Genomic DNA, 144179 nt, shown 5'->3' on the forward strand with positions numbered 1-144179 from the left:
CCCCGCTCCTCCCCCCGTCCCCAGCTCAGGGGGCGTCGGACGCGCAGGCACGCAGCCACCCTCGGACCCCCCGGGGAGCGCGCGGGCGGAAAGGTGCACGCAGGTGCGGCGGCAGGGCCGGGACGGGGGTCTCCCCCACTCACCTGGCTCGCAGTAGCTCAGGTGCAGCACCTGGCCCAGCGTGGAGAAGCTGCAGCGCGGCCGCGCCGGCTCGGGCTCCCGCGGCTCCACGCAGAACGCCTCCACCTTGCAGCCCGCCGCCACGAAGAGCGCATCCTGCCCGCCGCAGCACACGCGCTCGGGCTCCTGCTGGCAGCGCACCACCTGCTGCGAGCCGAACGGATGGAGGTTGTACAGGCGCACCATGGCTGCGGGGCCGCAGCCCCCCGCCGAGCCGCCGCGGGGAGGGCCAGCCGGGAGGAGCGCCTACTTCCGCGAGCGCCGCCGGCCGCGTCACGTGGGCCGGGGGCAGAGCACACTCCCTTCTTTAAAGAGACCGCGGCGGCGGCGCGGGACTGCCTGCTTTGGGCGGGTCTGCGCCGGGATTGTACTGAGGTCCTCAGTCCGGCCCAGCCTCGTGTGCACTTTTGTGCATCTCTTAACTTTTGCTCTATCCATTGGCCCACCCAGCCCTGCTTGCAGATGTCTGCCCACAGAGACGCATGTCTCGTGTTCTGTCCATTGCCCCACCCAGCCCCTGGGTGCATGTCTGTGCACCTGGACATGCATATCTTGTGCTCTGTCCTTTACCCCACCCAGCCCCTGGGTGCATCCTCTGCACCTGGACATGCATATCTTGTGCTCTGTCCTTTACCCCACCCAGCCCCTGGGTGCATCCTCTGCACCTGGACATGCATATCTTGTGCTCTGTCCTTTACCCCACCCAGCCCCTGGGTGCATCCTCTGCACATGGACATGCATATCTTGTGCTCTGTCCTTTACCCCACCCAGCCCCTGGGTGCATCCTCTGCACCTGGACATGCATATCTTGTGCTCTGTCCTTTACCCCACCCAGCCCCTGGGTGCATCCTCTGCACCTGGACATGCATATCTTGTGCTCTGTCCTTTACCCCACCCAGCCCCTGGGTGCATCCTCTGCACCTGGACATGCATATCTTGTGCTCTGTCCTTTACCCCACCCAGCCCCTGGGTGCATCCTCTGCACATGGACATGCATATCTTGTGCTCTGTCCTTTACCCCACCCAGCCCCTGGGTGCATCCTCTGCACCTGGACATGCATATCTTGTGCTCTATCCATTGCCCCACCCAGCCCCTGGGTGCATCCTCTACACATGGACATGCATATCTTGTGCTCTATCCCTTGTCCCACATCCATCTCCCACCCAGCCCCTGCATGCATTCTCTGCCTGCAGGTGAGGCTATCTTGTGCTCTACCCATTGCCCCACCCAGGCATATCTGTGCACATGGACATGCATATCTTGTGCTCTATCCATTGCCTCACCCAGCCCCTGCAAGCATTCTTTGCATAAGGATGGGGGATATATTGTGCTCTATCCATTGGCCCACCCAGCCCCTGCATGCATCCTCTGCACATGAATATGCATATCTAGTGCTCTATCCCTTGTCCCACATCCATCTCCCACCCAGCCCCTGCATGCATTCTCTTAACTTGAGAGAGAGCCCTCCATCAGCATCCTGCATATATGTAAAAATCCTTATCTTGAACTGATAATTATCATTCTATCTGTTGCACCACCCAGGCCCCTGCAAGCCCGTCTGCACATGGATATGCATCTCTTAATTTGATCAAGATAGAGCCTCCATCCCCAGTCCAATCCAGTCTCCTGCATATATGTACACATGCATCCATCTGGACTTGATAAATATAGCAGTGCCATCCCACATATTTTACACGTGTGTACACATACATATGTATACATGCATATATAGTCTACTGATGATTGTATCACTGTTTATTGTTTCATCCGTGTCCCTGCATACACATTACACAATCACATACACATATCTATGTATATCTTAACTTGATTATAGATGCATGGTGCTTCAAAGTTTGCCAAGTGCTCTATTATTGCATAGATTGTTATTTCATTTGATCCCCACAACAATCCTGTGAGCTAGATTTTTGGCAAACAAACTTACTAACTTAAGATTTATGCTATAGATATGTATGTGTGTGCATGTATGTATATATACACACACACATATAAATGTTATATATATATATATATGTGTGTGTGTGTGTGTGTGTGTGTGTGTGTGTGTATGTCTATATGTACTGGTTGTCTCCCCCATTAAATTCACTGCAACAACAGATTGTTTTGCTCTTTGTACTGGTATCCCCACCACTGGCACACAGTAGGTGCTCTATCAGTATTCTTTGATTTGATGCTTTTTTTTTTACATGGAGCACAGCATTGAACATAGGGTTAGAGTCAGGAGGTAAGGCACATGGCAGGAGCTCTGGGCCCAGTCTCCCAAACCCTTCCAGGGAATGGGGCTTGATGGGCGATTTCCTTTTCCATCCAGGGCCTTTCCCTGCCTAGATTTGAGCTGCTTAAAAACCAAAAAGTCTGCCACTGGTATTATTCATTTAGAGTGGAGTAGAATCAAATCGAACCCTAATTTTTACAGCACCGACCTTCCAAGGATGTTGTGAGGATCAAGGGAGATAATTTGTAAAGCTCTAGCACAGTGCCTGGCACATAGGTGCTTTAAAAGCATTTCTTTCCTCACTCTGGACATAGAACTCTCTGCACCATTCCAATTTGCCTTTTAAATGGGTTCCTCCTGCCACTTCTCACCACATACCCGTTCTCTGAATGCTAAAGTAATGTCCCTTCTGCCCCTCTCTCTCCCTCCACTTTCAATGAAGGAAGTTCCCAGCATTCTGAGGACTGATAAGAAGTTGGATTTTACCTTGCCCTCCTTTCAAGGTAGTGGGACCTTTCATCTGCCCCAAATTCCTAGTTAGGCAAACTTCCTTACTACAGCCTTTTCTTTCTTTTTAAGACAATTTAAAATTTTTCATTGATTTCATCTTTTATCATTATATCTCCATCAAATTCTAGGATATCCTTGCCCTCCACATGACCTGGAATCAGAAGAATTAAGTTTAAATCTGGTTGTAGATGCTTCTTGGCTGTGTGACTTTGTCCATGTCACTTACTTAACCACTATATGCCTCAGTTTCCAGATCTGTAAAATGGAAAAATAACTGCCAATGAGACAATATTTGTAAAGCAGTTTGCAAACCTTAAAGCACTATGTAAATATTAGCTATTATTATCTAGTGTGGCAGGTGAAAGATGAAATGATAGAAAAAAAAATGTAAACTTCTGGGCATATTGATTTATTAAGCAAAATATTCCAATTGCCTAAAAATGTAGAATCAAGCCCCTTCCTTGAAGACTGAACTGAGAAAATAAGGGAAGACAGGATTTTTATGCTACTAATTATTAACCAAGATAAAAATTTAGATAATCACATTTCTAATTGGAGAAGAGATTAGGGATTTTCCCATGTGTGAGTGAGTAAACAGATGCAATTCCTTGAATTCAGAAAAACTGTGTCCCCTTCTCCAACTGTAAACAATAAAAAAAGCATGGAAACAATAACTGATTGATCAGGACAGGGCCAGATTGCAGATAATGCATATGGGTTGCTTGAGACAGACAATAATGACAAAACTTTTCATCAGTCTTTTGGATATAAATGGATTTCTGATCAGCATAAGCTCTCCCTACTGCTGATCCAGCTTCACAGGGCTATATTCAAACAATGCAATAGTTTTCTCATAGTTCCCATAAACGAATAAAGATCTTTTAGAAGATAGAAATTGAACTAGACCCACACATAAGTGAATAGAATGGGCCAGAGTTAACTCCAGTCACAAGGAGTCAATGTGATTCACTCAATTTCTACAATTGACCAGTTATAGTTCTAATTCCCTCACTAGTGAGACATTATAGCCAAATATTATATTATATATTATATTATATTATATTATATTATGTTATGTTATGTTATGTTATGTTATGTTATGTTATGTTATGTTATGTTATGTTATGTTATATTATATTATATTATATTATATTATATTATATTATATTATATTATATTATATTATATTATATTATATTATATTATAGAATATTATACAAGTCCTAAGTATTTCTGGAAGATCTAATTAGGAGCAATAATTAGAAGTTCTAGAGAGGCAGATTTTAATTGAATACAAGGAAGAATATTTTTATAACTCAATCTGATCCAAAATGGAGCAAGTTAGATATGTGTGGAGTAAGATATGGTAAAGAACTTACAAGAATGTTAAATTCTTTTTCTGTATTCTATCTTCTCTAGGTCTCTGTAACCTTCATAAGTATGTTGAGTATTAGCCAAAATTTACTTAGATTTTAGATATATGTTTTTAACCCAGAATGATGACATTTATCACTGTTCAAGTTATCAATGTTTAGACAACTAGTTGCCTGATATATGGTTCTTCCCTGAACCAGAGAATCTGCTGTTTTTGGCAAGAATAACATCCAATTAAGGGGGGGGGAGGCACCTATCCCTTAATGTTCCCCAACCCATGATGTAATCCTTTGTAATTAAAATATATAAAAACTGTCTATCTTCTCCTAGTTCTTTAGCCCTTCTAGCTTTCTCTCTTTCCCTCCTCACGGTGGAATTGTTCATTCTCATGTGAATTTATTAAATAAACAACTTTTCTGCTTTTTACTTCGAGAGGTCTCTGAGTAGTCATTTTTGGATAGGATTTTTTATCCCTCACAGATAGTAAGACAGAGAGTTTCTCGTTGCTGGAAGAATTCCAGGAAGGCTGGATGTCCAGCATCTCACATGGGATAGTGGGGAAAGAGATTTCATGGTTTCTTATAACTTTTTGACACTATTCATTTCTGAGCATCTAGCAACATCCATGCCATGTGACTGATGAACAGGAGCTTATCAGTAGACTTTATTTGTGAAGCAATAGGTGGCCAACAATGGGTCTTCTCCCCCCACCCCTTGTAGCTCTGAAGAATACCTCCTAGTAACGATGAAACAAAGGAATTAGAACAATAGCTGCATAGTCAGGTACTTGAAGCAATTGGAAGCATTGTTTTGGTGCTAGCTGAGAACTGGATACAGGCAAATGATTATTCTAGATAACAACCTCATAGTAATTATAAAGACTAAGAAAAACTGGAAATCTAAGGTTGGTTCTAATATGCTGTAGCCACATGTTATCATTGTAAGAGAAGCTGGATTCTCTTTCCTAACTAACTCTCCAAATCCTGTTCCTCCTCTCAGGGTCCCTTCTAATTCCCACTTTTCCCAAGAAGCTCCTCTGACAATGGCAGCCCCAAATGACCTTTCTGATAAGCAGTGACACTTGTCTGTGCCACATTCGGACACCTAATTATAAACTCGAATTGAAACTTTGGTCCTTGAAGTCTTTGGCACCAATATTTTCCCTGTCACCTAGCCTAACCAGCAAATTCAGTCTCTCTCCAGCTGTTTTTAAGCCTTTCTTTGAAGAGTCTCCAAGGTTCCTTACTTCCTCTCCCTGTCCATTACCACTGTTCTTCTGGTCCTGGATTTCATCACTCCCACCAGCCTAGCCCAGGATCTCATCATTTTGTCTCTGAATGTCAACAACCTACTAATTTGATTTCCAATGTCTTCCCTGTCCTCACACACTGCCTCATCAGGCTAAGACACTTAAAATACTGCTTTGATCACCTCACTCCTCTGCTCAAAAATTTCTCCATTTAATCCAACCAGTTTTAAAAAGGGGAAACAAAACATTCAGATTTTAGGAGAATGATTCTCAAATTCTCACATTTGTGAGACAGTTCAGGATGCCTCTCTTTAAGGAGTATGGAGAATTCTCTATATTTCCACTTCCAAATAAAACTTTATTCACTTTTCATATTTTTAATTTACACGTAATTTAATTTTGGAATACCTCCTAAAGGAGTCAAATCAGAATAAGGTATGGCCACTCTAAAAAGATTGGAAATAATTGTTCTGGAGAAGCTCTGAGATTTTACATTTTCTACTTCCTTCCCCCACTCCCAATTCACAAAAACAGAGTCAGGATTGGAATCCCAGGCCCCTAATTTTTATAAATTAGAAAACTGAGAAGAAGAAATTGTCCAACTCACAAAAGCAGAGCCAGGATTGAAACCCCAGACCCCTGACTTCACTGGGGCCAGGCTGCCTGAAACAGCATCAGAATAAGCAAAATGAGCTGCTCCTTTTCTAAAAGTAGTAAATGTGATTTTTAAAAATTCCTGTTTTTTTTTTTTAAATTACCTTTCTATATATTGTATGGATCAAATACCAAACACATGAAAAACGGTGCATATATATTTATTAGTATATGGTAAATGGTATAAATTAAATTTGTTCACAATGTATTTTAATAAACTCTTGTAGACAAAAGATTTTGCTTTAAGAATAAAAGTATTTTTTTTAAATTTAATAGTTTCTAAGCCAGACATTGAGAAAGAAGAGATCTCTGATGAAAATGTTGTTGCCCTAAATCCTTCAAAGGCATCTTTGTCATGTAGTTATCATATGACAACGCTAGCCTAGTGGGCAGGGTCAATCTGAAACCCTCTTAGTGCCAGAGATTCATTGAAAAATCCGAAGCATCATGGAAAGTGGGTAGAGAAGAGCCAGTTGTCATGGGTGCATACCACCTTGCAAGTCCCTGGAAGATGGGAATTCCATTTTGGGACTGATTGTGTTTATTTATAACTATCCAGAGTCCCAATATATGCAACGAGTGCTAAATAAATATCTAATTAATGTGAATCAATAAGGATTGGGAATCAGTGCAGTTTGGGAAGATACCTCCATTTGACAATGGAGATTAGGCACACTGAAAATCTCCTTTCTCTCCCTGCTGCAGCCCTGCATGTCTTTATCAGTGATGGACTTTAAGAGATCACTGATTTAGAGCAGGACAGAACTTTAAACACCAGCAACCTCCTGGTTGGAGGAGGAACTGGAAGTCCCAAAAAGGGAAGTGAGTTCTCAAAAATAGCAAAGGGAATAAGACTGCAAATTTAAGCCTTTCCACAGTGTTACTCTGCTTCCTTACTCTTGCTACCTGCCAAGAGTTCCCAGGTTTACATACTCAGAACCCATTTCTCTGGATCCATTTCACATCTCCAGCTGCAGATACCCATAGATCTCAGATCTAATGCTGGATGTGATTCTGGCCTCAGGCCACAATACTTCCCCCACTGCCCTGGGGCCTTTAGAATAACTCTACAATGGCCCCAGTCTCCTTCCTCAAAAATCAAGACTCAGCACTGAGAGGAGGAAAAAGGGCTTTAGGAAGCAGAACCAACTTCAAATCCCACTCATTTTCACAGATGTGGAAGTTGAGATCACCAAAGGGAAAAGGCCTGGCCCAAACAACCTACTAATAAGCAACAAAGACCCTGTAGTCTTCTGCCTCCTGCCACAATGAAGCATCTTCCATCTTGGTTGGGTGGGTCACCAGGCACCCCAATTCAATCCCATCAGAAAATGGACACTCCTAGGTAGAAAGATGAAGCTATTTCATTAGGCAACTAGATGGGGTAATCAGGGCTTGGTGAACTTTTTCACTGGACTCTTTTACACTTGAGAAAATTTTACATGACCCTGGATAGATATATAAAATAGGTATACAAATCAACCATTTACTGATAACAAATCCAAAAGAAATGTATTTTAAAACAATTGTTTGGTATATATACATATTATTTTACCATTTATTAATGACAAAAAATTGCATACTAATGAGATAGATGTGCTTATTTGTTTTTACATAAAAGATTAAATATTGGTAGAATATTTGATTCTGCAGGTCATGGAGCATTCAGAAACCTTTTACTGTTGCCAAATTTTTCATGATCCCTACAAGATAATAATAATACCCTCAGACGAACCTCAAGTGAAATGACATGTGTAAAACACTTTGCAAAGCATTGTATATGTGCTAGTTAGCGTTATTATTAATTATTGTTGGCACGTGTTGAGAGGGACAATAGCTTGTCATGTCACTTAGACTCCAATTCCACATATTTAGCTAGGAATGAATGCTCTTAAGGCTTTTGCTTTTCTTTTTCTTAAATGCTTTATACATGGCTTATGTATTAAACAATCACTTTTTCACCAAAATAACCACAAGTTAACTCCATGTCTGGATCCGAGAGGGAGATGGAAAGGGGGGAACTCAGAACAACAAAATCACAAAGAGAACATTTACACTTGTATCAGAAATATGTTGCTTCCAATTGGAATCACCCCAAAGGGTGATTTGGAATCATCCAAAGGGAAATGATGTTTTAAGGGATGATGGATGGCTCTTTTTCCATGGAGGCCTTCAAGAAAAAGCTAAATGACAATTTGCCAGTAGTTTTAGGGTGGGAATTCCTTTTAGGTGTGGCCAGCCAAGACCCTCACAACACTCAAATCTGTGATTCTTTTTCCAAGCATGGAGCATTATTTTTCTCCGGACTTCTCCCCCTCTTCCCCAATCCTTAAATCAACGATTTTATTTGCTAGCTTGATAATGTCAGTGTTTGGAGACACCTGGTGGTATAATGAGCTTATAGAACAGTTTTTTCCTCTTCCAGGAGAATAAAATACCCAGAATCAGGAAATACAAAGAGACCTCACTCATATTCAGAGGCTCCCAAACTTTTCTGCCCCTGGCTTAACCTTTTTATAGGTCCAATTCAGTGCAACACAAATTTAAGCTTATCTAAGCACATAAAAAAACATAATTTTTTTCTTTGTCATGTCCTCTCATAACATATACTATAGTTCGCTGCAAACCAGACATTGCAAAGAGCTATGATAGCAATATTTGTATATCATTTTCACCCTCTAGTTTGTTTCTTGCTTTGGCTCTGAATGAGATCAGGACTGAGAATCCTGAATCAGGGACAATTGTTATGAATGAAATGAAAGCCATGTCCACTAAGAATAAGATATGGTTCTCTAAATTCTCTAATTTTGTCCCCAATCTAGGTCACTTCGCTGAGTGGAAATAAGATTCTGATTATCAAAGAGTTCCCTTATTTCTCATTAGGTCTTTGAGCTAATTATTCTAGCACAGTATGTAAAGCATTATGCCTCAAAACCTCATTTATTCTGTTTTGGCAGATAGGAATATTTTCTTTAGTTGCTCTTTTCAAATGTTTTCATATATATCATCAAACTCTCTTCACCATCTATCCCACCAAGATTATCTTCTTTCCAATACATAAATTTTCAAATTTTTCATGAAATACCCTGACTTTTGGAACCTTTCAATAGGATAATGTAGCTAGTTATCAGATAGTCTTCATATTCTTTTTTCTTTTTCTTTTTTTTTGGAGAGACTTTTGGGGTTAACTTGACCAGGTCACACACCTAGCAATTGTTAAGTGTCTAAGGTTCCTGTTTCCCCTTAAGATTGATGTTAGCCCTGTTTGATGTCAGCTGGGTGCTAGTATTGCAAAATATACCTCCAACTCTATTCATGAGTCAATTTTCTTTTTCACTGTATATATAGTCTTCTCTTAGCTATTCTTTGTGAGGATGAGGCAAAATTGAGGCTCTGGAAGAAATATTTTTATTTTCATTGAAAAATAAATTGGTGGGAACTAGTTCAATCCTCAGTCATCAATGTAAAGAATCTTCTCTGGATGTGTCGAACCTCCCAACCTCCCTTCAGTGCGAACCAGCTATCTCTTGTTATCCGCAGTTTTAAAGACTGAAGAAGTGGAAGCCTTGAAGATACAAGTAAGAAAAAAAGGGAGTCCTGGCCCTAATGGAACTTATATTATAATAATATATTATATAATAATATTACATGCTATAATACATATAATATAATAATAATATATAATGTAATATGGTAATAATTATAATAATAAAGTTATGTTTATAATAATATAATAGCAAGTCAGGTGGGAAAGCCCCAAGATTTTTAGGGTACAAAGCAGATGATAATGTCACCATCATTGATACAACTAGATCTCTTTCTGATAGGCCCAAGGACTTTGCTGTGTTGTTCATGTTGTTACTGTTCAGTTGTGTCCAAGTCTCTGTGACCCCATTTGGGGTTTTCTTGGCAAGGATACTGGAGTGGTCCTCCATTTCCTTCTCCAGCTCATTTGGACAGATGACTAAATTGAAGCAAACAGGGTTAAATGACTTGTCCAGGGTCCCATAGTTAGTAAGTGTTTGAGGTCAGATTTGAACTCTTGAATCTTCTTGATTCCAAGCCCAGTGCTCTTGGTCACATAGCTACTGTATTAGAAGTAACACTTGAAACCAGTTCTTTCTGTCCCTTGAACTGACCACGTTACAATTCATCTTTTAATTGGAAAAATGTATACTTTAACATATTAATCAAGACTGTTATTACATATTAACACAAATAATATGAAATGATGGCACTTTAAAAAATAATGCTTATAATATAATGGTAAGTTTCCTTCAAGTCAGGGAATATTTTGCATATATATATATATATATATATGTATATATATATATATATATCCTCAAGGACTAGTGAAGTTTCTGGCACACAGTAAACACTTATGTTTACTAAATGTTTTTGATTAATGTATTGATTGACAGAACTCCAGTAATCTGTGGTAAGTCTCTATGTGAATAGAAAGAAGAGTAACTTCAAAATGCAAGATAAGGACAAGTTTGGGAACAAACTCCTGGCACATTATCAAAATAATGAAACTGATTTGTTGCATAATGATATTGAAATGCAGTATTTGTGTCTAGGTGTTTCAGCCCACATTTATTTTAGATGGTGGACGCAAGAAATAATAGCAACACTGACAAGAAAAAAGAGAAATAATGGCAACATGAAAAATGGGAGGAAAGGGATATTCTAGAAGTGTGCTACAAAATTCTGAAATAAACATCCCATGAGATATCTTGAGATATAAAATGAGGAGTCTATCATAGAGTTTTTTGCAAGATAATCAAAATGTAAAGTTTTACACTTACAGCTCAAAATCCTATTTTCCTAAGTACAAGGTGATGTTGGGGGAGGGGGTGTAGCAGCAGACATGACAATTTATCTGAAAAAGTTCAACATGAATTAATATAGTAATTTTGTCTGTGGGTCAGTCGTTTTTCAGTCCTGTCTGATTCTTCATAACCCCATTTGGGGCTTTCTTGCTAAAGATCTAGAATAGTTTAGCCATTTCCTTCTTCAGCTCATTTTACAGATGGGGAAACTGAGGCAAACAGTTAAGTGGCTTGCCTAATTAGACACAGCTAGTTAAGTGTCTGAGGTGGCATTTGAATTCAGGTCTTTCTGATTCCAGGCTCTAACCACTGTGCACACTGCTGCCCATCTAGTGAAAGAGGGCTGTGTTAATGTATAGACCTTGGGCTTTATGGGTTCAGGGCTAGGGAGGGGAAAGCCCTATTGCATTTTGTCTCTGTCAGAACTCAGCTAGAATATTGTGTTCATTATTGTGCCACATTTTAGAAAGGACTTTGAAAAGCTGGAAACTACTTAGACTAGGTATTGTTAATATTTTTTATGTCCTGGGTCCCTCTGGCAATCAAGTAAAACAAATGGAACATAAGGACCCCTTCTCAGAATCATGCTTTTTAAATGGACTAGTTAAATTCATAGGGTTACAAAAGAAAACAAGTTACAATTCTAACATCAGGAAGATTTAACTTTGAATCTGAACTTAGAGGATTTTTAGATGTGTGATTATTGGCAAATTATTAAGCTTCTGTTTGCCTCAGTTTGCTCATCTGTAAAATCCTTCTTAATAATGCCTTAGTTTCCTAATTTGTAAAATGGATACTTACCTTACAGGGTGAGATGATGATTAAATGAGATAATATTTGTAAACTGCTTTAGAAACCTTAAAATCTATACTGGTTACACAAATGCTAGCTATGCAGAGAACAGGTTAGCTTAGACAGCATCTGAGATGAGCCTCCCAATTCCAATCAATTAATAAATATTTATCATTTTATTATTACAGATTATCCCAACATTCTGTATTTTTTTTTTTTTCTTATATCTTTGAAAGGAAAATTTTTACTCAAATTTAAGGTAAATCAGGAATTGCAGAAGTCTGGAGTGAGTGTTTCAGAGCATAGAAACTGGACCATTTGTTTCAACAGAACCTCTGCCTGGGCTAGAATGAGGGTGGGTGTTTGGTAATGAAATCAAACTAACAATTTCTGAGAAAGAACCATGGCCTTGGTCCTACTGTAGAGTTGTGAAAGTTTACTGGTCTTGTCCGAAGGCCTCCAGGGAGATTTGGGGAGCAGAGTTTGTGGAACAGATCTTGCAATACAAATGTGTACATGTTTTCCATTGATTATGTGATTCTGTGGGAATCCACAGAAATGGAAGGACATCTGCGAGTGGGAAAGGGGATTGTGGAAAATGGTAACCAGGATTAGAACAAAAACAGATTCCAAATTCCTGCCTTAGACTTCAGACATAGTTACCGACTATGATGATAATATTTCAGCCTTCTATTAGTGATACAAAGGTGAGTCCGCAAGATTAATTTATATGTATTTTTCTATATGTACATAATAGAAATATTATGCAAATCTATTTCTAAATTATGTAATTAATCTAATATTATATGATAAATTACATAAATAAATCATATAATCCATATATATATACATGCATGTATATATACATGTCTATATACTACAATGCACGTTATATTTAGAACAGGACTTCTTAAAACTTTTTCCACTTGTGACCTTTTATGCTGAAGAAGCTTTGACTTGACCCTGGGTTTAAAGGAATATAAAATAGGTAAACAAATCAAAGAGTTACAAAGATAATAAATCATAAGTTCATAACCCTACATTCAGTTACATGACTCCATATGGGGTTGTGACCACTGTTTAAGAAGCTGGGATTTAGAGAATGTGAAAAATGTTACAATATATAAACATGTGTATAAATGTGTATATATAAACACACATATACATACCTAATATGCGCACATTTTATTTATGTGTATAGAAGACTACATCTGACCAGTCACATGGATGAGAGATAGGTATGTGGGTAAATCATGTTGATAAAAATGGAAATCCTATTTCCAGATCTGCTCATATAAAGGGACGAGCTATCTTAGTATACATGCATTTTGAGAAGAATAGTGTCAAATCAGTGGAAGGAAAAATGGTTGGAGGTGCAAAGAATGGAAGTTTTCCTACTAGATGCTTCATAGAACTTGGTTTGAGGTTATCCACTGAATAAACCTGATGATTATTTCTGGCTTAAACTGAAATGATAAATTCTGGATCATTTGAGGGAATGTGGCTGTCCAGAAATTCAATTTAACATTCAAAGTTTGAAGTCATAGTTTTTACCCTTTTCTGTGCCCTCAAATTTATCACGAGTTTGGTAAAACTGACTATTATAATTTGAATTTTTTCTTTGAATGAACAATTACATCTATTAGATTGTTAAAAAAAAAAAAAGGCAGACAGAAAAATAACTTGGGGAGCCTTAAGGAAAGTCAAGGCATGGTCTGCCCATCGGGCTTCCTGTGAAATTGGGTTTTGAACCCAGCTCCAGACCTAACTAATCGCATCTGTTCATCTGATCCTGGAGCAATTGAGTTAATTTCCATCCATCCCATAATCCCGCAACTGGAGAGGCTCAAAGCCAACGTCCGGCTCCCCCAGGGGCTCTCGCGCTTAGGTTTTAGTGGGAATCTTGGCTGAAAATAAATCCGAAAGACGCTCTCTTGCCCAACTCCTCTAAACTGAACTAACCAGAGGTTTTAAAATAGATTTTTAAAATCTTAGCGATATCCGGAGTACAATTGGAACTGACTGCGTTCTAAAGGAGCAAACGTTCCGAGACGATTGTTACCAAAAGCCCCGAGGTTCCTCCTTTAAAAATCTACCAGGCTTTTAAAGATCCAGCAGTCCCATTAATTCCACTAGGGCAAGCATTAATTCTGCACCTACTGAGTGCACCGGGGCGTGGGAAACAAAAGGAGGGAGCGCGAGCTCGGGGAGGACCGGAGAACAATGCAATTCTACGAGGCACACCTAATTCAACCTCCCTGAAGGGTGGGTATGGTCGCGCCTCCGCCAAATGTACAGTCTTTGTAACTTTCATTTTTTTTTTTAAGTTTTTTTTTTTCAAAAAAATTATTATTTAGAAACAAATTGCAAGGTCAAGAACAAGTCGTACATCTAACTTCTGATTAAGAATCTCGAAGATATGCAAAATGAAACTTAGTTTCTAGAGCTGTTCCCAGAGGCACAGCACCGGAAACCTTGGGTTCCCGGGCTCGAGGGCTGGGGTCTGGGGGCGTACGGGATGCATTCATCCCAAGGCGACCCCGGGGTTTGCTTGGCTGCAGGAAGCCAATGGGGCGGGAGGTCCCCAGCTCGGAAAAGCGGCGCAGCCCTGGTGCAGGTAGCAAAGAGTCCTTACAATTTTATCGGAGGCTTGGATAGCACAAGTCCAGAAAGCTTCTACTAGCTACACCCCCCCCTCCCCCCCGCTACCCCGCTACCCCGCTATTTCGCCCTCACCAATCCCCCGGGCGGGAGGGACCGCACCGCGCGCCAACCCAGGGGGCGGGGAAAAGCCCGGATGAAACCAGACGCGCGGGGTCCGGCCCACTCACCTCTTTGAATTGCAGCGCGGGGGCGGTCGCCGCCTGCCTCTTCTACACGCTGATTGGTTAAGATTCAGGCGAGCCTGCCCTCGATTGGGGCGTGCCGCTGCCAGTCTCGTCCGATCGCGGGGCTGGGTTTGTTGCGGGAAGGGAGACGGCGGCGTCGCTCGACGACGACGGGCGGAGGAAGGGACGCGACGTCGCCGCCGCCGCTGAGGCAGAAGCTGAGGCAGAGGCGGAGTGAGGGGAGGTGCGGAGCGGGGCGGAGAGGCGGCCCGAGCTTCGGCTTCGCATCCCTCTCGCGGCGCGCTCGCTCGCTGCCTTCTCTTCGCTTTTCCTCAGCGGCGCGGCCCGGACCCGAGCAGCAGCGGCGGCGGCGGAGAAGCGAGGCGGGCCGGGGGGGCCTGAGAGCGGCGGGGTCCCGGACCCCGCCTTCGTGCCCAGCGCCATGTCCTGGATGTTCAGGAGGTGAAGGGGCCGGGGGAGGGGGAGCGGGTAACGGTTGGCCCCGATCCCCAAATCAGCCCCTCTGGGAATCCCCGCGCTGCGCGTGGCGGGTGGGAGGGGCCCGTCCTGCGCGCGTCCCCCTCACCCTCCCTTCCCGTCCTCAGCTGGGGGTCCCCTGTCCGAGACCTTGGCCCGGGGCGCGGGGGGAGGGGAGAGGGAGGGTCCCTCACCTGTCCTGGCTCTCAGCGGAGGACGGCCCCATCCGCGGGGTCCCTGAGAAAAACAAACCCACAGAACCCAAACAAAAACCCCAACTGGGGAGAAGCGTTCACGTGTTCTCGGCTTGACCCGAGGACTTTCTCTTCTCCCCTCTAGGACGGACGCGCCCCAGGTGTTCTTTAAAGTGTGAGTTACCCTTCGTGCGTTTTAAACTTGTCTCCCCGAAGCCGCGCGGCTCGGTCTCGAGGGAAGCGGCGGCCCCGGGGGAGGAGCGGTCGCTGGGTCCGCGGCGCCTGCCACCCCTCCTCCCTTTAAATAAAATGCGGGCTGGGGGCGCGGGGCGTCGGGAGGGGAGGAGGACCGAGGCTTCGGACTGAGTACTGTGCATGGGGGGGGCGGTTTTAGGTTTGGCGGACACTTGGGGCTCTTACTCCTTCATTCGCTGGAGAATATTTCGTAAAATAGATAACGCGGTGGTTGCCCCCTCAGCGGCTGAGATAGAGTAGATCAAGTTGCCAGGGAGTGAGTGGGATCGGGGGAACTCGGTGCAGGAAACAGTTGGTGCCCACCGCGGACCGGGCACCGGGCTCTGGGGGTGTGGCACTTGTGAGAGAGGTTCTGGGACGTATGGGCAGAGGGAGGAGTTTGGAAGAGGCGGCGGATTCCTCCCGGGGCCGGGCTGGAGACTGAGCTGTGCTCAGTGAAAGGGAGGAGTGGGAAGGCTCCACTAAGGAAGTCACACTTGACTCAGTAAAAGGAAGAAGCTGCTAAGGAACTCTTACTGTGGTAAAAGTGACTCGATTTAGTCGGGGGGGGGGGGGGTGTAAGAGACTGACGGTGAAAGATACTAATCACTGTGGAAATGGAAAAGAGGGGATGCATTTTATTGGCTTGCTCCAAAAACTTGTTAGCTGCTTGAGTTGGAGCAAAGGAGAAAGAGGGGGAAAAGGCTATCGCCAGATGGAACGTGATGCTCTCCGCCTGGGAAGAAAATGAGTTCTGAGCTGTAGGGGGAAGGAAAGTTGCTAGACGGAATGAGCTACAACTGCTAGCCAATGTTACATCCATCCAAGTGCAGGTGTTGGGCAGGAGGGGGAAAATGTTGAACAGGATCTAGGGAGACACTGGAAGTCACAGACAGAAAGAGAGCGAAAGAGAAAAGGTAATATTTTGCTGCTTACATATTCAGCAGAAATTACATATATTTTTGGAGATGATTTTAAAAATCAAATCGTATAACATATTAAAGTACATTTTACAAAGATTGGCACTGCCAGACAGATTTTGAAGAATAATTTGGACAAGTCAATATTTCTGTGTGCAACAAGTTGTAAAAACTTGCACATGATTCTTGTATTTTTAATATCTTGATTGAGAAAATACATATTAAACTTAGGAATTCAATGTTTTTAAATAATTTTTTTTTCTTATAGTCCACCAAATAAAAAACTTAAGTAGCAGAGTGGATAGACCTTTCTGGTCCTGGAGTCAGGAAGACCTGAGTTCAAATTCAGTCTCAGACATTTAACAAAGCTGTCTGACCTTGGGCAAGTCCTCATCTGTAAAATGGGGGTAATAGTAGCAACCTACTTAGAAGGGTGATTGTAAGAATCATGTGTGGAATAATTGTAAAGGGTTTTAGCCTGGCATAAGTGCTATATAATGGTCACTATTATAATTTAGTCTATAGAAAGTTTAACTAATGAGTCATTTAATAGAACTGGTTAGTCTAGAATCATTGATCAAAAAACTGTATCCTCAAAATCCAAATCCAACATCAGCATTGTATAAAGAGTTGGTCCATTTGTTTGCATATGCATATATACTCATACATTTTAATATATAGAATTTGCTAGAATACTGGCACAGATCCTGAGCAGGGGTTTGTAAACTTTTCCATATAGCAAGTTGCTCCTTTGGTGAAGCCTTTTGACCCCTTTTCAAAATGTTTTTAAATACATAAAAATTACAAATAATTGCATTGAAATACACTTAACAAAAGGTTTTGGTTTTTCTTTTTTTAAGTTGACAGACCCAGGTTAAAAACTTCTAATTTAGAAGATTTTTCATAATTTAGTCACGAATGATGTTTGTTTTCTCTTTACTGATTGATATCTCTAGAGGGAAGACCATGACAGCAAGTATTTGTATGCTTTGTAAATACAACAAAACTATTTAAAGAAAGATTTCTATTATTTATACATCAGTTTGGGGAGATTGGCTATTTGATGAACTTGTGCCATGTGAACATTATTTTGATAATTCTAAAATTGGCTGTAGTCGTAGGTGAAATAATTATATCCTCAAATAGTAGAGACAAGTGATTTCATAACAGCCTTATTTTTTGTCTTTTTTTTTTTTCATTCCCTCATGAGACTTTGACATGGGTAAAGTTAGAATATAAAGCATATATTTTGAATTAAAATGGTTATTGTAAATAAGTTGTTAGCCACATGGAAAAGAACATATGAAGTCATTTGTTATACAGTACTTTACATTTCATGGTTGGAGTGACAGATGTATTCAGGGCAAACTGATCATGGGGAAAGAATTTGCACAGGTCATATTTCAAGAATAGGGGGAAAGAGAGGAACTTACAACATGGGACCCTAAGATGAAGGTCAAGAGGTATTGGACTCTGGTGGAAGGGGCAAGTAGTTCAGTTATTTTGGATCAAGGATTAGAGATGGTGATTTTTAAGGGATTGTGGATTGGGATATTTGGTGTTTATATACATACGTGTGTGTGTGTGTGTGCGCGCCCCAGAGGAGGGTGGTATATAAAAAAAGGTTCCCTGAAACTAAAAGGATAAATTCTCAAAAATCCATTTACAAGGCTATAGAAAAAAATCCATATACAAGGCTTTACAAAATAGTACATTTGGAACCTGCTTTTTAAGTATTTAGAACACCTCACATTAAAATTGTATCATAAATCTGGAAATCCAGGTAGTAGAGATAGTATATTTTTCTGATCTATTGGCTGTTTAAAGTCTAGTTCAAACTTAAGGGCAGTAAGAGCTCCTAGCTGGATCATGGGGTAGTCACTTAAAAGGGAAAAAGGGGGAAAGGAATCTTATTGGTTACAGATCCTTTGATGCCAAATTCAGTTTTTTTTTATGTGCTTGTTTTTACCATGTTACCTCCCACTCCTCCTTTTATGGATGAGAACATAGAGAATGAGACTTGCTCAGCATCATTTAGTTAATGTTAGAACCAAAGAGAAGTCTAACTCCCAGACAAGTGCCCTACAACCTTCCTTATATCTCATTGTCTTTATTATATTGGATAATTTGTTCATATTTGATGAAAAGGACAATCCAAAGTAATTGATTTTCCCCCTCTTGTTTTAATTAGAGATCCTCTTTGGAAATATTTGCAGTCTTTCCAATATGGAGTCCATGGAACTTTTTCGCACTGCACCTATCCCAATTTATTTTCTCCTTTTGATCCTGAAGACATTGTCCCTCCAGATGACTTTATAGCTGGTGATGAAGATCTAGATTCAGTTTTATTTGGAACTTTAAGAGGTCATGTGGTTGGATTACGATATTATACAGGAGTGGTAAGTAAAATATGGGTATTTGCTTGGTTTAGTAGTCTGGTTATTATTGAAGAGGTTATATATTGAAGAGGTATTCTCAAAGGGAATATGATTAGCAAGTATAGTTTTCCATAGTAGGGCTTACTTGAATTCCTTACAAGGTAATGATTTGGTAATAAGGAGGAAATGATATTTTCAAAAAATGAGTTTTACATGTTAAACAAAAGGAGTCAATATGCATATTTTTGCATTATATCTTTTAGTTTTTTAAATCTCCTTTTCATGTCCTATTAAAATGTCTGTCTACTTCTGTTTTGTGGGGGGGTTTTCCCCTTTCTGTGCCTCTTTTTTTTTTTTTTTTTTTGTATTTTCTCTGAATCTTTGCTTTGGACTTTATCTGCTTCTAACAGAGACATCTATTTCTTTCTTCCTTATGAGTTCCTGTCTTTTCTTACTAATGTACCATATAAAATGTGTTTCTTTAGATTAGATTAGAACTTTTAACTACAAAATTGCCAGTGTCGATTAATGTGCAAATTTTGAGGGCTTTGATAATTAATTGGTTAGAATTAGTCTTTCAGATTTGAAAAGAAAGGACAGTACCAGTAAATAGACTTTACCATATTGAGAGAGAGAGAGAAAATATTTTTGAACAGTTATAGACTGAAACTCGGGGAAAAATACTTTGGAGTACTATACTTTAGGCTTTGAGCAGTACAATTTAAGATATAAATTGTTACTTATGTTGAATATTTTTATTAGGTTAATAATAATGAAATGGTGGCACTTCAGAGAGAGCCTAATAATCCATATGACAAAAATGCAGTGAAAGTAAATAATGTCAATGGAAATCAGGTGGGTCACATAAAGAAAGAACTTGCAGCCCCTCTGGCCTACATCATGGACAACAAACTGGCTCAAGTAGAAGGGTAAGAATTTGATTTGAAGAATTTTACAACAACTTTAGTCTAATTCTGGAGTAGTCAGTATTTTTCCTATTAGCAATCAATCATTTTTTCTCAAGTCTGTAAAGTACTAACTACCCTTGATGGCATAGTGTGGTGGTTAAAAAAAAAAACAAAAACAATAAATGTGTCTCTGGAAGTTTCAGCAAGTGGAATGTTCATGAACAGATCAAACAGCTGAGAATGTCTCTGTCCTTCACATACTTATCTCCATGCCTTTTTATTTTTTTATAATTCTTTGTTTTTGTAAGTGATGGGGAACTAGAGGTATTTAGGGAAGTATGTGGGAAGAGTGGTGCAACTTAAGAGTAATTGTTAATTGATAAACAGACAAAAGAAATTGGAACAGTTCTATTTATGCTATAACTTTACCCTCTCCCTCTAATAACCACATTAATCATGTTTATGTGGAAGTTTCTTTATAAATAATCTTCAGACAGCATGTACATGTAGTTATCATATAAGTAAAGCTTTCTTAGTTATAAAGAATTCACTTACTTGGGACAGTGTTCATAGGAAACATTTGCTGAATATCTTCTGTCTTTAATTATTTTGTCCTGCCTTTTGTTTGTAAGAAGACCACCACTTAACATTGTTTTGCCATTATTTAACATAGTGGAAATATATTCAGTAGGGACTTAACTTAATGTTCATTGATAATTCTAAGTATTGTTCCATAGAAATCTTGTAACTAGAACAGTAAAGTTTCTTTGGACTATATATATATATTTTTTTTTTGACTTAGAAACAACCTAAAGTTTTCAGTGCTTTTTAAAAACTTGTTGAAAGCATATAGATACAAAAGCACCAGCTTAGCAGCTCTTAATGAGTATATTGCTGTGCTGCTTGTTCTGAAGTTAATCCCAAAATCTATCCCTTATTTCATTCCCCATGTATATATAAAACAACTAGAGGATGAAATGGCACTGTATAATTTAACTTTAGATATGTAAGTTGTGAAGAAATTTTACTTCTAACTTCTTTTAAGTAACATGCTTGGCAGTTTTAAAAGCTTGATCTACCTTGCTTTGGGCAGTATAGATATGTAATGTCATTATTTTTTTGTATAAAAGTTTTTTATATATTTATTTATATAAAAACACTATATATATTCTTTTAATTTGATCCTTTAAATATGTTGCTGACTCGCTTGCTTCTTCCTCATAAAGTGGAAATAATATTATGAAGACATTCTTTTAGATTTACCTTGCCTATTTAAGTTCCTCAGAAGTAAGGATAGTGTGTAATAATACCTTGGATTCTTAGATATTTCGATTGAAATAAAGCCTGTTTAACAGTTTTATCCTTGGTTCCTCATCCTGCTTTCATGTTCTGAATTATAAGCTGTATTATATAGCTGAATTATAAGAAAGAACAGAAAGTAGTTTGTATCGCTAGTGTAAAGAATCCTTATTCTATAGTGCTGAATTCTGGAAATAGTTATATAGTTCAGTCAGTTATATACCTTCTTATTTGTCCAAATCCTCCCTAATATCTCATGTTCTAATTCTTCTAATAGGACAGGTTTCTAAACTTCAAGTTGCCTGTTGTCCAATTATATTATAATCAGCTCAATGTAAAGTTCCCTTATAGTCCAAATTATACTATTACAAAAATTATATTATTGAACTTCATTATTTCTTCCAATGTTCTGACTCTTAACTAATCTGTTTTCCCATTTTTTACTGACTTTTTTTCCCCTTTGATTTTCAACTCCTACCCAGTATTTTTTCCTGCTTAGTTTTCAGGCAGGGCCTTAGCAAGAATGAAAGTTGAGACAGATAAGGGATTTTCATCATAGTTTTTCATTCTCTTTCCATATATATTTTATAGGTTTAATTGAATGAAGATAATTAGTTTTAATACTTTTGTGTAAAAAAGCTAATGAAAAATAAAAGAATCCCTATTTTATTCCCCCCCAAATCTTTATAGGGTGGTCCATTATGGAACAAGCAATGCTTTTACTATGCCTGTTCAGATGAGTTTTTGGGGAAAAGAAGAAAATAGAAAAGCAGTTTTAGATCAGTTGAAAAAACATGGATTTAAATTGGGGCCTCCACCAAAAAGTAAGTTCAAAACTTAATTATTTTGATATATTAACTTTATTTTCTATACCAGTTGAATTTGTCAAGTTGTTCCTAAAAATGTAAGGCTTATAAGACTATTTTGGTAGGAGTAATTTTGTTTAGTCTGCCCATTTTCTTTTTCAGTTCCCTAAGAGCTTGAAAAATCTCTGTGCTGAAGCTTCAAAATGTGATCTTTTTTGTTCTACTGTCTCTTTAAAGAGATGACTGGTTATAAATATGGGCTTTTATAAGTCATAAATATTGTGTTGGGCTTCAAGGAGTTGTTTGAAGAGGCCTTTTTATTTGCTCAGAGGTTTGCTTTTAGTAATGTAAGATAATCTGTTGGTTAGGATTAAATAATTTTTTTGTCCAGGAGATTTTTAGCAAAACATGTCAATTTTTAAATGTTTTTATTTGTGTATGTAAAGTTATTATAATAACTTTTGCTAATGTGGTTTATTTTGTGGAACACAGGTTCAGGATTTAATTTTGGTAGTAGTTGGAGTTCTGAAAGAGCTGGACCAAGTTATAGTGTACCTATTCATGCTGCTGTGCAAATGACAACTGAACAGGTTTGCTTCTTTTCTCTTGGGTTTTGCCTTGAATTAGAGTTTTTTCTTCTGTCATTAGCTTTGGTTGATCTTGCTATTATATTTACCAGTGCTCACCTCTTAACCTGCTTTTTGAATTACTGGACTAGAATATAAATATTTTCTTAATATTAATAGCTACAAATATACCACCTAAGCTTAGAGCATAGCATGTAAATACTGTAAATAAGAGTCTTGTATTATTATCCTAAAAATCTGCTTTGATAATATTTTTGTGTCCATATACAAGCTAACTTATAGTCCTTTGGCATGTCTTTTCCTTCTGACTACTTGCCCGTTTCCATCTAATAAATGAATAAAAAACATACATTAAGTGTTTATAAACAAATCACTACTCTAAATGCAGAAGTGAAATGGTGCCTACCCTCAAGCAACTGAAATTTTAATAGGAGACCTATAGAAGAGTTGTATCCATCAGAGAATGTTTTGATCTGGGTTATCATTGGGTATTGAGTGGAGCCATATAAGAGCTGATGGATTATGATCTTTCTAGAAGCAGTGGTGGGATTGATGTGATTTGGGTTCCCAGTGGGAAAGTGAAACGAAGGGTATGTTGAGGGGAGAGGGGGAAGAGCCTTGGATACAATGGATCTTTATCTTCAATCGCATTCAGGATCTCAACAGGAATACAACTACTTAAATAGGACCCTGATAAATTTAAAGTATATGGAAACTTGAATTCATTCTCTAGCCAGAATTGTGTTATGTTAACGTAAATATTAATTAGAAGCTTTAAATTCGCAATTGTAAGAACTCTGAAGATTATCTAACCTCATTTTAGCAAATGAGGAAACTGATACCCGAAGACATTGTTGAGTGGTTTGCCTAAGATTGTAGACACTAAGAAGCAAATCTCCTGAGTTGCACTTCTGTGCCCCATGCCTTTGTTTTAAGAATGTATAACTTGGGAATTGCATAGTTATGTTGTGTGGAGTAGCAGATGATTTTAAGTCTTTTGTAGAAAAAGAGTAAAAGAGTGAAACAATATCTCAACTCTGATGCTTTTATAATTCTATGACCATGGGAAAATTGCTTATTTCTCTAGTCAATCCTCTACCCATGGTGAAATCTGTTGGAGGAATGCTCCCAAACTGAGTAGCAATGAAATCATGGATGCATAAGCATTTTTCAGTTATAGCCAAGTATTCTAAAGACATAGATTCAAGTTTGATTTTTATCTTAGTAATTTGCATTATTATGATTATTTTGTATTACAGCTCAAAACAGAATTTGACAAATTGTTTGAAGATTTAAAAGAAGATGATAAAACTCGTGAAATGGAACCAGCTGAGGTATTGAGTTTATAGTCTTAATACTGAAGACTACTTAAGTATGCTATAAAATACTACTGTGTCATTTTGGACATTTCTGACTTCCTTTTCTGTCAGATTATTGTATTATTCACCGTTCCACTAGTTTCTGTGAAAAAATAAAGGTTTGTGCTGTATCTCACAGGATTTCTTTTTTGTAGGCGATTGAAACACCTTTACTTCCACACCAGAAACAAGCATTGGCTTGGATGATTTCACGTGAAAACAGCAAAGAACTACCTCCATTTTGGGAACAAAGAAATAACTCCTACTATAACACAATTACCAATTTTTCTGAAAAGGAACCACCAGAGAATGTTCTTGGAGGAATTTTAGCTGATGATATGGGTTTGGTAATTGTTTTTTTTTTCCTCCTTAGAATGTGTAATAACATTTGTGGGTAAGTGAAAAGGGTTTGGGTGTGAAAATAAAAGTGTAATGTTCATAATAGGTTTTTAAAAAAATGACTCATTAAATGGAAATAGGTATGTTGATCTGGATTTGAGGAACACTTTTTTGACTTTGTAGAAGAAAAATCTCTCCTGTAGTTTCTACCATGTAAGAGCAGTATTTTCCTCAGTTCTTCAAATGAGAGGTTCCATGTAAATTTTCAATTTACAAACAGTTCCATGTTCCTAACCTACCCCCAGCATTTTGATGGGTAACTTGTGGGTTGGGTACCTACATCTATTTCCCCATGCTGTTTTTCTAATTCTTATTTATGTAGCTATAAGCAGTTGGAGAAAGTATTTTTAAAAAATTAGTAAATTCATATACTTCTGCCTCAGTTTAACATATTGTGTCTTGCATGCATACTTTTATTGCACATTATGTCACTTGTGTCTTAGTTTCCCCAATGTGAATTATTATCTTGTCTACAATACTAGAGAAATAACTTTTAACAACAAAAAGCTTTTAAATAGAACTTGTTTCAAAGGTAACTGAGTTGAAAGAGTTAAAAGGTTAAAAATAATTTTTTTGAAACTACATAGTAATGTTTCAATGCACTTTTGGTATGTCAGTTAAATAGTACATTTCTGAGATAATCTTTTATAGATGACAGGAGAGTTATTTTTCTAATGCCAGTCACATTTTGCAGAACTTCGGAGTTTTAGATCACTTGTATATTTAGATTTTGTAGAGGGAACCATTAAATGCATAAATTATATTTCATAAGCACCACTGGTCCAATATACTTTTCCCTTGGTCATTACACAAAATAGTTATGAGACATCTTCTAGAAATCTAACTATATATATTTATAAAGCCTTTTTTCCCCCCTTTAGGGTAAAACTCTTGCAGCCATTGCAGTGATCCTAACCAACTTCTATGATGGCAAGCCTCTTCCTGTTGAAAAAACTAATGAGTTGAAGGAGGTACAGTATTTGAAAATGTTTTGTTGTATGAGATGTTTTTGGAAAGCAGTCTGTACAACTTTTTAGTTTGTCTATTGGGAAGCAGTTACTCTTCCAACTCTTTTTACATTAAGAGTCCGACTTTGTAGGAGAAAAATATCCCTTTGTCCATTCCCTCTCAATTCATGACAGCGCTCTAATTGTATGTCACTTCTATATTATGTGTTGAGAATGTGACTTGTAGCCATAAAAAAACAAAGCTCATTGCTAGAAGTTTGTTTGGAAGTTTAATAAGAAAACAATATGTTAATTCCAATTAATTTAATTTATGAACCATCAATATTATAGTTCACAGTAGTAATTTGTGTTTGAAGCTTCAGTCTAAGGGTAATTGGTAGAAGTTTCAAAGGGAGAGATTTGGGCTTGAGGTGAGGAAAACTTCCTCACTGTAAAATGTTCCAGATGTGGAACGGGCTGTCTTGGGAGACAGTAGGGCTTTTTTCATTAGGGGCCTCCAAGGAAAGGAATGATTGCTTATGTTGTAGAAGGGATTGTTTTTTCATATATGGCTTGAAGTAAACATCCTCTGAAGTCCCTTCAGACTCTGGAAAGTTGTGATCATTAAAGAAAGTCTTTTCATTTAGGAACATATTATTGATAAATCTGCAAAACATGGAGAAAATGATGACAATGAACAAGTGAAGGAACTATGTAAAGGTAAAATTTTAATCCAAAAGTGTATAGTTTAAAATATTACCATTCTAATTAATTCTAGTGTCTATTGACACATGATTCTTTAAAATGAGGGTTAAGAACTACAATTCTTAAGGATGGTCTAATGTTTGTTTCTGTTGTGTATTCTCATATTTTTAATCACTGTTTCATATGCATCTTTCACTTTTAAGTAGAAGAATGCACTGCTAGTGAAGAACCCAGTGTTTCAAACATCAAGGAGAAAAGTAAAGATTTCAAGTCAGAATTTACAAGTACTCGTCCCAAAAGGTAAAATTATATATTGGAGCTTGAATATGACTCAAAGAATGCAGTCTTTTCTCTTGGAAGTGACTATACCTTAAATTTACTGATATAGAATCTCCAGTTATTTTTTCCTAACTCAGCTTGCTATTATTGATGGAGAGAATTGGGAGGGGACTATTCTGCCCTGCTAGAATGCCCACATAAATGAGATCACAGACTTAGCAGAATGGTAACCTAGGTCATTATGGTTTTCTAGAATAGGAATAAAGGTGCTTGGTCAAGCTCTTTGTGTTTTTGCTTGCTAAATGATGGGAAAAATGATTTGTTAAATATTACAAAGTATAGCCAAACACTAACATTGAAAAACCTGTTTTGAAATGGATTTTATAAAATTGAGCTATTTTCCATTAGTAATTTAAGAAAAATTATAGAGTAAGATAAACCTGATTTCCTCAAGGCAAATTAACTTTCAGGACCAAAATTCATGGATAACTTGCCACTCCAGTGTCTAGTTCCTTTTTCATATGTCTGATTTTTTTTCAAAATTATTTATTTTTTTTTAGAAGAAAAGCCACTGTTAAATATGCTGAAAGCAGTGACTCAGAAGAGGTGGAATTAAATGAATTACCACATAAAATAAAAGGTAATCTGAAATGTCATTTGATTTATTATTTTGGTCCTATATGCTAATTGATTGTGACAATTTTTAATGTATTTTTACAGCCAGACCTAGACAGGAACAGCCAGTGATTAAAGGCAGAATTAAAAGTATGTATTCTCTATGTATTTTTCTCTCTATCTGGTATCTGAAAGAATAGTAGAATACATTTTACTAATTTATTTATCACTGATTTGGAATCTATAATTGCACATGGATTTAAGCTTAAATTTTCTCTTTTGATGCTGAAAAAAAAGATTTATTAAACAGATGAATGATTCATAAATCGTGGTAGTTACGGTAATTCTCAGCTTTAAGATACCAGCTTAGAATTTTTCAAAACATTTTTTAAAAGAAAGCAGGCAATAGAAAACAATCCCAGAAGACTATTGGCAAGTCATTTGTCACTCTGTTCTTAGAATGGAGTCTACAAATCCTAGGTATTTCAGGGGGTCCATAAACTTGGGGCAAATGGTATCTTTCTTAAAAATATAATTAATTGGCTTCTGTTGTAATCCTATATATTTTATACATTTAAAAACATCCTGAGAAGAATTTGTAGGCTTCATCAAACTATCACAAGATGACCAAAAAACCTGTACATCTAAGACAATAACTATAGAGTTGAAGTCCATCTGAATTGTTTGAGATAATTTCCTGTTTGGTCATTCTCTGTACTGTACAATTAAATCACAGGTCCATTCCTATGGAAATCTAGTCGAACTTTCTCATTTTATATAGAAAGAAATTATAGTAGTTGGGGAAAGTGTCTTGCCTAGAACCATTCAGTAGTTCTAGAACTAAAATTCAAGTTGTCTTACTAAACGAGCCTATTTGTGTGTTTACCAACAACAGCGTTCAGACATTTCTGTTGTCTGTGATTCTCTATGACCCCATTTGGGTTTTCTTGGCAGAGATAGTGGCCCTTTCCTTCTCTTTCTCATTTTGTAGATGGGGAAACTGAGACAAACAGGGTGAAGTGACTTGCATAGGTACACATAGTTAGGAAGTGTCTAAAGCAAGATTTTAACTCATCTTCCTGACTTCAGGCCTGGATCCACCTACCTGCCTTTTTGAAAACTTAGTTAATACATATTATTATTGTGTGTTATAAAAGTCACTTTAAAATTTAATTATCAAAATTTTTGCTTTTATGTTTAAATATTGCCACCATCATTCCAAGTTATTGAAGTTGTACTATGTTAAGAAATAAAATTACGATAAGCTGACTGCTAATGACTGATCCAAAAATTGAGAGGATAATGTACTTAAGAAATATGGGAGACAACTTTGTAGATTACTTATCAGAGAATATCAGGCCAGCCTTATGTTTATGGTAATGACTTCATGTTAATGGGTGTTCCCTCATTGCAAAAGTAACTTAGTGCTACCATCTCCTTTTTTTTTTTTTTTTTCCCCTTTCAGGATCTTCTAAGGTTAAAGAAGATGCAGACTTTGCATGTGCACTTGAGCCATCTGCCCCTCTGCTAAAAAAGAAAGCCATGAAAAAAGGTCAGTAATGGTCTTGTTTTTTTAGATCAACCAAGAAATAACCTAACTTGAGAAGTTTTTTCATGTAATATACATACTTAAATTATCTGTCTTTGTAGCAGATAATAGAGTATTCTGTGTTTATAGTAGAATTGAGAGAAATGGATTTGATTTTCATTGTTAAGCCAGGTTGAAAGACTATAAATAGTTGTAAAGATCATGATTTCAATGAAAGAATGAATGGAATTTGGGGGTATTATTTTTAGTTTGAAATAATCATTTTGTAAAATGATAAAATTATAAATGAATACAGTCTTTATTTAATTGGTTCCTTTATTTTTACTTAAAGTATGTGTATGTATATATATATATATCTAGATATAGATATAGATATAGATATATAATGTTTCATTGGGGAAATAACTTGTAGACTTCTTTTTCCTAATTTATGAAATCAGGAGTTTGATGTCTAATAGTGGGATTGTTAGATCAAAGAATAGGCATTATTTTATAGCTCTTTGGGCAGAGTTCTTATCTTCTAGTCATTTATCAATTGGAGAATAACTCTTATTTCTTATATTTGATTCCCTATATATTTGGGAACTGAGGCCTTCATCAGGGAAACTGACTTAACTATTTCCTCCCATTTATTCTATTTTTTTTCTCCTTTCATTCTGTCTCTCTTCAGAAATGTTTTGCTTCTGACAAGCCCCTCCTGCAATATGCCCTCTTTTTCTATCAACATCCACTTTTCTTGTATCCCCTTCTCTTTCTATTTTCCTGCAGCAGAGAGATTTTTCTTTTTCCTTATTTGTCAATAGTATTTTATTTTTCCAAATACATGTAAAGATAGTTTTTAGTATTTATTTTTATAAAGATTTTGTGTTCCAAATTTTTCTCCCTACCTCCCCATTTCCCCAAGACAGAACAATGTGATATGATGTACAGGTTAAACATTTGCAATCATAAGATTTATGTACTCCATATTGAGTATGAATGTTATTTCCTTTTTGAGCCAGTTCTGATGAGAGTAAGTTCACTCCCTCTCTCCTCTCCCTCTTCACTGTGAAAGCTTTTTTTTTTTTTTTTGTCTCTTTATGGCCAATAATTTATATCATTTCACTTTTCCCTTTCACTTTTTCCTAATACATTCTTCTCTCACCTCTTAATTTTATATTTTTTAATATTCTTCTCTCACCTCTTAATTTTATATTTTTAGATAGATATCCTTTAATATTCAACTGATGCCTGTGCCTTATATGTACTCCTGCCATTATAATGAAAAAGTTCTTATGAGTTACAAGTATCCTCTTCCTTTGTAGGAACATTAAACAAATAAACCTTAAGTCCCTTACAATTTCCCTATACTGATTACGTTCTTATGTTTCTCCTTAGTTCTGCATTTAAAAAGCAAATTTTCCATTCTGCTCTGCTCTTTTTCTTTCATCATTAATGCTTGAAAGTCCTCCATTTATTTCATTGACTATTTACCTTTTTTTCTCTTGAAGGATTATACTCTATTTTGCTGTGTAGGTGATTCTTGGTTGTAATCCTAGCTCTCCTTTGCTCTCTGGAATATCACATTCCAAGCCCTCTGATTCTTTAATGAGGAAGTTGCTAATCTTGTGTTATCCTGACTGGAGGAAAGGAAGTTGTTAATCTTGTGTTATCTTGACTGGAGGAGTTTGGTCTTCAAGGCTTCTTAAACTTTTTCCAACCTTTTTTACCCAAGAAATTTTCATGTGACCCCAAGGATATAGGTATATAAATTTGGTGTATTCATCAAATGACTTAATCATTGTAATTGTGACCTCACCATTCATTTATTAGACCTCTTGTGAGGTCTCAATCCACAATTTAAGAATCAGGACTCTAGATGGCCTCATGTTCTTTCCCACCCTTTTAATCTGTCATCCTACATTCTTGTACTTTCTTATGTTGCTATCTCTTCTGACATTTGTGTACTTTGGCTAGGTTAATTAAGTTAACTGAATTTTGAGAACAATAATTGTCAGGTGAATTTTTAAAGTCACTAAGTTGAGAATAAGACAGGCAGTATATGATTTTGCTGGTCATGATGACCAGATGCTGGGATTAATGTCTTTGCTAAGCAAGGACTTTAAACATTTCATTTGGCTCTTTTTTACAATTGTCCTGTAACAAACTATGTAAGTTAGTGAAGAAGTCTGGAAAAACTAAAAGTTGCCCAAAAGATTTAAAGAAATGGATTACTTGCAAACTTTTAGTTTGATTTAATTGCTTTAGAAGATGTGAGAAATTGTAGAGTACAAAATAAGAGTCAGTTATTGCTAAGAATTTTAGGGATTTTATAATACATAACAGAAGGAAAAAAAAAACTTAGCTTGGTTGAATAACTTGCTAAACCATGGGTGCAATCGAATTTCATTTTAATATCTTATGCTACTACCTTCTTTTCTATACTCCTTTGCCATCTAGAATGCCTGCTTCCATTCATCCCATAATGACTTGCACACAATATGGATAAGTATATTAGATAATTCATGATATGAATCAAGCATCAATTGGTTCTTCAAATCACATGGCTTGGCATTCTCAATGTATGGGTATTAGTCATAAGAGTAAATAGTATAGGGAAGTAGAGACTGTTTTGCATTAAAATGATTGCAGCAAGGATAAACTGCTTTATAAATTTTGAGTGATTTAAACATAAGTTTACTACATGAAGGACTGTATTCCTATTAACGAAAACTTATTCTTTCAGGAGCTACTACCCTAGTACATTGCTCTAAGAAAATTGACACTGAAGAGAAACCAAGAGCAACATTGATCATCTGTCCTCTTTCTGTTTTAAGCAACTGGATTGTAAGTTTTATTACTACATCTTAAAATTTTGTAATATGAAATTAACTTGTTTAGTCATCTAGTGTTATGGTTGGAAATACACTAAATATGATTTGGAAGGGTAGTGCCACTTCTGTTCCATTTTACCTGTGATTAGCAGTTTTGCTGAAGTGAACACAACCTTCATCCTAAGGCAAAAAATATAAAAGGAAACATATCTAGTTGTTTTTAAGAATGTATAAACCTCTAAGCATATTTTATAGAAACCAAAGTAAAACAATAAAGGAAATATTATCTGTCAGGTGCCATAGTTACCAGCTCTGTGATCCTGGGGAGTCACTTAACTTCTGCCTTGGTTTTCTCATTTGAAAAATGATGATAATAGCACCTATTTATCTCTATGGTTCATTGTGAGAATTAAATGAGATTATCATTGGCCTAGTGTCTACCACTTAACTCTGTGCTACATAAAGACTTAACCCTTCTCATTATAGAGAAACTAGCCCTTTTAAAATGTAAAAATTTTCATACAATTCTCGTGATTTTATTTTATTCCTACCTATTATAATTAGCAATTAGTAGATGAAAACCAAAAAAAATTTTTTTCTGCTTCTTTCTTTCTTGACTTTTGCCAAGCTTAACTCTTTTCATATGCCATGTGATTTAAAGAACCAATTGATGCTTGATTCATGTCATGAATTATCTACTATACTTATCCATATTATGTTCAAGTCATTATGGCATGAATGCAATCAGGCATTCTAGATGGCAAAGGAGTATAGAAAAGAAGGTAGTAGCATAAGATAAAAGGAGAGAGATGTACTAATAGGAATTGCAGAGTGAGGCGTTAGGAAGCTTGGGAAGAGGCTGAAGAGTCAGTGGCCTACTTGTACTTCTTTTTTCCCCATTTATGAAACCGCAGCAGTCCATCTCTGGTACTGCCATCTTCTATTGTAGGGCCCATACCAAGATATAAACCATTTTTTAAAAGAAAGGAGCTGATATTAGAAGAGAAGAGCAAATTTTTTCAGTCACTCCCTAAGAGATGGGCACTTACTTGGTTCTGGGTCTTTACTATCTTTGTATAAAGAGTATACCATATTTATTTTGGTGTATAAAGGCATTTTGTTTTACCTTTGACTTTCCTGGCATATATGACTAGTGAAAGAACTTAAGAAAATTCAGAATGGAAATTCTGAAAAGTTTACTGAACCTCTTCACAGCTCCACCAAAATCATAAATAAATAAGAGTATGCTCATATTCTTAACATGTATTGTTGCCAATATCTTTATCATCTTTGTCAATTTAAATGGTGATAAAGACCTCACGGGTACTTGAAATCTCCACTCTCACAATTATAACATGAAGCATATTTTTTAATTGTCATTTAAAATTACAATTCCTGTCACATAATGAAAATTTATCATGTAATAAAAAATCAGGAATTCAGAGAATAAACAGAACTGATTTTTGAGTGAGGTAAGTAGAACTAAAAACAATATGCACAGACTTCAATGGAGAACGTAATGAAAAATAATTCTTCCTTCCATATATTGTTGTTTGTCCTTTGTTTTTGAAGAGGACTGACATCAGGGAGGTGCTGCCATGAACTGCAAGTCAATTGGATTTGAGTAAGGAAGGGTGGGCAAGGTCACTTGCCTCACTTTCCCCTCCAGAGCCATCTGGTTCCAGTGACAAGATTATATTTCGTCTTGAGAACCCTCAGGGTTTCTGGGCAAAATAGAAAATTGTCATTTACATTCACCCAAAATATAATTTACATTCCTTTGGGTGGAACACCTGCAGAGGAGAGGCTGATGACTGCATAGTCCTCCTGTTATGTCCTCTTTGAGAATTAAGATCTATCAGTAGCCAGTTGGACAGCACAGCTTCTTTTTATTTCCTCCCCTCTGTCTACCTTCTCCGGGACATAACAGCAGAGGACTTAATATTTTGTCTTTGCCACAAGAGCTATTTCTGCTTTTAGGAAAACGATTTGAAATGACTATTATAATGTTAAAAGATGTTAACGGGATTTACAAAAAGATACATCATTTCTTCACTGTTAATTGTGTGTGTGGGGTGTGTGTGTGTGTGTGTGTGTGTGTGTGTGTTTGTGTGTGTGTGTGTGTGTGTGTGTGTAAAATGTTATATAGTATTACATTAATAAGCTTATGCTTACTGGTTAAAACAACTTTTTTTTTTTTTTTTTTTTTTTTTTTTTTTTTTTTTTAGGATCAGTTTGGACAGCATATAAAATCAGATGTGCACTTAAATTTGTATGTTTACTATGGTCCTGATCGTAGCAAAGACCCTGCTTTGCTTTCAAAACAAGATATTGTGTTGACTACATATAATATTTTAACTTATGATTATGGAGTAAGTATGCTTGAAATTGTTCTATTTAAAATCAGATATTTCCAGTGTTTATTCTATTTTTTTCCACACTAGGATATAGTAAAAAATATCTTGCACATTTTTTTAAAAAATGGACTTTATACCTCAATATATGGTTTCTAGTATATCTAGGATACTGTTTATTTACCCTCCCGAAGAAGAAATTTTATATTTTAAAACATCATAATAGCAAAGTTGAAATTTTGTCAAGGATTACATTACATAGCGTAAAATAGGGTGATTTTGCTATGCTTAGTGATTTCATTGGCATTTCAATATAATATCATGTTATTTTGCTATAGGTATTTCATTCCTGCATTTTTAATGAGTAGTATATCAATAGTTGATATGAGCTGTTATTATTTATTTCAGAGCAGAGGGGACAGTCCATTACACAAAATAAGGTGGCTGAGAGTAATTCTGGATGAAGGCCATACCATCCGGAATCCAAATGCTCAGCAAACAAAAGCTGCATTAGATCTAGATGCTGAAAGAAGATGGGTGCTGACGGGTAATCTACATTTGTCATAGTTCAGTTTAGTCATTTTGAAAAATGTATTAGAAAATAAGGGTAGTGGGAAATGGTAGGAAGTTTTCAGGTATATGTAGAAAAGGCTTCCTGTGATGGATGTTTCCTAAAAGGCTTTAGCACATGTTCCTAGAAGGTTCATGTTAAGTAATGAGCCACATGCTTTATGATTCAAAATTACAGAATCAAAGAAATTTTCTTAAAATGTAGTAGTTCAGTTTTCACTATTTTACTGACAACTGGACTATTTTACTGCTGATTAAAACATTGAAAAGAGTAAAAGACAATGAGATCAGTTTGCCGGTCTTATTAAAGTACTTAAATGAAGAATATGTTGAGTTTGTTGCCTAAAATAGGAATTTTCTTATTTTTGTCTGCTCTGTTTTATAATGATAGATAATTAAAAAATTGAGATGCTTAAAATGCAGTAAGATAGGTGGAGGTGCTCATTAAATTGCTTAAAACATATCTTACATTTTATTAAATATTTTTTTTTTTTTTTAAAGGTACTCCAATCCAGAATTCATTAAAGGACTTGTGGTCATTGCTTTCCTTTTTAAAACTGAAGCCATTTACTGATAGAGAATGGTGGCACCGAACAATTCAGCGTCCTGTGACGATGGGGGACGAGGGGGGACTTCGGTATGCTGTGTCTATACAATTATGCAGTAAGAGGCTAACGGTGGTTCTTTCAGGGATGTTTGACTTGACAACCCTTTTCCACACTGGCCACTAAATCTCTTTGCATTCAACTCTTCTCATTTCCAACCTTTTCTAGATTGTTTTTTAGTTTGTTGACAAATCTGTAATAACTGTTCCCTTTGCAACCTCCATATTGGCTTAGTATGATGAGACAGCCAAGGGGCTTGAGCTGCTGTCATACCACTCTAGGGTGGGACCTTCCGGCATACTCCATGCATTCATATGCTGTCATTTGTACACATGAAAAAGGGGTTTGGATCATGGAATCACTGAGTAGAAGACCATCTGTTCAGCTCCTTCATTTAAAGAGGACCCTGGCTTAGACAAGTTAAATGGCTTGCCTAGGAATAGTTCTATATGGACCTAGAAAGAACAACTGAGGGGAAGTTTAGTAGAGATTTTACAATAATTATAAGTCCCTTTTTAGCTGCTTTTCATAGATAGAGAAATTTCCATCACCCGATGGTCTTAAACAAACACTAAGAGGCTTCTTAAAAAGAGAAAAAGAAAGGATAAGAAGAAAAAAAATTATGGTAAACAATAAAGAAAACAATGAAGATGAAATAAGAAAAGTTAATAGAACCAGTTGTTGTTATTAGACATTTTGTTGAATAGCCAGTGTATGCTAGAGTTGGTTATCATCTTGCTTACAAGAATCTGTGGTTTAGTTTGGGGGATAAAGTAGTAGAATAGCAGTACAGACAGCATTTATCAAATGAGTGACACAGCTTCTGTGATTTGAGAGGTGCAAATCAAGCAGAATATATTGAAAATGTTGGGCATCTTTGTATAAATAATCAAGGTACTTGCAAAACTAAGAGGTATCTATATGATGGTGTACTTGTGATAGGTACATAGTAAGAACAGAGAAGAAAAGATAAGGAAAAAAGCCAAAATAAAATACAAGAAAAAAAGAGTTAGCAGAGGAGTTAAAAAAGAAAAATATTTAAATGACCAAACCTGGAGAATAAAGTCTTTTTTTAATTTTGTTTTGCTTTTAATTAATGTCTTATGTTTGTAAACTCTTCCTTTCACATTGGTTAAAACTTCAAAAACTAGAAGTGTATAAATTTCCACTAAATTAAATGTCTTTTTTTTTTTTTTTTTTTTAAATCTCAAGTTGTATATCTGAAAGCAATGAGTTGAACATGCAATTTATTTTTATCTTTTCCTAGGCGTTTACAGTCCTTAATTAAAAATATTACCCTCAGAAGGACAAAAACAAGCAAAATTAAAGGCAAACCTGTTTTGGAGTTACCAGAGCGTAAAGTATTTATTCAGCACATTACACTTACTGACGAAGAGAGACAGATTTACCAATCTGTAAAGAATGAAGGCCGAGCCGCAATTGGCAGGTATGGAGAAGGAAAACTATGTTCCAGGAATGCTTTTCTTCAGTTTGCTGGACTAATATTAGAGGACTAAAATGATGATTATGCTTATTTATTGTTATAGTTGAAATATGCTATCAATTAAACTAGGTGATAGACAACTTTTAGAGCATTGTGCCCAGTATCTAGAAGACCTGAATTCAAATCTAGACCTAGATACTTGGTATACAGTGTTGGGCAAGTCATTGAATTTCTGACTTTTCATTTTCCTCACATATAAAATGAATAACAGAATGCATTTCTCAGGGTGATTGGGGGGGGATAGAATAACATTGCAAAGTGCTCAGCATGAGGCCTGGCATATAGTAGGGACTTATTTTTCCCCTACCCTGATCTAGTTTAAGCATTTCTGCCTAACATTGGCATTGGGATAGTGATCGGATCTGTGATTTTGGGGATGTAGAAAACTCCTTGGGAGGCACCTTGTACCTTTGCTTCTTGAATGCCCATCACATAGCCATAATGTTTCGTCAGTGAGATTTGACCTCATATCTTCCTGTCTCATCATCTTGTATGCAGCACACGAAGCTGCTTCTCATTGTACTTAGAGGTCATATTAATGACAAGAAATTTCTTCTGACCTCAAGTCTAAATTGGCTTTCATGTACTTTCTATTGACAAAGCATCATGATCTGTAATGTAGTGAAGGCTAGCTCCCAAGAGATCAGAGCTCACCTAGCCAAGGGCTGGGGCAGGAGAACTTTTTGATCCCTCTGTCCTTCTGAGTGCTCTATTCTAGCTCTGCCATCGATAACCTTTGGGGTTTCAGGGGTGTCACTACTAAAAGTGAGATTAGTTCTAAATTAATGCTTATGAGCTTAAGTGATAATGGAGCCAAAGGCAGCAAGTGATTGAAACATAGTAGAGATGGAGACTGTTATTGTTGAGGAAGTATGAATGTGTGTATGTGTGTATGTATTTATGTATGTATGTATATACATTTAGGCTTTGTATGCAGAATTATTCATTCAAACAGCAATAGTTTGTTAATATATGCTTTGGCTTCCTAATTTTTAGGTATTTTAATGAAGGCACTGTGCTTGCACACTATGCAGATGTCTTGGGCCTTTTGCTCAGATTGAGACAATTATGTTGTCATCCTCATCTCTTTACAAATACAACATCTTCCAGTGGTCCCTCAGGTTAGTAAATATAATTGGATTTACATTATTGTTGTTCATCAGAAATACTTTGTTCAGTCAGAATTCTTGTTAAGTGATCGTTGCAGTTTCCTTATGAAATGCTGGTCATATAATGATCATATTTCGGGGTTTTTTTTTTTTGTTTTGTTTTGTTTTTTTGGAATGTACAAATAGACCTAGGTATATAATTTAAATGTAACACATTGCACCTAAATAATGCATTTGAAAATTTTTGCTGATGAGGATTTTCTATTATTGCCCAAAAGAACTTCCTGAGAGTTCAGTATCTGACACTTAAAGGTTTTGGACTCAGGAGGACCTGGTTTCAAATCTTTTACCACCTATAATCTTTGGTGACCATTAGCAGGTCATTTGATGTCACTAAATCTTACTTTCTCTTGTCTACAATGAGGGGATTATATTAGGTGACTCCTGTGATCCCTTCTTGTTCTAGTATAGAGGACTTATCTTTTCTGAAATTTGCCTTAGAATAGGCTGTATACAAGTTCCTGTGTGCAATTTTTTTTCTTGTACTTTACCTGGTTTGGGGGAGGGGGTACTGCTTAGTGTTGTTACATTTCCTCATTTAAATAATAGACTCTGAATAGTAGAATAAAACTCAATTCATATAAATTAACTTTTTCAATCATTAAGAGGAGTTATGTGTAATTAATTTGCCTTTGTGCCCAATTGTGATAGGAGATGATACACCTGAAGAACTACGAAAGAAGTTGATTAGCAAGATGAAGTTAATTCTGAGCTCGGGTTCAGATGAAGAGTGTGCAATTTGCTTGGATTCTTTAAATATTCCTGTGATAACTCATTGTGCACATGTGTTTTGTAAACCATGCATTTGTCAAGTAATCCAGAATGAGCAGGTTAGTTTTTGCTTCTTTAGTTTGATACTTTGTCAAAATTTCATGTAAATCTTTTTCCTAGAAAATGAAACTATATAATTTAATTGGGCCATTCACACTTTATAATTTTAGCAGAGTTAAGTTTAATTTAGTAAATATTTGACTGCAAAATATTGCACTAGACTTAGGGCATAAAATGTTTTGATAATCTCTGTTTTCATGAAATTTTTATTTGGTAAAAAATAAATGTTTTAAAGAGGTGAAAAAAGGGATAATATGCGGTACAAGAGGACAAGATGGGGCTAAACATGGTATGGGAATCCTTTATGCACAACTGATTCCTGAGTCTTTAAAAGACTGCACAGAAATTCAGCAGATGAAGAATCTGAAGTAAAGGAATGGGAGACAGGAAAAAACAGATTGATGTTGAGGAATAGAGTGTATTTTTATATCATCATGGTTTAAAGCTTTTCTCTCTCTCCATGGGCCATCTCATGTAACAAATTTTTTTTTATGACTAAAACAAATGGGAATAAAATCAGCATTAACTGGTGTCTAAAACATGCACATTGTAAACCATTCATGGGCTACCTCTGCCTTTAAAAGTGGTAGGATTGGGAGTGTTCTCACAATTCAAATTTCTACTAATGCTTGTTCTTTGAAATTTTACAACATTCACTCCTGACTTATTTGTCTATTTTTTATTTGGTGGTTCTCTCTGTTTACATTGTTTTGGTCTTACATAATATAAAAATAACATTCTTGATTTTGCTGCTTCACTCTATAACAGATCAGGTAGCTCTTTTCATGATTTTCTTTGTCCCAATCATCATTTCTTACTAGTGCAGTCATTGCATTATATTCTTTTTACATAGCCATTTTCCAGTCGATGAATATCTTAATTTGTTACTAAATGTTTTGCAGCAAACTCTTAGGTGTTTTCCCTGCTTCAATTCATTCCTTATCCATTTCAGATGCAGATAACTATGGTAGTGCCAAAATAATGTTCCTGAAGAATAGAAATGACCTCTGTAAAGTCCAAAGTGAACGCTTCTTTTTTGGCTTTTAAAACTCTTTAATATCTGGTTTAAACTATCTTCCTTTGCAATTTTATTTTATATTACTACCCTCCACCTGCCCATCTCCACCACCCCCACCATCCCCCTTATTGTGATCTAGCCAAACCTGCTTTCTTCAGCCTTGGTCTCCATATTGAGTCTTTACATGCATAGTGTATGCCCACTTTGTTCATTAACCTATTAAAATCCCTAGTTCCATACAGTGCTTAGCTCAAGGGCCACCTTAGATTATGAGTCCTTCATTTCTTGATGCCCTTTCCCCTAATTATCTTGTTTTTTATATATATTTTGTTTATTTGTACTTGTGTTATTTCTTTAAATAGAAGGAAGTTTTTTTGTGGATTAGGATTCCTTGTATTTCCAACAGCTTGATGAACCTCATTGGCACCTAATGTTTGTTTGATCAAATAAGGATATCTTAGGGAGAGTTACAAGTATCAATCTGGCATTCACACTGACATTTATGTAGAGCTTTTTTTTTTTTTTTTCAAAGCATTATTTCTAATGATTATTTGGTTTTCAAAAACAATACTAGATTAGGTACTGTTTATAAGAATTACCTGTGTTTTCACTGAAGAAAATGAATCTTTGGTTAATGCCTTGCTCACTATTGTCCATTTAGTAATATGAGAAGTGGAATTTGAATTCTAGTTTTTCAGGACTCCCAAGTCTGAGTCATTTCCTTCTATTGCACCATACTGCCTCTTTTCATAATTATGTATGAAAGCTGTCAGCGGAAGCCAGGGGAGTGAGAATGTGGTGTCTTGAGGGTAGGAGGAGAAGGGATTCATGTCAAAAGCAGCAGTACAGTTAGGGACTCCTAAGTGGACTAAACAAGGAACCCTGAGTTGGACTCAGTGATGGCAAGGGAAATCAGGCTGCAAAGTGTAAAGAAAATGGCATTGAAGCATTTTCAAAAAATTTTGGCCTGATCCACTTAGCAATGCTATTGCTTTTTTGAGGCATTCATTTCTATTTAATATTCTGTTCTAAAAGTAAAAGTGTCTTATTAGAAAAATGGTATACTTATGATATCCTTACGTCCATATTTGTTTATTTTGCTAACAATTTTTAAGTGGGATACGTCAAGAGAAGTGGTATTTTTTTAGCTGGGCTTTTGGATACAAGCACTTCCTCAACAAGATTTGATCTTGAAGTTAAAAATAAACTCCTTTTCTTTCTTAGGTCTTAGTAATAATTACTAAGACAAGATTTCCATTTAGATGATAAAACTTTTTAAGATTTAAGAGACCTGAATGAGTTTTTCACATAAAAAGACAATATTGTTTTTGATTGAGGAGCTCTAATAAACTTACTGCTTTCAAAATTACTACTTTTTTATTGAATCTTTGAGTTCTAGACTAGCCTGTGAAATTTACTTGTCTGTCCCCTTATTACTTCAATAACTTTTGCACTACTCTCAAAGTAATACAGTACTTTTTATCTTCATACTAATGCTAATTCAGTTCTCAGAGAAGAAGGGCCCTACAAAAAAGGGAAGGAGGAATAGTATAAGGATACCTTTATCTCTTAGGATTGTTCAGAGATCTAATGTCTTGTTTTACAGCCAAATGCCAAATGCCCCTTATGCAGAAATGACTTACGAGCAGAAAATTTGGTAGAGTGTCCTCCAGAGGAATTGAACTGTAGTACTGAGAAAAAGACTGATCTGGAATGGATGTCCAGTTCAAAGGTAATTTTCAAAGACTGACGAAAGTATTACACATACAAAACCATTTGTATTTGTTTCATTTGCACTTGAACTAGAAGATTATTTCAATTTCATCCTGTCAATTGAATGCTTTTAATAGGTAGTAAGGGTGGGGTGGGGTGAGTTGGGGTTTTTTTAGGGGAGAAAAACAATTTAAGAAATAATGAAGAAAGGATAATTAATATGTAATTATTCTGTTTTAGTTTTTGTATTTAGTGATGCCTTTTTATTTAAAGAGAAAGTATAATATTAATGAAATATTAGGCATTTGGAGGGTTTTTGAAATTAGAATAGATACCAAAGATCTTTTAATCCCATTTGTAATTAAAACATTGAACTTTAAGAATAATTGTAAAAGCATAATTTTTACTAGTTCAAAGTGGTATTTGATGGGTTACATACAATTTTGTTTTTTCAGATCAATGCTCTAATGCATGCTTTGATTGACTTAAGAAAGAAGAACCCCCAAATCAAAAGTTTAGTTGTTTCTCAATTCACAACTTTCCTGTCTTTATTAGAAACACCACTTAAGTAAGTTGAACAGTGTTTATCACTTTCAGTAAAAAAGATTTTAAGTGTTTTGCTGTATGAAATCTGTGTCAGAAAGGTAGTTTTAACTTATGTGCCTATTTTATATCTTTTTCCCATGTAACTTTTGTACAACTTATAAAGAACTTTTTGTAACAATAAGAAATATTGTTTTAAATCTTATACTTATTACAAAAGCTATGTGTGTAAATGATTACTTTCCTGTTGTTAATAACAACCTTGTAAACTTTTTTTTTTTTTTAATTTTTGTTAAAGAGCATCTGGATTTGTATTTACTCGTTTGGATGGTTCCATGGCCCAGAAAAAGAGAGTTGAGTCAATTCAGTGTTTTCAGAAAACTGAAGCAGGATCTCCTACGATAATGCTTCTTTCTCTAAAAGCTGGTGGAGTTGGTTTGAATCTCTGTGCAGCCTCTCGAGTATTTTTAATGGATCCAGTAAGTAACCTTATGTGACCAGGATATTTTTAAAAAAATATATAGGAGTACCAAATATTTTTTTTGAGAAGTTAACAGTCATATCTTTCGTAGTGTGACTCTTCTCACATACTTATTCCTTTCAAAATTATTACTTTATTGAGTCTTTAAATTCTAAGCTAGCCTATGCTCATCTAATCTCAAAGTACCAGAGGAGCCTCAGCTATTAAAGTACAGACTACATTCCCAGCATATAAACAGTACCTTAAATATAACAGGTGCTTTGTAAATGCTTGAGTATAAAAATGCGTGTTGACTAATGGATTTGGGCACAGATAATTAGATGGCTCACTCAAAGTCATAGAGCTATGAATTGACAGGAGCAATAATATTTTTTCAAGAGTCTTTAAAAGGACTGTTTAGTTAAAAGTAACTAATGGAAACAATTTAACTCTATCATAAAAACTGATTGAGGAAATTCAAATGTAGGGTATATCATTTATAGAAATAAATACTTGAATGAGTTAGAATTCTTTAGATGAGTTCCTAATGGAATTAAAAAAAAAACTACTCTTTTATGACATCACTTTTTTTCTAATAGTACCATAGATTTCAAGCTTTAATGGACTCGAGAGATCATTTTGTCCACTCACTTAATAGAAAGGAACCTGATATCTAGAGAGGTTGTACGCCTTTCTTGGGTATACCTATTGTACTAAGATAATATGAGTTTTGAGTGAGAGTTTTGAACTCCAGAGTTCAAAACCAATGTTCCTTCCTCAGGAATAATTAGGATAGTGACATTTATATAACATTTTGCAAAGCACATTATGCAGATTATCTTATTTGATCCATAGATTATCTTATTTAAGCCTTATGGCAAATCCATGAAGTAAGTTGCTTATCTCTGGCAAACAAGGAAACTGGCTGACGGTATGTTGCTCTATATCACACAGGTAGGAAGCCAGCATCTGAAGTGAGGTTTGCATCCAGTATTGCTGCATCCTTAGCCTACAGCTTGACCCCCACAATGCTACTTCATTGAGATCCATTTTATCTCTCAGAACCAAACTACTTAAAATTCCTTTGACCACACATAGTACATCCTTCTGTTTCTCCCTGTCTCCTCATTTCCTCTTACTCTCCTTTCATCCTTGTTAGTTCTTCAGCCTCATTTCATTCTCTTGGTTCCTTAGTATCTCTCTGGTGTTTTAAATTGCAACAACAAAAAAATCAGACTTGTTGGTCATGATAGGAATGTTTAAAAAAAAAAAAAAAAGTTGCCACCTGTTAAAGGGTACTAAAGAAACTCACCTCCTTGGCTATTTCTTTATATACTCAGTTGTGGCTTCTCAACTGAGTCATCAACTCTTCACTTTCTCTGGCTCTTGGGTATTGAGTAGTGCCAGAGAAAATCACAATGACATTCTGCCCTCGTCCACTGTTGTGTATATGTTATGTGTTAATGTATGTATAAAATAAGATGATGTATGACTATTGTTTATCATAGTATCACGAAGATAGAGAAATTGTAGAAAACTGGGCTAAATATTTTTTGAGCCTATGTGTTAGAAACTAATATTTAAAAAAATGTTTGGCTCATTTACTTTGTTTTGTTATGAATTTATTAAAAATAATCAGTACTGAGTTGGGTTTTTTTTTTTAATCTAGTAGGAGTTGATTTGTCACATTTTAGTGGAAAATAGAAGATTACAAAATTATATAAGGACATTTTATCAAAATTACAAAGTTATGAGGAAGATCACGTCTGACAATTTTTTTTAAAGTCATAAAATTGATTTATTTTTAAAAAGAATTTTAATTGCTTAGCCTCCTTAAAAATGCTATTTACCTTTTTACATAAAAACCGTCCTTGAGGAAAAGAAACCTGCCTTAATCGTTAAAGTTCTTTTGAATTCTCAATGAATATTGGTTTAGAAACAGGTAACCTGATCTTTTGTGAAGATATATACAATATAGGGAGTTAAATGTATTAAAAGCTCATGAGATAAAAATGAGTCATCACTTGTGTATCACATCTAGAACAAAGGTGCAAGCTTGTAGCCCCCAAAACAGCCAAAACCAAATTAAAACATAATTGTAAATGTTTAACAAAATAAATTTTTAAAAAATACAAGACAACATAAATAACATTAATTTTTTGATTTTTCTGAGGTACTATGTAGCCTAAAAGAACCCTTTTCTACTTGAGTTTGATATCACTGAGCTAGAAAAGTGGTTCAAAGAAAAACAGTTTTCAGCCTATATAGGTTTGTCTGACTCAGATGTATAGTAGCAAATCAAATGTATGGCTATAGGATTTTAAAGATCTCATTGCTATTTTGATTTGAAAACTTCTTCCAAAAAAAAAAGGAATAAGAAAATAGTCAAAGAAAACGGCAAATAATTGTCCCCCTTCAGAAAGCTGCCCAAATAGGAGTGTCCTTTGAATTCTATTTCTGTTCTAAAGGAAACTCTTCAACTAAATAGTAGCAATAAAAGCTACAACTAAACCAAAAAAGGGATGTCCTGAAATTAAATGCATATTAGGAAGCATATTTATCAGTACTTCATGAGACACAGGTTTTTTGGTTTTTTTTTAAATAGGATGCAATACTGCTTTTCCTTCATTACTTTCCTTAAAAATAATATAAATGTATGTGTTTATGTAAATATGCATACTTTCATATGCCTTGTATAAAAATAGACAAACTTTTGCATATTAACATATTTAAAAGGCCAATTGTAAGAGAATTCAACAGTGAATAGAACAGTTACACAGTCATGGGATAATAATGTAGGAAATGCCATATTGGCCCCACTCTGTTTTTTTTCCAAGTCTATTTTCTGGTGTGGACACCTTGTCATGTTTTGTGTAAGGGTATGCTGAAAGCTTCAAGAGATCTTCAGGGAGAAGCCCCTTAATACACCTAATATTTATTAGTCATATCTCTAAAGCCTTGGCCATTTAGGCAACCAACTGTAATGAGAAGAGTATTGGAATCAGGAGTCTTAGCTACATGTCCCACCTGTGCCTAAACATGGATTGTGTACCACTGACATGTTCCCTCACCTCTCCAAGATGCAGCTTCCTAATCTGTTAAAAAGGGGGTGAGATTCTGTTATTTAAGAACTAGGGAAAGACAACAAGGACCACTAATCCATTCAAAAAGATCCCTGTAGACCACAATATTAACTTAATTTTTGTTTTCAGTGTATTTTTTTTTTTTTGGGGGGGGGGATGTTTCCCAGTTAAATTTAATCTAGTTCAGCATGCACTCAGGGATACTGCAGGTTGTGTGTTTGACATTTCTGTTAAAGTAGAATAACAACTATCAGGACAAGTTATTCTTAAAAACCTTTTCTTAACAGGCCTGGAATCCTGCTGCTGAAGATCAGTGCTTTGACAGATGTCACAGACTTGGCCAGAAGCAGGAAGTAGTCATCACAAAGGTCTGTTTTATATACACCTGAGTTGTTTCATTAGTCTTTAAAAACATACATACTGTTTTCAGGGGATCATTGGAGTTCTTGGAGAATTTGCTCTTTTGAATATAAAATGTTTTTTCTCAGACAATTAGCTTTCTGTCCTTAAGGCCACGTACTTCGTTGATAGAGGATCATATTAAGCAATAATATAAATCCTCAACTTTTTAATTATCATTCCATAAATAGAAATTTCTCCGGTTGCTCTGATATTTTCATGTGGATAGAAAGATCACAGATCTAGAGCTGGAAAGAAAACTTTACAGGTCACTTAGTCACTGCATCTCCTCCCACCTAGTTCTAATTCTTGGCTTCCCCTCTCCCATTTTCACCTGAATAATGAGTCCCATGAGTGAAGGCAATTTGCTTAGGACCACCCAGCTCTACTGGGTCAAAGATAGGATTTACCAAAGTCCTCAAATTCCACAGACAAGAGTTCTTTCCTTGTACTGTGCTGCTTTCTTGTCTTCATGATGCATAGCTTAAAGTTGTGTAATGTTGATGAGAAATTACAGTAAATTTTCTATAGTAGAAAATGTTGCCCAAGTTTTTGAAAACATGACTTTTTTGCTTCTCAAATTGACTGGGAGCTTCAGATTTGGGTTTTGCATATTTACTTTTGAGAAATCCTCTTACTGCAACGGAAACATTATCGATAATGAATCTGCAGTGTTTTGTTTTCATGTTAGCACATTTAATAAGTATGGCTTTAAAAATCCATGTTTGGTTTTCTTTTTTCAAGTTCATTGTGAAGGACTCTGTGGAAGAAAATATGCTGAAAATACAGAACAAAAAGAGGGAACTTGCTGCAGGAGCCTTTGGAACTAAAAAGCCTAATGCCAGTGAGATGAAGCAAGCCAAAATTAATGAGATTAGAACTTTAATTGATTTGTAATGTGTATGGTTTTAGGCCAGGTGAGTTCAGCTGGTCAAATACAGATTTACAAAATCTTTGGAAGAGGTAATTTGGAGTCTGCAATTTGTGCTTTTTTTAAAACAGGTACCGAACATCTTTATTAGTGACAAGGTAATTGACAGGTTATCTCTTCTGAATCTGAACTTGTTCTTAATGATAGTTCAAATAGCAATAAGTACTGCTGTGTACAGTAACTAAAATAATTTTATGAGAGAGAAGTACTTTAGTATTCTACTTTCATAATACCAGTTCTAAGTATTCTTAAACTAATTCCCACCAGGTACACAATACAGCCTTTTCACTTTTGACTATGTCAGGTCTTTTACACTTTATGAGCAAACAAGTTGTTTTCTTGTTGATCTCTTACGGTTGTTCACTCATCTCTTCATACTTTTATGATGAAATAGATACAAATAGTTACCCTAAATTTAATTCCCAAGACTGATAAGTACACAGAATGTGTAGTGAATTGATTCATTGGAACTTTATTCTGATATAATAATCCTTGCATCTAGAACCAAATTATATCAAAGGCCAAAGCCTTGGATGAACAACTTAATTTTATGTAGCTAAATTTTTTTTTTTTTTAGAAACTGTGTTATAGCAGTACATTCCCCATTATAGTCAAGTAGCACTGTATAAAGTATTTTAAAAAAACGTATCTTGGTACTTAGGTCATACATACAGGGAAAAAAATCATTCCACCTTATTTGATTTGACAATTTAAATTATGGAAATGCTAAAAATAGACATTTCTGTAAGTACATAGTTTTCATTCATGAAGCTTTTTTGAAAAATAACTTTGTAAACTTTTATAATTCCTGTCTGCTTGATGAATGGATGGTTGAATTAGACACATATAAGGTCCATTCATCTTTAAGGTTCTGTGATTTTATTACATCTTGGTTCTTATTCATAAAAATCTCTTCTGCATGTTCTTACTATTAAAATATTTGAAACTTTTAAGAATTCATTCTTATATGCCCATAGAAACCCAGTCAAACCAGTCATCTTTATTTCTTTATGTTAATAAGAGAACTATTAATAGTTGTCACAGATGACCCTCTTGAGTGCTATTTAAAAAAAAAAAATATATATATATATATATATACACACACACACAAATATATATATATACACACACACAAATATATATATATATATATATATATATATATATATAATTCAGTGATCAGGTTTAGATACTATTACTTTCATATGGAAATAGTTTAAAGGCTGTATTTTTTTTTTCCCTTTTTTTTTTTTAAATGAGAAGATGCGTTAATAACCGTGATGAGTGAAGATTCATTTTTGGTACAGATGTAAAAGCACCTTAGATTTTACTTAGAGTATTTGATGTCACCTGACTGAAAAGCAAGGAAGATTACATGCATTTTAAAGTTGTGGTATATATGTTTCACATTTAGAAATACATCTTCCCTAAAGCCTAAATTTAGATTTGACTCATGTCAGGTATCCTGGCAGTTAAGCTTACATTATTCTCTGCAGTTTCTTCTACCATTATTAACAGCAATTCATCTACATCACATACAAGTAGGAGCTTGGTGACATCTCTCCCTGAGTTGGAGAAGGGAGTTGAGAGCTGTTTCTACCAACTTTCAAGAGCTGCTTAAGGGGCAGACTGGGGAAAAGCTACTGATCTTTGGCAATGCAAGCTTGGGGGATGGGGGAGTGAGAAACAGATTTGAATCTGAATTTTCCTACAAAACACGAAATCGGGTTACTTGCACAACTCATTCTCCTTTTGAGTTTCTTAAAGTTAAGAACTCCCTTATCTTCTTTATCAAATGTTTACTGAGTTTCTTTTCCCTAATTTCCAATATTTATTTTGGTGAATTCTTTCAAAAGTACGAATATTTCCTTAATGTATTGTTAAAGAAAATATGCAAACTACTTTGAAATTTGGGGATGGATACTGGAATTTTAACTTAAGTTAGTGCTATGTTATGAGCCAGTTTGAGTTTCTACAATACAGAAGAAGCTCCCTGTGAACAGTTTTGTTGTAAAAGGTAGATGCTATGCCCTATGCATTTGTAGTTTGGATTGGATTTCTGTGTTACATTTAAAATCAATAAAAATGTTAGAATTGCTTCCATTGGCCTCTTCACTCCTATAACTTCGTGGTGGTTTTTTTCCCCCTAAAATGTCAACAACCTTATTAAGTCTCACATTCAAGGGAGGCAAGACTCATTTTACAAATCACAGGCTTCCATTTCTACCAATTGGGAGTAAAAAATAAATGGAGTGATGAGCCGAGAGCAAGTTCAACTGGATTGTGATCCATAGAGCCCCTTGCTAAATGTGGCTCTTAGCCACCTGGACTGAGGGCTACCCACCATTTCACTGCTTCTTAACTGTAGTTTCTTCTCCTTTGAGATAAAGATAGCCTTTGTGTCCATTACATATAACTGTAAGAGGATAAAATGAGATGGCAAGGCTCAAAGGTTTCCTGGGCCTGCTCCTCCCCACAGCTGTCAGTGTGGTCCCCTATGTCAGCAAGGATTGCCCTTGGTAGCAACACTTAAGTGGGAATTGAATAGAAACAAGAGGTATTGGTGGGAAATGCCTGAATTTTTGTGAATTCTTCCTTTCCCTGCTGAGGGGGTATCACTGCATTGACCCTGGTGGACTTTGTGAGACAATTGTCCAAGATTTAGTTCATGAGGGACTAGAATCTAGTTCAAAGCCCTTTAGCTTTGAATACTTAGTGAATCACTTAGCTCTTGAATAGAAAGGTCAAAGCAAAAGGTAAGAAGTGGTTATCTAGTTTTTTCCTATTATACTTAGAGAAAATACATTGTGATCTGGTTCTTTATTATGTGTAGACCTGATGAGTGAAACCAAAATAAGAGTTTACATTCAAATCTTCTGACTTTAAGGATTGGAGACCTTGTTGATTAGAAAAGGACTCCACTTTTGAATAATGGGGTGGTGAGGGGGAAGATATTTCATACATTTATGGATCTTTCAGTAGTAATTTTTTTAAGTGAAGTTTTGATAGACTCACAAACGAAGGTATGTTTGTTGAAAAGAGTATAATATTGATCACATAAATATATTTCCATCAGACTGTAAGTTCTTTGAGTGTGGGCACCATCCTTACCCTTCTCTGTATTCCCAGTGTTTGGCATAAGGTGTAGTACATAGTAGGGATTTAAAATATCTATTGACACTAATTGACTTAAAATGACCACATAGGATTCCATTTAGAAGATACTTATTTTTATATGCCTGTCATGTCAGACACTAATAATTCTAGCTTAATGAACATTTCTGTCAAAACACATCTTCAACGCAATAACTTAGGCTTTATGTTCTCATAATAAATCCAAGTTAATTTTGGTAATATCTTCAAAATATCAAATTTTTCTTTTTAAAGAAAAAGGAACAACTATTGCTTGATTACACTTTGAAGCAAGAGAAATATTTCATATGAAAGTGATGTTATTTGAGTGCTTTTGTACATCTCACAAGAAAACCTAACTTAGAGGACTATTGGTATGTGCAAAAGATATCCTCTAGATTATAACTCCAAGATACTTGAAGACTAGATAAAACAAGGAAAATGTACTCCTTAAGGGTAGTCACGTAAGACACTTAAGTTCATTTTTTTACCTTTGTATGACACTGCCTAGTATATAGTAAGTGCTTGAGAATGTTGAATGACGAATACTTCTGTGCTATCTATTCCACAAATATGCTGAGGATAACAGATGAAGGTTTAAGTCATTTATTTCATAATGTCTTCCATATAAAGCCCTACCTCTTTCCATTGTAAAGAAAATTACAATTTTTAAAACTAAACTACCTTAGAAAAGGAATTACATTACTTAAGATATATCAAGGGAAAGTTGTAATTGATTAAAGGAAAAGTTCTGTTGTCCTTTTCACCCCAAACATTACTTGTTCAGGGTCGTCCTTGGCATTTCAAAATCTCTGATCTTAATGATTGATTCACTTTTGATATTTACTGGTCAGCTGAGGCAGGGGCCTCAAGTATAATCTTTGTTTCTTGACGTCTGTTTATGGTTTGAAATCCTTCCCTCACTTTTCTTATCTCTGAGCAGAGTAGAAACTACAAATCGGAGGAAAGAAACAGCTGAGATCAGAATGAGCTTGTTAGTGGGAAGTAATAGCTAGAGAAGGAAAAATTAAAAGCCAGACCAAACACAGCAATTGGCCACTCAGTTGTAGGCCCTACCCATCCCTCTTTAGATCATTATTATTAATCACAGCCTGGTACAGCTGCTTAATATTATTGTAGGAGATTACAAACAGACAAGTAACTAGAAGATTATAAGGAAACTAGTTTCTAATGGTAAAAGTTAATTCTGCCAAAAGTGTTGGCATTATTATGGCTACCCTTATAGCTCACAGACTTTACAATTAATGGGTGGTCTAAATCAAATTGGATTGATTTAAAAACACCCAAAAGGCTTGATGACCAGAGCCTGCTGCTCATGGGCTGCTCTGGGCTTTCACTAGGCTGGTCCTTGGGCAGGGAGGGACGATCTGTCACTGAGTCAGTACTTGAGCCTTTCCAGCTTTTTTGGCATTCTTTGGGTGAGGCTTTAGAGAGCCCGGAGTTACCTCCATGTCACAAACAAGATTAGGTCTGTTGTGGAGGAACTAAGTAAAAATAATACTTTAGCTCAGATCCAATCCAATTCATGAAGCCTATCCTCTTATCTTTGTACTGACTCTTGTGTTTGGAGTGTGAATTTCTACTTTAAAGACTCCCTTTCTTGCAAGATGCAGCTTGAACATTACTTTTTACATTTTTTTTTCTGATTTCCCCTAAGTGCTAGTGGCCTCCTTTCCAGCCTATCTTGCAGTGAATAATTTTGTTTTATTCCTTTTGAATATGTGTATGTACATATATATTTATGCATACAATGGGTTGTATGTACATGTACACTTGTTTTCTCCATTATTAAACTCTTGTAAGGAGGAATTGTTTTGTTCTTGTATCCCTCCATCTTATACTGTGCTTGGCACATAGTAGGTGCTTAATAAAGGCAGCTTAATTCAGAGATAGGAGAGATGTTTCTGGACAAATCTAGCTTTAAGAAAAGCCAAATGTACCTTGAAAAATGCAGGGATATTCAAGGATATTTTTGGCAAAGCTAGAAACACCTAGTGATTTGCATCAGTGTAGAGGTGAATATACTTTCTTTCATTGTTCCCACAGCTAAAATAACCTCCTCCAGAAAGTTGCTTTTAACTAATTGGCAGAGTAGTAGAGACTTGCCCTACCTCCCTGCTTACTACCACACTTCTATTAAATGTGCTTGTTATATTTGGAATCTCTTTAAAAATTGTTTTCTGTGAACCCTTTAAGGTTTCTGTCCATATTATTGTTGTTTCCCTTAAATATATTGTGTTTGAGGACAAGCACCATTTCTGTATCCAGTTTGTGTGATGATTTGCAATTGTGTGCTTAAATACTGTGTAAATAGTGAAAGTTTATAAAAATTAGAACATTTAGGTTTTATTGGTTGTGAAATTGTCCCTGACTTTTCATGACCCCATTCAGAGTTTTCTTGGCAAAAATACTGGAATGTTTGCCATTTCTTTCTCCAGCTTATTTTACAGATGATTAAATTGAGGTAATTGACTTGCCCAGGGTCACATAGTTTAGTGTCTGAGGCCAGATTTGAAGATGAGTCTTCCTGATTCCAGGCCCACCTAGTTGCCCACTTTGTTAATGTTGGTTATGTATTAAGATTATTTTGCTATTTTAAGTAGGCAGAAATCTAAAATCATTGCATTTAAAGATGGATCACAGTGAACTTTAAAAGATTGTTTATTGAAACTAAAACCAACTGGGGAGAATCTCTTTGCTTTTAAAGACTTCCAGGGATGGACATCCTTCTCCTACTTAAGTGGCAAACAGTTCTTGACCATCACTGGAGTCATGATCCTCTCTTCTGCCAGGAGCCAGTTACCATTTCCAACTTAAATTATCTGGGAATTTAATGAGCAAATCTTCCATTTCATCATTTAGGTTACTAATCTATGTCAGCCTGGTTTTTTTTTTTTTATGGAATATTGTTAAATTCTCTATATTGATACTAAATGAATGACCACAGTTGGAATATTTGCACTTCTAATTGTCAGGATGCCCACTTAGCAGTGGTTGTAGTACTTTTAAATTTTCAAATAATGTGTACACAGTGTAATCAAAAGCTGAGATGCTAAGGTAGATTTTTATTTTGTCTTCCATCTACTTACCAGGTCTAATCACATTATTAATGAAGGATATCTAGTCATCAGGATTGTTTGGTTTTGTTTTTTTTTTCCCTAGCTGTTTGCAAAGTAGTTATGTCTTCTAGAATTTTCTCAGCCTTAATTTGCTCTTAAAAATGACTCTCCCTCCCTCTTTCCATCCCTCTTTTCCTCTTCTCTTCATCTCCCTTTTTCCTTCCCTCTCTCCCCTCCTTTCCTCTCTGTATAAATACACACATACATTTATATGCGTATATAAATAATCACATCACAATACGCCAAGGAGCTCTACAACAGGAGTTCAGTGGTGTGGATACTCCCTCCTCTCCACGGACAGACATTGCAATCTCTCAACACCTTACAGTGGACGGACTTTGGAACTTGCCTGTGGCCATAAAAGAGCCGACTTCATTTTAAGCTACTATTTCAGGGGGAAAAATAGATCATGTGCTTAGTATTACTAAGGCACAATTTTCATCTAGGAAACTAGTTCTTAACCAAAACAAACAAGCAAAAATTCACTGTTAAGTGTTTATTTTTTGTACATAGTGCCACTGAAGGTAAGCATTCAGAAAACTCACTCATCCCCAAAATGTATAGAACTGCCTTCCAGCATGCTACCTTACTGTACAAAGAAAACTGGTAAAAAAAAGAAAAAAAGACAAAAAAAAAAAAAAAAAAAACACACTTGTTTTCTAAAGAGATAAAAAGGGTGTCCCCATTTGTGGAAGCAGTTAATAAATCTGTGACTCAATTTGACAATGTTACATTGCTTTTCTGTAAAAGAAGAATTGGGACCATGAGGGAAGTCTGATCAATCCTGAAATATCTACTGTAGGAAAGAGAGCAAGGCAAATAAGAAAGGAACTGATTGGAACTCAGCTCTTTAGGTTTCAGGAGCTGAGGCAGATAGCTAGCTTAATGGCTTCATTCCCTCTCTTCAGATTTATTGGTAATTGGCATTAAATAGAAAATTTCTTGTTCTCTCTGATCAGGCAGAGTCCCTCAGCAATTGACCAGAAATTGAGCTTTTTACTTCTTGACTTTTGTCCAGTTTTCACATTTAGTACTATAAACCTTCAAACATAGAGCTTCTGTCAAAGCTGCTAGCAACTATAACAACCATACTCAAAACACTTCTAGATGCTAAATTATCCGGAACCAGTCCTGTGTAGCCGATGTTTGCACAGAGAAAATGGAGGTATTTTCTACTGAAGGTAAATGTCCAATTTCCTCTTGATGTTGTCAAAGGAATCTGCTCCCATGTAATCAGCCTGGCCTTGCTCCCACCGCTCCTTACGTTCTTCTGAGGATACAAATGGTTGGGGGGGAGGGCTGAGGTCCCCAATGGACATATGCGACATTGCATCTGTGACTTCCGCCTAAAAGAAGAAATGTTAATTGAGACCTCAGCAAGAGCTGGATATTACTATTTAAAAAAAAAAAAAAAAAGTCTCTAAAGAATGCAGTAAATGGAAAGGAAGAGAAGCTGGGGTGAATTTTCATGCAAAGAAACACAAAACAAAAAGTAAAAATAAATCAAACATTAAAAAGGTCATGATTTTCCTAGCAAAATGAACACTGTTCTCGGTGAAAACATCAGAAAGGCACAGGTATTAGGGTTAGGTTTAAGGTCTGCATACCTTTCTACAGAAGCCACAAGAGAAAGCCAGAGTATAGGCCAAACCCGAAAGCTGCAAACAGTTCATCAGAGAGGGTAAGATGGATAAGGGAAAGCATGTCTCATTCTAAGCTCTCTATCCGCAGGGGGTTGGAAAGGTGGTGAGCTTACAGGACCTCACAGACATTCAAATATAATACCAGACTGACAGCAAGGCTGTCCCCCACAAAAAACACTATACGAATTTGGGAGCCAAAATTAACTCATGGAAGAGGGAGAAGCCCGTCAAATTTTGTCAGTTCAGCCAGCATGATAAGTGCCCTAGTTCCTCATCTTTAAATTATAGAGCAAATCTGTTTATTATTTTATGAAATGCAGTATTTCCAGCAGGTTTCAGTAAGACTCTTCCAAATTATAGGATTACAAATAAGGAGACTTAAAGAGAGATCATCAGAGGTCCAATCCTCCCATTAGAGAGATGAGTTTTGGAGATGATGAGATACATAATACAGTTAAAGGGAAGTAGCTGAGCAACATATAGTTATGATTCTTAACTCCAATAATAGGCTATCATGAGAGAGCCATTTCACCAGTAATAGTCACCCACCCCACTCAAAGCTCCTAATGTTTCCTCACTGTAGGGATGACCAGATTTTCTGCCTGCAAGACCATAGAACTGTTCTTTAAACTGACATTTATTAAAGAAAAAAAAAAAAAAGTTGGACCCATACTGACTTTTTTCTGGCAATGGGAATCTATTTCTAAAACTCCAGGATCACTGAATGTCAAAACTAGAAGGAAATTTAGAGGTTAGCTAGGCTAATCTTTCCATTTAACAGATTTCAGAATTGGAGCCCGGAGAGGGTAGTTTTCAAACTCCTTCAAATCTTCACAAAGGCAGCTAAAAAATTTCACCTAAGACTTTGTAACTGTAGGTGGGGAACAGAAATAACCAATAGTAGATGGCCTGTTAATCTGTGATTAATCAGTGGACAAATTTCCATCCCTCCTGTTCTTATACTTATCACTATCACATACTCTACTCTGTCTTCATTCTGGATTTCCTAAGGGAGGTATCTTAAAGGGAATTTAACATTGTCTGCATCAGATAATAAGCTGAGTACAGGATAGGATAATTAACAAAAACCCAAATAGTCATTTCTCTCTGCAGATTTCTTTTGATGGCTCTTGTCTAATGGCTGGACAATACCGTGGCTACCAAAATACTAAAGGGACATTTGCTGTATTTTCTTATAGCAATTTCACTGGAAACATCTTAGCCTCTTATGCAGATAGAAAAATTTTGACCAAAGATTGCTTTGATATTTGTGATTTCTAAAACATGCAAAGGGTTAGAGCACTCATCCTTTTAACCTATAGCTTGGGTCATTTAAAAAGCTTGTGATCTTTAATAAAGGATTAGTCCATATGAAGTAATTATTGGTTATTATTACTGTATATTTCTTGACCCTGGTTTGTATTTTCTGTTCTAGCTATCTCTGCTTCCCCAGCCCATTTCTCTTCAAGGCTTTAATGAGCCTTCCCCCTGAATGGCCTCGATTTTCTTTCCATCAAAAACACATCCCTCTCTTTCTTTTTATTAGAGATGCTCCACCTCTGTTAAAGCTTCCCAGATGAATCCCAGAGGTCCCAATTGCTTCAAAATCCAGCGGAATGCTCTTAGCTGTGCCCAGCTGGACTTGGTGGGGTGTGCTCTTCCTGGATAAGATTCTATGGACATGCCATAGACCATCTCCCAGGGGTGTTGCTTTGCTTCTGCCTTCTTAATCTTATATCTGCTTGTTCTATCTTCTTTGTTATGAAAGATCCCTGAACACAAATGCCACGTAGCACAGGCGGGCCAATTATGCATCTCCTTACTGTAAATGTTATCATTCAGTTTTTGGATTTAATTCTTAGGTGCTAAGTTGATGGCTTTTTAACTGCTTTTCTTTTTCATCCCCTTATCTCCTCCCACCTTTAAACCAAGTCAGAAGCTGCATTATGTTACTCAAGAAAGAGAAAAGAAACCCTACCGCGTGAAGGGCTGTGAAGGTGTCTTTAACAACTCCAAAATGCTGGAGTAAAGGCAGAATGTTGGTGGTGAAGATATCCCACCACATGGTGAGGAATTGTGGGTCGATCACAGTAGGGTCATGAGAGTCGCTCCTGACGCTTTTCGTTTTGGGGTCGTAGGTGTAGTTCCACGGTTTAATTCGTCCCAGGAAATGCACAACTTTTGCATTTGCCCCAAACCTGACAAGTGAAGAGACATACTAGAAGTCATTCCTAGGGTTGACTGCAAAACTGTGGTATTTACTGTCTTTTGAACTGCACTAGAAGTTCCTGCTGTACTAGTCAACAAAGTCAGTGACTCTGGGTCAGGATGCAATGAAGATGTCTGACTTATGTCACTGGGAAAATAGCCAGTTTGTCTTCTGTTGGTAGAAGGTGAGCTCACCAAGGAGTTGGGGCACTCAGATCCCAGAGCAAGTGGCATTGTGAAGGGGACCTTTGGAAGGAAAGCAGAGCTCTTTAGGAAGCCTTGTACCTGGCACGTCTCAACAGTCTGCCTGTTCAGCCTTTGCCCCTGCCTCAACTCTTACCGTTGCCCATCCTGGCAGGAAACACCGACCTGAGACAGAAAGGGGCCTAAAGCCAGGGAGGGAAACAAATGGCTTCTAGTCTGGACCCGGTGGCCAAACCCCTGCCCCGAATTCTATCACACAACTCATCCGAATCAGATACTAGAGCTGAGCCTGAAATCAGGAAAACCTGGCTTCCTACTAGCCTCAGACACTTCCTTAGCTCTGTGATTGAAGGCAAGTCAGTGCACCTTCATCCACTTTCCTTAAATGTAAAATAGGCATAATAGCATCTACCTCCTGAGATTGACACAGGGATTGGGATTAAAGAAGAAAATGAGATAACATCTGTAAAGTAGTTCACAAACCTTAAAGCACTCTGTAAAGCCTAGCTGGTCAGCAAGTAGTAGTAATAGTAGAAGTAATAATAGTATCAACAGCAGCAGCAGTAATACTAACAATAATAGTAATAGCAGTATCAGTGGTAATAGTACTAATTGTCATAGTAGCAGCACCAGTAGTAACAGTAAGAGTAGTAGTACTAACAGTAATAGTAATAGTAGTAGTAGTAGTAGCAGTAGCAGCAGCAATAGTAATACTAACAATAATAGTAATAGCAATATCGGTGGTAACAGTAAGAGTAGTAATAGTAGTCACAGTAGCAGTAGTAACAGAGTAGTAGTACTAACAGTAATAGTAGTAGTAGTAATAGTAAGAGTAACAGCAGCAGCCCTAGTACTGACAATAGTAGCAGGAGTAATAGTAACAGTAAGAATAGTACTAACAGTAATAGTAGCAGCAGTAACAGTAAGAGTAGGAGTACTAGTAGTAGTAGTGGAGGTGGTAGTAATAGCAGTAGTAGTAATGATTCAAACTCAACAGTACATAAGTAGTAAAGGAGCTGGTGAGAAATGTTACATCAGCTTGCTGTGAGATATTTCTGTAAAAAACCAGTATTTTTGTAATCCTGATGTGAAATTATCCTACATTTCTCAATTCTGAGCCCCATGTGGTTTATTTGAAAGCGTTTTTTTTTTTTCTTGCTTTGGTGAGATCTAAGTGACCTTCCTGCCTGACGTGGGAGGATTCTTAGAATAGGCACTGACCAACTCCTATTTCTTCAGAGAGGAAAATGAATCCTACTTGGCCTACTGAACCTATTAGCACCTATTGTCCCGCCCGTGAGTGCCCGTGTGGGGCTTACTCATTGCAATTTGAACCCATGTAAACTGGGAATATGCAAGGGAGAGGGGAGGCCTTGAATCTTCTCTCTAAAAGTGTGTGTGTGTGTGTGTGTGTGTGTGTGTGTGTGTGTGTGTGTGTGTGTGTGTGTGTATGTGTGTGTTAAATCCACAGGGAAGAACATTTTGCCTTGTTATTTAAACGTCTGTGTATTTCTTCATTATTTACAAATAGTAGAATCTCTTAAAGCATCTAAAAGGGAGTTAAGCAGGACAAGAAAAAAGAATCAAAACCCTGTGTCTTCTCTTGGCAAAAGTAAGAAGTAAGAGTCCAAAGGGGAATTGGGAGTGGATGCCCTTGATAAGTATATCTGGTAATAATAAAAAAGCCTAAACAAGTGCTCTAAGGCATATAAAGCCCCTTCCTCACAACAACCCTGTAGTTACTAACCTCTGACCCCCATAAAACCTGGATATCTCCTTCTCCCCCCCTCCCACCTTTCCTCTCAGACTCTTAGAAACTCAGTTCAAATACTTCTTCCTATCAGAAACCTATTTGGATCCTATTTGCAGTATCCTCTGATTTTCTCCACCCCTTTGCCTATTATTTACCTGCGTTTTTATGGAGGCTCCTTGAGGACAAAGACTGTTTTGATTGCATTGCAATGTCCAGCAGAGAGTAGTTACTTACTAAATGCCTGTTGAATATTTATAAATCCCTTCTTTACAAATGAGAAAACAAAAGATCATGTAAGAAGTCATTATAACTAAAAGGGATGAGGAATTATGTCCTGGTGCTTGTAGGAGAGAGAGAAAAATGTGTGGTGGTGGTGACTGTTGCAACAGTGGTGGAAGTGATGGTAATGGTGGTAGTGGGGGGGGGCGACGCCAAAACATAATGGCTCTGGCCAAAAGCTATACAGCTCACATTATACTGATTGATCCCCCATTCATCTGCCTTAATCTTAAAATAATCAGAGAATAAAATACACATATGAGTTAAAAATCCAGTAAAATGTACTACTTGCTTTAAAACCAAACACACTCTGAGACTGTAAAGCTAATAAAACTAAAATATTTATATATTTAAAAATCTAATAAAATAAATCTAATAAAATCTAATAAAACATGGTAATTTTATTTTGAGTACCTACTGTGTACCAGGAAAGCATGGAAGGAAGCATTTGTTAAGTACCCACATACTATATGCCAGGGACTGTGCTTTACAAATATTACCTCCTTTGATTATTGGGACTACCCTGGGAGGAAGATGCTAGTACCCCCATTTTACAGTTAAGGAAACTGAAGAAGAGGTTAAATGAGTTGTCCAATGTTACGTAGCTAGTGTCTGAAGCCAAATTTGAACTTGGTTCTTCTTGACACCAGAGCTGTAGCCACTGAGCCACCCAGCTGTGTGAAACAGAGGCAGAGTGATATGTTCTTTGTCCTCAAGAAGCTTACATTCTAACTCCACAATCAGACATTGGAAGAATTTGCATTGCTCTGATAAACAAAAACCCCTTTAGTTCATAGTCAGCTAAGGCAAGAGAAAGGGAAGAAATGTCGATGTCAAGAGAAAAGAAAATTCAAGTGATCTACCTCAGTTTGGAAACAAGGTTAGGAAGGAAGGTTACTGACTCATCAGAGAATTTATGAGACTCAATATCTGGGTGGGAAGGGGAGAGGAGAAATTGGGCAGACATCACAATAGCGGTTAAATTACCGGTGGCCATCCCTTCGGACTCAGTGTTGAGGATTTGTCTCAGCTTGCATGTATTTCTTAAAATAAATGTTCTAATTTTAAACCAAATGGAATCTCAAAAGAGACATCCAGATCACAAGACAGAGCTTGAGTGGGAGCCAGTTACAATCCTGCTTAGCTTAGCTGTCCCGAGTAATCCTTGAGCAACCTGGAGTCACTCAAAGATCAGATAGAATTTAATGGATGACTCTCCTAGTTAACAAATTTAGAAGATCGGAGCTGAATTCAAACCCAGCGCTGGCTGGAAATGGAAATGAGTAAGGTAAACTGGAGGCAAGAGAAAGGATTTCTATAAGAATTCAGCTGATGATGGTCCCGAGGGTCCTGATGATGGGGGCACCTCATTCCCTTTGAGCTTTGCCTTCCATGTCCACCAGTATACAAGAACAGATGTAATATGCTGGCACCTAGGGTCAGGCTGACTTAGCTAAAGCTCAGGAGTAGACATTCTGGATGTCAGAGGAGCTACGCAAGTGCCAGATATTCAGTCATTACTTGGTTCTTCCTCAAACACACAGTCCTTGATGGATGGTTCCTGCAAAACCATGGTCATGGTCATGCAAAAAACAAACAAAAAAACCCTAAAAAACCCTACTATGACCTTAGAGTTGTAAAGACATGGACTCTATAGGGAGGTAACAGGTAAAGCCAGAAACTTTAACGACAAAGATTTAGGTGCTTTCCAAACTGCACCCCAAATTACTTGGTTATGTATTTTATATCTACCTATCTGTGTGTATTTCTCCCCATGAGGCCATAAGCTCTTTGAGGAAGTCATTGTTTTATAGTTATCTTTACATCCCCAACCATTAAGAACATTAATATATACTATCTGCTCCATAATAGGTGCTCCATAAATGTGTGTTGAGTTGAGTGACAATGTCACAAGGGATAATAAAGAGCAAGGACTGACAAGGGAACAGACATTTATTAAGTTTCTACTGTGTACTATGCTTAATAACTATTATCTTATTTGATCATTACAGTAACCCTGGCAGGCAGATACTGTTGTCCTTATTTTACAGATAAGAAAACTGAGGCAGACATGTTAAATCACTTGCCTAGGATCATACAATTAGAAAAGTGTCTAAGGCAAAATATAATTTCAGGTCATTCCAGGCCCAACACTAGCCTCTTTGCTATGTAGCTGCCAAGAAACAATGTAAGAAGAATGATATGCTAGAAGTTAAAACACCATGGTCATCATGCACACTGTTACAGTTTGAAATCCCATCTCTGATATACTTATTAGCTTATTGCTCAGCCTGTTTTCTCATGTGTAAAATAAGTGATTTTAGGTCTAGAACCATAGAATCTATGATCCTTTAATCCTCTTATACTCTATTATACTAATCTATCTATTGCTACTAGAATGCAATATATTTTTTAAACAGGTCAAATAAGCATTTTAAAATGTGTCACATTCTACACAAAAGGAGATAACGGCTGTGAAAAAACTGAAATAGATGCACTAACGAAACAAACACATGGCCAGAGAATAATTACTGGACCAAGGCTCAGAGCAGCCAACATGGTGAAAAGCAATGATTTGGAATTTCCAGAGTATAAACTTTTTTGGAGAGTGGGCCTTCTGCCTTTTTTCATGTGGTATCGCCATATAAACCATGAAATGCTTGAAAAAATAAAAATTAACCTAAAGGACAACAGAAAGATGCCTGAAGTAGACTATGGCCAGCTACCAATCATGATTTGCATTAAAAAATGGTATAGAGGTCACCACTGGAGATATATATGACCAGACACAGGTAGGATGGGATGAACAAGAAAGGGATAGGCTGAGTGGCCAATGTGTGACCCACAAGGGATTGAAAGAAAAAAAGGGACAGGGCAGATCTTCTCCAAAGAGGACTTAGAGAAGCAATACAAGATGCAAATCCCACAGGATAAAAAGGCACAGAAAGATACTGATCTGCACAAATGGAGGGAATGTTTTGAGTGATGGCTATCTCTATCCCATGCAGGAAATCAGGATTTCAGATTTAGATTGGTAAAGTGTGTTACCTCCCTGGTAGCTAGCTCCCTGTTTGGAAAACCACATTTAAGAGATTGTACTCAATTGTGTTAAGTCTTGTTTCTGGAAGGTTTTTTAATAATCATTTAGGACAAATGATTAGGAATCGGAGAAACAGAGTCCCCTGCGTAGGTATCTTGAGAATGAACTCTATCCTAGGATGTCCAAGAAAAAATATCCAAGCACATTTGGGACTCAAGACAAGATGAATTGATTAACTGGATATTGAGAGTGGGTTACTAGGATACAAAAGGCTTGCATTGCTTTGGCCTTTTGTTTCATGGTGTTTGTGTTTATGTTGAGTTTTCTTGGTTACCTTGGTGACATGTAAATCTGTCTTCTCAAAATTAGTCTATTGTGAGCTTGTTTGATCTGTAAGCCTGATTTATGTAATTTTGATTATGAATATGTGCAAAACCTTATAGATTTGTTTTGTAGATAAGTAACCCATGGCAGGAGACTGATCTGCCCTCTTCCCCCACGAATCATAAGGGAGAACTGAAGGAATTAGAACAGCAAGAGAGACTTGAGTGAACCACACTGACTCCATCTTTGAATCAATTCTGAAGCTAGCTCCATTCCCTTTCTATTCAATTAGGAGTTTAATGCAACTTCTGTTGTGTGAGAAAACTTCTTTAAGTTGTGGGAACTCTGAGAAAACCTTGTTGCATTGTTTGAACCTAGCCCTAAGTGGCTGGGAAGCTGGATGACCTCTACCTGCTGCTTAAAGACCCTTAATTAAGGACCTAGGCTGTTGGATTGGAAATTCATTTGGTTCCAAAGACTGAGACAAGGAGTTGTCTCACAATTATACATCTCACACAACCCTATATGCTTTCTCTGAAAACTGGCTTTGTAATGGTCAAATCAGTTATTGTTTCCATGTTTCTTTGCTGGTCACTTGTGGGGAGAGTGGGAACACTTCCCTTTTAGGTTTCAGGGAATTAGCATCTGTTCATACCCTCCCCACCAACTTGGAAAGTCTCTAATCTTTCCTCCAATTAGAAATCAGATTACCTAATTTTGTATCCTGGTTAATTGTTTTCTTTTAACTAATTAGTCTTATTGGATTATTTGTTCTTGATGCATAAAAATCTGTCTCCCCCTGTATTCAAGATCTAGGGTATTGGGTCCTGATTTGACAGGTAACTGGTATGTGTTGCTTAATAAATCAAAATGCTTGGAAGCTCGAAAGTTTTCCCTTAGTAATTTCATCTTTCACCTGTCATACCTGGATTCATGAAATCACGATCAATACCATATTTATTAAACATTATATGCTAGGCACTGGGGAAAGAAAGAGAACAATGAAAAATCCCAAATATCCTAGGCATCAAGGAAAAGCCAGTAACTTTTACTACTCAGATAAATTCTCCTCAGGTTGTTTTAAATCATTAACATTCATTACTTATTTACTAAATTTGATTTAATTTTTTTAATAAATTCTAATTTATTTTAATTTAATTAGCAGTGATTTTAATGTTATGACAAATCAGTGATAATTTGATTTTTTAAATGAGTAATAGAATTTAGTATCATATTTTAATTCCAAACAAAATTTTTCATATACTAGAGTGAATCTGAGTGAGTCACTTGCAAATATAAGTCTAAAGTCCTTTTCTGCGCTGTGTCCATGGCCTATATGTGGGAACTGCATTATTATAATATACATTGTTTTTGAGCAGAGACAGCTAGGATATGTCAGAATATCAAGAGACATTAAAGTCTATACAATGGTAGAGTAGAACAGGAGTTTTAAACCTTATTTTGTTGCTATAGACCCTAATGGTAATCTGTAAAGCCTACTGTGGTTTGGGCCAACTTTCGTTAAAGGAAATGTTATGTATTTCAGTTAGAAATTAGTAAAAGGTCTTTCCTTATCAAAATTCATTGGCTCCCTGAAATCTATTCAAGAATACTTTGATGGAGTTTGTGGATCCCTGAGTTAAGAAGAACTTCTGATCTAGAAAAATGATTATGCAATCTGTATTATATCTTGAATTCAGAAGGGAGAGAAGGCACACTCCGCCTACAGCACAGTCCAAGCTGGGAAACTGGTACTTATGCACTTCTAGCCAAAGTCTGAAAAATCAGGACCCCTCATTCCCCCTTAATAGAAGCTTTCCTGAAACATATGCAAGTTAAGTGGTCATAAAATAACTATCTAGGAGCCATAGAGAATGGAATTTCCTGGTGATAGAAACATATTTAAGGGTGTTTTTCAGTGTCCTCTCTGCATATTTACACCTTAAGCTGTTGTCAAGCTTGCCTATACCTGATTCCCCTGGCTCTGTGTATGACAAAGTTCAGATTGTACTTACAAAACCATTTTCCAACATAACCTGACATGACTTTACCATGTAGAATATGGAAGAGTCAGAATAAATTTGTTTCACTTCCTTTGGGAAAATTACAGACAGTGAGGACATGAAGGAAAGGAGATTCTCTAGGTTACAAATACATATTTTGATGGAATAAAGAGAATAACTCAGTAGACTACAGTCTTTTTTTTCCCTTCTGTTTCCCCTCCTTGAACCAGAGAAAAGTCTGTTATAAGAGTCAAGAAGCCCTGGGGATTTTTACAGTGTTATCTCTAGCATCTTCCTTGTTTTCACAGATGTCAGAGAAAGTATACAGATCTGTCATCCACCAGTGATTCATACCTACATTGTAAGAATGTTTCTTTCTATTCTATGCATAGTTTTACCTAGAAGTGATGAGGTACAATAGAATGAGTGTCAGCCAAGTCAAAGATCTGGGTTTGAATTCTAAGTTCGCCACTTACTCTGTGACATTGGGTAAATCACTTTACTTTCTCTGGGACTATATTCCTGCTCATAGATTTGAAGTTGATGAGGACCTCAGAAGTCTTACACTCCAACCCCCTTATCTTCCAGTTGATAAAACTGATCTGCCCAAGATCCTCCCAGGTAGTAAGGATCAGAGGTGGGCTTTTTTGAGCCATGAGATGACGTGGATTCTGAGAAACCTTCCAGCTTTAAATATATGAACTCCTGAAATGTATAATATCAATATGAGAGGAACTTTAGAGATGAACATAGAGAAAAGGGAGAAGGGACCAGGTTGTCTGGATTCAAGGGAGAATATGAGGAGAAAACAACATAGAAATTAAATTAGCCCAGGATTAAAAGGACTATGTCCAAGCAAAGATGGTCTGTGCTTTAAAATCCATGTGTTAGAGAGATATGGGGCATAGATTTCTCTTGGCAAATTGTGCCCTTTACATGATTGCTCCTGTTTAGCTCAACAAATCTCACTATTTGCTTATGTGCCGAAAGGATAAATGGAATACAACCATAATTTTGGAGCTAGAAGGAACTTGAAAAGTCACTTAGTTCACTCATTCTCCAGGTGAGGAAAATGAGCCCTAGAGAAAAAGCTCTTTGTATAGCATGAAATTGCTAAAGAAGAATGAAACAGAGACATATTTGAAGCCCAGGTCTGATTCATAAGATCAAAAGGGAATGAGTGATCAGAAATCTTTACGTAAGGCACAACGACAGAGCCTTCAAGATGAAACTTTGTAACTAGAGATGTATTAAGATCAGGCAGGTGGACAAAAGCCATAACAAGGGTGAGGAATGAAACATTTCACATATTTTGTGTCCTGAGAAAGCAGCATGCTGACCATTGTAACATTGTCTATAGCCTCGGAGAAAAGAAAAGCAAACCTTTAAGCATATGTGCTTCCAAAGTAAACCCTTCTCAATGGAAGGATTAATCTGAGATGCTGGATTAGATTTTAAAACAAAAACAAAAAAGAAGAAGAAAGAAGAAAGAAGAAGAAGAAGAAAACCACTGTCTGCTGTATTTACGAAGTAATTCTTTTAGAAGAACATATATTTGGGAGTGTTATATAATTGTGGGTTAACATTATGGTGCGTTTACATTCAAGACAAAAATATCAGAGCTTACCCCATTGGTTCAACAAAAGTGGAACAAAGTCTGAGGTACCAATGATGGGCTCTATGTTCCTAGGGATGTAACCATCATTGTCATCATCATCTGGCATTTCAGGTTTACAGAGTGCTTTACATGTTATCTTGTGATCCTCCCAACTCTATGAGATAGGTGCTATTATTAATCCTCATTTGACAGATGTAGAAATTGAGACTAAGAGAGGAATCAATTCTGGGACCAAAGCTTGGAATACTGAAGGTCCAGGAACTTTCAGGGAACCTCCTTTGACATATGATATAAAGTACCTTCTAGTTTTCTCAGAAGTTCTTGTCATACAGAAAGTTCTTCCCTCATAAGTGTGTGTATTGGGACTTAGAGAACAATGCATTATTATATTTGCTTGCTTAATTAGTCTGCTCCATTTGATCTACTTTTCTATTTTTTTAACTAGTTATAAATAATTTAAGGATTACTACTGACATTGCTTGAGATCGATCTGGTAATACTAAGTTCCGTTTCATTGTTGCTTTTTCTTTTTTTCTTTTTCTTTTTACTTTTTTTGGTGAAGAATCTCTGTGAGAAATTTCACTTAGGATAGTCCAAAGTAGGGAACCTATTGGCACCAAGACTATAGCTTAACATCGGATCAAATGTGCTTTGGTCTGAGCACATCTCTGAGAAAATCCATCCTCACCCCCTTACATTCACTAAACTTGCACAAACCTAATCCTAATCATGTCTTGAAGAGCCCACCATCCCCACCTTGAACAAAAGCTGGAATAGTTTCTACTTACGCTTTAAATGCTGGGAGGTAGGAGTATATAGAAATGCTGCTTAGATTATAAATAAATGGCAGGTGCTTTTTGATATCTGTTGTTGCCCAACTGCTAAAGAACGTGTTCAGCAAACCCTGGTCCCCACCTGAAAGGGAAAGTAGGAAAGAATAGACATTAGTAGATTGAGCTATATTAGATAAGGGAAGTTCAGATCACTCAGAAATAGTGCCTGATTTCATTGAGAATTAATAATTTGGGGCATTTTATGAAATATCTTTTCTGAATCAGGCCAGGGAGAAGAATAAAAGAGAAACTAAGAAAGAAAAATATTAGGGTGGTTTTTCCTGTTTGAGGTGCTGCCTACAACTTGGCTCACCAAGTAACAACGTAGCCTGCTAGAATTCCAAATGCTGTAGCCAATCCATTTCTCCAATCCAAGCTTCACTCAGCTTGCTGAAATTTCTAGCTCAGTCAGAGAGAGTTACAAATATAAACAAGCCAAGGCTGATCACCAGATACACAGCCTGAGCTTATAAATCAACTGTGTTTTTTGGCTCTTTCCTTAAAGGCAAGTCTGGTTCTTAATCTCTTGCTAAGAAAGAACAGGGAATATGAACTCTCTCTTTCAGGGTTTTTATTGTTTCATACAATCATACCGTACATGGAGAGGACCTCAGAGGTTACCAATCAGATGAGGAAACTGAGGTCCTGAGAAGAAAATTACACTAGAAAGCAGATTATACTAGTAGTGGAAGAGAGGGAATTTGGAGCCAAGTTTTTTAAATCTCCAAAAGTTTACAAATCAACCTATAAAAACAAAAACAGGAAAAAATAGCTCTTATCCTCTCATCCAGACAGGCTTTTTTTTTTTTTTCCAGATTGGAAATATGACAAGGCAAAAAAAAAGCATGTTGTGCTACAGCACATTGCTCCCCCTTCTAAAGACCAGGCAGCCTGAACCATGGAGACAGGATGGCAGCAGTTAGAGCTAGCAGGCTTTATGTAGGCAGTTCTGTCCCAAAACCATCCTTCCTAAAGAGGAACTAGGTTCGATCTGCTCTATCACCACCACATGGTTTGAAAGGATCCTCTTAGATAATTGATTGGGAATCTCTTTTTCAATTTGTAATAAAGAGATGGAGATCAGAATTTGGAGACTACTGTCTGAGGATAATTATCCTCATCACTCCCAAAGACCTCCAGTTTACCTTTAGGCTGACCAAATACCCTAAAAATACCAGAGGCAAGCAGACAATGTGTTTTTGGATTCAGTGCATACAGAAAAGAGATTCTACTTTCTCTATTAAATAGCTAAATCCATCTACTGGCTGAGGACAAAAACACATTCTAACAATTCAGACAAATGGATGGGAAACTTGTACTTCAGAGTATTCAAATCAAAAAGCAAGATAAACTCTGGAAGGAAGCAAAGAGACAAATGCAAGGCAAGTAGAAACCAGATTCAACTTCCTGAGTTCAAATGGAGCCTCAGACAGTTACTAGCTGTGTGACTTACTAGCTGAGTAAGTCATTTAACCCTATTTGCCTCAGTTTTCTCATCTGTAAAATGGGCTGGAAAAGGAAATGGCAAACCATTCTAGTACCTTTGGCAAGAAAACTCCAAATGGTATCATAGTCAGACATGACTGAAATGACTGAATGACAGTACATCTAATACAATGGATAAGGGTTCAGCTGAGATAAAATATAAAAAATTAGTTACTATGTTTTTAGTAGCACATAATTGGAAACAAAGTAGATCACCATCAAATGGGAGATGGCTAAACAAATTCTGTACTTGAATGTAAAGGAATATTATTATGCCAAAAGGAATGAGAACCTCAGAAGCATGGAAAGGCACATGGAATGATTGAGAATGAAGTGAGCAGAATAAGGAAAACAATATATTGGATGGCAAGATACATAGAAAGAACTGAAAACAAAAGAAAAAGGCAGTTACTAAACATGAGGTAATTATAATGTCTAAGTCTGGCCTTGAAGAAGAGATGAGGAAATTCACCTCCCCTTTCTTTTTCAGAGATGGGAAACTAGGGACTTTGAAAATCTTCCTCCCTGCTCCCTCTACTTTTTTATTCTTTGGTTAAATTTGCTAAGTGAGGTGGGATAGTAGTGGGAGGAAGGGATGTGGAATGTTTCACAATGAAAGTGATTTAAAAACAGAAAATATCAATAACTTAAAAACAAACTCCTGTTAAAATATAAAAATACAATATGGAACAAGAACTCCGAAATCTCTCCTAATGTGATGGGTGAAAGATGAATTGATTTAGGAAACAAAGATTTGAGTTTCTGAATATGTCAATCTATTAAACAATGCATGCCAATGGAATAACAAAAAGGGACCAGGCCCCTTCCTCAGCTTAGGCCTAAGTCTTATATACAGGGGGAGACAGATTTTTATATGTTAAGAACAACTAATCATCTAAGATCAATTAATTAAAAAGGGAAAAAATACAACATTAGATAATCAGCTTTCTAATTAAATGAAAGATTAGGGATTTTCCATGTTAGGAAGGGGAGAGCAAATTGATAAAATTCCCTAAATTCAGAAAAAGGTGTCTCACTTCCCTAAACCCCCAAGTGTCTATAAACAATCAAAAGAACATGAAAACAATATCTGATTAACCAATATGAGAGCAGTTTTCATGTAAGACATATGGATTGTTCAAGATGTACAATAGTGAGAAAATGCATCATTCTTCAGATTTGACTGGGTTTCTAGTCAACATAGCCCGAGTCCTTGGTTAAGATCTCTAAATAACAGGTAAAGGTAGTCCAGCTTCCCAGACACCCAGGGTTAAGTTTTTTTTTTTTTTTTTAAGTTTTCTCATAAGTCTCACAATTATATAAAATATTCTCCCAGGACTGAAATTGGACTAGATCCATTATGGAAGAGAACTGGGCTAGATCCAGAATAGTGTCACAAGATGAAGTCAGTATGGTTCACTCTATTCCCACAATTATCCACTTGCAGTGCTAATCCCCTCAGTTTCCTCACCAAGATCCTTTCTTAATTGTATACAGAATCACATAATTTTAGGTTAGAAGAGACTTTGAAGGTTATTTAGTCCAATATTCTTATACAAAAATCATCTTAACAACAGAGTTCATAGGTGATTATTATTTCATTGATAAAGACTTCCAGTGATGGGGGTAATCACTATCTTCCAAGACAATAGCTCAAATTGTTAGGAACTTTTTTTTTTCTTGACCTAATACTTAAATTTGTCTCTCACCATTGGTTTGGTCCTCTGGGACCAAATGGAATAAGCCAGGTTACCTTGACAACCCTTCTTTCAATCATGTTCTTAAGCTTTCTTTTTTAGAAACTAAACATTCCCAATTCCTGCCCTGACTTTTACCAGCCATGATCTTGAGTTTCTTGGCCATTGGGCTAGACCTTCATTTTACTATTATTACCTACCTCTCAGTAGAATGTGAACAAAGATTATCTTTCTTTTCTATTTTTATGCCCAGATTTTTACTTGTAATAAGCAGTTAGTAAATGCTTTATTTATTCACTTATTATGGTAAAGTAATAGTGATATGTATTTAATTCCTCATGGATAGGGAATAAAGCAACAGCTGATCTGAGAGCCAAGTCCCTAGGAGTAAGTTTAGAGTAAGAGAGCGGCCAAGTGGACCCAAAGACAGTAAAGAAGGGAAGCTCAGGGACACTGCCTCTACTTCTTTTCTCCTCACCAGGTCTAAGAAACTGGCCACCTTTTACACCCTTAGCACTTCTAACCCCAAGGTCTATTCTTTGCTTCCCATTGATAAAATACCCAGAAGCCTCTAACTGTAAAATTAAGAGTGATTACAGATGTATCAATATGTGTTTTAAATTAATCAATTTAAAACACGTATTGTTACATCTGTAATCATTCTTAATTTCATTACTAGACATTAGTCTCTCCAAGTTGGGTAAATTTTCATCTTTCATCAGTTTTTATTAAAGGGTAGTATTATCTATTCTCTAGTTGGCCCTGAATTAGAGCATGATTCAAAACAACACTGAGGAAGGAGAGAGGGGGCAGCTAGGTGGCGAAATGGATAGAGCACCAGCCTTGAATTCAGGAGGACCTGAGTTCAAATCTAGTCTCAGACACTTAACACTTCCTAGCTGTGCGACCCTGGGCAAGTCACTTAACCCCAGCCTCAGGGGGAAAAAAAGAGGAAGGAGAGAGAAGGACAGGGAGAAGAGAATGAAAAAAGGGATAAGGAGAGAAAGGGAGAGAGAAGGAAAGAGAGGGGAAGGAAATGGAGGAGAGAGAGAAGAGAAAGGAAGGAAGGAAGAGAAAGAGCATGAATTAGTGGAGAAAGAACTGACTTTGGAGCCAAGAAAGTACTGATTTCAAGTCCTCCCTGGAACACATACTTCCTTTAATACACAACCCAAAATCCCAGGTCCTAATCATAAACACAATTTTGATTTCGTTATTAAAATCCCAGGAATCATACCAGTGATGACCTATCTTTCAATCTAGTAGCCTTACAAACTAAGGCTGTTTTAATTCCAGTCATCTTAATGCATATAATCCCAGATAGCATAATTGCCCAGATCCTGCCAGGTGTGTTTGAGGGAGTGTCTGAGGCAGGTGGAGGAATTATAGAAAGGGCCAGAGGGCATCCTTTTTGAAAAAGTAGAGAGCTTTTCATCCTTGTGTTAGCTGCTCAAATAAAGTTGGTAACCACCCAACAGCATGGCAGCCTCGAGGTAGCTGAGTGGGGTTAGGAAGCTAGCAACTCTGAAGATGCTGTCATAATGGTTATCAACAATAGTGCCCATTTTCCAAGGCAGAAATGGAACCGTTTGGTTAATTATCCATTTTTAACTTATGTACTTTTCCAGTGGTTATGTCCTTTTCTAGCTGGGTGGCAGTGATGTCACAGATTGAAATCTCCTGTAAGATCTGTCTCATAAACCATCTGTTTAAAAGTACACAGCCCTGTTTTCTGCCCGGATTGGCTTCAGGATCCTGCATTCCTCAAAGAGAAAGCAATGGGGGGGAGGAGAAAAAGGAATATTTCCTAAAGTGATTGTGGTATAAAAAACAAAAGATATCAATAAAACTTATTCTAAAGAAAAAATAGAGGCTCCAATTATAAGATGTTATGTTAACATGTCATGGTACTTTACTAGCCATGTGATTTAAACCAAATACTGAACTCTAGTTCAACTCAGGATGAATATGAAATTTGAAAACTTTCTATAATTTGTCCTACTTCCTGAAAAATCTCTAGAAACTCTAGTCCAAGTTAATATCTAAGATTCAACTTCAAATTTTAGTCTCTTGGAGCTTTAGTTTGCTTCTCTGTTAAATAGGGATAATAATAATTCATTACCTCACAGGATTGTTGTGGGAAACATGTTTTGCAAACATCTAAGCATTTTATAAATGTAAGTTACTCTTTTTATATATTTATTTTTATTGTTTGGAGCTTTAAGAATTTGTCTGGGAAGCAAATGGACCTGGTTGAAATGCTACCTTTATTTATCTCCTTGAGTCTCAAGCTTCCTCATATGCAAAAGGAGGAGAATGAATTAGTTGAATTCTGAAGCCCCTTCTAGATCTAATATCTTATAACTGTCTAAGTGATTAAGCAGAAGTATGAATTCTCAATACTCCCCCTAAAAATGCCACTGAACCAGTCGAACTGTGGCTTACTCACAAAAGCAAGTAGGTGGCTTGTATTTAAGTGGAACTTGGAGAAATTACAGTTTTTGACTTTTACCACCTTACAGCCCAAGTCCAGAGTTGCTGAACCACAGATAATAAAAGGCATGGTGGGGGGAATTGGTGTACATTTCATTAAAGATCAGCGGACAAGCTGTAAGAGATTCACAGTGGCTCATACCCTTAAGGGGTAAAGGCATCTAGTCACCCATGTCACCCAGAATTACTCCTATTGCTCCAAACTGTCACATTCCTCTGCTTCATATCAATCATGTATTCTGTCTTCTAGGGACCAGTAATGAGGTCTCTGGCCCCTGTTTCCACCTCTAGAATTTGTACTGTTAGGTTCACTGGCATGTCACCCACTGATAACTCTTCTATTATGGAATAAAAATCATCATGGAGTGGGGGAGAAGGGCAGTCCAAAATCTGTAGGACTTTCTCAGTGTGGATATTCCCTTTAATGATGCACTAGCTACTCATCTGTAATTAATAGTCTCAGAACAGGTGTTCTTTGTGTTGTCGTGGATCCCTTTGACAGTCTGGTGAAATCTAGGGGCTCTACCTTAAAATCAGATTTTTAAAATACATAAAATAAAATACAAAGAATTATAAAGGAAATCAATTAAACTGTAAGTCAATTATAAACCATTTTTTAAAAAGTTGGCCAACTTCAAAGAAAGAATTTTTGTTTTAGAGAGTTACGTATTGGAGTTGGTACCTATAATCAAACAACTAAAATGTGTCAGAAAATACTGGAATGCTGGTCTTCTGGGGTCTGAAGTTGGACTCTAATTTCAGTAACAATATTTTGTATTTCATGTTTTTTATATATTATATATACACATACTATGTATGTGATTGATTGATCTGTTTAGTATAGTCAGAATCAGAATAATCAGAAACAATCAGAAAATCTTTTTTTTTTTTAAGTTTAAATAAAAATTTAAACTCCACAGTGATCTTTTCTAATGCCAGAGGGAAGGGAATGGGCAAAGCTGACCATGTGCCAAAGATCCTTCCAGCCTTGTGAGCTGCTCTGAAGAGCATTTGAGTGTAACCATTCAGAAAAATATGGGGCTGTGTCCCAACTCTTTCTTCTCTCTACTAAAGAATGTGTTTTGTTCCCCAGGCCCTAATTGGGCTTGACATATAGATGTGAGATGAGATAGAAAAAAAATCATAAATTTTATATCAGATACTTGGGTGAAATTATCAAAAGTTTTTATTTGTTTTTCCATTCTCTAGGCAAAGATACATCAAGAATGGAGGGTGGGTAGAGCTATCATAACTGCTAGAAAAGAACAACCCAGAGGAAGGAATGTAGCCTGGGAGTCAGAAAGACCTGAGTGAGAATTTCATCTCTGACACCATTTCCTTGTTGTGTGATCATGGGCAAGTCACTAAATGTTTTGGAGTCATTTGCCTATGACTGTTAAGGGGATCACCACCTTCCCAGTCTCACAAGCCCCAAATCTCAATGTTTACCTCCATTTCTCACTCTGTATAAACCTACAAATTCAATCTGTTGCCAAACCCTGTCCACTGAATCCTCATAACCTCACTAGAACATGTGCCTCTCCTCTCACACACAGGTACTGTTGGAATAGTTTGCTGGGGGGCTTGCCTGCCACAAGTCACTCCCCACTCCAGCCCAGCCTATAGCTTCAAATAATCTACAGAGACTCCAAATGCACAGATTTGGGGCCATTGCTCCCCTACTCAGTAAGCTCTATTATCTCCAGGATCAAAGCCTTTCATGATCTGTCTCCTGCCCCTACCTGTTGAGGCTTTTTATACATTCCCATATATTTTGTGAAGCAATGACATTGGTCTCCTTGTAGTTCCTGGAACAAAACGTTCTGTTTCTTGACTCCAGACATTTGTCCTACCGCCAGACAGTTCCTCCTCATCTCCACCTCCCTGCTTCCTTGACCTCAAGCTCCAGCTCAAATCCCACTTTTTACTGGAAGCCTTTCCTGATCTCCTTTAACTCAATGGCTTCCTTCATTCTGTTGACTGTTTTCAGTTGACCTTGCAGACTGTTTGTACACAGCTATTTGGATGCTGTTCCTCCGACAGATGGTGAGCTCCTTGAAGGCAGGGGTTGCCTTTTGCCTTGCTTTTGCATCCTCAATGCTTAGCAATACCTCCTGGAACACCACTGATGTTCAGTCATACAGTCATACATATCTGATTGTGTAGTTGGACTTTGTCCACAGGGTTTTCTTGGACAAGATACAGGAGTAATTTGCCATTTCCTTCCCCACCTCATTAAACAAGATGAGAATCTGAGGCAAGCAGGGTTAAGTGAATTACCCAAGTTCACACAGCTAATCAGTGACTGAAAGCCATATCTGAATTCAGATCTTCCTGACTTCAGGTCCTGTGCTCATTCTGCTAGGTGCAGGCACACAGGTGCTTAATGAATATTTAATTACTGACTAACATACATTTTGGTCTACAAGGTGCTAAAAAAAAAAACAAAAACCAAAACAAAACAAAACAAAAAACCCAAGGCTCTGATTCAAATAAATAAACAGCCTACATTTTTTAGGAGAAAAATGCCTATTGGCTTGTTTTATAAGGTACTGGGGCATGCAGGGTAGAGATGGCAGACATCCTCCTCACCTTAGTTCTCCTAATAGTGTCTTTGACAGAGGCAATGCTGAACAGAAGAATGAGTCAGCAGGTCTAAGCCTGTTTTAGGAGGTTTAGACCTGTGTGCCTTTAGGCAAGTCAATTAACTTTTCTTCATCTGTAAAATGTGTGGGGTTCTTGTTTGAGAGGAGATGAATTCCAGGTAGAGGATGAGATGTACATTTTAGACATGAGCAAGGTGAGAATTTGGCTTGTTTTGGTAAATATTGTAGTTTTCCATTGGTGGAAGGAGAAAAAATAAATGCTTATTGAAAAATGAAATGAAAAAAAGTGGGCGGATGGGTGACTGGACTCTGTTCCTTTTAATTCTAAATCTGTGGTCACCTGCACTCTGACTAGTTATAAAGACAAGGGATAGAAAAATCACATTTAAAAAGATAGTTGTAGAACAAGAGATGTGAAGGCAAAAAATAGCCAGAGGATTTTCTCTTGGGAAGAATATCCAACAAATAGTTTGTGTGCTCTATTTTCACAGCCAAGAACTATTAGAATTTTTTTTTTTTTTTTAGGTGGGGGTGGAAAGGAGAGAGAAAGGCCTTCATGGCCAAGCCAGGAATGAAGTAACTGCTAGGGAATGCTGGCATGTGCCACCTATTTGACCTGAGGATGTCTATAGAACATCCTAACATAACAACTGAAGAGCAAGGGTTCCAACAGCTGTAGTCAGGCATCTGAGAAGGAGAGAAGCATATTGACCCAACCCAAACAATTATGGGAGACAACAAAATCACCTCTGTGATCTTTCCATTTCAGTGAGCCATCCGGCCTGCCTGGCAAGCACCTTTCTTTTCACAGGGAGGAATCTAGCCCACCTCAATCTCTTTGGAGGATGTCTATTTTAATTTCAATTAAATAAAACAGGGAATGAGAATGTCTGAGGGGTAGAAGTTGGACTTTCTAGTTAACTGAAGTTAAGGCTACAAATCATTTTTTAAAATTTTGTTTTGTTTAAAACTTTCTTGAGAAAGCTTAGTCCATTTTCTTGCCTATTTAATAACAAGGCCACTGAAGATAAGAGCATTTCTATGTAGTTTCCGAAGGTCTTGTAGTGTTTCAATATAACCAGTTAACAGTGAAAAAATGCTGTAAATGGAGAAAGGACACTAAATGATTTCTGGGTCATTTTAAAGAAAAATTAAAATAATTCCCTGTTCTTTGCTCACTTTTTTATATTTTTACTCTCTGCCTAAAAGTCAACTGAAAGTATAAAGTACAGTTTGTTGAGGGATTGGTGGATGGAGGATGCAGTTAACATAAAGAAATATTGATTTTTTTTTTAAAGGAAGCCATTTCAAATTGGAAGGCTCAAATAACACTTTCACTTCCACGTCACCTCTTACTGCTAGCATCTTATATTAAAAATATATCAGACAGCATTACACTCTATTTAAAGGAAAATCTCAGAGAAACAGAGAATTCCAGAATTGGGAAGGGCAACTGCAGTCACTGAATACAATCCATACCTGAAAGAGAATTCCAACCAGAACATAGTCCAAAAGTGGTTAAGCCAGTCTCTGACTGAAGATCTTAAATGAACAGAAAGAACTGCAATTTTTTCTAGGGTCAAGTCATTCCACTTTGGAACAGCCCTAATCATTAGCAAGCTTTTCCTGACATCTTCTAACTTCTAACCGTAGTTTTGGCTGTGCTCTCCAAAAAGAACACATCTAATCCTTTTTTTCCACATGACTGCCATTCAAATACTTGTAGACAGCTATCATGTCCCCAGTTGGTCTTTTCTTTTCCAGGCAGAACATCCCCTAGTTCCTTCATGTAATCCTCAGATGAGAACTTGAAGCCTTTTACCATGCTATCATCCCTCCTCAGAAAACTTCTCCTTATTAGTGATCTTCCTCAACTGCACTGCCCAGAACTGAGCTAGATCTGATCCAATCAAAGGAGACAGTATATTGCAAACAAAAAAGTCCCATATAAATATGTCACCTGAACAGAGCTTTGGGAACATCACCTCTTTATTCCTAGAAGGCAGGTTTCTCTTATACTGTAGCCCCAAATCACATTAGTTTTGCTGGCTGCCGTATCTCACGGTTGACATATTTAAGCCCACTAAAACCCCAGACTTTTCTAAAAGACAAACTGCTCTCTAACTACGCCATCCCACTTTGTGCTTGTTGAAGTCCGTTTTTTGAAGTCAAGTGTAAATCTGTATGTTTATCCTTATTAAATTTAATCTTATTGGATTCAACCCAATGCTCTAGTCTAGTTTTAGAGTCTGACTCAGTCATTTAATGTGTTGGCTATCCTACTCAGTTTTGTACAATTTAGTGAGCATGTCAGCTATGTCTTATCCACGTCATTGATTAAAAATAATAATAATTAAACCATACATAGATAAACACTCATCGAGACTTTTTACCAACCTGACACAGAATCATTGTATCATCAGACTTTTGAACCTGTTAGCAACATTAAGAGACATTAAGCTAATTCCAAATCCATTTAATTGTATGATTCCCTTGCCCAATTTCTCCATAAGAATAGTATAAAATATTTTCTGAATAGCTTTGCTGCAAGCTACTAGGCAAACTGGTTCTCCTTTACCATAAATGGAAAAAGTCAATCAATGCAGAGTAGCAAGGCTGGCGTGATCATGGCTGTCTTTCTACTATGTTTATCAACTTTTTTTTTTTTTTTTAAATAAGCCACTTCAGCATTTTACCAAGTATCACTGGTCTTTAGTCTGTAGACTCTATTCTCTTTTCATTTCTGAAAATTAGGAAAAGAACTTGCCTTTCTCCAAGCCTTCTATATTTCACTAGTTCCCTAATCTTTTGAATATCACTGCTGGTGATACTCATATGCAGTGAGGTTTTTTTCAGTATATATATTAGTAGGTATTCCAACTAGGCCAGATGATCTAAATTCACCAAGGGCAATAAGGTGCTTTTCTTAGTGTTTTCTCAAAGCCAAAGGGATTAATTTGCAACAGTGGAAAAAATACACTGTCAGTCTATGTTCAGATCAGCTACTTAGACTGTTCCCCAGATCAGCAGGTCACTCCACAATCTTAGGATATAGAGGTAAAATCATTTAGAGACAGCCTAAACCTAGCTTCTTAAACTATGGTTTGTGATATGGGGTCTCATAACTGAATGTGGGGATCATAAAATTATTATTTATTATAAGTAAATGCTTGATTTGTATACCTATTTTATATACCTATATACTGGAGCTCACTTCTTGGGTAAAAAAGGAATCATGAGTGGAAAGTTTAAACCTCAGACTCAACCTATTCTGTTCATGCAGAGGAAAAATTAGTGTCAGAAACGAGCTCCAAAGGTCACACAGGAAGTAAATAGTAGAATCCAGATTTGAACCCAGATCCTATTTTCCCTCACCAACATAGCACAGCTTTTTGTTTTGTTTTAACTGTGTAGAATACTTTTAGATACCTGCCTCTATTCTGTCTCACCAACTTTTTTTTAAAAAAGTTTTTTTTTATGATTCTTTAAAACCCCCCAGTAATTTTCCAATATAAGAAATGCCATTAAATAAAACTGACTGCCATTAAATCATTTCTATGTCAGGCTTTTTGTGTGTGCATCTAGGGGAGAGCTAGATGGCACAGTAAATAGAGTACCAGGCCTGGAGTCAGGAGGATTCTTCTTCCTGAGTTCAAATATGGCCTCAGATACTTCCTAGCTGTGTGACCCTAGCCAAGCCTATTTACCTCAGTTTCCTCATTTGTAAAATGAGCTAAACAAGAAATGGCAAACCACTCCAGTATCTTTGCCCCCAAAAATGGGGTTACAAAGAGTTGGACAATAGCAAACTAATTCAATATTTTTGACAAGAAAATCCCCAATAGGGTCATGAGCTGACACAACTGAAAAATGACTGAGCAACAATAAAAAAACAAAACAATGATATGCCAGACATTGAGGAAAAAGAAAAGCTATTAGGTCTGGGAATGCATACAACATTCAGTTATCGTATACCTTATACCCTGACTCTACCCTTTCCCTAAAAGAGGGAAATGTTAGCCAATCTTATTCCCAGCTACTTTCATACCAGACTTCTTACCAAAATCAGGTAAGTATCCTTTTTGTTCCCTAGATATATCAAATTCAGTTTTTTTAAAAAAGGACCATCTCTTGTGGTCTTGATCTGTATCTGGTCACTGGACCCAGATGGCTCTGGAGGGGAAGATGAGGCAGATGACCTTGACCAGCCCTCCCTCACTTAAATCCAATTCACTCGCATGTCATAGCAGCACTTCCCCAATGTCATGGTTCTTGGAGAACGAAAAACAAACAACAAATTGCTCAGTATGTTAGGGTGAAAAGAGTACATGGTTTGGAGTGAGAAGATTTCAGTTCAAATCTACTAATTAGTTGTGAGATATTACATAAATTGCTTGAGGTCTCTGGATCTCATTTTCCTCATCTATAAAATGATGGCCTTAAAGCTTCCTTTTCAGTTCTAGACTTCCAGTTCTTCCTCATCTGTTTTTTCATTCTTCCCCAATTCTCATTAGTCTTTCAAAGCCAGCTGCTCCATGAAAATTATTCCAACCAACAGAGTCAGACAGTCAGTCCCAGGCTATCTTATGTTTTCTTTTAAGACCTTTCTTGGGGCAGCTAGATGGTATAGTGGATAGAGCACTGGCTCTATTCTATCTATTCCTCTTGTTTCAATATCCCAGCTTGATACCAACACAATGGAAGAGCTGGCTTGTCTCCCTATATACAGTAAGCTCCTCTTGTACCACATCTTCTTCCAATGCTTCTTTATGTGATCCACACAGCACCTATCACAAAACTGAGGTCCTAGGAGCCAATCAAATAATTTCTGGCTACCATCCATGACACGGGGATTTCTTTTTCTGTGTGGCTAGTGGATGGTGTTGGAGTTGGAAGTCAGGAAAATTTACTGGTTGTTTGATCCTGAGCAAGTCACTTAACTACTGTTTGTCTCAATTATGTCATGTGCAAAATGGGGGTAAAAACAGCACCTACTTCTCAGGTTTTTGTGATGATCAAATGAAATATTTGTGAAACACTTAGCAGCAGTGCCTGGTACGTAGAAAGGGTTTAATAAATTCTTGTTTCCTTCCTTTCAATTTCTGTTTCCTCATCTACAAAATAGATATGATAATAATAGCATCTACTTCATAGAGTTGTTGTCAGAATCAAATGAGAACTCTATATAAAGATTTTTGCAAAATGTAAAGTTGTTGGATTATATTATTATTTCCCTTACTAAGGAATAAATTCTCTTTCATAAATTGCAAAACAGAAGTATGTTTTTGGTCTTAGGGAGATTTGGGGAAGATCCACCCACAGTGTCTGTTTTATATACAATATCAGAACCAAGAACAAGTAACTGCCTATCTTTTCCCTGCCTTGGATATGGGGGCTGAGACTGGCTGGGAGAAGGCAGATGGGACTAAAGACAAGTCACTGTTAACAAATTGACATAGCAGATGCACTAAAAGATGGAGGAAGAAGATAGTGTCCCCAAAAGGAAGTTCTGGTCTTCAACATCTTCCCCCCTCAGAGTAAGGAATGGAGATCCTTTAGTCAAATTGGCAAGCATCAATTTTTTTTTTAATTTTAGTGAGATTTTGCCTCCTTACAAATTACTGGCCAAAGTCAGGCAGTCAGTCCCATCCATGTTATCATGTTTTCTTTTAAGACCTTTCATAGGGCAGCTAAATGGCACAGTGGATAGAGCACTGGCTCTGGATTCAAGAGGACCTAAGCTCAAATCTGGTTTCAGATCCTTGACACTTCCTAATCATGTAACTTTAGCAAGTCACTTAACTCTGAGTATCTCACAAACAAAAGAAAAAACAAAAACCTTTTGTTTAGATGTGTGGTCTTTTTGTTAATCTTAATGGGAGAAGTTGTCAAGAATCTATCCCTGCATTCTCTCTATAGGCTACCCTATAACCTACCAAGAGTTTCTTGGAATAATCTAAATCTAGGTCTCACTTTTCTTATAGTAGACAGTAGATGATCCAGCATTTAACCTCATTAGGGGCCTTTGCTACTCTATAAATCAATCAAGAGTTGTGTTCTGATAAGGAAGCCTCCTTACCAGGAGATCACCAATGAAATCACAGGTCATATTCCCAAATCTGAAAGAGTTTACTAGTCTAAATAAGGCTAAATATATCAGTCAATTAGATTTATTAAGTGACTATGGCACTTGGAGTCAGGAAGATTAATCTCTCTGCTTTCAAATCTGGCCTCAGATACCTATTATCTTTGTGATCCTGGGCAAGTCACTAACTGTTTGCCTCAGTTCCTTCATTTGTAAAATGAGCTGGAGAAGAGAAGGAAAACCACTCCAGTGTCTTTGCCAAAAAGATCCCAAATGGGATCCCAAAGGATGGACAGGACTGTTCCAAATAGGACAACTATACCAAAGACAGAGGAAATACAGCAAATAGTCCTTATTCTCAAGGACACTGCTATTTAATAAGGGAAATAAAGGGAGCAGAGTCAGAACGAGGCACTATGATTATGGATTGGAAAACGTGCAACTATGGGGATGATAGGGTTAAGACAATCTGTGAATGCAGATAAAATAACTTTGCAGTCAATCAATTAAGTGTCTACTATGTGCCAGGTATTATGCTAGATGCTGGGGATACAAATAAAAGCAAAAAATTACTACTCATAAGGGGCTGCCAATCTAAACAATTACTTAAAAACAAATATAATGCAGGAAAACTTGGGAGCCAGTCAGTGCAAGGAAGATAACAGCATGAAAGAGAACTAGGAGAGATATTTAAATATTTGCTATTTTCAATTCTACCCAATTAGATTTTGCTAGAAAGAAAAACCCTATCACCAAGGCAAGTCAGGTGCTTAACTTCTTTTACTATATCCAGATACCAGTCTGATAAAACACTAATGGGGGTGAAGTGGAAGCTGTAGAGATTAACTGCATTCCTGTGCAAAAGAGACGTTAACAAGCAGGTTAGTGGCAAATGCTTAGCTGTCACCAATCTCTGTGGAGTGTCAATGGACACCAGGTCAAAACTTCATCTGTTCAATGAATTCAAGAGGCTGACCAGAGCCGATGTGCTATTTGTGTCATGACATATATTAATTTACAAATCCATCTCCTCTTTGAATTCCAGTCCAAATTTAAAAAAAAAAGTGTTTGGAGATAAGCCCACTGCTTACAAGTTTACTAGTTTACTGTGGAGTAACAGCAATATTGGACAAGGAAGAACTGTGAATGACTTAGCTATTCTCAGCTTTACAATGATCCAAGACAATCCCAAAGGACTAATGCTGAAGTACGCCATCCACCTCCACAGAAAGAGTTGATAACTGAGTACAGATTGAAGCATGCGCTCTCTCTCTCTCTCTCTCTCTCTCTCTCTCTCTCTCTCTCTCTCTCTCTCTCTCTCTCTCTCTTTCTCTCTCTCTCTCTCTCCGTCTTCTTTCTTTTTCTTCCTTTTCCCTTTCCCCCTTCCTTCTTTCCTTTCCCTTTTCCTCCTTTCCCCCTTTCCTTCCTTCCTTTCTTCCCTTTTTTCTTTTTATTTTTTAATACAAACTTACTAATATGAGAATGTTTTACATGATTGCACATGTAGAAATATCAGATGGTTTACTATCTCAGGGCGGGAGGAGGGAAAGGGAGTGAGGGGAGGAGGAAAAAGGAGTGAGGGAAGAAGGGATAGAATTTGGAACTTAATTTTTTAAAATTTAAAATTGTTTTTAACATGAAAAATATTTAACTCCTCACACATACATTTACTGTGGAATTGCACAAGGAACCAGTGTCCTAGGCTATGGATAGATACACATTGACATAATTCTTTACTTGAATTTCATAAAAAGATTAATGTGGTTATTGGGAAATGCCTTGGCTTATAGCTTTGGTTTATAGGTAGGAGAAATGCTTGTAAAACAATGGATCAAATGAATGTTTCAGTACAGAGAAAGTTTGCTCCACAGAAGGGGTCAGGACCCACAAATAACAGCTCCCTTTACTTTAAGAAGATAACCGTGAGAATTCCTGTACTCCTTCCACTGATAAAGATGCAATTCCATTGGGAGTTCAGCAAGTCACAAAATTTCAAGTTGGAAAGAACCACACAGCTAATTAGTCTAAAATGTAACTGAAAAAGAACTCCCTTACTCAACAATTCAGGGGGTTTTCACTCCCATGATTTCAACCCAGATCTTTAAAAAGTTCTTCCCTTGGGAGCCAAACACAACAAGCCTATTCTGCCCTCCACATGTCAGGCTTTTTGATACTCTCACATCCCCTTGAATCTTCCCTTCTCTTTGCTAGCCAAACCCTGTTCCATCAAGTGATCCCCCACAGGACATGAGCTCAAGGCCACGTATCATCTTGGTAGAGCTCCTCTTAAAGCTCATGAAAATGATCCACTCCAAAGGCCCCCATAAACAATTCAGTGCTTGGTGGCCAAGCTTGTGCTCACTTAGTTAGGCTGGTCCTTAGATAACAGACACCCAGTCCCTAACTGGGCAAATCCTGCCAGACCTCAGGCTCCACAAGTATAAACTTTAAACCAGGGGCTACCTCGATCCCTCCCAGCAGCAGGGATCAGAGCTTTGGTAGAGGAATTTCATAATAATACAGCTCAAAACAAAATAAACCAAGAAAACAACCAGGGCTCTTTATGAAAGAGAAACAAATTATTACAGGAGGACTTCTAAAATCTTCTGCTTCACTGCCTGAGGCATTACACCTAAAGAGTTTTATGCCAATTTTAAAATTCTGGGCAGAACAATGCTATTACATATTCAGGAAATGACTTAACAATAACCCAGAAGCTTATTTTCCTGAGCATAAAGCCCACTCTCCTGAAGTATATAACAAGTCACTGTGTAGAGAAAATATTTTATAGAGTTTACAAAGTATTAGAAAATTCTAGAACTTTGCTCTTTATAAAAATCATCAGTAAAAATTACAAATATATAAATAGTATTGACTTTAAAAGCCAGACTTTAAAACTTTGTGAGACTGACTGACCTTTATCTAATGTGGAGTTTAAGGGATTCTCAACCAGGGGCACAGGAAGCTCATTAAGCTGGTAAATACTTGGTAATTAACTCTATTACCTAATTGAACTTTTCTAAAAATCATGATGCTCATGGAAAAAGAAAAAGGTGCATTAGAAAGCTACCAACTTTATAATACTAAAATGTGATTTTGTAGCAAATAAAATTTTATTAGAGAATAATTAATCTTTATTTTATTTTTTATATACAGTTACATGGCAAGAACTAGAATTTTGCACTGAATAAAGGGTCTGGAAAAGCATACTGAAAACTAAAGGCTCTGGGGAAGGAAAAAAGTTGGGAACTTTAATATAGTTCTAGCTCTGAGAACCCATATTTATTGCCAAATTTCAAGAATTGAAAATTGAAATCTTCCTAGGAGAGACAATTTTCAGATTAGAGTGACTTGGAAGAGGCTATGCAGTCACCCTTGTAAGAATGGCAGACTTCCTTATTTGTACTTCCTTAGTTCTTGCTGTCACAGTTCCACGGATTGATCTACACAACTAGTTTCATAAAGGTAAAGGCAAAACACAACTAACTCCTTGTCAAGAGGAGGAAAAACAATAACCTCCAGTACATTGTTGGCAACAGCAGTAATCCAGCCAGGAGCCAATTAAAAACAAGGCCAGGGTGGTGGGGACAGACACTGAAAAAGGGAGAGATGACTCACTTTTTGGCACAATGCTTGATAAATACATTTTTCAAATGCAAGAGATAGTTCAGAGACAGGACTGGATGCATTTGGCTGATGGGTGACTGTGGAAAGGACATATAACTAAGAGCATTGTGGAAATTATAAAGTGGTAAATTTCACAACAATTAGGACTGTTCCAAGGAGGAATGGGCTGTCATGGAAAGGGGAAAGTTCCCCTTCACTGGAGGTCTTCAAGCAAAAATTGGTTGGATTCCTCCTTGTTGGTGATTTTTCAGGTATGGGTTGGTTCATCTGGCCTCTGAAATCCCCTCTCACCCCAGTCTGACTCTGGGTTTCTGATTATAGCAGATTCTAGATATAGGGTTTTCAAGATAAGGAAAGTAAGCTGGTGTGGGAAGGAAGGAACCCAAATTTAACCCTGTTTGATGCTTATAGCATCCCATCTCCCTCCTAAAGCTTATGCTTCAACTATCATTTTAAGACAAACATTTGATACTGAGCCACAATGTGGAAGGATTTTTATGGAGAGAGAGAAAAATATTAGTACCATCTCTGGTGGCTACTAATGGTTGTTAATAGCTTATCCAGATCCCAAAGTTGGGTAACTCCAAAAGGGTAGTCTAGCCCTAGATTCTACTGACAGAATCTTCCCACAAAAAGATAGGAGACCTTACCCAGGTGCAAAACTTTTGGATGCACAGTAACTAAGGGATATTGGAGGATGTCATAATTATCTTCCTATTTGATAATAAAGATTACTCTATACCATACCCAAGTCACAGACTTACTGAAAATAGGAAAAATTTTGGGCAGAAAAATATTTATGCAGACCTTCAATTTTCTTTCCACCTCCCCCTTTAAAAGTTGAAGACCAATTTACCAAACTTGCTTTCTTAGAGTTTTCATGAGAGGTAGTATAGTAGAATGGACAAGAGAAGCAACTTTGGATTCAAAGAAGGTTCTGACCCATACTGGTTCTTCAGAACTGCATAATCTCTCATGGCTTTAGAAAGAGTTCTAAGAATTTAATTTGCAGAGAAGGTGTTGACCTGATTGAGGGTGAGAGCTTCCTCTCCCAGCTATTTCTTTATACCTCTGAAATCCCAGCTCTGGTCTCTGCCCTCTTTCATAGCAAACACACAGTTTCTTTTAAATTCATGATATCTGTGTGGTGATAAAGTCATGTCACTAGGGCAAAAGATGAAGGAATCTGTCCAGAATATGTTCAGATAATTGTTGGACCAATCTCAAAGTCCCTTCCAACTCTAGGAATGTCATTCTACCACACACACACACACACACACACACACACACTCATCAAAGCAATCATCATCCTTCCTGAAGAGTGAAAAATTAGTTCTCTAAGACTTCTACACATGTTTAACAGATATTGAATTGCTTGCTATGTAGGGGAGGGAATGGGGGGAAAGAAGGAAAAAATCTGAAACACAAGGCTATGCAAGGGTCAATGTTGTCAAATTATCCGTGCATATGTTTTGAAAATAAAAGCTTTATTTAAAAAAAAAAGACTTCTACAGACTTCTGCAGAAACTCAAGTTCATTCTGTATTGGAAAAGGCATGCCTTGATCAAGACTGTCTACCTTTGTTTAAATTGCAGAATGATGTATCCAGGTCCTTAAAAATTCAAAATACATTTAGATTGAATTTAGATATAATGAAATCACCCAAACCAAGACTATGCTCTCTTGACTTTAATTAAATAAGTAAACTAAAACCAAGATGTTTCTATAGTAATGGATAGATAGACCAAATAATCTGTGAAACAAAAGGATTGAAGCTCTTCTCATCGCATTATTAAGTCATCAATAAGGACTTTGTGTAGAATTTACAAACCTATCTAATTAGATGCCCAATCAAACAACCAAACAGGATACATACCATCAAAGCTTCCCTGTTCAGAAGCCATATGCAACAGCTGATTGTACGTTTCAATGGAAGGTTGGTAAACAAAGACTCCTGAATTGAAACAGTCAGGCCATCCTGGGTCTGGTGCTGCTGATAACTCCTCTCTCTCAAAAAGCTCATCAATATTTGTCAGTACCTAATTCAAAAGGAAAACAGGGAATTTATAGAAAATTTCCCTATCACGTCCATTGCCCGTAATCCTCTGACATTAAGTTTTCACAGCATCAAGGTGGCATTTGTCAGAATCCCAGTTTGCAATAGAAAAGGGGCAGATTTAAGATGGCCTGTTTAGGCTCTTCTATCCCCTTTCTATTTTGACATTTGATGTTTTAATCACCCTCTACTATCAGTCTTAGCTGCATTCCTCTGAATATTTAACAGATCTCAGTTGCTATATATAATCTTTTTAGCCAGCATGGGCATCTAGACTCACCAGAGTATCTGCATCCATGAACACACATTTTGAATACTGAATCAGTGACCAGCAGTGGAGTTTGGTTAACGTGACACCCAGTTCAGGTCTTTTCATTAAGGTTAGATGAGCTGAATCCCTGCTATCCAAGATGTCAACCAGGATGACTTCATCAAAAATCTTCTCTAAAACTTTCCTGTTAAAATAAAGTCCAGTTGGGTGGGTTAATTTTGCTAACCTGCTTTTCTTCCTCTTTTTCTTCCTTTTGTTATAAGGAACAAGGTATATGCTCAAAATAAAATTTTAAAAATAGATTAAAATTTTAAAATAATTTAAAGTTAAAATAAAATTTCAACAAAAAAATTTCAGTTCACAGAGCTCAACACCCTTTAGAAAAGCAGAAAATTAGAACTAGTAACCCCAGTGTGACATGAGATTGCTATTTATTTTACACCTTATACCTTTTCCATCAATTGGCTATTCTGTTAAAATTTCTATACCTTTGCTATTAGTTGGTGATTCTGACAAATTTTCCCCATCATGCCATCTATTCTACCGTACTGTAGGACAAACTGTGCCTCTCAAATACATCGTAACTGTTGTTTCTTTTGAATTACTACTTTATGAAATTGATAATAAACACATGGCCACTGTCTCTCTTTTCTTTCCCTTTCTCCCACATCATCCCCTCTTGCACATCATCATGGCAAAAATATAACATTGTATTACTCTTTCTTATTTTTAATATACAAGCTGCTGATTTTCAAACCAAAGAAATCACTGGTAACTATGATTATTAACTAATTGCAAACAGGCATTCCTGCAATAAAATGCTATTTTTGGGAGGAGGGAGGGTTTCATTCTTATACAGAATATTACTAAATATTTGGTTTTCATTCTTATACAGAACATTACACTACTTTAAAAAGATAGTGCTTACTAATTCCCCTGATACATAGTATATTCTATCTCTAGGTAGCCTGTGCTCTTTTCATAGTTCAGCTCATCATCTGTACCCTACAGGCTCTCATCACACTCTACCTCCCAGTTGTTAATGTCGTCTCAGACATTACTCATGTGTACATATGACAGCTAGCATTTCTGACATATACTGGCTGTGTGACTTTGGACAAGTCCCACAACTTCTCAAAGAATATGTTCTCCAAAAGTTTCTAGCTTGGCTTGTTAAAGGGAGTTCCCTATACCCACGAAGTCATGACTAGTCCATACCTCCGTGTTGTGTATTTGTGCACCTGTTCTCTTTCCCCACTAGAATGGGAGACTCTTATTCCATTATTGTCTCTGAATCTATCCCCAGCACTGAATGCATCGTACACAACAAATAAATACTTGATCAATGTACTAAATCTCAGAGAGGATACTTAGACTACTGCTGAAATCGGAGATCCCTTCTACCATTCCCTCACTCTCTAGGAGATGAGTTATATAGAATTACATTTCTCCCTTAAAATAGTTAGAAGTCATGGACATTAGACATATGAAACTATGTATCACAAAACAAATCTCAGGGGTCAGCAGAGCCAAGCTATTTATTGCCTAATTTTCTGGTACTCTTGGTTTCTGAATTATGAAGCTTACTTAATAACTATTTGCCATCTTTTTGCCTAAAACTACTGTAGGGATTACTCCTGTTGATCAATGAATAGATATGTTCATGTCTCAATATGACAGAAATTTAACCAATGGAAATTTAATGAAGTTTTTGAGAGGGACAAGTGATCATCCCACTAACAGAAAATCAGCAAACATGCCTGTTCTTGGAGATAACCTACATTTACTGATTGTGACTTTGAGCTGGTTTTAACTTCTTAGTGCCCCAGGCAACTAATTGCCTAAATTACAGCCGTTGCTGATTTTAAAGGTAGTGTTTTTTTTTAATTTTATTATATATTTTTTATAATATTATCCCTTGTATTCATTTTTCCAAATTATCCCCCCCTTCCTCCACTCCCTCCCCCCGATGACAGGCAATCCCATACATTTTACATGTGTTACAATATAACCAAGATACAATACATGTGTGTAAATACCATTTTCTTGTTGCACAATAAACATTAGAATCCGAAGGTACATGTAACCTGGGCAGACAGATATTAGTGCTAACAATTTACATTCACTTCCCAGTGTTTCTTCTCTGGGTGTAGCTAAAAGGTAGTGTTTTTATAGCAGATATTACTCATAATAACAAAACAATAAATCACAGGTCAGAACCAACCATCAAAAAATAATCCTAATATTTAGAATATTCAAAGAATTAAGTCCACAGAATTGAGCTAGAAGAGAAGGCTCAGAGGACACATGATATCTATTTTCAAATTCATGAAGCCTCATCACAGTAGGGATTAGACTTGTTCTGTTTAGCCCCAGAAGACAGAAGTAGCAATGAGTGAGAGCTGTAAAAAGGCGAATTGAAGCTTGTTTTTTCCCTTTTCTCTTTTCCAATGAAGTAGGAAGGGAAGAAAAAATAATAGGTTTGGTAATTAAATAAGTGAGAGACTTTTAAAAAAAAATTTGTTTCATGTCTGCATAACTAGTGTTAGGCTGCCTCAGGATATTCTTTCCTCATAGATCAAGAAAAGCACTTGACAGATGAGAAAACTAAGGTCCAGAATGATTAAGTGATTGGTTAAGTTCAAGGTCAGACAGTCATAGAGAAGCAGGATCTGAACCCAGTTCGTCTCCGTTACCCCTTGCTGGAATGTTAAGGCTCTTTCCACTAAACCTCACTGTCAGGAGTTATGGATCTCCTCCCTGGAGGGCTTCAAGTAAAAGCTGAATCACCATTTGTCGGGTACTTTATAACAGCCACAGAAGTTCCTTTCCACTTTGAAATTCTGGGTGTCTTTGCTGGAAAGGACTTTAGAAATCATCTGATAAAGGCTGACTGCTAGATCACTTCAGAGAGGAGGAAAGAGAGACTCAGGGGGAAAAGGACTTGCCCAGGATGATACAGCCAGTTTGTGGCTAAATCAGTACTAAAACTGAGGTTCTAAGCTGCTGCTCCAAGGCTCTTCCCAGCCCACCTCATTTCTTACTGCACTGCAGTAAACATCAAAACAATTCCCAAAGTTGGGAGAAAGAAATATTTTCCAGTTCATCCAGAAATTAGCCAAAATAAGCCAATGAACAGCCCCCCCCTGCACTCCAGCCTCCTTGCTAGCTCCTTATATGCCTTTTCATTAAAAGGAAGCCTCCTCTCTGACATCAGTCCTTCCTGACTCCCAGAACAGAGGTGCTACTATGCTATAGAATGCCCTCTTTTCAGGTGTTCTTGGCACAGAGTTTTGAAATTTCACAACCATAACCATCCAATTGGCAAAAGAGGGTCCAAGTGCAAGTAAACATAAAACAGAGCTTCTATAGTGAGTCTTATTATTTTTTTAAACTTATATTAATCCCTGAAGAAGTGATTCAGATATTTGCATTTTAACTTGCTAATACTAATAAATAAATAAATGTGTGGTAAGTGAATAAGTAACCCTTATATAGTATGTGAGCTTCACAATAACCCTATGAGCTAGGTACTGGAACATCATTATTCTTGTTTTGCAGATAAATATTTTGAAGCTCAGAAAGTTGAGGTGACAAGTGGAATGTGTTAGAGGTAGCAACTGAACCCAGGCATTCCTGAAGGCTCATCCATAATGCTATCCATTCTACCAGCCTGCCCCATCTAGGAGCCAAACTTTCTATGTATACATTGATAAGCTAGTTTCTGAAAAGTAGTTGGACTGTAAGCCAAAGAAGCCAGAAATAGAACCAGTAAAGACAAGGCTCAAAGATATGGAGTGTCTTACCTCATAGATTCAGAGACCTGCGGGGTTATCAGCACTGTTAACCTTTTGGTTGTTCTGTGTTGTTTCAGTGAAGAGCCCAGCACCAAAGCTCCTCTGGCGTAGGAGTCATTTGTTGACAAAGTCACAAAAGATTGATCTTAATGCAAAAAGAGATGACATTGATAATAGTATTCCAGAATCAGGTAAAAAGCAAGGCAGAACAACCATTCTCTTCCCAGAGGAGTTATCAGCTATTGCTTCTCTTGGTCTTTTGGCTAAGATCACATGCACTTTCTAGGAGGGAAATCCTCTATTGCCAAAATAAAGCTTTTTTTTTTTTTCTTTCTTTCTTTTTTTTCTTTAACACCATTTAGCCAGAGCAGCAAATCTGAGATCATATTTGCTTCTGGACAAAGAGGACATATCTGTTAGCAGAGGAATCTGGGACACACTCAGGAGGGCAATGAAACAATGACAAGATAAATATTAAACTTAAGGTTTAACTCTTATTCTTGTCATAGTCGTTTAGTATAACTCTCTCATTTTACTAATGAGGTAACTGATGCTCAGAGAGATTTAGTGCCTTGCTCAAAGTCACAGATTTGAAACCAGGTCTTCTAATACCTAATCTGCACTACACAATGCTAGGGAATGCTACTGATTTAATACTAAGGGGAAAGTCAACACCTGCAAATTAATTAAATGTAATGAAGTGATCACATAGCAAGTTCATTCAGTTTCCCTAGCAAAGTGACTGCAACTAGATGAGAAGCCAAGTTTAAACACAACTGCCAACAGGAATCTAGATGATCCGAGAATAGTACTTGAGACTTTAATCTGATTTGTAGCTTTTAGTTTAAATGCATGGGCATGTAGCCAACTATATACTGAAAATCAGAATTTGTAGAGACTCAGAAATAAGTAGAATGAATTGTGTATAGGAGAAAAGGCTCTGCACTGGGAGCCAGAAGACCAAGATTCAAATCTTGGCTCTGTTACTTTCTTCAAAACACAAAAGCAAGTCATGTAAGCTCTTTGGCCCTCAGCTGCCTCATCTGTAAAATGGGAAAGGTGTCCATAGTTTTGGCCCTGGAAGGGAACTAGAACCACCCCCTTTCATTTTTCAGATGAGAAACTGAAGCTTTAAGAGATTAAATACTTTGTCTTGGGTAACAGAGCTCTATTCAGTATCTGAGGCAGATTTTGAGCTCAGGTTTTTTTGGTTGATCACATTAGGCTGCCTTTTCCTAGGCTGCTAAGGACCCTCTTCCAAATCAAAATATAGGATTATTAAGTTCATCTAAATTGATTTTGTTTGACCAATTCTCAAAACAATTGAACTATTCTCCTTCAAAAAGTGACCCTAAAGAACAAATCCCACTCTTTAATTTTTCTTTATAGAAACATGTAACCTCACATTCAATTCCTAGTGAGTTTGGAAAGACTGCAGGAAGCTGCAATCTATTTAGCTGCTAAAAAGATGGTCATAGAGTAAGTATAGGTGCCAGTGCTCTGCCCAAAGGAATGTAAATTTTAATGGTGGGTACCTTGCAAGATATCTTGGGGTTTAAGGGCTACATTTCTTTCTTAAGAACCAGTTCAACCCCGAGACATCTCCAGTCATTCTCATTTACATCTTGCCACTAGACCCAAATGGCTCAGGAGGAGAAAGTAAGGCTTATGACTTTGCAAAACTCACCCTCAGTTCAATCCAACTCACTTGCATGCCACATGGCATCGCCTCCCTGATGTCATGATCATCTTTGAGAACAAAGAACGAAGGACAAACAACAAACAAAAGGGAGCTGGGACGTCCGAGGATTTCCCCCCGATTAGTGGCTTTAGAAATAGAAGCCCAGAGACTATCAGGATTCTCTGGGGACAGAATTCTACTAGGCTACTTATTATGCCTCATATAAAGGCCCCTTTAGAATATGTCACCTTCTAGATGTTAAACTGGCCAGTTCCTTTCAAAGAACTGCAGAAAATTATTTAATAACAATCCTAAAGTATTTAAACAAAGTACAGAGGCTCCTTACCTAGCTTTGACTGGCACTCCCTACCAGTGAGCTAGGTGCTTGTTGGGCCAGGAAGTCATGAGTTTCCTCACATCCCTTTAACTAATTTTTAACGAGGAGAGTTGATAATTGTGAAACTATGGAAAGGAGGGGAAAGAAAGTGGCTAAGTCAAGAGATAGCTAGATAAACAGGAGACCCGGGAGGAATGAAGGGATAATGTTCCATCCTGAGCATATTATCATAGAAGGGGAAGGAGTCTAGGGAAAGTCTGTTGAATGAGGAATCAGGAAGTGGGTTCAGATCCTAGTTCCAATGCTTCCTACCTGTGTGACTTTGGCCTGCAGCTTTCTCCTCTGTAAAATGAAAGACCATTAGATGGTCTCTCTCATTCAATCATCTATGTCTTTCCTACTATCAGAAAACGACAGTGCCAGGTACTTTGTCATTATTCTACCTTGTTTTCCTTCCTGTGATCCATGAAGGGTGGAGTGGAGTTAATGGTTGTATAGCTGACCAAAAAGTCAAACAGGGACTCACAGTCTTGCCTCAAATACACACAGGCTTTATGATTTTGGGCCAGTCACTTGTTCTCTGCCAATGCCCCCAGATAACTCTCAAAAGACTCTACATTTAAGGGGCATTAAAATCAGTATTGGTTGAGGTTCTTTCTACCAGTGAAATTACAGTTCTAGTTTAAAAAATCCATGAGTTATGCATGGTTCTCCCCCTCCCAGTCTCCAACCCTTCCAGACTTGCCAATTACTTGTTTTCAAAGAACACTGAAGTATCTTTGAGAATAGCCTTCTGCTGATCTCAGCTGCAAAAGCTCAAAATGAAGAGGTTGGATTACAGGTTTAACACTCTAGGATGCAATATTTGTTCATCTGTAATGTCCAACTATTCAAAAGGATGATTCAGGAAAGTCACTTAAGGAATCACTTAAACGGATTCAAAGATCAGAGACAGGCTAGCTTGGAAGAGTTAAGAGAAGGACCCAGGGCTTGTGGACATTTCTGGTAGAAAGGGTGATAGAGAAACAGAAGATGATTGATCATAGGATATAGCGCAATAAAGGACTTTTGAGATCAACCAATCCAATGCTTCCATTTTGCCTACGAAGAACAGGAGACCTACACAAATCAAATGACTTTGGCTTTGCTTACACTAACAAATGGCAGAGCCGGGATTCAAAATGAAGACTCCGGACTCTAAATTTTATTCAGGATAGGTTCTGGAGGGAGGATGTTAATGGGAGGGAGGTTCCTGACCTTTCTGTGTTGGCCATGGATCATTTAGCAGTCCCCTAATGCGGACCCTTCTCCGAGTAATGTTTTTAAATGGATAAAATGCACAGGATCTCAGGGATAAGATTACAGCTAGGAAACCAACTATATGAATACTTATGAAAATACATTTTTTAAAAAGCTGTTAGTGGATCACAGGTTGAGAATCCCTGTGGGAGGAGGGCCCTGCCTTCCCGGAGAGCAGCTGTACAGGACACTGGTCAGTGGCAGGATTGGACTGTAGGCCACATCTGCTGCATTTCCCCCTTCACCCATTCTGTCCTTGAACCCCATCTCTGGGCAGACGTAGCATCTCGCAGGGCCCCATTTGCAACAAGTGGGCTTCCCAAAAGCAAGCTCGCCTGGAGTCGAGTCAGGTCAGCGGGAGTCCCAGGTCCCCGGGACATGCTCCCAGCGGGCAGACGGGCAGCCAGACACCTCGTGCCCACTCGGAGCGTCCCGGCTCCCCGCGTGCCTGCAGAGCCGGCCTAAAAATAGGCTCGGGCCAAGGGCGATGCAACGCCTAGCCCGCCCGGGGGAGCCGCACCCGGGGCCTCCTTTCAGCGGAGCAACTAGTTTCATTCCTTCCCGCGGGCCCTGATGGGGAAAGGCAAGAAGCTTCGGGGGATTCCGCAGTGTCCGGGTCGCGGATGGGAGGAGGAAATGTCGGGGGTGGGGGGCGCGGTCCCTCCCCACCCCCACCCCACCCCAGCAGCAGCTGCTGCAGCTGTCAGTCCTTAAAGGGGAAGGGGGGGCGCACAGGAGAAGGCGGCTGGCAAAGGGTGATCCCGCGGAAGACCGGGGCGGCCAGCTCCCCCCGTGGCTGGGGGTGCGGAATGGGATCTGCTGGGTGCGCTAACACCTGGCTAGGAACGAGGCAAAACCAGCGTAGGGAGCCTCCGCCTCCCCAGGCCGTCCCGGAGAGGGAGGGTGACAAGCGAAGCAGAACAGCCCGGGGCCCCCCCACAAACCTCAAGTTTCTCCACCCCACCCCCCGCAATCAACGTACCCTTTCGGAGCTATCGAGCTCCCAGTAAGCCCCTGAGAACCACGCTCTCGGAGAGCGAATTAGAAAACGAAAGGCCGGGAGGGAAGCCGAGACAAGGAAGAAGGAAGAAGGACAGAGGGAGCTGGAGGAGACCAAGTAGCTCCATTGCTCCTCCAAGCGCCCCGCGCGCACGGAGAGACCCGGGGCTAGACCAGCTGGCCGGGGAGCTTCCCCGAGCCCCGCCCGAGCTGGCCCCGGACCTACCTGTCATGGTGCCGGCAGCGGAGGTTGCTGGGGAGCAGGGACTCGGGAGGTGTGGAGCGCAGGCAGCCCAGGCGCCGGGGCGAGGGGGCACCCGAGAGAAGCAGCTGAAGAGGGCAGAGCCGGCAGCTAGGTCTTATACGACACGGTCACGTGGAGCACGTACGCTGGCTTTCAGCTCTGCATCCTTCCTGCCCGTAGGTCGCCGGCTGGGCTGCTCCAGCTGACCGCAGCAGCCAGCTCCGCTGGGGCTGGGCCAAATGTCTCCCCGAGCCCCCCTGGGCAGCGCGTGTCAAATGACTCGTGGTGCAGGCCCCCGGATTCGGGGAGAACGGCTCCTGGCCCACCGTCAGCGAGCGCTCGGCCAGTCACCCCCCCTCCCCTAGTTTCCAGGTGGGGAAACCGGGCGTTTTAAACTTGTGCAAGTCTGCCTCAGGGTCAGGAAGGGGAGGGGGGCCGCGCCAAGCCCCGCGGCGTCCTCGTAGCTCCGGACTGCTCCCTTTGATTGCTGGGATTATAGAGCACTTCTCGGGCCAGGGAGTCGGGATGTCCCAGCTGGCTCTGGAGCACTAGCTCAGAGGATTCCCATTTTCCAGGGAATCCCTCCGTCTTCCCATCACCTCCAATCATTTTTAGCTCTTTCATATAGGATGACAAAGTGTTCAAAAGATCTGGAAAGGACTGTAGAAACCATATAGATGAAGTCCATATAGGTGGGTGGGTAGGGGACGTTGAAAAAAAAGTTTTATTGTTGTCTATATGATATTTATACCATATGCTCCAGTCCTGCTTTGTAACAAAGAAAAACATTTCAATTAAACCCAACAGTCAGAGTAACCCCTGAGAACAATGTTTGCAGAGGTATATTCCCGGGCCATTTCTCCAAGACTGACATGGATCCTTGTAATTGTTTAAAGTTCAAGAGCCTTTTAGTCCAGTGCCCTCATTTCACAGACAAAGAACCATGTTCGCAAAAAGAGTAACAAGCAGAGCGTAACTTGAACCCGTGACCTCTTACATCAAATGAAATATCTTCCCACCATACCACAATGATTTCCTTGGTTAGAGAGAATTTGGTTTCATTTTGTTTTAATATACCATTGAGCCGAATGTCACAGAGCAGAGTTTTTATTTGATCCAAAGAAGTGGTTCTGACGTCTGTGACCTTGCATTTAAAAGTTTGATAATCTATATTTCAATATAATTGATTTCATTTGTAATTCTATGTATTTACTTTTGTTGTTTTAACAACAAAGGGTACATTGGTTTCACCAGACTGCCCCCAAAAAGGTAGACCCAGAAGTAAAAAGCTAAACCTAGATTAATAGGGAGCTAAGGAAGCTTAATGACCATGAAAGTGACAGGACCAGACTTGTGTTTTAGGACAATCACTTTGAGGGCTGAGTGTCACATAGATTAGCATTGCTCAAGAGTAGAATGAAATGCTTCTGTAGGGTTTGGTTTCACCTCATTGGAGATTTTCTAACAAGATACTGAATGACTACTTGTAGAATATGCTGCAATTGGGTTCTTTCTGGGGTATGAGTTGTGTAATAGATGCACACGGAGGTCCCTCCAGTTCTAAAATTCTATGACTTAATAATGTTAAGGTCTGACTTTTGACAAAGCTAATATGACTTTTTAAAATAAAATTTTATTGATGTTTGGTTGATATTCACTTTTATTTTCCATTGCATAAAGAATAAAAAAGAGGGAGAAAAGTTCAGCAAAGTAATATTTCTCTATATGTGTGTACACACACACACACACACACACACACACACACACACACACCCCCCAAACAAATATATATGAAAAACTCAATATTCTACATCCACCATTTCTGTATGCTTATGGAAGCATAGTGGTATAGTATCCAGGTCAAGGAAGATGATACTTGCTTCTCATTATAGTTTGTAACATATGGAAAATTGTATTTGGCATTCTGTCCCATATCTTAAAAATTTGGGAAATGTGCTCAAGAAGGATAATGAAGGGTCTGGAAATCCCATCCTATAATGAACAGTTGGATGGAGTGCAGACTGAGTGGGAAGATCTGATAGCTAGTCAACTATTTGAAGGGCTGGTGTGTAAGACAGGAAGAAGACTTTTTCTTGCATAACTTCTGAGGACAGGACTGACAGTGGGAAGTAGCCGTTATGGGGAAGCAGATTTTGGCGTGATATGAAAGAAGAATGTTGTCACAGTTATAGTAACATGGTCCAAAACTATAATGAGCTGTTTTGAATGAAATCAACAGTAAAATTAGTCAATCAAAGGCTTCATGACCATTCTTCAGAGTGGTTTGGACTAAAATTTAGATCATGTGATTGTTACTAATTCTCCTTTCTTAAGCTTAAACCACCTTCCACATGAAGCCTTTATTGTTTTCTCAGCTGCCCCATCTCCCTGAACCTACCCTTAGTTTTTATATATTTCATATAGGTTGATTTCATCTATGTGACTATTATTTCTCCAGGAACATAAACTTCTTAAGATGGTGGACTGTTAATACAGCTACATTTAGTTATTGGTTCATTGCCTGGTCATAGGATCATAGATTTAGAGTTGGAAAGAGCCTTCTAGCTCTTCTAATCTAATCCCGTCATTTTGTAGATGAAGAAATTACTTCTCCAAGAGGTGAAATAACCAGAGCAGAAAGAATGCCAGCTCTGGAGCCAAAGGATTTTGGGTTGCATTCCTGGTGCTACTTACTAGTAAGTAGCACTTACTTTGAACAAGTCACTCCTTGGGCCTTAGTTTCCTCATCTGTAAAATTAAGGAGCTTCTGAGTTTAGACTTTTCTACTTATCTGACAAAAATAGATGAAAATGTTAAGTTCAAGTTAGAAAAGGAACTCTCTGTGCTCAGGTAGGGAAAGGAGGACTTCTTGGGTGTCTTGAGTTAAGTTTCAACTGTTTGAAAAAGCTGGTGACAAGAGACAAAAACCTTTTCACTCCAAATGTCCATCGACATAATCATCATTAGTTTCAACCAGATGATTACAAACTTAGGATATGAAAGACCACTTCCTTCCCTCCTTCAATAATCCCCCAATGTCTTGCTAGTGCTTCAATTTCCTTTAATAGGGCCAAAGACATTTCTTCTTTAATCAGCACTGAAATTCATTCACACTAAATTATAAACAGTTGATTTCCTATATTGGCTGGCTTATTTTTTTGAGGCAACTGTTCCCAGATGTTCACAATATTGATAATTGAACTTAATGTGGATACTTGCTTGGTGTGATATATAAAGCATTTTATTAATTATAAATATATAAAATATGAATTATAAAATATATATAATATAATATGTAACAATATAATACTATGTAATGATATATTACAATTACATAGATAATAAATATGCTCATAAAATATATATATATAAATATATAAATAATTTCATTAATCATGCTAGCAGTAATTAATAAAATGCATCTTTGAATGCCAAAGACCCCTCATGGAACCCACTCAATGCTAATATGCCCTTGGAAGAGCAGCTGTTAATGAGAGTGGCAATCACGTTCACTGGGTAACAATGAGAAGAATAAATATTATAATGAAAGTCTGGATTATTTAATGAGGGTCTGAAGACATGACTGATCATTCAATCTTGGTCTAAAAATCTATACCCATATCACCCTGTCTAGGGTAATCTAAACAAAAGGGAAGATCCAGTTTTTCTCAGACCCATCTGAATAAGATACAATGAATTGGAATTCATCAATTCACCTGAATTAAAAATCCTTTACCTTTTGAACAGAACTGAGTTTTCCTTTTCAATATTTGCTCTGCACTTCAAAAGCTATCTGAATAACCTGTAGGGGCTGTCCCAAATGAGGAAGAAACCTTAATCCTAAATCAAATAAATGGCTATTAATATGAGAGAAATAATTATTTCTCTCTTTGGTATACCTCACTATCGCACAGAACTCCTGATCACCAGTAATTCACCATCCATCAGTATCTCAAAGTAATTAGAAGTATAGGCATTTGCGATTACACAGTTCTTGTAGTGAGTAGAGAGTTGGCTTTGGAGCCAGGAAAACTGAGATTCAAGTCATTGACCCCATATTGGTATGTGACCCTTTGCAAATCATTTAACCTGTTAGTACTCTTGATAAGATTGTAAATTGCAGAAAAGATACCAAACTCCATTGATTTTTCACTAGGGAATTCTCTTATACTCTAAAATAATAGCTATGCTGGGAAATAATAATAGTCAACATTTGTATAGTACTTTGTTTGCAAAAAATTTTATACACATATATGTATAGTATATGTAGATATATATACATACATTTATACATATATGCATATATTTATGAAGAATCTTATTTGATCTTCACAACAACCCTATGAATTAAGTGCTTTTATGATCCTCATTTTCAAACTGAGGGGAAACTAAGGCTGAGAGAGATTTAAATGACTTGCCTAAGATTACACATATAGGAAGAGTCAAAGATAAGATTTGAACTCACTCTTTTTGTCCACTTGTCTTGCTTTAATTACAGGCTTAGTTTCTATCCTGTATTAGTTGTCAGATTATTCAATAAACACTTATCAAGTGCTTACTATGTGCCAGGCACTGTGCAAATATTTAAAGTGTTAATATCTGATCTTAGATCCTTTTCTATTTTGATAGGTAGAGGAAGTTATCAGAGACTAAAGAAGGATTGTCTGAGACGGGAAAGAGTGGGAGAAATGGAAAATTAGGGATACATACTCACACACATCCATATACATCCATACATATATATATATATATATATATATATATACATACATATATATATACATACATGTATATATATATATGTATAAGATAAACTTGAAGAAACATTCCATGAAAAGTGACAACATCATAAAGTTGCTAACCCTGGAAAGTGGTAGGAAAACAAGATCTTCCTTGGAGTTAGGAAGACTTTAATTCAAATACCATCTTACAAACTTACTGTATGATATATCTTCTCTTTGACTTAGATTCCTCATTTGTAAAATTAGGTGGATAGACCTGATGGTCTTCCATCCAAATCTCCCACTTATGATCTTCTGAAGTGACTTGTAGTGGTTTTTGTTTTAGCAAGGCAATTTATCCAATTCTCTTGATGTAGCATAAATGGACAGACTCTGGTCTTCTTCTCCCAGTCCCTACTAACTCTGGTGGTATCCCAGAGGTTGGCTGTTGATTTCTCCCTTAGGGTTATATGGGCAACCCTGAGGGAATGGGACATAATCCAATACTGTTGCTTTTAAGCCTCTCTAGTGCATTCTACCCAATATCCTCCATTTAGTTCCAGTTTTAGTTCCAATATCAATTTCACCATCTGCTTTCTTAATATTAATTAATTAAAATTTCTCTCTATAAAATCAGCTTTAACAGAGAGAAATTTACTGAGAAATAGTGAGGACAGAAGCTCAAAGCTTTATATATTCCTTCAATTTCTGGGAGAGTGGGCTCAAACTTATAAGGGTTTGCTTCATAACACTTCCCTCTCAAATTTGCCCTCAGTACCTCAGTTCTTGGGGAGAGTGAATTCAAATTTAAAATGGTAATAGCCCAACATCCATCCCAACAAATTCACTTCTGGATGTGGCATAATGGAGGAGTCACTGCCTTACTTGTAGGACCCAGTGCCTCAATTGCTGGCCTGGGACACACAAGTCATTTTTCAGGACTGGTTCAGATGGTGATGACTACTGGCAGAGTCTTCTAAGGACCCAGTTGCTGGACCTCTGATGGTTCTTTTAACTTTCTGAAGTTCACACATTGTCCCTTGATCTGTTTCATCTTTAATGCTGATTCATCTCTGATCAGGAAAGACGCAACATAAAATAGACATTTTACTACATTTTAAGTTCTGGACTGTGTTTCCCTCTCTCCATCCTGTACTAGAGAAAGCCACCATTTAACATAGATTTATAAATAAATGTAAAACCATACTATGAATACTTCTATTTATCAGTTCTTCCGTTGGAGGTTTATAGCACTTTCCTTCATTGGTCCTTTATAGTTGATCTGAAGATTTATAATACTCAATAATTGTTCACAATTATTCTCAAAGAACATTGTTGCTACCGTATACAACATTCTCTTGATTCTGTTCACTTTCACTTTTCATTATTTCATGCAAGACTTTCCATGTTTTTCTAAAATCAACCAGTTCATTATAAGACAGTCATAAGAATACTGAAACCATTTTCATATATAAAAAATAAAGTTTGACCTTATTGAGTCACTTATAATTGGTCTTTGATATTTACCTTATAATTCTCCTAGATATTATATATTGAATTTTCCATTAAGTTTTGCTCTTTTTGTCACAATACCTAAAAGTATTTTAGTTTGTCAAATGTTCTTTTTAAATTTTTTTAAAAAATTGAATAAACTCTGCTGGTTAATTACCTCATAACCCAAGTCTTTTGCTCTGCAAAATAGTATAGTGTTCCAAGAACTATAATGTTTCAAGGTTGTAGTTGCTAAGTCTTGTATAATACTGATTGTAGATCCTCAATAGGAAAGGGTTTTTCTGTTGCTTGCAATAAAATATTACAAAATATTGCAAAAATATCTTTAACTTGGGAGCTTTGAAATTTTTGTAGCTTGGCTTGGATATAATAACTTTTTCTTTCTCTTGGAATCTCTTTTAAGTAGTGATCAGTGAATTTTTTCAATTTCTGCTTTACCTTCTTGATCTAGAACTTCAGGCTAATATTTTATTTATTGTAATATTTTATCAAGATATTTTAGGTAGGAAAGATTCTAGCTAGGAATTATAATTAAGATCTAGGCTCCAGTTGTGAGGGATAATGCCCTAAGTCTCAGGTCCTTCTTACTGTTATTTTCTAAACTCTGTCCTGGGGCTCCAACCTTGGCTACTCCTCTCCACACTTAAGCCATTGTAAGATATTCAGCCACACTGTCCTGCAAATGTTCTTGTTCTTTGTGGTCTCTCTGGTGGCTACAAACTTTAGTCTCTCTGCCCTGGAATTGAAACTAGGAGTTCTGTCCTTCTACAAGTGCCCATAGCCAGCAGAGTTCATCTCTGCCCTGACCATATTCACCAGGTATGTGCTAGCTCTTTCTTTCCTTTAGCCACAGCCCAAGAATTTTGTCTGGTCAGCACAATTGTGCTTGGTGTCTTTCTACAATGGAAAGATCTTCCATCTTTACCTATTTAGCTATCCCATTCCCTCATTGCCCATAAAAAGAAAGTCCTGGGGCTGGCTGCCTCTCAACCCAGCTCCCAGGGATTGTTGTTTGTTGATTCTAAAAAAGTTATCCTGCAGGTATTTGCACTTCACTCAGTCCAAACCATCACCTCTGGTGGTTGCATCTTTTCTAGGATCTTCTCAAATTATTTTATTTATTTTATTTTTTTGCTGAAGCAGTTGGGGTTAAGTGACTTGCCCAGGGTCACACAGCGAGGAAGTGTTAAGTGTCTGAGGTCACATTTGAACTCGGGTCCTCCTGACCTCAGGGCTGGTGCTCTATCCACTGCTCCACCTAGCTGCCCCTCAAGTTATTTTAGGAAGACAACTGCTTCATCCTACTTTTATTTGTGCTGCTTTATTTTCACTCTGAGGTGATGTTCTGCTCTTTTTTTTGTGGAGGAAATTTGGAGAGCCTAAAGTTTTCTGACCTATTCTGCCTTCTCAGAATCTTTTCAAGAAATCGTATTGGATGTGTTGTCTATGAAGTTGTTTTATAATATTTTGATAACCACATTTTAACATGATTGGTTTCTGTTGTAAACATGTCCATAGTCATGTATGTGTCTTCATCAATAAAATTACTTATCGTGCCCCTCCCAACTATTTTGTTTTGCTATTATTCCCTCTCTCTGAGCTGTGACTCATCGAATTGACTTTGTCATGAGCATTATGTTGTAAAAGTGTATAATCAATTGGATACAAATAGAAATAAACTTAATAAATTAAAAGTAGACACTGAGCACATCCCAAACTAAGATTTTTACTCAAAACCCCACTTCAACCCTTCCTGGCCTGAAATACTCTTTGGGTTGCTGCCTCTCTTTTTCATTCTTTCCCTCTCCCAAAACATCTTACTTGGATCCTGAAATCTGAGGGATTCGATAGATATGATAGAATACCCAGTTCCTTTTAAAACTAGAGCTGCATACATGCAATTAGCTTATGTTGGTATAGAAAGCATTGTAGAAACTTGAGGTTTCTCCCCTGTTTTCAGTGCTATGGGCAACTGGATTTTAAAAGGCTAACTTTAATTTTTTAATAATTGGCAATTTTCAGGATAGTAAAGTTTGCTTGGTTTTATTCTGTCCCTGTAACCTCATCACTGAAAGAGGAGCCAGATAAAATATTCCAAAGATAAGACCAATTATGTAACCTGAATGTCTTTTTTTTTTGTATCTCCAGAGTACGCTAATAAAATTTTTTAAATTAATTTTTATAATTATAACATTTTCTTTGACAGTACATATGCATAGGTAAATTTTTTTACAACATTATTCCCATACATATTAAATATCTTATAGCATATCCTAGGTACAATATATATGTGCAGAACCCCATTTTGTTGTTATTGTTGCAAAGGAAGGATTGTATTCACAAGGTAAAAATAATCTGGGAAGAAAAACAAAACAAAACAAAACAAAACAAAAAACAATGCTCTCAGTTTACACTCATTTCCCAGTGTTCCTTTTCTGGGTATAGCTGATTCTGTCCATCATTGATCAATTGGAATTGGATTAGCTCTTCTCTATGTTGAAGATATCCACTTCCATCAGAATACATCCTCATACAGTATCATTGTTGACGTGTATAATGATCCCCTAGTTCTGCTCGTTTCACCCAGCATCAGTTCATGTAAGTCTCTTCAGGCCTCTCTGTATTCCTCCAGTTGGTCATTTCTTACAGAACAATAATATTCCATAACCTTCATATACCACAATTTATTCAGCCATTCTCCAACTGATGGACATCCATTCATCTTCCAGTTTCTAGCCACTATGAAAAGGGCTGCCACAAACATTTTGGCACACACAGGTCCCTTTCCCTTCTTTAGTATTTCCTTGGGATATAAGCCCAGTAGTAGCACTGCTGGGTCAAAGGGTATGCACATTTTGATAACTTTTTGGGCATAATTCCAGATTGCTCTCCAGAATGGTTGGATTCTTTCACAACTCCACCAACAATGCATCAGTGTCCCAGTTTTCCCACATCCCCTCCAACATTCATCATTATTTGTTCCTGTCATCTTAGCCAATCTGACAGGTGTGTAATGATATCTCAGAGTTGTCTTAATTTGCATTTCTCTGATCAGTAGTGATTTGGAACACTCTTTCATATGAGTGGAAATAGTTTTAATTTCATCATCTGAAAATTGTCTGTTCATATCCTTTGACCATTTATCAATTGGAGAATGGTTTGATTTCTTATAAATTAAAGTCAATTCTCTGTATATTTTTAACCTGAATGTCTTAAAGCTAGTGTCCATAGTGTCCAGAAGATAGATGAGATCTCAGAGCTATTCAATGTCTCTTATCACCTGTTTTTCACCTAAAGAAACTTGTACTGTCCTCCCTCTGATGCTATCATTTTACATCTTCAGAATTCAAATCAGTCAAATGAAGCTATGGATGGATAGCAATGTGCTGTCATGGATGCTAAAAGATCTTGTTACATCAAGGATAAAGGGAACAGGAGTTTTCCAGCAGAGCCATAACTAGCCATCACTAGGGGAAAATTCATTGGGGGCGTGTGGAGAGTTGTACACTAGTAGCATAGAGATACAATGGAGGAAGTGATACCCGAGAAAGTCCTACCCCTGGGAATAACTATCTTTCCCGTAAAGAATCCTCTGCAGTAGCTACAGTTGCCTTGGGGAAGAAACATCAAGGATGTATAGGAACAGGAGTTTTCCAGCAGAGCCATAACTAGCCATGACTATGAGAAAATTCAATGGAGGGTGGAGAGTTGTAGAGCAGTAGCACAGAGATGCAATGGGGAAAGTAATAATGAAATAGTCGTACCATTGGGAATAACTATCTTTCCTGTAAAGAGTCCTCTGCAGTAGCTACAGTTGCCTTGGGAAGGATACATGTAATGGGGTTCAGGAGCATACAGAGAGTGTATACTTCCCTTCGTAGAAAGTTGGAGAATCTTGCTTAATGGAGAGCTGGAACCACAAGCCTTAGAAACCTATTAGATATTTTGTACCTGGTTCTGGTCTGCTAACTTTGTGGTGAGTGGGAGGCTTTTTATTTGACTGAAAAGGTAATCAATCAGAAGGTCTCAGGCAGCATCTCTCTCTCTCTCTTCACTTCCTTGTCTTCAGCTGCACTTGAACTCCCAAATATGATGAATAAGTTCTATCAAAGAAAATATGAAATGGATGTGAGTTTTCTTCAGCATACTAGTAGTGCCTCTTGCTCCCTGAGGTTTGGCCCTTGTTGATACATTTTTGAGTTGGGTGGATCTTAGATTTATACATTAGGAGATTATTTTGCAGCTGTCTGCAAGATGGTTTAGAGAGGGGAAGATACTAGACATAGGGAGATTCCTAAATGGAGGCGATTTCAGGAATTGGTGAAGTAGAAATCAGCTAGGATTGTGGCAGTGGAGATGCAACAGATGGTCATGACGTTGTGCAGGTAGAATTCAACTCAATTAACCTTTTAAAACCACTTACAGTATAGGTAAATGAATGAATGAATGCATGCATGCATGGGAAGCAATTATTAAATTCTTATTGTGTGCCAAGAACTATTCTAAGCCTTTGAAAATATAAATTCAAAATCAAAACAGAACTTTCCAAAAAATTCTATTCTAATAGGGGGAGATATATACATATACATTCATACATGTATACATACATATACATATACATATATACTATATATGTGTGTATATGTACATCCACATATGGGAATAGTGACCCAGAAGGGTGCTCTCTGTAGACTGGTAGATTGTCTCACCAATTAGTGGATTGTTTCACTCTTTCCAGAAGCAATGATAGAATCTAATTTGGTTATGGTTTCCAGAGTAAGGAAGGGAAGAACAATTTGAGGTGACTTGCCTGAGGGCAAGATGATGGCCAGAAAACAAGAATTTTCTTAAAATTTGTCAAACCTTTATTTTCTTTTGCCTTTCATGTTACTGGATTTCTTCTCATAGTCCAATTCCTCCTGTTGACTCCTCTATTCTCTTCTTAAACATAAGGCTGATTTACCTTAGGAAAAAAAAGTTGAGGATAAAAGAAAAAAAATGCATTTTTTCCCTAGCAAATAAGCTGTGGGATAGCTGTCCGAAAACTCAGGGTGATATAATTGTGGAGGAAGGAGAATTTTCAGATCCTTCTGCCTAGACTCTAGCATCTTACTCTACTATAGTTGAGGAAAGTGAAAAAGAAATGGGAACCAGGATTGTAGATAAATGAACTGAGGGATCTAATGTTCCTTGCCTTGTGGTTTGGCTAGTATTCCCCTGTATTTTCTACAAGGGAAGCTAAGTGGCCAGTGGATAGAGCACCAGCCCGAAGTCAGGAGAACCTGAGTTCAAATCTGACCTCAAACACGTAACACTTCCTAGCTGTGTGACCCTGGGCAAGTCACTTAACCCCAATTGCCTCAGCCAAAAAAAAAAATAAAAAAAAAATTACAGCTATTAGGATAAGGACCAATGTTGGGGAAAGAAGCTAGGGTGGGGTCAATTCAAGTGAAATGGGAAAATGGATAATTGAGCAAATCTGTTTCTTAGTCAGCTCTGTCAGGTGCTGTGCTTAGTATACAAAGATGAAACAACCAATTTCTTCCCCATCAAGCAACTAGGTGTGGACACCTTGGATTGGAGATAACAAAAGTCACATACTAAGTATCATTGATTGGGTGATCCAGAGCCTCCAGAAAGATTATCACCAAAATCTACTTGCAACCTCATCAGCAGATAGCTAAAGTTGGTGCTTACAGAAACAGAAAGCTTGGTTTATCTGTGGGAGTGACCAAGAGCCTATGAGCTGTCATGGTAGTAGTTAAGCCCTTTGGACCTATCAAATATATCACAGCTGGCTTGTGGGTCTTATTTTATCAGTGCCAGCCAAGGACAAGCATTCTCTGGGACAGAGAATTAGGCTCTCTGGTAATGAGGTTAGGGAGTTCAGCTGTGGTAGAACTATTCTTCTGGTCAGCTGTATGGACCTGGGCTGACTGGAGGGGGACAAAGAACAGGAGAAAATCAAGTATCATATGCATATGTATATTACCTACACATGTATGTTATGGGATGTCTAAATTCATAAACACTGTTAGTGAGTGCTGTCTAAGGGCTGGCTCACCCCTTTGGGGAGTGGAGCCAAGAACAGCTGCTTTGCCAGCATTTTAGCTGGGGGAAGGGTCAGGCAGGCCCCAGGAGCAGCTATAGAGGGTGCTATATTCTCCTCCCTTATGTGATCTTGGCTCAGTCCCTAATCTGTACTGGTCTCAGTTTCTTCATCTGACAAATGAGTGGCTTGGATTAAATAACCATTTCATCTCTAAACCTATGATTTGAAGGCATCAAACTAGAATTATATCAAGCAGCCACCCCTTAAATATCTCTCTAGGCTAGGGGTACTAGTTCAGGAGAAAAGAAGCAACATTCTGGATCATTCCTAAGAGAAAGGTTACCATTAATTTATATTCCCACCAAATACTGATTGTACAAAAGAACATCAGAAATAGAGAAATGTGAGTCTCTCTCTCTCTCTCTCTCTCTCTCTCTCTCTCTCTCTCTCTCTCTCTCTCTCTCTCTCTCTCTTAGTAAATTTATCCAACCAAATAGAAATCAGAGAAGTTGTGGGGTTGGACCATGCCAAAGAAGATTTGACTATGATTTTCATCTGGAAATGGGACAAGACCTCAGGAAAGAATGAACAATTTCATTCAGAGATGGTCCATTCTAGCAACCCCTGAAATTCCAAGCTAATCCAGTTATAGCGTGGGCCAGACTTCCTGTGTATTTCTCTTTGCCTTTCCTATCTATCTGGAGAAACTCTTAAATCAACTCAATAATTCCCTTAAGGAAATTCATGATCCAGCTCAGGCAGATCTCTATAGGCAACAAGCAGGAAGTACCAGGTTTTTCTTCCCTCATCTTGCTTGGTTGGGAGCCAGGATGCAGAAAGCAGATGCCATCTCAAAAGATGAATTTGAGCATCTTCACACAAGGTAGATTCAGAGAAGCATTTTGGCTATAGGCAAGTCCCAAATAACTCATATTTATGTAACACTTTAAGGCTCACAAAGTACTTTATATCCACACTGGCATTCTTACAACAGCCTTGTTGTTAAATGTTTAACAGCCAGATCTCTGAAAATGTAGGAGATGCTATTAAGTTTAATCCGCATTATTAACATTTTCTCCATTACTTTCTTAAGTCTAAGCAATAAATCAACAAGGCAACAAACAAGTTTTAACTTGTAGCATTTGCTGATTCCTAAGATATATAGGAATGTTTAGCACAGTGCCAGGCATGTAGGAGGCTCTTAATTAATGTTTATTGATTGATTCACACAGAAAATTTCTGACCTGATGTGAGCTGGCTCCATCTCATCCCTGTCTGTGAAGTAGCCACTTCAGGGCCTCCAATAATCATCTATACTGAACAACGCTCATCTATCACTCTTGCCATTATATTAATTCTCCAAAAGCATCAGAAATTTATTTTTATAACAGTTTGATTTTCAAAATACATGCAAATATAGTGTTTATCATTCATCCTTGCCAAACCTTGTGTTCCAAATTTTTCAGTTTCCCTTCTTCCCATCCCTCCCTTAGATAGCAAGTAATTCAATATAGGTTAAAGGTGTACAATTCTTCTAAGCATATTTTCACATTTATCATGCAGCACAAGAAAAATCAGATCAAAAAGAAAAAAAGTGAGAAAGGAAAAAAACCAAACAAGCAAGCAAACAACAACAAAAAGGTGAAATACTATGTTGTGATCCACATTCAGTTTCTATAGTCCTCTTTCTGGATGCAGATGGCTTTCTCTATTACATGTCTATTGTTTGAATCATCTCATTGTTGAAAAGAGCCAAGTCCACAATATTCTCTTGGCCCTAATCATTTCCCTTAGCATCAGCTCATGTAAGTCTCTCCAGGCCTTTTTGTAATCATAATGAATAATAGTATTCCATTAACATTCATGTACCATAACTTATTCAGCCATTCCCCAACTGATGGGTTCACTGCTTCCCATCTAATCTTGGCTGCTTCAGTTTTGTTTGTACAAAACTTTTTAGTTAAATATAATCAAAATTTTGAATTTCATAATGTTCTTTGGTTTTTCTTTGGCCATAATTTCCTCCCTTCTCCACAGATCTGAGAGGTAGATTATCCCTTGTTCTTCAAATTTGCTTATAGTTTCACCCTTTATGTCTAATTATGAACCCATTTTGACCTTATCTTGGTATAGGGCGTTAAGTGTTGGTCAATGCCTAGTTTCTGCCATACTATTTTCTAATTTTCCCACAAATTTTTGTCAAATCATGAGTTTTTATCCTGGAAGATGGAGTTTTTGAGTTTATCAAACACAAGATCACTATTTTGTCTTATGAATCTAACCTATTCCTCTCATCCATTAGTACCAAATGGGGGCACAAGCATACAAAAGGCCTGAGTCAACACATTACTATCTAGGAGGCTAGCTGAGGGCTGGAACTGGGATCAAGAAATCCTGGATTCAAATCCTACCTTAGGCACTTACTAGCCATGTGCATGTGGACAACTCACTCCATTTATTCTTCCATAAAATGGAAATAATAATAGCATTTACCTTTAGTGCTGCTGTTAGGATTAAAGCTAATGTGTGAAAAGAGCTTCCCCAACCTTAAAACTCTCTATGAAATCTAAACTTTAAAAGTTGCCATTTTTCTTAGTACCAAATGGTTTTGATAACCACAAGCATCAGAGATTTAGAAATGGAAAGGTACTTAACTGTCAGGCATAAGATTTGGCACAAAGTAAACAGTGTTTTTTTTTTTTTTAACTATTTTAAATTAATTTTAATTTATACATATAGTATTTCAGTCATTTATGTTATATAGCCACCTTAGTTTACAGATGAGGAAACCGAGGCTCAGAGCAATTATGACTTTTTCAAAGCCATTTATCCAACGAACATTTATACCTACGATATAATATGCCTACTATGTGTCAGGCATTGTGCTTAGCACTGTAGACACAAAAAGAAGCCAAAGAAAACCCCTGCCCTCAAGGAGCTTACAATCTAATGAGGTCATACAGGTAATAAGTGGCAAAACTGGGATCTGAACCAATCCCATGTGCTACTTCTCCAAATCCAATGCTCTTAGTCCTGTGTCAGGACTCAAGAGATGAAGAGCGATATGAGAAAAAAAAAATACATTTTCAAACATCTGGAGGTCCAGCAAATGGCAACTTTTAAAGTTTAGATTTCATAGAGAGTTTTAAGGTTGAGTGAAGCTCTTTTCACACATTATCTTTAATCCTAACAGCAGCACTACAAGGTAAATGCTATTATTATTTCCATTTTATGAAAGAATAAATGGAGTGAGTTGCCCACATGCACATGGCTAGTAAGTGCCTAAGGCAGGATTTGAATCCAGGATTTCTTGATCCCAGTTCCAGCCCTCAGCGAGCCTCCTAGATAGTAATGTGTTGACTCAGGCCTTTTGTATGCTTGTGCCCCCATTTTTCCTCCCCCAAAAGACCTAGCTTTTACCTCTCTTGTTTCCCTTGCTGGTATCTTGTGATGGTCGCCCTTCTTTAAGACCCAGTTTACTGCAGAAAACAAGCATGGACTCTTTACTTCTTCTCTGCCTTTTCCATTCTCACACCATCTCAACCCTGCCTAATCTGGATTGTTGCTGGTGATTGCCATAGGGAAATATTCAAGGATTTAAAATTATAAGAAAAAGGAAAAGTTACAGGTCTAGACTAGTTTTTGAAAGATAATAGCTGTTTTTTTTTTCCTGTGTCTGTGGCTCTGCCTAACTCAGTTAATGACTCAGCTTCTTGTAGCACAAGAATTCGGGCCTGATGGCTCATCCCTGGGTGAAGGCAAGGAGCCAGGCACAGACACATGATCAGCTGGAAGTGACCTGAGAGATCATCTTGAAGTCTAACCCCTTCATTTTTCAGCAGAGAAAATTGAGGGCTGTTGGAGGAATATGCTGGTCTTGAGCTCAGATAGCAAGTCACTGAAAGAGCCAGGACCAGAGCCCCTCTCCATCCTGTTTCCTTTTTCTAACCATTCACTCTTTCTCCCATCTCCAATAAATCTATACATCCCTCAAATCAACCTTGGAAATTCTTGCTGCAACTTCCTCTTGTTCTGGCATCACTACTTTTGGTTAGGACCCAGGGAAGATGAAAATGGATACATCCTGACCAATCACTCATTTCTGCTGACCTTGAGGAGGCTCTGCAACCTTTCCTTTTGAAGACATAAGCAACAAGGTCCCCAAACTCATTTTCTTTAATTGGAGATTCACAAACTGACAATCTAGTGTTTTCCATTGGCCATTGTAGTCACTGACTTCTGTCTAGACTCCCCCTGCTCCCCACCTCCATCAGCTCCAATACATCCTGTGCCAGATAATGTTCCCCAAGCACAGTTCTAGCCATTTATGACTTACAAAATGTCTCTTATCCCTTATTGCCCCCTGGATAATGTCAAAATCTCCAATTCAGCATCTAAATCCCTAAGGCCTACCTTTTTAGCTTCTTTTCACTTTGTTTCTCTCCTGAACATCTCCCTTTGCTTATCTTCTTATTCCTACTCCTAATTCTCTCCCATGAACACCTTCTATCAAAGGAAATCTATCTTGTCTGTTAAGCTTTCTCTGATTCTTCTAACTAGAAGTAAAGGCTCCCTTTTTTCTCCCTTAACACTTTGTGTCTCTCTCGTGTATTTCCTAGGTTCTATTATATATTAGAATTATTGCTATATATGTTTCATTTTTCTTACTGAACTCCTGACAGAGATCATGTATTGGTTATCATTGTGTTTCTGTAGCTCATAGCAGAAGACTGTATACAGTAGGCATTTAATAAACATATCTTCATGACTAAATGACTGTTTGAAAAAATGTATTCTTTCATACATAGCAAGCTCTGTGGCCTTTCTTTCTCAGAACCAGGTTCCCTATATCTGCTCTTTAGGGAGCCAAAGGTATGCCCAAGGGGTTATGATATCTCTTCTCTAATATCATCAACTTGAGACCCCTTTCTGAAATATTTTCTCTGCTATTAATCATCAATAGTTCCATTTACCCAATTCACATCATTTAGTTTTTCAAAGGGATATTTGAAAACATATCAAGAACAAAAATATCATATTCACAGAACTTGATTTGTTTTAGATTTTCTGATTCAGTTTTCTAGATTAAGGGTATATAAGGTCTTAATCTCATAAAGACATTGCCTCTTAGACTTGGTGGGTGTCAGAGACCACTTTAGTCATTATATACAGATGACTGATTGATCCAACATGATTTCTGATAAAGAAGGGAGGGGGAACACATTTAGAGTATGTAAGTGCTACTGTATCCTTGTTAGGACAAATACCTTCTTGTTACAAGGTGCTAAGTCACTGGAATGGATAGAGACAATAATTATCTAATTTAACATGGTTCAGTATGATTGATCTGATTCTGCAAGGAGAGGCTATGGGCAGAACTTGAAACAAGGTACTGAGTGGAATTGAGGAGACAATGGTTAAGTCTAATTTAGCATTGATTTAATCCTACAACAAGTAATAGTTTCCTAGTGATGTAATGATTAGTGAGTGTGTACTCAGTGTGCAGCACATCAGCAAGAAGCTCTTAGGGCCAAAGAGGACTTTGGGAGATTCAGAGTCAGGATTCAGTCAAGGAGATTCACAAGTTGGGCAGAACAAAGGAAGACAGAGAAGTGGTGGCAGACTGTCCTATGGAGAACACTGAAACCAAGATCTGGAAGGCCTCCAGAAAATGAGTTGAGCCCCAAGTGAAGGAGATAAGATTTGGAAAGAGACAGTAAAGGATTTGGACTCCTGGCTGCATTTGGGATTATTGAACTGAACTGAAACTAAGGCTGCCTCCAGAAGCCCCCCCAAGAAACCTGCTCCCAGAGAATGATTACAATTTAGAGAAAAGAACATTACATTTTGTCACCCGAACGTGGAACAGACACAATACTGATTTCAGTACAACAAGGTAACTTTGTTAAAGAGCTAAAGTAATATTTCAGCTGAAATGGGGCAGATATTTAGAAAACAGCCTTCTGTTTCCCTTTAAGGAAAATGTGTAGAGAGCATTGTCAGGGTTATGAAAAACCAAGGTTTGATTATAATTTGGGAGCAAATTACTGAACTTTTAGAAACTGTGCAGTACATATCTCCTTGGTTCTCTATGGAAAAAGAATTGGATCTAGAAGAATGGAAATTAGTAGGAGAGCAACTTTGTCAATATTGCAATAAAAATGGACCTGACTCAATTTTGAAAGATACACTTAATACATACAATTTAATACAAATGGCTTTAGGAAATTATATAAATTATAGAAAAAGGAAAAACAAGAAAGAGAAGGAGGGTGAAAAGGACAAAGAATCAGATAAGAATTCACAGCAGGAGAAATTAGATCATTTCCAATCCCCTGACTTACCTCTCTCAATTAATCCTTCATGCATGGAGGGAGAAGGAAGAGTGGGAGAGGCAGTAATGCAATCAGAACCACCTATTAAGCAGCCTATGACAAGATTAGAAAAAGCATTGGTTAAGGCAAAAAAATGAAGGAAAGGATAGATCTGATTTAATAGATGCATATCTTGTGATTGAAGGGCTTGGCTCTTCAGGTCAAAAAAGGAGAAGATACACTCCTTTTGATTTGGATAAAATTAAGGATTTGAAAAAAGGTTGCACTCTTTATGGGTTGCTACATTATCTTATGTTAAGATGTTGTTAGGTAGTTTGGCTTATGAAATCCTAACCCCTAATGACTGGAAATCCATAGCAAGGACATGTTTAGAACCTGGACAAAACTTGTTGTGGCTTTTGGAGTATCATGAATTATTAGGATTCAAGTCAGACGCAATAGGCAAACAGGAGTTAATGTACAATTCATTTTTGACCAACTAGCAGGTGAAGGTCAGTATGGAGAGAATTCAGAACAGATTAATTATCCCATAACAGTATATGAGCAAATTTCGAAGGCTTCAAGCTTGGGGTTCCCTCCCTAGACAGAAAGATGGAGGTGAAGCCTTCACAAAAATAGAGCAAGGTCCCAATGAACTTTTTGTGGATTTTGTGGGACATTTGCAAACAACTGTAACAAGAACCATTGGAGAAAATGCAGCTACAGACATAATGACCAGACATTTGGCTAAGGAAAATGCCACTGAGGTTTGCAGAAGAATTATATGGGGACTACATAAAGATGCTACTTTAAAGGAGATCATAAAATGCTGGGCACAAATGCTTATTATACCCAGATCATGCTGAACATGGGAAGACAGGGTCCCTCTTAGCAAGGGACTTCTAGAGAAAATTGTCGATGTTTTCAATGTGGAAAAACAGGACATTTTAGAGATCAGTGTAGATATGGAGATAGAGTGAGAGAACAGACTGAGAGAAGACCTAAAACCATATGTCCAAAATGCCACAAGGGTTTCCACTGGGCCTCAGAATGTAGATTGACCCAGGGAAATGGGAGGCAGAGCTCAGCTCCAAGATATCAATCAAAAAATAGGTGGGACATGATGGCAGCTGAGTTTATACCCAGAGAATCTTTAGAAGGTCAGGACTCTGATGTGATCAATCAGCCAAAAAGCAATCACATGTCAGAAAGTAATTACATGATCAACCAACAGAAAAGCAATCAGATAGCAGAAAGGGTTTACAACTGGGGAGAATACAGTCCTTTTAAACCAACAGGGCAGTGTCCAGTGCAAACAGCTGCAAGGTAATTGCCAGATGATGAGGAAGAAAGTGGTAAATAGAAATGAATTAGATAGGTTAACTGCCTGGGAGAGAGGGTTTGCTTGTATTTTTACAGACAGAGAAGGAAATAGATGGGTGGCAATGAGTAACTAGGGAGAGACAGAAAAGGAGAAAAACCTCAAAACAAAGGAGAAGATGTAAGAAACATCTGACACTGAAAGAGCATGGCTGATAAAGATTGTTGCAGGACTTGAAAACCAGCAGGAATCATTGGATTCCCTAACATAAGTTGAGACTACTGTACGACTTCAAAACTTGCAGGGATTATTGGATTCCTGGCACATGAACTAATGGACAATGGATTCCTTTTGGACTATTTCTAGGACTTATGGACATATGTAATTCCTCATGTGTTATATTACTAAGTGCTTATGTAATTTATGTAATTATGTATAATACCTCCCATATTGATGGATTTATATATACCTGTTTCAAGTGAGCCCCTTCAGAAACCCGCTAATCTGATTTGGTTTCCCATTTCCTTTGATGTTTTCATCTCCCAGAGAAGTCAGGGAGAGTGTGACCACCTCCTTTTTATAATGTTTTCACTTCAATTTTGAGCAGTCAGGGAAAGCATGATTACCTTCTTTTTGGGGGTTCTCAACTCCTTGAGAAGTCATGGAAGTCATGACCACCCTATGTTCTAAATCAAAAGAAAGGGGGGAGAAAGGATTCTTAAAAGGTGCTAAGTCACTGGAATGGATAAAGACAATAATTATCTAATTTAGCATGGTTCAGTATGATTGATCTGATTCTGCAAGGAGAGGCTATGGGCAGAACTTGAAACAAGGTACTGAGTGGAATTGAGGAGACAATGGTTAAGTCTAATTTAGCATTGATTTAATCCTACAACAAATAATAGTTTCCTAGTGATGTAATGATTAGTGTGTACTCAGTGTGCAGCATATCAGCAAGAAGCTCTTAGGGCCAAAGAGGACTTTGGGAGATTCAGAGTCAGGATTCAGTCAAGGAGATTCACAAGTTGGGCAGAACAAAGGAAGACAGAGAAGTGGTGGCAGACTGTCCTGTGGAGAACACTGAAACCAAGATCTGGAAGGCCTCCAGAAAATGAGTTGAGCCCCAAGTGAAGGAGATAAGATTTGGAAAGAGACAGTAAAGGATTTGGACTCCTGGCTGCATTTGGGATTATTGAACTGAACTGAAACTAAGGCTGCCTCCAGAAGCCCCCCCCCCCCCCAAGAAACCTGCTCCCAGAGAATGATAACAATTTAGAGAAAAGAACATTACACCTAATAAGTGTTCAGTGGCTTGTGAGCGCTAAATCCATTCTTGTTATTCTATCCTTTCCCCCACAGCAACCATGTTGAGACAATTGTGAAATATGAAAGGACCATAACATACCTTAGGAATTGATCTATTTTTCATGATTTTGTAAACTAATCTGCTTTATTTTTTTCCATTGTAGGAGAAACTGACAAATGAATCTAAAAGTCTAGAGTTCAAAACATGTTTTAATTACAGCAAGACAATTTAATTCAGCAAACATTTATTAAGCTACTATGCTAGCCACTGAATGGATTTAGATTAATCCTTGGAAAAGACTAATTATCTGAATGGGATCAAGGGATGCTGTAAAATTATCATTCTTGGAAACTTATAAAAATATTGGAAAGATGGGGTATCTTCCCCACTCCAATTATTCAGTTGATTAGTGGACAAGATAGAAGTTTAAATTGTATAAAGATTATTTATATCCTACCATCTCTTTATTCAATGGGAATGTTTTGGATTGTTTCAAGAAAAAATGCAAGGTGATTGATAGAGAGTTTCAGTCTTGCCCATTGGACCTATACATGGATGAGCTCATTTGAGCCCAGAAATAGAAGATTTTGATTCAAGAGTTGAAGTTCCCAATTTTAGCTTAACTTCTGACGGGGTAATGTTCTTAATGGGAAAAGAAAGTTTCTTCCTTGTCTCTCTTCCCTTTTCAATGATCATGTCACATGAAAGGAGTGACTAATCAGAGATGGCATGTCCAACCTAGAACACAGAATAATGGACCAAGAATAAACACAGATATTCACACACACACACACACACACACACACACACACACACACACACACACGGACAGACACAGACACAGAAAAATAAACACTTGAAAAAGGAAAATTTTTAAGGCATGTGAACCCTTGAACCCAAGAAGAATACTTGCTCAGAAAACTTGTAACAAAAGTTAGTTTATCTTTTGGCAACATATGTTCTCTACATGTATATGCTTCTATTATTATTCTCTATATTTAAGACCACTATTCCCTTATTCTGTGTATTTTTGTTAGAGAAAGTACTCTGCATTTTTAGAGAGTAATATTTTGTACCAATGATTCTTATTCGACCACTTTAGCATATATCTTTTTTCTAAAAGTCAATTGGAGCTATTGGCTAATCATCAATGAGAAGCACACTAGTGAGGACTCATAAGTAGCATACTTGAAATTGCAGGTTTTATATGAGAGAAGAAATATTCAATTGCCTTCTGGGCACCGGAACTGGAAATGTTAGTAAAATTGGGAAAAGGAATATTGTGTTATATTATAGGAGTATTGGGAAAGCAGGAGTAATAATATGCATCCTTTTTTTCATGATAGAGGATCAGATTAAATCATTTGGGTGATTTTAAGACTTTTTGAAGTTCATAATCCATGCTATTTAACAAATTCTTTTTTGAAATGTTCTCTTCTTTAAAAATGTTCTCTGGGAGCAGATTTCTTGAAGGGATTCTGGAGGCAGCCTTAGTTTCAGTTCAGTTCAATAATCCCAAATGCAGCCAGGAGTTAAAGTCCAAATCCTTTACGTTTTCTTCAAAGTCTTGAATCTTTTCCTGGGGTTCAGTTAGCTTTCCTAGAGGCCTATCTCTCTCCTTGGTTCTGAGAGCTTTCTCTGAATGTCTCCAGCAAAGGTGGAAATTGGAATGAATCTTGACTCCTCCTCCCAGAGAGTGGGCTTGTGGGTTTCTGTGGGCTTGTAACTCTCTAGGAAGTCAATCCTAGTTATGAATCTCCTGGAAGTCTCCAGTCTATATATTCTCTCCAAAGGGTTAACTCTAATGTGTGAACCAATGTGTGGACTCCTTTAAAGGTGTGAACTGAGTACTTAAGTACCTTGTTTCAAGTTCGGGCCCATAACATCTCCCATTTTCTTTTGATTTAAAACATAAAGTGGTCATGACCTCCCTGACTTCTCAAGGAGGTGAGGACCTTCAAAAAGAAGGTGGTCACACCCTCCCTGACATCTCAGGAAAGGAGATGAAAACATCCAAGGAAATGGTAAATCAAATCAGATTAGCGAGTTTCTGAAGGGGCTCACTCTTAAAACAGGTATATATAAATCCATCAATATGGGAGGTATTACACATAATTACATAAATTACATAAGCACATAGCAATATAACACAGGCTAGAAGTGATGTAACAAGTAACATGAATCAACATGAGGATTTATACATATCCATAAGTCCTAGAAATAGTGCAAAAGGAGTCTATTGTTCATTAGTTCATGTGCCAGGAATCCAATAATTCCTGCAAGCTTTGAAGTCCTGCAATAGTCTCATCTTGTGTTAGGGAATACAATGATTCTTGATGGTTTTTCAAGTCCTGCAACAGTCTTTAATCAACAATTTTTCATCTCAAGGAATCCAGTGATTCCTGCTAGTTTTCAAGTCCTGCAACAGTCTTATCTTGTGTTAGGGAATCCAATGATTCCTGCAGATTTTGTTCTTAGGTCTTCTCCTTTGTTTCCAGATTTTTCTCTTTTTCTGTCTCTCTTTGATGGACAAGGCAAATACAGCTCATTGGCTCCCATCTGATTCCTTCTCCATCTGTAGAGATACAAGGAAACCCTCTCTCTCAGGCAGTTAACTTATTTTGTCCCTTCCATTCATCACTTTCTGGGTCTCTCCACATCACCTTGCAATTATCTAAAGATAGTGGAGCTGCTCATACTGGACACTGCCTTTCCAGTGGGTTATAAAACCTGTCTACCGGAGCCAATGCATCTTTGTCGAAAATTTAAAAAATTAATGGTATAGACAACTAAATTTAGAAGTTCTCTAGGGTTACCATGGCTCCCCCTTTCTTTTGTTTTTGGAGGAGTATCTTAATGTCTTTGTTTCTTCTCTTTACTATTGCCTGACCTTGAGGTGGTGTGTAAAACCTTATTCTGTGCACAAAAGTGCGCAAAATGTTTAGAAGTATATGCAGGTCCATTATCTGTTTTTATTTCTTATGGCATACCCATAATTGCAAATGCTTAGATAAGGAATTCAGTGACCACTTGGGCTGTCTCTTTTGCTGTTGGCATTGTAAAAGTGAATCCTGAAAAGGTATCTACCACAATGTGGATAAAAGACAGATGACCAAAAGATATATAATGGATCACATCCATTTGCCAGATTTCATTGGGTCTCAAACCATGAGGGTTCTTCCCTGGAGGGAGCGTAGGAGCATGGAAAGGAAGGCAAGCTGTACAGTTTTTTACTATGCTCCTAGCTTCCTCTTTTGTTATTCCAAATTGCAAACATAAAGCTTGAGCAGCCTGATGATATTTACAATGAGATTCTTGGGCTTCCTGAAATAAAGGAGTACTGGCTAACGTAGTTAAAAGGCTATCTGCCTTTGAAGTTCCATCAAAAATATGATCTGGAAGTCCACTATGTGAATGAACATGCAAGATATAAATCTTGCCTGGATGCTTTCTCATTTGCTCTTGAAGTTCCTTAAAGGGCTGATAAATATTAGAAGCTACAAATTTTATTTGGGCTGTGGCAATGCTTTGTACCACACCTACTGAATAGGCTGAGTAAGATATTATAGTTATATCTCCTGGATAATGTGTAAGAGCTAGCATGATTGCAAATAATTCATTCTGCTGAGTGGATTGAAAAGGAGTTCTGACTATTCTCTTTATGGCTAAATCATGAGAGTATACAGAACAAATATTTTGTTTGGATCTGTAAAGATTGTTGGTCCTTTAAGAGGAACCTTAGAAAACTTTTTCTTCAAAAATCCATTGCCAGTTATGTACTAGCCAGGTTATCTTTAATGGAGACGCATGTGCAAAATTTGGACCTGTGGCCAATAAAATTTGCCACTCTGGGATGGTTTCACAGCACACATTAACTTGTGCATTAGTATAAAATGTGTATATTTTGTCAGGTCTTATACCAGATAATTGTACTACTTGCTTAATAGCCTTTAATAAAATTCTAGCCACAAGCACTGGGTAAGAAGTAAGGCTTTGTTCTGGTTGTGCTGGGAGGTTCACCCATTCAATCACTGCCTCCTCGATGAAAGACTGCTGTAGGTGCCTCTTTTGTAGCAAAAACTGATACTTCCAAGGGTTTTTGAGTGACTCTTTCAACCACATTGGGTAAAGCCAGTTCAACTTGTCTCAAAGCCTCTTGTGCTTCTTTTGTAAGCTGGTGTGGTGAGTTTAAAATAGTGTCTCCCCTTAAAATGTCATATAGAGGTTACAATTGATTGGTAGTTAAGCCTCACACTGGACGCATCCATTGGATATCTTCTATTAATTTTTGAAAATCATTTAAAGTGTTTAGCTTCTCTATTTTTAAAGAAAGCTTTTGTAAGTACCTTAGGATATACTTCAGATCCTAAATATTGAAAAGGAGCATGTCTTTGAATTTTTTCTGTAGCTATGTGCAATTTGTAGTTTCTTAGTGTTTCTATGATCTTTTGTAGACATGCTTCTAACATTTGTTCCTCAGGTGTACATCCCAAAATATCATCCATATAATGTAACAATGTTACTTTTGGAAATGCTTTTCTTACTGGAGCAAGAGAAGCAGCAACATACATACATTTGGCACATAGTAGGACTATTTTTCATTCCTTGTGGCAAAATTGTCCATTCATATCTTTTATAAGGCTTAGCTAAATTAACACTGGGCACTGAAAAGGCAAATCTTTTCATATCCTCCTTATCTAGAGGGATAGAATAGAAACAATCCTTAATGTCTATAACCCAAAGAGGCCATTCTCTAAGCAACTGAGAAGGAGATGGAAGTCCAGGATGAAGAGTTCCCATAATTTCCATCTGTTCATTTACTCTTCTTAGATCAGTTAATATCCTCCATTTTCCAGATTTCTTTTTTACAACAAAAATTGGGGAATTCCAAGGATTTAGAGAAGGTGGTAAGTGTCCTTGGTCAAGTTACTCTTGCATTATATCTACTAAGGCCTGAATTTTATCACTTGTTAAGGGCCACTGTTCTACCCACACTGGTGTGTCAGTTTTCCACTGAATCAGAATCCTGTCTGTCCCTGTTCAGGTGCCAAAATGTAATGTTCTCTTCTCTAAAAATAATGTTCTCTGGGAGCAGATTTCTTGGAGGCTTTTGGAGGCAGCCTTAGTTTCAGTTCAGTTCAATAATCCCAAATGCAGCCAGGAGTTAAAGTCCAAGTCCTTTACATTCTCCTTCAAAGTCTTGAATCTTTTCCTGGTGCCTGGTTATCCTTCTTAGAGGCCTATCTCTCTCCTTGATTCCGAGAGCTCTCTCCAAATGTATCCAGCCAGCACAAAGATGGAAGTTGGAAGTACCACTGAAAATTCAGGATCGGCATAATTCAACATATATTATCAACTATTTTCCTCTACTGTTTTAGTTTCCTTAGGGATATGAAACAATTAAACATAAATGAGCACTTTATAATAATGATTGGATCTGAAGTAGGCATCTAAAGATATATAATTTCATTGGAATGGGAAATTTCCTTCACCAAGGCAGATTGACAATCCATCTATGTCTTAGCAAAAATTCCAGCAAGATGCCTGTAATAACATGATATAGTGGACAGATATCTGAAACTAGGAAGATCTGGGCAAAAGCTTAGCTCTGACACATACTTGCTGTTTGATGCTGCATAAGTCACTTACTTCTATATAACTCAGACAATTCTAAAGCTATAGATTGCAGAAAAGGTGTCAATCTGCATGGGTAGTGGGAGTTTTCTCACTCTTGGAATTCCATATACCATGATATCATAGGTCAAATCCATGCACCAAAGCTATCTGAGGCACAGAGCAGTTAACCCACTTGTCCAGGGACATGCATCTAAAAAGTTTTAGAGACAGGAGTTGAACCAATTTCTTCCTATACCAAGACAAAAAAATGAAACAGTCCTTGATTTAAAGGTTTTGCTAGCTGAATGATTATCATGGTGATCTTGTTTAAATTTGGTTGGAATTGTATATAATAAAATGTGTATTCTGAAAAAGATCTGATTATTGTGGCATGGAAATGATGGAGTTCTTGGAGACTAAACCAATGAAATATGAGCCTTTGCAGGTCCTCCCAAGCTAAATAGACTGAGAAAAATTGAGCTGTGCCCTATATTTGCTTTCCTTAACCTACATAAATCTCAGTGTCTTCATTTACAAAATAATAGTATTCGACTAGAAATGTTCTCTATGGTCCTTTCCAGCTTAGAATCCTATGAACCTGACTATGTTGGCACATTATTAATGGAGTCAAACCACATCTATATTCATATTATAAGTAGAATCAGAAATCATAAAAGACATTTTAAAAATATAGCTAAATTAAATAGCTCACTTCAGATGCTAAATAAAGAGTGAACAGATTTAGTTTCATCATGTGGCTAAAGACATAAGCAAACATTTCCTGAGATATTTGGCCATCTTGTTTTGTGGTGTACATGGCAAATATATGCATGCTAGTATGAAGATAATTGCAGCTTATGAATAAGCAGCTATTGAAGAGAATTAGAGAGGTATTCTACAAATACCTTGAAAAGATCTTTCAAGACAAGGTAATATATATTTATTTGGGGACATGATTGCAAAACTGGGCATAGGTGAAACTTATGGTTTATAATCATGAAATCAGACCTTAAATTCTCCAACCTACTTTTAGAGACATATCTCATAATAGTTCCTTTCATATGTCCAAATAGCTGTTCCCCTTAAATAAACTCTACTCTCCTTCTACAAGTGGTCTTCTGTTTTTGGAATGTAAGCCCTCTTCATTTCTACCTCCACCTAGAACGCCTACCTTCTTACAAAGCATAGCTTAGATACTGTCTCCTAATTGAAGCCTTTAACTCAAGTCATCATTGCTCTCTATCCCTTTTAAAATAAATTCATATAAACTTTAGATTTTTATCTGTTAGCCATACCTTCAGTGGACTATAAGCCCCTTGAGGGCAGGGTCTATTTGACTTTTGTCTTTCAATCCCTGGTACCTAGGACACTACCTTGCACATACATAAATATTTAGTAGACAATATGTTTATTGAATTGAATTTCACTATTCAGTAACATATCACAAATACTTTATTTTTTGTGATTCTGATTATTTAAAAATAAGCTTTACTGATCTTTTGTTTTTACATTGTAGTCATATCTAAATCATTGATTTCATGCTTTAACCTCAGAACTAAACCTTTTCTTATAATAAAGAAAAATAGCTAACCAAAAACAATTGATGTAGTAATTTCATTAGGAAATGTATGCAATATTCTGTAGTTCCCTAATTCTGCTGGGATGGGGGCAGGGAGAAAAATATATGTGCTAATTGTTTATTCTGAAGGATTGATCCTGGTTTTTCTAATTACTCAAAGTTTGGTTTAATTTTAGCATCCTTTTCATTTCCATGATTGTTGTTATAGTATATTGCTTTTCAGTAATACACTTTTTGGAGATGTTCTTAGATTTTATTTTATTATTTTTTTAGTTTATGCATGTACATTTATGTTAAGCATATTTCTGCATTAGTCATGTTGTGAAAGAAGAATCAGAATAAAAAAGAAAACAAGAGAAAGAAAAAAACAAAAAATGAAAGTAGCAGATTTTGCTCTGCATTCAGACTTCTTAGTTCTTTCTCTGGATGTGGTCAACATTTTCCATATTGAATCTTTTGTAATTACCTTGGATCATTTTATAGCTGAGAAGAGCTAAGCCTCTCATAGTTGTTCATCTACAATGTTGCTGTTAGTCTGTACAATGTTCTACTGACTGCTCACTTCACTCAGCATCAGTTCATGTAAAATTTTCCAGGTTTTTTAGAAATCATTCTGCTTCCAGGGACACTTCCTTATGGAAGAGAAATGGAAGTCACTGGATGTGAACAGCACCAGATGAAATAATGATAGATAAAATTGATGGCAATTTATGAAATGGAGGATTAACCAATCAGGGCCAACTCCTTGGACCAAGATCTCATTGTCTCTTTCTAATGGGTTATACAGAACATTTGCAGATATTTCCTTGCTAGTTCCAATCCAACATGTAGATCCTTGGTGAGCTTAGATCTGGTCATGAGAGATTGGGGACCTTGTACTACATGCTGATGAAGAGTCTTCTGGCTGATTGAATAGCTGAAATAAATGATGGGTCAAGAGCTGTTTGGCCAGAATTGAGTTTGCATACAAAAGGAGTGACCTTTACCTTAGCCAGCCTATTTACTTCTTTCTTTTCTGGTGGGAAAGCAGAACTATTGCTAGGCATGAGTAAGTGGGAAAGGATAATTATTTTATCTCCCATCCACGTGTTTCCACGAGCACATGTTGTCTTTGTCACTTTTATGGTTAATATTTTTGATCTTAGGTAAATGAATATTTTGAGAGGCAACCAGGAAAACCATCAAGTTTTATAATCAAACAGACCCACTGACAACTGGAGCTACTTGAGTGATAATGGCTTGACTGATAGAGGAAGTACCTGAAGTACTTGAAGTTGAAATATCAAATCTTCACAGGTTTCAGGGGTCATGACCACTCCTGATGGAGAGAAATTAATCTATGAATTCCCAGAAGGTAAACGCCAATTTAGAAGAAAAATAAACAATCACAAGAAACTTCATGCCTTCAGTGAAGATCAAGCTGTCAATTCTGAAAAATAGGAAATGGATAAAAGTGAAAGCATTAACTCTATCATCATTTCCTAGAGAAGCTTAGACAAAGCAAACTAGTTACCATAACACAGAAAATATTTATTATCTGAGAAAACCTTAATCTTACTAAAAGAGAAGATTTAGCACTCAAAGGATAGCACCAGTTTAGAGTAGGGGCTCATCTTCAAAATATTCTAAAAGAGGATAACTAAAGACTATGGGCAATATCACCCTGAAATAATAATAATAATAATAATAATAATATAATAATAATATAAGTAATTAGAAATAAGGCTGTAAGAAGGTTGGCGTGAATGGGAAATGGGAAGGGAAAGGAATAAGCTTTTATATAGCACCTACTATGTCCTAGGCAATAGGCTAAGTACTTTTAACAAAAATTTCACTTGTTCCTAAAAGTTGGGTAATATTATTATCTTCCTTTTACAGTTGGGGAAATCAAGGCAAAGAGAGATTAAATGACTTACATAGAGTCATACTGCTGATAAGAGTCTGAGACTGGATTTGAACTTGGGTTTTCCTGTCTCCAAGTCTAGTGCTCCAGTTTGTCTAGGATTTGTGCCTATTTGCAGGCTTCAGAATGGGCTAGAAGCTGGAACTGAAATCCCATTTCATTCCTGGGGTCCAAACCACATAGCTTTTATTTGCTTCTGGATTTGCTTCTCGATCAGTAGTAGGCTTTGAATTGCAATTGCTATTCATATTGGAATACTATCTCTAGACATAAGTCTTCCTTGGATCTATAACCCAGGTCTAAGCTATAGGGTTGCTTCTTCTTGTCCTGGTGCTAAGCTTTTCTGTGTTAGAATGTTTTGATGGCTCAATGCTGGTCAGACCTCACTCCCAGTATTTATGTATCTGTCTCATTGTTCTCACTTAGGCTAGAAAAAAGTAATTTTTTTCCTTAAATTTCCTCATTAGGTTTCAGTCATCAAGACTCTCCCACCTCTGTGGTCTATTAGGTGAGGTGAACCTGAGAATCACTTAATCTTTGATGGCCTAAGACAACTCTCTAAGACTAAGTTGCCAAGATGGCTCCTGGAGGAAATTCCACACTAGGTATTCCTCTGTACAGATACACTCCAACGTCCAACCAAAGAACTGATGAGATGATTCTTGAATCTTGCTTCCCAGCACCTATTTAGAATCCCAGGTCAAACCACCCGGTGGGCAACCAGACATTTGCCCAGTGGGCTGTGGCTGAGCTGCACCCTTTGTGCTATGCTAGAGAGGGCACAGTGATGGTCTGTCTCCCGAGTATTCTCATCAGCTGCCTCGTATTATGGAAACTTGCCCAGCCTACTCCTCTGGGGTGTTCAGACTCCTCAGGAAGAGAGGAAAGCCATTATAGGAAAGCAAGGACATTAAATTTTATCATTCTCAAACTACACAATGGCCAAAAAAAAAAAAAAAAAAAAAAAAAAAAAACCAGTTCCTGCTCAGCCTTTTGGAAGAAAAGGATGAACTCTTGGTCAACGACATGCTGGTTCCTAAGTGAACTGCTTAAAGAAAAAAATTAAAATTCCTAACGTACTTTCCTCAAAATCAGTCATGTGACACATATTTCCAGGCAGTCTTGGAACATTTTGCACACTTGAGAAAAATGAAAGCCTCACAGGGAATTTGCTTGGTTGGGATGAGGGGGGGAGAGAGGGGAAAGGAACAGAATTGGGATTTTGAAACTTCACCCAGAAGATGATTGTGCATATGTTGCAGATAGTTACCAACTGCTAGAAAATCAGGAAGACTTCATTTGGAACCCTGGACATGTCAGGAAACAGTATGTGGCTGATTGAGGTGAATAGCTGGAAACCCAGGGCACTAAGAGGTCAGAAATTACTGGGGTGGGAGGGGGTGTGTGTTTGCTCAATTTTTTTTTTAACTTTTCAATTTTAAGTGCATGAGTTCTCTAACTTACAGGACTTAATGCCAGAAAATTTCTTATTAAAAAAAGCTGCAATTGTATTAGGTCACATCAAACAACTTAGTTCTTCAAATATTTTATTTTATTTTATTTTTGGCTTCTTCCCGTACTCTTCTCGATCAACGGCCTCCCTGCCTTGGAGAAATGTCCCCATAAGAGTACTGCTATCCTGATCAGTGAATGTCTCTCCTGAAAGGCTTTCAGAAAGTCTTAGCCATACTTTATTTTTACTCCTTACTCTCTGGTCATCTTCAAGTACTGATTGGGAAACTTTCCTGCCTCTCGTCTATATCATTCCCTTCCCTTCTCCAGTCCAAGTATCGGAACCAGAACCAAGAATCAAATCAATTCCACCATTTTCCCTGGATGGAATATATTAGCATACTCTCCTAAGCTCCTGAACATGTGCCAAGCTATTCACTGCTATTCTTTGTTAGAGAATAAGCATTTTGAGGATAGGGTTTGCATTTTGTGTTTGTGGCCATATCACTCAGCCCTGAATTTGGCACAAAGTGCATTTCTCTTTCATTCATTGATTCTTCTCTCCCCTCCTCTCCCTGCTTCTCCCTATAACCTTCCCTAGTGTCTGATTTATGAAATGATTATTGAATTACATTGAAGTTTGTCCTCCGATGGCTTTCCCTGTTCAAATATCCTTCATTCTTTGTGTCCAATGAACTACTCCAGCCTTTTATCTTTCTGTCTTCCCCTTTGTGCTTATGGATAGGCTGACAATGTCAGAGGATCATTGATTTTAGTGCTGGAAGTGACCTTGAGAGTCATGAAGACATCACAAAAAACTTAGAGGGAAAAATACATATATGTATGTGTGTATATATATATGTATATATGTATATATATACATATATAACTTCATATATATATGTCTATATACAGCTATAGATAAGATAGGTAGATAAAACAGTGGGCACAAGCTATGGCCTTAATTCTGGCTGCTGCTGCTACTGAGGACCTAGAATGAATTGGGTTTACTCTGCATGATTGAACTAAGTTGTCTGGGGAAACCCTGGACTAAGAGAGCCTAGAACTAATTCCTGGTGATCAAGCCAGAATTGGATTCACATCAAGAATGGAAATTGGTTGGCTGTCCAACCTACTGTATTTGGTCAGCCATGGAGAACATCCTTCTTCCCCACCTGTCAAGAGCAGTCAGTGTTTTCTGTGAATAAAAATCAACAGCAAGCACATTCAAAGGGGCTCAGGAGGGAAGGAAAACTCCATTCTTCCCTCCCCTCCTCTCTTCCCTAACCCCAAGTTGCCAGACCTCCAGGTTGGATTGGCAATAATGATGGGAAGCAAAAGGTACAAATGGGCATCCTTCACACAGAATTCAAAATGGAACTTGAGCATATGCAAACAGCATGTGAGCTCCAGCTCAGAGGCCCTAGTGGATCTCAGGCTACAGAGTGAGAAATAAGCTGGTGTTTCAGAAGCCATCTGGGAAAACTCTTAGATTAATTTGAATTGAACCAAGCTGAGGCCCTCTGCATTTCTTCCCAATGTGATCGGAACAGAACAATGTCACGATGGGAAGTTGGATGTTTCCTTGTTGAGATACCCATGTGTCCTCGCCTAACAGCTGTCATAAGTATGTCCAGACCTCTCCTGAAAGCAGGATAATTAACTGCCTTTTGCTTTGAAGTCTATAGAAAGCAGCTTCCTACTGTGGGACATTTACAGCTTCTACAACTGCCATGTCAAATGTGCCTCCTCTCAACCACACCAGCCCAGCTCAAGCCTTTAGATGTTCAAGTCTCTCAAAGGTATTCAAATCCCTGCAGCTGCTCCCTGACTTTTTTTTCCAGAATAGTGTTTAAATATATCTATATCTATATCTATCTATCTATAGATGTATATATATGAATGTGTGTATATATATGTATATATACATATATATATATACATATATATATATATATATATATATATATACACATGATTTTTCATTAGATACTTAAATAAATTTTCTAGGAACATGTTCCTGAATTCAAGCATCTGTAGTTCTTTATTTGCTGAGTTCCAAAGAATCAATTGGTAAGGAAGAGAGGATGACATCAATAAATTGACAGTATTGTACAAAGTGTTGGATTATGAGTTTTAATGAATGCAGGTTTGCCTTTTATTATTTTTTTTGGTTGTTGTTCTTTGGTCTTTCTTTTTTAAAAAGTTAAACAAAGATTAAACAGGATTTTTTTTCTCCCAGAAGGAATCTCCAAAATGATTTTCAGGATGGGAGCATTTTAAAAGATTCAGATTTAGATTTGAGGGCTAGCAAATGAATAAACCTAAAAATAATTTTAAACCCCCCCCCAATAAAACTATGGTTTGAAGGTTGGTAATGAGAGAGAGAGAGAGAGAGAGAGAGAGACAGAGAGAGAGAGAGAGACAGAGAGAGACAGACAGAGAGAGAGAGAGAGAGAGAGAGAGAGAGAGAGAGAGAGAGAGAGAGAGAGAGAGAGAGAGAGAGTGTGTGTGTGTCTGGTACCTGTTTGATGTTTACTTAATTATAGATGGCTTTCAATTCGACCATCCATGTTTGTGAATTATTTGTGGTGAAAGTTATATTTGGGATACAGAAAAAAAAAGTATTTGTGAGGGAAGACATTCCATAGCAGAGATGGTATAAAGATCTCAATCTATAAATAGACTTTTAAGATGGCAATAATTTGTGTATTATCCTAAACTGCTATGTGCTATATTTAGCTTCTCTCCAAAGAAGTTAAGAATTCAAGTATTTGTCTTTAACTGCAAGGGGCCCTCTACTTGTTCCTTACACAGTGGAGACAGAGGAAAAGTCACAAATCTACCAATGATAGAATTTTTACAATATGTGATAATCTTTTATTTATTCATTCATTCAGCAGGTACTTTTGAAGCACTTATTAAATTCAATGAGACACCTACTAAGTATAAAACACTGTGATGGGCTCGGGGGAAACAGAGAGAAAATGAAAAATATTTCTTACCCTCAACATGCTTATATTTTACTCAAGGCAGAAGGGAGAAATCTCTCATTTAAACAGATAAATAAATATTTGTGTGTATACACACTATATATGTAATTTATAGAATCCCTTGTAACTTATGGAATTAGCACTTTAGTATATTTGAAAACCTCACATTATGAATAGCTAATCATTCTTACTGTGATGCTTGGTGAAGGGCTTAATTAAATAACTGCCAAATTAGGCTGACTGCTCCTTTAAAAAAAAACACAATTGTTTTTGGTATATGTTATATAGAAATCTTTGCCAGTTTGTGTAGCAGTAAAGTGTCAGAGTTATATTTCTTTTAAATTTATGTCCATTTGCCTTTAGGGAGTTGATGGAAAGCAGCCATAGAATATGGAATTTTTTCATGTATAATGCTAAAGTTGTTTCATTAAATGTTAATGGACTTAATAGTCCACTTAAAAAGAGAAAATATATTAACTGCTAGTAAGCACTTAGTGCTGACCTGACATATTCCGAAATTCTATTTGAACTGAGAGTGCTTAACATCCTATATGAGCAGAGGTTAGGAATGTATTTTGTTCTTTTCCTATAAGGAAATTACCATTCTATTTATAAATGAGTGCAATTTTTAACACAAACAGCTATTAAAGTTGCAACAAATGGGCTTATTTTGCCCAAAGAAAGATTCAGAGATCTCATTTAACATGAGAGAAACAGCAAAGGGATATAAGAATAGAACAGAATAATCCTAAATTATCAAAAAATTTCATGATCTCTTTTACTTTCTTTTTTATAGGATCTTATCTAGAAAATGAATTCGATGAACATTTATTAAGCACCTACTATGTACATTTTCTATCCTATATTAAAAAGGTGAAAATACTGCAGTTGACATTTGTATAACATTTTTTCAATTTGCCATATATTATCTTCTTTGGCTTTCAACAGAGAAGTGGGGTTTATACATATTATTATGCCCATTTTTTAAGAGGAAAAAATTGAGGCTAAGAGAAACTAAATGTTTACAAGGGATAATACACATGAGACAACAGGCAAATCACTTAGCCTCTGTTTACCTTAATCCCTTGGAGAAGTAAAGAACAAACCACTCCAATATCTTTGCCAAAAATAATCCCATGAACAGTTTGGTTTATGGAGTCATGAAGAGTTGGACATGACTGAATGACTGAACAGAATAAGTATCAAAAGTTGGACTGAACTCTCATCTCTTATGACCACTACTCTTAATTTACCATGACATATTTGTTACAAGGATATTGTTTTTCCTTTTTAGTTTCTTTTCTCCAATGGGGTAGAGACTAGGAGGAAGAGAAAACAGATTTCTGTTCATAAAAATAACTTTAATGAAAAAAAAAAGAGAAGAGAGGTGGCAGACATAGTCTTATGGGGACAGTTTGGTTGGTTGGCATTTACGTTTATGTGGATAGAAGAGAAAGAAGAATTAGCAGAGAAGACTAAAAGAATGGTCACATTGATGGGAAATGGAACACAAATATTCAGAGTCACAGCAACAAGGAGATGAAGAAGTATCAGCAATAAGGGAGTTCTAACAGTGTTAAATGTTGCAGAAATGCCAGGGAAGATAAAGACTACAAAAAGAATGTCATCTGATTCTTTCTGGAGAGAATTTCACTGGAGTGGTGAATGGATGGAGTCCAGATTGCAGAATGTTAAATAGGGAGGGGTGAGAAAGTGGAGGTTGTCAGATCCCAGTGGCTATCCATATAAGGGGAATGGAAAAGGACCACCAATTTCTGCTGTACTTCACATTCTCAAGAAACCATTCTTCATACTATCAAGAGTATATTTTTGACCTTGGTTAGTACAGCAGATTTTACATTGCACCATTCCCCAGATTAACTGAAGCTGAGTATATCTTACTGTTCTCAGAAAATAAAAGCACATTCTTTCGAATATAGAAAAACAAGCAGGGTGGGCAAGGTTGTCAGCAGCTCATTGTGGCCTTATGCTTTATCCCCAGGAATGATCAAATTCTTTGTCATTTGAGAACATTGTCATCAGCTTTTCTCAAATCAAGTAATACCCACTCAAGATATTTCCAGCACTCAGACTTGTCAATATTTTATGATTTTGTGAATATGAACCACATGCAGTCAATGCTGATTATGAGGTTCTAATGATCACAGTACATAACTTTATTCTCTTCCTCTCTCTCTCTCTCTCTCTCTCTCTCTCTCTCTCTCTCTCTCTCTCTCTCGCTGAGACAATGGGATTAAGTGACTTGCCCAGGGTCACACAGCTAGGAAGTGTTAAGTGTCTGAGACCAGATTTGAACTCGGGTCCTCCTGAATTCAGGGCTAGTGCTCTATCCACTGTGCCCCCTCGCTGCCTCCTTTCCTTCCTTCCTTCCTTCCTTCCTTCCTTCCTTCCTTCCTTCCTTCCTTCCTTCCTTCCTTCCTTCCTTCCTTCCTTCCTTCCTTCCTTCCTTCCTTCCTTCCTTCCTTCCTTCCTTCCTTTCTTCCTTTCTTCCTTCTTTTCTTCTTTTCTTCCCCTCTCTCTTTCCTTCCATATCTCTCTCCCTCCCACCTCTCTTTCTCTCTGTCTCTGTCTGTTTCTTTGTCTCTGTCTCTTTCTCTCTGTTTCTCTCTTTCTGTCCCCCTTCCTGTTTCCTTTTGACAAATTAAAAGAATAAATAGTATTCATTCACCAAATATTTATCAACTACCTATTATGCATAGAACTCTTTTGTTAGGTGAGGGGTGTTATTTGACTTTGCTCAGTCTATGATACCAATGGTTTCCACTTTCTGACTCACACTGGATACTGACATCCTATCCATGTTTTCTGTGTAATTCTTATACAAACAATCTACATACCTTGTTGGAATTCTTTATCAGACTTTTTTTGTCTTTAAAGTTTTTTTAAAAAATTATTTCATTTTTACTTTATGAAACAAAACAAACATTTCCATAACATAATAGAATAATAAAAAAGATGATTGCACATGAAACTGCAAATGTATTATGAACAACTTGCTATTCCTTTAATCATATGATAGATTTATTTATAATAAACTTAAATACATAATAAATTTATTATGTAATAAATATATAACAAATTACATATATATATTGTCAGACTCTTCTAATGGTTTTTGGATTATCTTTAGTAGGGGAGTAGGGATGGAAAAAATATTTTGGTGTAAAATTAGTGGCAGATTGATGACTCAAATCTAGATCTTCTTATCCTATTCATCTCTTCTTCCTTTACAATATGTTGCTTTTCCCCAAGTAAGCATCATAAAATTTGACTTTTCAGAAGTGTTTGTGAAATGATTATTCCATGACCAATGAAGAAATTCTATTTGAACTGAGAGTGTTTATCATAAAATTTGATTCTTCAGAAGTGTTTACAAAATGATTATTCCATGACCAATGAAGATCAAGACAATTACATTTCATGTATATCTTCCTTGAACATGGATTCAGTTCTGTCTCTATTGCCTATACATCTCTTAATTTTTTGGTATCTTAGGCAACTGTCAAAGACTGTAAATTACAAATCCTGAGACCACTCTCAGTTCATAAATTATAGAAGAACTATTGTTGCCTGACACACTTAAGTTACTTGACTACATGGTCTAGGACCAAGATAAAATTTATTTACATTTTTAGTGGATACTCTAGTCTTTTTGACTCAGCTGGTATATACACATTTATCTGCATATTTATCATTATCTGTTTATTCATACATTTATCTTTCATCTATTCATATATCTAATCTATCATTATCTATATATCTATCCATTCATCCCTTTCATTCATCCATATATTTAATCTATCTTTCCACCTCTATCTCTTTTTTCATCCACTTCTTTTATTTGTCAATCTATCATCTCTGTATCCATCTGTTCATCTATCTTTTTCATCTATACCTTATCTTTTTATTTGTCTCTATCTTTCCTCTATCTATCCATCCATCTATATCTTTCATTCTGTTTTTCATATATTTCTGCCCATCTATCTTTCATCTATCTGTCTGTCTATCTATATTTTTAAAGAGATCAAGCTAGATTAGTTTGATTTATCAGTCTTTACAGGGTTTAGTAAAGAATTCTTTTCTCCTTGCCACATGATACATGGTATATTAAAAGGAAGATGATCTTACATTTAAATAGCTTTCTTTAAAGAAGTTCTTCAAAAGTAAGCCATTTACATTTTATTTTTTTCCCAAATTGGGCATAAAGTTGAGGAACATAGAAATTGAGATTTTTGAGTACCTATTGCATTAATAATGCAATAAAGTATGGAAAGGATTGCAGATTTAGATTTTAGGTCTCTTAGAGGAAACCTTTCAGTTCATCAACTCCAACTCTGTCTTTATACCGAAAATGAAACCCAGAGATGCAAAGTTGTTTGTCAGAGTTCATATGGCTAGATAGTAATGAAATTGAAATTCAAACCCAGATGCTCTGAATCCAAATTCAGTGCTCTTTTCCTTCATAGGTATCCTTTCTTTGTTTGAAGGCCTTGAAATTTTTGTGGAATTTCTTTTTCAGTAACAGTAACCTCAGTGTAGTAAAGTGTCTATGAAAGTTCGAGGGATTGTTGGTTGAAGATGAAAAAAAGGTTCACTTACTGAGCATCTTTAGGAAAGGGAGCGAGTATTTACCCCTTCTTGCTCTCATCCTTAGAATAAACTACTATAGCTATTTTTCTTCTCCTATCACCTATGACTACTTTTTAGTCATTACTTTCTACTCTACTCACATGTAATAATTTCTCTGAACATACTTGAAGGAAAACAAGGAAGAAGGCAGTATAATCACAACAGGGTCTACTCTCTGCCTCTTTCCTCCTTTTACTATACAGCCAGTTTCTAACCTGTAGGGGAAAAGACCTAGATCTATGCTTGTCCTGTTTTAGGAGGTTTATAAAAAGAAGAAATCAGTATCAGTTAGATTTTATCTCCTGAGCTCCCAGTAAAGATGAAATCCCAATTTAGACATAGGATATCACCCTTAATCCCTTTGACTTTTATCTATATACTTTGCTCTCACGCTCTCCTTTTCTTTCTGGCTTTCCCTTTACAACAATAAAGCACACAGATCAGAAAGTCATTATGATCAATCAAATTTTTATCTAGAATGAGTTGGCATTAGTACTAATTGATTCATAAATGACAAGTAGAGCCTTAATGATCAGAAAAATTTTGGACTTAACATTTGTTCTCTTAGGAAATGTGAAGGGAAAGGAAGAAAGACAAAGAATGGAAGAGAAACAAAGGATGTATTTATTTTTTATTGTCTCCAAGAGAAAAAAGTTCATCAAGTATTAGTGGCCTTCAGTCACATCCTTCTTGGAGCACCAACAGGTGGAAACAGGTACTCAAGTCTTGTCTCCCTTAGCCAGCCATTTGGCTTTATGCTATCCCTCAGACAACTGATGATTCCTCTGCTCTGCAGGTAGGGAGAGTTGATCTATCTACCTGTTTCTAAATCTGATAAAACCTCCCAGATGGTTTTTTAGTCCAACCTCCTTATTTTTGCAGATGAAAAAAATTGAGGTGTAAGGATAGAAAGTTATATGGGAGATTCAAATTCTGGTTCTCTGTTTTCAAAGTCAGTGGTTTTCCACTGTATCATACTATCTCTCAAACCCAAATTCTCTCCTTTTCTCCCATGGATCTGTCTCTTGAATCCTGCTCAGTGCAGTGGATTTCTCATGTTTTCTTCCAAGACTTTCCTTCTCTATTTTTTTCAAGTGGGGAGGGGAACCAGATTGATCTTTCCCAGAACAGTGATAGTCATATTGTTTTCAGAATCTCCACAAGTTGATCTTGAAAATCTTACTTCTGTTCATGATAACAGCATTATCTAAAAATTTCACTAAAATTCACTAAAAATTTCAGGATGATACTTCTAGAGTTAGATTAACTTGATTGGTGATGGGAAATAAAAGAGGGTTGAAAAGAAACTCCTGTGAAGCACCTGTTTTCTATACTGGATTACTCTGATTCTTTATATTTCAGGCAGGCCGAATAATTCTCTACAAATTTTTTTACTTCTAAGGTAATAGATAATGATAGCAACTCTTAATTCTATTAGCAATGCACAATCTTATAGTACTTTTTGCCTGTGCAAGCATTTTATTTTGTATTCTACAGATGAAGAAACTGATGTTGGGAGAGATTGAAGTGACTTGACTTAGAGGCAGAGTAAGGATTGAGGCTAACCTTTTCTGTCATTTTTCATTTGTGTCCAACTCTTAATGATCCAATTTGGGGTTTTCTTGACAAAGACACTGGTTTTCTATTTCCTTTTACAGTTCATTTTACAGATAAGGAAACTGAGGCAAACAGGGTTAAGGGACTCTCATCATCCTCACTTAGTGTCTGAGGCTGGATTTGAACTCAGAAAGATGAGACTTCCTGACTCCAGGTACAGAACTCCATCTACTTAGTCACTTAGTTTCCTAAGGCTAAGACTAAAAGTCTTTAATAATAACATCTGTAGCAATTCACATTATATAAGGCCTCAAGATTTCCCAAGAGCTTTTCGTGGAGTTGGGGTGCATAGAACATTAATATTAATTTTTATTTTTAAAGATGAGGAAAATCAGTCAAGCAATAAGCATTGATTAAGTACCAACTATGTGTCAGGTACTGAGACAAGTGCTGATGCTACTAAGAAAGGAAAAAGACTTACATTTTAAGGGGGTAGGAGTGGGGGGGAGATAGCATGCAAATATCAATGTATAAACAAGATAAAAATTAGAATTAACAGAGGGAAGGATCTAGAATTATGGGAAATTAGGAAAATCTTTCAGTAGAAGGAAGGATTTTAGTAAGGAGTCGAAGGAGGCCAAGGAAACTAGAAAGAAGAAGAACATTCCAGGATGGGGGGACAACCAGGGAAAATGCCTGGATTTGGAAGAATCCCAAATTGTTCAAGGAATAGCAAAAAGTCACAGGTCATCGGATTACAGAGAACATGAGAGTAAGTAAGAAATAAGAAGACTGGAAATATGGGATGGATTTCAAAAAGCTTTGGATGCCAGACAGAGGATTTTATATTTGATCCTAGAGGTGATAACGAGTTTAGTTTTGGACATGTTGAACTATGAATTTCAGAGAATCTAAGGTCTCATAATAAGTGTCAGTGATGGGATTCAAATATGGGCTTTCTAACCCCTAGTCTGACACAATTTCCACAATACTACACTTCTGCTCAAAATATTTATTTAGTTTTCCAAAATGATACTCATATAATCCCCTTTCCATTTTCTAATTAGGGTTCAAACTTTTTGTTTTTTGCAAAAATAAGTCCCACTTTTAGAGTCATCCCATTAAAGTAGCATGCATAAGATAAAGCACTTTCCTTTCAACTACTGGTAGGCAAGGGATGCAGTGACCCACTGGATTGTGGGGAAGATAATTACCACCTGGTACATAGCAAGGGCTTATTTAATAAATGCTTATTCTACCAGCTAGAAATTATAAGAATAAGATTTCATTAAAAACTTTTGGCAGAATCATCAATTCCATGAATGGGTTTTAGACTCAGCAAAAGGAATAGTTCCTGAACTCCAAACTGATTCTAGTGATAGTCCTTATTGCCCCAGCGTGGGCTAACAAATGCTCCCAAAGGCTTTGAGTGACCAGTTCTTCAATGATTGCTAGACAATTCTGTCACACTTCAATTAATGTGGGGCACAGCTTCTGGTCCAAAGGTCAATCTTAGAATAGGTGGGTCCCTCCTTTTCCTGGGACTGTCCAGATAAATCCTTAACAGGTGTTGACCCTAGTTGTAAGGGATTAACACCATACTCTAGGCCAGGGGTCAGCAGCCAGGAGGAAGGAGGGTATGAAGAAAATGTTGTATTGGTGACCTTTATCCTGGAAACCATAGGGAAGAAGCTAAGATAAAGGTTTAAACTCTGAAAACAGATTTTTAAACTGGAGCCCCTGAAGTTTTTTCCCCAATATTCTGAAAATAATATTTTACTATAATGGTTTCCTTTATATTCAATGTATTTGATTTATGCATTTAAAAACATTATTCTGAGGATTCCAGAGGTTTCACTCAACTGCCTAAGGGGATAATGGGGACACATAAGGAGCTTAAGAATGTTTTATCTGGAGTATCCTCTGAGATTTGAATGAATCCTAGATGGGTTCTGGGAAATCTCATGGGATCTTTAACACATACCACAAGGGTCTAGGAACTCGGAGGGAGATTTGATTCTGCTTCCTTTAGAAAAGGAAGAAAGGAAAAAAAAAAGGAAATGGAAAACTTTGGACAAACTAGATATAAGAATAAGAAAGAAGAGAATCAGGGAATAAAGTACAGATTCTGAATTACTCTTCCAAATTATTCCTCTATTGCATTACTCCCTAGGTTTCTGAGGCTTAAGATTTCCTCTTTTGTCAACTACTTTTTTTACAACTCAGTTGGAGATATTGGGAAGGGAAGTGACTGCTTTAGTTATACAGCAATAGGGCATCACAGGAAAGATTTGAATTTAGCTCTTCCTGATTCCAAGGATCAACACATTAATCCTTATGCCATGATTCCTTTCTTAGAACTCCAAGCAGTAAGACCCCTTGGAGGGAGTTGGGCTGGTTCCTAAAAAGCAGGACAGGAGGGAAGATGGAGATCTGTGTCCCCTTTAGTGGAGAAGTGGGTGAAAGGAATGTGGTAGTGGCTACCAAATAAGGCATTCCTCTGGTGTGAGGGTAGAAGGAAATGGGGCTAACTGGATCCAGGGAGTTAGAGGAGAGGGAAAGCCTTTTGCTATAAAGAGAATCTCCACACATGTTTTACTAGTTGGAATTTAAATTAATAAACATCAGGGGAGGCAGCCTGAGGCTGACCTGGCTTCAGGACAATCTGATTTCAAGTCCGATCTCTGTCATTTCCTGTTTGTGTGACCCAGAGTACACCCCTTAATCAACCATACGGAACCAGCCTCTAACCTGTGGATGGCCAGAACCGAATAAAGCAGGCTGAGAGTCAGGAATCAAGCAGAAGTTTAATTTCAAAGTAAGGACATGGTTTGTAAGGACACATGTGCGGAGATCCCACTCCCAGTGGGAGGATCCAAGGCAGGGTGGAGAGATCTCAATACTTACACCTATGGCTCTACAGTGAGTGATCAATTTGCAGCCTAAAAAGGAGGGATAATAACAATACTGTGTGGTAAGTCTGAGTTTTAGCAGGGCATCATAACCAGAACGTGGGAACTTGTCCAGTCTTGTGTGAGCTTAGTGAACACCTGGTGATGGTCAAAGTAATACAATTTTATAATTCTGCTGTAGGGTGAGATCATCCAGAGAGTGAGCACAAAGGATTGTTGTTATGCCAAGCCTGCTTACTGGGCTTTAACTCTGAAAAACAGGGAATCTCCTAATATCTTGATAATCTCAATTTGTAGAGAGGAGCTGGTTGAATTAGTAAAAGGAGTTTTCTTATTGAGAGTTCTATTTATCCATCAGAGTTCCATCTTTGTATAAAACTATGGTGAGTTCATCTGGAGTAAGGCTTTGGGGGTTTGGGACAGAGAGGAAGCTTAAGATTTCTACCCACATGAAAATAGTGCTACTGAGGACAAGAAACATGCTGCTACATCTGAAGATCTGGCCAGGGAAGGAGAGGGTGCTGCAGTTGAGGATGGTGGCAGGTCAGTCAAATAAAGAAACACACGTATGTGGGCTAGGGAGGTTTGTCAAGGTTTCCAAAGGGCAAGTAGAGGAAGAAATGACAACGAGATGTTGGTATTTTTCTCTTCAGGTCACAGTGTTGGATACTTTACCCAAGTAGAGAGTGGTGTGGTGAATAGATCATCAGACCTGGAGTTAGAAAGGCCTGAATTAAAATTCAGTAGCTATGTGATCCTGAGTAAGTCACTTAACCTGTTTGCCTCAGTTTCCACATGTGTAAAATGTTCTAGAGAAGGAAAAGGTAAAATATTCCAGTATCTTTATTAAGAAAATCCCAAATGAAATCATGAAGAGATGCATGATTGAAATGCCCAAACTACAAAATATCTTGTTTGAACTTAGTTATTTTCATGTTGTTTGCCCTCCCTACCCCCAGTATAGACTGTGAGTTCTTTGAGAGCCAGGGACTATTTTTAGACTTTCTTTATGACCCTTAGCTCAGAGTTCGGCATGTAGCAGGTACTTGTTGCAGGGTCATTTCAGTCTTTTCCAACCTCATTTGGAGTTTTCTTGGCAGAGATACTGGAGTGATTTGCCATTTCCTTCTCTAGCTCATTTTACAGATGAAGAAACTGAGGGAAACAAAATTATGTGATTTGTCCAGGGCCACACAGCTAATAAGTGTCTGAACTTATTTGACCATATTTGAACTTATGAAGATGAGTCAGGCTTTCTTCCCTACCTCCCTACCTACCTTCACAGTAGGAAGGTAAATTATCAGACCACTCCATCTTTTAATAGAAGAGAGAACAAGAGCTGAAAGGTTCTTCTTTTTGCCTATCAGATGAAGAGACAAATAAAAGAATAAAGTGATCAGACCATTCAGAAGAAAGTTATTATTGAGCACTGCCCACTATCTCCTTGTTTTATATCTGCTCTTCAGGTCTCTTTAGCATTACGCCTTCAGCTTTGCAAATTGTAAGATCCAGTAGGTTGTCTCTCTTTCCAGTGGATTTTTGAACTAAGGTCTCCTGGGATATTAAATGGAAAGCCACCTCCTTAATGGAGGCACAAGACTTATGAGGTTCATTCAGTCTATTGTTCTGGCTGCAGCCCAGGAAAGAGAAATAAGTTATTCTGACTTCTTTATTTCAAATAGCTAGAAGATAACTTGGCTTCAGTTGATAATGATAATAATGTCCCAGGATTGGGAAGCAGGCAGGCTCTTAACAGCAGTAGTTATGCAAGACAGCATCGCTCTGTAACAAAGCCAGAATGGGAACCCCATGCTTCTCCGAGCTGCCTAGGATCAACCTTGGAGACAAATTCTCATGATATCAAGTTACTAAACAAAGTTTAAATGACGACAAACTCCTGACCTTTAAGAAGCAAATTTTATGTCTTTTGGACAAAGAGAGATGGATTCAATTCTTGTCTGTGATACGTAATGGCTATGAATGTACTCCAGGCAAGTTGCTGTTTCAGTGCCCCAGGCACTCTCTGGACAATGCATTGTGGAGAAGATGCTGCTCTTCATTGGTGGAGGAGTTCCTTATTGTATTAGGAGTACCTTGCATGTATTGAAATATCTTGTTATAGCCAAAAGAAAAAGAAAAAAGTAAAGAAGGAAGGAAGGGGAAAGGGAGGGAGGAAAGGAGAGAGAGAAGAGAGGAATGAATGAAAGACAGAAAGTGAGAAAGGAATGAAGTAAAGAAGGAAGGAAGGAAGGAAGGAAGAAAAGAAGGAAGGAGGGAGGGAAGGAAGGAAGGATGGATGGAAGGAAGGAAGAAAAAGATAAGTTATTATACAATGCTATGAGAAAATTCCCAACAATTTTCTGGAAAATTAACAAGTAGCCATGAAATTTTGATAGTGTAGATATTCACACAGGAGCTCCATATTACAACCCCTTAATTCTCTGTTACATACATATGTGCTATAGCTCATGTTCTGGGGAGGACTAATCTGGAAATGAGTTAGTTCTTGGATTCAGGTCATATTTGTACCATAGTGATATGTGAGAGTATTCTAAAAACCATACATGGGGTATCCAAATATTAGTGTGGTTCAAAACTTTTAATAAGAGAAAAATGCACAATGACTTTTGGAATACCATATCTGTGTAAATATATATATATATATATAATGTACTCATACCAAATTATCTATATTATATGTATATTTAATATTGTGATTAAATATTATTTTATTATGTTATTATGTATGTAATACATAATAACTTTATTATTCCAGTAGGCTCTCATATATATTATTTAATCTTCAGAACTATTCTGAGTTTAAGTTGTACAAATATCATTATTCCTTTTTACATATTATAACACTAAGGTCCAAAGAGACTGACTGATAGGATCAGTTTTTGACATGGAATAAATTTTTAGAAGCCGTTTAGTTTAATCCCTTACTTTTACAGTGAAGAAACTCAGGTCATGGAGTCAAAGGGTAGGAAATAATATGGGATTTGAGGTCTTAATCTTCATCTTCAAAGTCAGTGGTTTTTCTACTACATTACATTGTTTCTTAAATTCATTTAAAATAATAAATATCCTTTCTATCCTATGGCAGAACCTTCCCTCATAACAAAGATATTAAGTATATACAGTTAAGTAAAACTTAGAAATCAGAACAATGGCCCCATGTGAAAACATGGGGCTCACTTTGCACTTGTAGCCTCCAGTTGCCAAAATCAAGATTGGTGTTTGCATCTGTTAAAGAGCTGAAAACATTCCATGTTGTTTTCTTTTGTATTGCTTTAGTCATTGTATAAATAGTTTTTTTTTTGTTGTTGTTGAACTCACTTTGTTCTACTGCAATTTATGTGAGTTTTCTCATTTTCCTGAATTCCGCATAATTGATGTTTCTTATACTCAATAATACTTTTTTTTTGCTTTCATGTATCACAGTTTGTCCAGCTATTCCATATCTGATGGGTATCCACTGTTTCTTTTCTTTCTTTCTAGTTTTTTCTATCACAAAAAGAACTGCTAATATATATATATATATGCACACACACACATATATATATATGTGTGTGTGTGTGTGTGTGTGTGCATATTTTTTTTTGGTAAATAGGACCTTCCTTTTTGTTTTTGACCTCCTGCCAAGATCTCTGAAAAAATGGATTTGTTTAGTGACTTTTAATTTTAGTTTGAAACAATATTCTTGAACAGTTGAACTAATTAATGGCTCCACCAATAGTGAATTAGCATGTTTGTCTTCCCATAGTCCCTCTGACATTTGCCATTTATGTATTTTACCACTGCCAGTAAAATGTTAAACTCATTCTTCTTACAACTAATTCAGTGGGTTTCCTTCCTCCTCTGCCATCTACAAATCTTGCCTTCATTACATAATAATAATAATAATATATATGTGTGTATGTATGTGTATATATATATATGTATATATATATATATATTTATATATAATTCAAAAATCTAGCCTCCTGGGTATTGTAATTAAAAAGTCAGGAGTGTGGAATAGCTGGCTAGTGATTATCCTGGGGCATAAGATTGCAGATATTCTGAATAGTGCAATGGATCTATGATTTCCTTGTTTTTTACAGTGATAATCACAAGTCATAGATGCCGACTTATCGTCTTTTGTTTCTTCATTCTTTCATTCCTTCCTTCTTTCCTGCTTGCCTTCCTTCCAGTCTTCCTTTCCCAACATTATTTTGTTTTCAGCTCTAAATTTTCCCCTCTCCCTTCTTCTTCCTTTACTCATTAATTATAAAGACAAGAAAAACAAAACTCATTACATTTATATAATCATGTAAAACTTAAAATTGATTGACTAAATCAATTGGTTAATTGTTAAAAACCAGTCATATTCAAAAGAAGAAAAAAGAAATGAAAAGAATATATACTCTGAGTTTATCATTCCATTGTCTCATGTTTCATAATGAGTCCTTTGGACTTATAGTTAGTCATTGTATTAATCAGACTTGCTATATTTTTCAAAGTTTGATGATCTTTATAATACTTCTGTTGCATAAATTGTTTTGGTTTTGCTCCCTTCGTTTTGTATCAGTTCATACAAATCTTCCTAAGTTTTTCTGAAACCATTCTCTTCATTGTTTCTTTCAGCATAATAACATTCCATCACATTCATATACCATAACATGTTTAGTTGTTTTTCAGTTGATAGGAATCCCTTCAATTTCCAATTCTTTGCTATCAAAACCCTTCCTGCTGTAAATATACCTTTTCCTCATTCCTTGATCTTTCTGGGATATTCCTAAGAGTAGTGCCTCTGGTTCAAGTGGATGCACAGTTTAATCACTTTTCAGGTATAGTTCCAAATTGCTCTCCAGAATGGACAGACTAATTCACAAGTCGACCAACTGAGCATTAAAGAACCTAATTTTCTCACATTCATTCCAGTATTTGTCATTTTCTTTTTATGTCAGTCTAGCCAATCTGATTATCCAATGCCATGACCCTTGTTGGGGTTCTCTCAAAAGTTTGCTGGATGGAGGGACATTGTTTTGTAGACCTTTCTTTTTTTATCATTTCATTCATTTCATTTTTCATTCATTTTCATTCATAATTTCATTTAATTCATTCATGATAATATTTCATTATCATCATTCA

The 144179-nt window shown here is 37.3% G+C and overlaps 3 protein-coding genes across 8 annotated transcripts in view; 1 reads left to right on the plus strand and 2 right to left on the minus strand.

The window, feature by feature from the left end:
- The window catches only part of HPS3 (HPS3 biogenesis of lysosomal organelles complex 2 subunit 1), a 38223-nt gene extending 37759 nt beyond the window's left edge, over window positions 1-464 (minus strand). Inside the window, exon 1 of the mRNA XM_074298371.1 lies at window positions 144-464. Coding sequence (XP_074154472.1) covers window positions 144-366 — 223 coding nt within the window. The 5' untranslated portion in view covers window positions 367-464. The remainder of the gene's footprint in view (window positions 1-143) is intronic.
- Window positions 465-14758: 14294 nt separating this feature from the next.
- HLTF (helicase like transcription factor) lies at window positions 14759-46334 on the plus strand. 6 transcript variants are annotated; one of them, XM_074298372.1, is made up of 26 exons: window positions 14759-15115; window positions 15470-15499; window positions 18670-18877; window positions 19619-19785; window positions 21754-21887; window positions 22362-22459; window positions 23716-23790; window positions 23970-24161; window positions 25095-25184; window positions 25808-25880; window positions 26069-26165; window positions 26705-26784; window positions 26865-26909; window positions 28225-28311; window positions 31034-31134; window positions 33350-33493; window positions 33884-34022; window positions 34547-34682; window positions 35918-36097; window positions 37151-37275; window positions 37975-38153; window positions 40779-40904; window positions 41341-41453; window positions 41727-41907; window positions 45259-45339; window positions 46115-46334. In XM_074298372.1, the coding sequence occupies exons 1-26, from the start codon at window positions 15096-15098 to the stop codon at window positions 46265-46267; spliced, it is 3054 nt and encodes a 1017-aa protein (XP_074154473.1). In that variant the 5' UTR covers window positions 14759-15095; the 3' UTR covers window positions 46268-46334. The 6 variants fall into 6 exon arrangements, with proteins under 6 accessions (XP_074154473.1, XP_074154474.1, XP_074154477.1 ...); XM_074298373.1 differs by having other exon boundaries at window positions 26072-26165; XM_074298376.1 differs by lacking the exon at window positions 26865-26909.
- Window positions 46335-53054: 6720 nt separating this feature from the next.
- Window positions 53055-95281, minus strand: GYG1 (glycogenin 1). Its single transcript, XM_074298379.1, has 7 exons — window positions 95138-95281; window positions 90605-90740; window positions 86808-86982; window positions 86348-86510; window positions 66434-66560; window positions 56195-56414; window positions 53055-53919 (listed from the first exon to the last, which is right to left on the minus strand). Exons 1-7 carry the CDS (start codon window positions 95142-95144, stop codon window positions 53746-53748), a joined length of 1002 nt encoding a protein of 333 aa, XP_074154480.1. The 5' UTR covers window positions 95145-95281; the 3' UTR covers window positions 53055-53745.
- Window positions 95282-144179: the final 48898 nt, after the last annotated feature.

This window comes from Sminthopsis crassicaudata, chromosome 3 (genome assembly GCF_048593235.1).
Source record: "Sminthopsis crassicaudata isolate SCR6 chromosome 3, ASM4859323v1, whole genome shotgun sequence".
Taxonomy (NCBI): Eukaryota; Metazoa; Chordata; class Mammalia; order Dasyuromorphia; family Dasyuridae; genus Sminthopsis; species Sminthopsis crassicaudata.

Bases quoted from the DNA above. Each gene is read 5' to 3' on its own strand.
- HLTF (XM_074298372.1), top strand. From the start codon at position 15,096: ATGTCCTGGATGTTCAGGAG. The intron at 25,881-26,068 runs GTAAAATTTTAA...TTCACTTTTAAG, and splicing joins AGTGAAGGAACTATGTAAAG to TAGAAGAATGCACTGCTAGT. The intron at 41,454-41,726 runs GTAAGTTGAACA...TTTTTGTTAAAG, and splicing joins TTATTAGAAACACCACTTAA to AGCATCTGGATTTGTATTTA.
- GYG1 (XM_074298379.1), bottom strand. The intron at 86,983-90,604 runs GTAAGACACTCC...TTATTTTAACAG, and splicing joins CAGGTCTCTGAATCTATGAG to GAAAGTTTTAGAGAAGATTT. The intron at 53,920-56,194 runs GTAGGGTTTCTT...TTCTTCTTTTAG, and splicing joins CCTTCACAGCCCTTCACGCG to GCGGAAGTCACAGATGCAAT.